The 137121-nt window shown below is 46.9% G+C and overlaps 15 protein-coding genes and 1 non-coding gene across 27 annotated transcripts; 8 read left to right on the top strand and 8 right to left on the bottom strand.

Annotated features, from left to right (window-relative positions):
• Positions 1-17840: 17840 nt before the first annotated feature.
• On the top strand, positions 17841-25190 carry LOC120647607 (homeobox-leucine zipper protein HOX10-like). The gene is made up of 19 exons (XM_039924461.1): positions 17841-18122; positions 18482-18824; positions 18943-19102; positions 19396-19478; positions 19574-19664; positions 19769-19864; positions 20345-20458; positions 20559-20642; positions 20736-20891; positions 20985-21059; positions 21313-21419; positions 21506-21689; positions 22246-22434; positions 22654-22734; positions 23217-23351; positions 23821-24146; positions 24253-24358; positions 24591-24740; positions 24879-25190. Exons 2-19 carry the CDS (start codon positions 18583-18585, stop codon positions 25023-25025), a joined length of 2526 nt encoding a protein of 841 aa, XP_039780395.1. The 5' UTR covers positions 17841-18122; positions 18482-18582; the 3' UTR covers positions 25026-25190.
• A 422-nt stretch (positions 25191-25612) lies between these two features.
• On the bottom strand, positions 25613-27844 carry LOC120647608 (basic transcription factor 3-like). Its single transcript, XM_039924462.1, has 6 exons — positions 27688-27844; positions 27297-27364; positions 26876-27024; positions 26737-26793; positions 26271-26309; positions 25613-26160 (listed from the first exon to the last, which is right to left on the bottom strand). Exons 2-6 carry the CDS (start codon positions 27362-27364, stop codon positions 25970-25972), a joined length of 504 nt encoding a protein of 167 aa, XP_039780396.1. The 5' UTR covers positions 27688-27844; the 3' UTR covers positions 25613-25969.
• Positions 27845-28285: 441 nt separating this feature from the next.
• On the bottom strand, positions 28286-31609 carry LOC120648919. Its single transcript, XM_039925546.1, has 9 exons — positions 31374-31609; positions 30493-30629; positions 30317-30416; positions 30142-30210; positions 29673-29724; positions 29264-29352; positions 28967-29031; positions 28760-28847; positions 28286-28646 (listed from the first exon to the last, which is right to left on the bottom strand). The coding sequence occupies exons 2-9, from the start codon at positions 30612-30614 to the stop codon at positions 28626-28628; spliced, it is 606 nt and encodes a 201-aa protein (XP_039781480.1). The 5' UTR covers positions 30615-30629; positions 31374-31609; the 3' UTR covers positions 28286-28625.
• Positions 31610-35255: 3646 nt separating this feature from the next.
• On the bottom strand, positions 35256-37956 carry LOC120647605 (protein IN CHLOROPLAST ATPASE BIOGENESIS, chloroplastic-like). The gene is made up of 11 exons (XM_039924459.1): positions 37725-37956; positions 37431-37514; positions 37124-37198; positions 36977-37019; positions 36820-36877; positions 36560-36721; positions 36425-36487; positions 36252-36343; positions 35909-35990; positions 35671-35781; positions 35256-35575 (listed from the first exon to the last, which is right to left on the bottom strand). Exons 1-11 carry the CDS (start codon positions 37837-37839, stop codon positions 35435-35437), a joined length of 1026 nt encoding a protein of 341 aa, XP_039780393.1. The 5' UTR covers positions 37840-37956; the 3' UTR covers positions 35256-35434.
• A 633-nt stretch (positions 37957-38589) lies between these two features.
• LOC120647602 (protein WEAK CHLOROPLAST MOVEMENT UNDER BLUE LIGHT 1-like) lies at positions 38590-41330 on the top strand. Its single transcript, XM_039924454.1, has 3 exons — positions 38590-38790; positions 39113-39401; positions 39498-41330. Exons 2-3 carry the CDS (start codon positions 39159-39161, stop codon positions 41271-41273), a joined length of 2019 nt encoding a protein of 672 aa, XP_039780388.1. The 5' UTR covers positions 38590-38790; positions 39113-39158; the 3' UTR covers positions 41274-41330.
• An 11978-nt stretch (positions 41331-53308) lies between these two features.
• Positions 53309-54213, top strand: LOC120647606. The gene has a single exon (XM_039924460.1). It carries the CDS (start codon positions 53423-53425, stop codon positions 53936-53938), a length of 516 nt encoding a protein of 171 aa, XP_039780394.1. The 5' UTR covers positions 53309-53422; the 3' UTR covers positions 53939-54213.
• A 1286-nt stretch (positions 54214-55499) lies between these two features.
• Positions 55500-63458, top strand: LOC120647603 (THO complex subunit 1-like). Its single transcript, XM_039924455.1, has 21 exons — positions 55500-55856; positions 56245-56328; positions 56527-56601; positions 56837-56927; positions 57073-57218; positions 57322-57393; positions 58467-58539; positions 58661-58726; positions 58859-58905; positions 59021-59092; positions 59225-59353; positions 59426-59491; positions 59799-59840; positions 60590-60706; positions 60803-60885; positions 61291-61357; positions 61830-61901; positions 62070-62120; positions 62676-62735; positions 62836-62985; positions 63085-63458. Exons 1-21 carry the CDS (start codon positions 55731-55733, stop codon positions 63304-63306), a joined length of 1911 nt encoding a protein of 636 aa, XP_039780389.1. The 5' UTR covers positions 55500-55730; the 3' UTR covers positions 63307-63458.
• Positions 63459-63807: 349 nt separating this feature from the next.
• On the top strand, positions 63808-68828 carry LOC120647604 (protein NETWORKED 1C-like). 3 transcript variants are annotated; one of them, XM_039924458.1, is made up of 3 exons: positions 63808-64078; positions 65259-65584; positions 67650-68828. In XM_039924458.1, exons 2-3 carry the CDS (start codon positions 65473-65475, stop codon positions 68624-68626), a joined length of 1089 nt encoding a protein of 362 aa, XP_039780392.1. In that variant the 5' UTR covers positions 63808-64078; positions 65259-65472; the 3' UTR covers positions 68627-68828. The 3 variants fall into 3 exon arrangements, with proteins under 3 accessions (XP_039780392.1, XP_039780391.1, XP_039780390.1); XM_039924457.1 differs by having other exon boundaries at positions 65255-65584; XM_039924456.1 differs by having other exon boundaries at positions 65244-65584.
• A 3368-nt stretch (positions 68829-72196) lies between these two features.
• LOC120647601 lies at positions 72197-74833 on the top strand. 2 transcript variants are annotated; one of them, XM_039924453.1, is made up of 4 exons: positions 72197-72578; positions 72672-72820; positions 73689-73837; positions 73953-74833. In XM_039924453.1, the coding sequence occupies exons 1-4, from the start codon at positions 72369-72371 to the stop codon at positions 74432-74434; spliced, it is 990 nt and encodes a 329-aa protein (XP_039780387.1). In that variant the 5' UTR covers positions 72197-72368; the 3' UTR covers positions 74435-74833. The 2 variants fall into 2 exon arrangements, with proteins under 2 accessions (XP_039780387.1, XP_039780386.1); XM_039924452.1 differs by having other exon boundaries at positions 72204-72578; positions 73689-73864.
• A 354-nt stretch (positions 74834-75187) lies between these two features.
• On the bottom strand, positions 75188-82510 carry LOC120647599 (actin-related protein 4-like). Its single transcript, XM_039924451.1, has 20 exons — positions 82342-82510; positions 82162-82253; positions 81144-81317; positions 80988-81061; positions 80589-80669; positions 79954-80014; positions 79833-79882; positions 79155-79209; positions 78810-78887; positions 78683-78736; positions 77874-77927; positions 77729-77789; positions 77473-77524; positions 76871-76937; positions 76556-76615; positions 76401-76463; positions 76223-76285; positions 75844-75908; positions 75644-75712; positions 75188-75557 (listed from the first exon to the last, which is right to left on the bottom strand). The coding sequence occupies exons 1-20, from the start codon at positions 82352-82354 to the stop codon at positions 75512-75514; spliced, it is 1332 nt and encodes a 443-aa protein (XP_039780385.1). The 5' UTR covers positions 82355-82510; the 3' UTR covers positions 75188-75511.
• A 750-nt stretch (positions 82511-83260) lies between these two features.
• Positions 83261-83332, bottom strand: TRNAT-UGU. Its single transcript has one exon. It is a non-coding gene; the product is annotated as a tRNA-Thr (tRNA).
• A 2871-nt stretch (positions 83333-86203) lies between these two features.
• LOC120647595 (DNA (cytosine-5)-methyltransferase DRM2-like) lies at positions 86204-93754 on the top strand. Its single transcript, XM_039924439.1, has 8 exons — positions 86204-86556; positions 86873-87013; positions 87345-87450; positions 87538-87584; positions 87681-87830; positions 92045-92147; positions 92254-92342; positions 92436-93754. Exons 1-8 carry the CDS (start codon positions 86551-86553, stop codon positions 93591-93593), a joined length of 1800 nt encoding a protein of 599 aa, XP_039780373.1. The 5' UTR covers positions 86204-86550; the 3' UTR covers positions 93594-93754.
• A 162-nt stretch (positions 93755-93916) lies between these two features.
• Positions 93917-96440, top strand: LOC120647597. 9 transcript variants are annotated; one of them, XM_039924447.1, is made up of 9 exons: positions 93917-94160; positions 94246-94345; positions 94530-94636; positions 94741-94880; positions 94977-95045; positions 95122-95281; positions 95474-95533; positions 95666-95709; positions 96073-96440. In XM_039924447.1, exons 1-9 carry the CDS (start codon positions 94064-94066, stop codon positions 96157-96159), a joined length of 864 nt encoding a protein of 287 aa, XP_039780381.1. In that variant the 5' UTR covers positions 93917-94063; the 3' UTR covers positions 96160-96440. The 9 variants fall into 9 exon arrangements, 8 of the variants coding, with proteins under 8 accessions (XP_039780381.1, XP_039780378.1, XP_039780382.1 ...); XM_039924444.1 differs by having other exon boundaries at positions 94530-94657; XM_039924448.1 differs by having other exon boundaries at positions 94530-94657; positions 94977-95078; positions 95206-95281.
• A 1311-nt stretch (positions 96441-97751) lies between these two features.
• On the bottom strand, positions 97752-102057 carry LOC120647596 (folylpolyglutamate synthase-like). Its single transcript, XM_039924440.1, has 15 exons — positions 101763-102057; positions 101597-101662; positions 101235-101344; positions 100994-101054; positions 100718-100801; positions 100408-100464; positions 100073-100133; positions 99938-99984; positions 99769-99846; positions 99519-99683; positions 99198-99443; positions 99005-99083; positions 98632-98784; positions 98414-98523; positions 97752-98160 (listed from the first exon to the last, which is right to left on the bottom strand). The coding sequence occupies exons 1-15, from the start codon at positions 101919-101921 to the stop codon at positions 98095-98097; spliced, it is 1542 nt and encodes a 513-aa protein (XP_039780374.1). The 5' UTR covers positions 101922-102057; the 3' UTR covers positions 97752-98094.
• A 668-nt stretch (positions 102058-102725) lies between these two features.
• On the bottom strand, positions 102726-104846 carry LOC120647598 (remorin-like). The gene is made up of 5 exons (XM_039924450.1): positions 104466-104846; positions 103857-103901; positions 103658-103745; positions 103232-103313; positions 102726-103137 (listed from the first exon to the last, which is right to left on the bottom strand). Exons 1-5 carry the CDS (start codon positions 104611-104613, stop codon positions 102937-102939), a joined length of 564 nt encoding a protein of 187 aa, XP_039780384.1. The 5' UTR covers positions 104614-104846; the 3' UTR covers positions 102726-102936.
• Positions 104847-132981: 28135 nt separating this feature from the next.
• LOC120647593 (non-specific lipid-transfer protein 2-like) lies at positions 132982-133746 on the bottom strand. Its single transcript, XM_039924438.1, has one exon. The coding sequence runs from the start codon at positions 133633-133635 to the stop codon at positions 133348-133350; it is 288 nt and encodes a 95-aa protein (XP_039780372.1). The 5' UTR covers positions 133636-133746; the 3' UTR covers positions 132982-133347.
• Positions 133747-137121: the final 3375 nt, after the last annotated feature.

Below are 137121 nucleotides of genomic sequence, written 5' to 3'. Positions count from 1 at the left end.
CGAGCTGTTGCGCAGAGCACGAGCTCGAGTCGCCGCCGTTCGTCGCGCCGGCCACGGCTCGCCGCCCCGCCTCGATTCGTCGCACCCCGAGCTGCGCAACCTCGCCCCGACCTCACTCCGTTCCATCCCGTGCCTGCTCGAGTCGTTCCCCGGCCGAAATCGAGCTGCAGAACTTCGTCCGCCATTGCTGTCGCCCCGAACTCCACCCCGCGCCGTCGAGCTCCCTCTCCGAGGTCTTCTCCGCCCAAATCGAGCCCCTGGTGAGCTCCACCGCGATCTCCTCTCCCTTCCTGACCCTTTCCCCGGCCTAATCCGCGGCCGCCGCCGTCGAAGCGCCGCCGCGCCGCCGCGAACGCGCCGCCACCCTCACTGTGCACGCCGCCGGAGCTCTCTGCTCCTCCCTGGGCGCCACCTCCGCGCGCCCTAGGGCCGCTCGGCCTCCCCGTAGCTCGCGCCGCCCCTTGCCGCGGCAGCCTTGCGCCGCCGGAGCCGGAACGGCTCGGCGCCGCCGCTAGCCGCCGCCGCCCCCAGCCTGGGTCGCCGCCGCGCGGTCGCGGGGCCGTCCTGTGCGTGCGCGGGGGCCCCGCCGTGCGCCCCGGGGGCCGCCTGCCCGTCCCGGTCGTAGGGCCCCGCCGCTAGCCGCCGGCCGGCCCCGCCGGAGGGAAGTGCCGCCGCGGCCTTGCCGGCCGCGCCCTATGGCGTGCGGCGCAAAGCAGAGGAGGGGGCGGGCTGGGCTCCCTGGCAAGTGGGGCCCGGCTGTCAGCCCCCCCCCTCTTTTATGTTTTCCAATTTATGTTTTTATTCTAAATTCGGCTGAAAGTTCATAATTGTGTATAAAATCACAGAAAAATGCGAAAAATGCCAAATAAATTTTGTTAGGTTTCTAAAATCACAAGCTTCTGAGGAAAAATACTTGTGCATGTGAAATACCACTTTTGCTCTGCTGAAAAATTCAGTTTGCGTTTAAGGTGGTTTATTTTGTACCACTTTTTCTGTTACTCTAAAAATTATGAAAAATTCGTAGTGGCTTACTCTTTTCATGTGTAATCCACTGTAAAAGTTTCGTGGCCTGTTGCTATGCGCTTTTGGGTAGATTTATTTATACTTCGCTGGCTTGCTAGGGTTAGTTATTTTGTTTCGTGCATGCAAAGCAAACTCCTGTTAATCCATGCTAACTTAGGTCGTTTTAGTAGTTGTTTTCGTTGGAAACACTTCAGGCTAAAACGAATTGATTTTCTGAACCGCTTTGCTTTGTCATTTTTGAATTGCATTCAATCGTAAGCACACATGCGTTGCACCGTATCCTAATTGTTGCATGCCATATTTTATTCGTGTAGACGCCACGAACGAAGCTGTCCACGAGCTGATCGTTGAGCCGGTCCAGGAGCCACGAGCAGAGGAGCAGCAGCAGGTCGCCGTTGAGCACGCTCCAGCAGACCTAGTTAACCCCGCTGACCTGCAAGGCAAGCCCCGGAGCATAACCATAATTTAAAGTATTCATTGTTTATTTAAGTATTGTGCATTTATGTTCTAGGAGTTGAATGGAACCATAGTATGCATGTTTTCCCTAGGTACCGTGGGCCTATACTAGTATGCAGGTGTCGATAGAAATGCTTTGCTAAATAGGATTTCGGTAGAAGTCGAGTGATTGCTGTCACTCGCGAGTTTAGGATCTTGATCCCTTAGCTTTGGCTTGAAATGAATTGTTGAGTAAAGAGAAATGGAGACCGGGCGGAAATGAGTTGGTTTTGGTATGGAATGGATGGAAAGTTAGCTCCGCCTGTGTCGATTGAGGACCGTTCCGTTGTTGGCAGTGCTGATCGAGGATTGAACAGTACTAACCACATACCGGAAGTAGGAGGTAGTCGAAACCGGTAAGCTGTGTACCACCTTACAGCGGTGATTTGAATTCCGCCATGCTACGCTGGGCGTGGGAGTTGGTGGGTGTTGGATAGGATGCCGCCTCCGGGTTCTCCGGGAGTTCACTGCGAGGGGCCCATCACCTGGGTTTTAGCAGGCGTAGTTCAGATGCCGTGGTAATGTGGAAACAGTTGACGCGCGAGGCCCGACGGGGCTTACATGTGTCGTGTGAGTTAGGTCCACCTTGCAAGGTTAAATCGGATCGATTCGCCGTGACTCGCGGTTATGAGAGCCTTGATCTCTTTGTCACATCGTAGTAAGAAGTGAAATAAGTCTTGAAAGGTAGCGATGGAATGTGTATCTGTTGTTCTAAAAGATAATCTGTTCCACCATGTGTGTTTTAGATGAATAGGCGAACTTAGTAATACTTGGTATACTAAACGGAGCTAAAATACTGAAAGTAAGGATTCACTTTTAGCAGCCTTTCAGCAAAAGAACTCCAGAGCCAAAAAGCCTTGCATGTCTAGGTAATGGGCTAAGTATACCCAAGGTCGGGTAAGCCTTGCTGAGTATTAGTATACTCAGGGTTGTTGTTGTACCCTTTTAAGCAGGTTGTGTCCCGGCGGACTTCGAGGAGATCTGTGCGTCCTGGATTGGACAGCCGCTTCCTCCAGGTTGGACCGTCGAGTGGGCCCCGTCTTCCCCGTGAAGATTGGGCAGGTTGGCATCACATCGGTGGGCAGGATGTGGAGCTCACCTTTTATCGTCGTCGTAGCTATCGTATTGTATTTCGAACTCAGTTTTAACCTTCCGCTGTGCGTTTGAACTCTGTTGTTTGTATTTAAACCTTTTATGTAAAACCTGTGTTGTAAATTAATTTGAAGATTTCTGTTGCTGGTAACACCTGTGCTCGTCTTCGTACGGGTCTAAGTGCAATTGTGATCCTGGAGTACAGTAGTTTAATCGGGATTTTACCCGACAGCCTGTCAGGTTACACCGTTTTAAGTGCACAGTAACTTGATTAAGTATTAAGATGATGGTTAGTGCATTTAAGCCGGTTTAATTTGGACGGTGCTGCTACAGCTGGCATCAGAGCTCTAAATTGCACTGGGGTGATTACCTTGCAACGATTTAAGGTTTTCGAAAAGTTGACGCTAGATGCGCTAAGGAATAGAATAGATAGTTCGTATGCCCTAATTATGTTTTATATAAGTTAGGTGGCAACTAAGTATCTATTTTATTCCAGCACTTCCAGCTTTTCCTTTTTGTTAAATCTTATTTCGGTAACGACGCACCTACGCTGAGGTAAGCAAGGTAAGCATTCTGGTAGTCCTTAGAATAGCCCACGTGTTTCATACGTGCGCGGGTCCCGTATGTTGAGCATACGAGGAGGTGATAAGGCTCGATTCAAACGAGCCTGTCGCTATCTGCCGCCTGATATGGAGTGCGGATTTCACGCCGTGTGATTGTGATCACGGCCATTTCGTAAGGCAATGTTACGAGATGTAAACCTGTCATGCGGTTGGCCATGACCGTGACCCTTGGGACACGTCTACCCTTGGATGTCCCGTAAGGCGAGTGTACGGGAAGTGAATACGTTGTTATGACGTATGCAGCGCTGCCCATTCAGCGTCGAACGTCTGGGTGCCATCTCTATAGTGGATGGTAATGTATGTGTGAATATGTGGGAAACTGCATATGCGTTACCCGTGTGGCGTAGGACACATGGGGGCCGTTCGTGTGTGCTGGCACGAAGGGTCCAGAAATGGATATTATATCTGTCTCTGTGTTCTTCTGCAGGAAACTAACTCCGTAAGAGCGTTATAAAATCCTTGATCGTAGAAACGACTAGTCTATATATAGGGAGAGTACGTAAATGTGCCACCGATTGTTCTCGTATACCATATTTTGGTACTTGTTTGGGTGAGAAATGCTAGAACGTGGCATGCATCCTGCATCTTGCATTCCTGAGTTGTTGTTTATTTTTGGTTACCTTCGGTAGCACTTCACAAAAATTTATTTGGATCACCATGTTTTTACTATGTGTTCTTAAAAATTTATTTGTGTTGTGTTGCCAGTTTAAACCTGTTTCTTTTGAAAACTGTCACTTATGTCCGCGCTATGTATTCTTACAGATGGCTAGCTTCACGCACGTGATCGTGGACGCTGAGGGTTGGGCGCACTCCAGTGCCCTCCACACCGGCCACTTTCCTCGTCTGCTGTGGCAGATGCTCAGGGCGTTTGACTACACTGAGCCCCCACAGTACTCCGGACACGAGTCTAGCTTGCTGGGCACCGAGCGCTGTCAGATGATCGTGAAGATCCCTGCGTGCCCCGCTCGCTTGGATTGGGACTCGTGGCAGCTCACTGTCTATGGTAGGAAGCTGGCAGACTCCTGGGAGATTGCAGCTAGGAGGGCTATTGAGGAGTTCTCAGAGAAGCATAATGCAGAGGTGATAGATACTCCTTACAGTGTGTTTCCTCTGAGGGATGAGACCACTCAGGCCTATGCAGATCGGGTTAACCGCAACCTGAACATCATGATGCCCGACTACAGCGTCAGGACAGCACTCTCGTTCAGCTACTCCTCAGCCTTGAGCAACATGTATGAGCAGCTTCGTGAGGAAAATGCGATATGCAGGAGCAAGGCTCGAGAGGCTCACCTCCATGAGCAGCACATGATCGGTACTCAGGATAAGATCAAGACCCTGAAGGCCAAGTCTAGAGCAAGGAAGATCAGGATTCAGGAGTTGCAGGAGGAGTTAGAGAACAGGACTCAGATGGTGCAGCACCTTGAGGGGCAGCTTCAGCAGGCCCAGGAGTGGATTGAGGACGCCCAGGCTCAGGTGCAGGCAGCAGCAGAGATGGAGGCTGATGCAGGAGAACCGAGTGATTGCTTATGCATCTCGATCACTCAAGCGTCATGAAGAAAACTATCCCACTCATGATCTTGAATTAGCAGCTGTGGTCCATTCACTGAAGATCTGGCGACACTATCTTTTAGGTTCATTGTGCAACATCTATACCGATCACAAGAGTCTCAAATATCTGTTCACTCAAGCTGATTTGAACATGCGTCAAAGAAGATGGCTTGAGTTGATTAAAGATTATGAACTCGAAGTGCATTATCATCCTGGCAAGGCGAATGTAGTTGCCGATGCGCTAAGTCGCAAAGCTCACTGTCATTGCATCTCAGCTATACCATTAAACGAATCTCTTTGCTTTGAAATGGAAAAGCTGAATTTAAGTATTGTACCACATGGCACATTGACTCATCTAGAGCTTACTCCTACTCTTCGCGATCTCATCATAGTGGCACAAAAGCAAGATAAGGGGGTTAAGGAAATTCAGAGAAGACTATCAGAAGGAGACCCTAAAGTGAATTGCTTCCACCAGGATAATGAGAATGTGTTATGGTTCAAGCACCGACTAGTAGTGCCTAAGAATTTTGAGCTTAGAAAACAGATCCTTGATGAAGCCATACTTCACGATTATCAATTCACCCGGGTAGCAACAAGATGTACCAAGACCTGAAGCAACGATTTTGGTGGACTCGGATGAAAAGAGAAATAGCCAAGTATGTGTCAGAGTGTGATATCTGTCGAAGGGTTAAAGCCAGTCATCTCAGACCAGCTGGGACTCTTCAGCCCTTGAGTATTCCAGAATGGAAATGGGAAGATATAAGTATGGATTTCATCGTCGGCTTACCTCGAACTCAAAAGGGTTACGACTCTATTTGGGTTATAGTGGATAGATTGACCAAGTCGGCACATTTCCTCCCAGTTAAGACGACGTACTTGACTAAGCAATATGCGGAATTGTACATGGATCGCATACTATGTTTACATGGTGTGCCAAAGACTATCATTTCCGATCGTGGAACTCAGTTCGTTGCTCGTTTTTGGGAGCAATTACATGCTTGCTTGGGAACGCATCTTATTCGCAGCTCTGCATATCACCCTCAAACAGACGGCCAAACCGAGAGGATAAATCAAATTTTGGAAGATATGCTCCGTGCTTGCGTCTTGACCTATCCACAGAAATGGGATCAATGTTTGCCATTAGCTGAATTTTCTTATAACAATAGTTATCAAGAGAGCATCAAAATGGCTCCATTTGAAGCCTTATACGGTCATCGATGCCGTACACCTCTGAATTGGTCTGAAACCGGGGAAAGAACAATCTTTGGGCCCGACATGGTTCAAGAGGCTGAAGAACAAGTTCGCCTTATCCAAGCCAACTTAAAGATTGCGCAATCTCGACAGAAGAGCTATGCAGATAAAAGAAGAGATCCACTCGTCTTTAAGGTCGGTGACCACGTCTATCTCAAAGTATCACCTTGGAAAGGTGTGCAAAGGTTTGGAATAAAAGGAAAGCTAGCTCCCCGCTACATCGGTCCATATCCAATTGTGGAACGATGCGGTCCTGTGGCTTATCGGTTGGATCTTCCAGCAAATCTTTCTGCAGTTCATAATATCTTCCATGTGTCACAACTCAGATTGTGCCTTAGAATTCCGACGGAAGCTGTAGAAAGTGACTCGATTCAATTAGAGTCTGATCTCACCTATTCTGAGCATCCTATCAAGATTATCGATCGCAAGGATCGAGTTACTCGTCGCACAACCAACCGATTCTACAAAGTTCAATGGAGTAATCACTCCGAAGATGAAGCGACTTGGGAAAAGGAGGAATTTCTGAAATCCAAGTATCCGGAATTTTTGAACACTCATCCAGGTACTACAACTTCGAACCCCTTCTGCCTGTCTTTATTCCTTTGTGCCTGAATCTCGGGACGAGATTCCTTTAAGGGGGGAAGGCTGTAACACCCCTGTGTTAATCGTCTCGCTAATCATGAGTTAACTCGCTAATCGTGGACTCAAATTCGTCGTTAACGCTAATCGCGTTCGCGCAGTAAACATCTACTTAGCTGTTTTCGATCTCGTTTTTGTCCTTGATCCGAGCCTCAAATCAACTTTCGCCCGAAATGAAAGTTGTAGATCTTCTTTTTCTCTACAACTTTTATTTTGGCCAAATTTCATGTTCCCATATGAAATTTGGAGTTTCAACTAGTCGAACTCGAGCAAAAATCATTTAACGAAGAAACAGTGCATCTCCTGTGCTCGGCACTGTGCCGCCCCGACGCCATACCGGCGTCTGGTCGCCGGCGAGCGACGCCACGCGTCGGCAATCGCGCCCCGACGCCGCTCTTCACCTAGCACTGGCCTGGAAGCTTCCGTTCAGTCCATCCCTATCCCTTTCCCGAGCTGTTGCGCAGAGCACGAGCTCGAGTCGCCGCCGTTCGTCGCGCCGGCCACGGCTCGCCGCCCCGCCTCGATTCGTCGCACCCCGAGCTGCGCAACCTCGCCCCGACCTCACTCCGTTCCATCCCGTGCCTGCTCGAGTCGTTCCCCGGCCGAAATCGAGCTGCAGAACTTCGTCCGCCATTGCTGTCGCCCCGAACTCCACCCCGCGCCGTCGAGCTCCCTCTCCGAGGTCTTCTCCGCCCAAATCGAGCCCCTGGTGAGCTCCACCGCGATCTCCTCTCCCTTCCTGACCCTTTCCCCGGCCTAATCCGCGGCCGCCGCCGTCGAAGCGCCGCCGCGCCGCCGCGAACGCGCCGCCACCCTCACTGTGCACGCCGCCGGAGCTCTCTGCTCCTCCCTGGGCGCCACCTCCGCGCGCCCTAGGGCCGCTCGGCCTCCCCGTAGCTCGCGCCGCCCCTTGCCGCGGCAGCCTTGCGCCGCCGGAGCCGGAACGGCTCGGCGCCGCCGCTAGCCGCCGCCGCCCCCAGCCTGGGTCGCCGCCGCGCGGTCGCGGGGCCGTCCTGTGCGTGCGCGGGGGCCCCGCCGTGCGCCCCGGGGGCCGCCTGCCCGTCCCGGTCGTAGGGCCCCGCCGCTAGCCGCCGGCCGGCCCCGCCGGAGGGAAGTGCCGCCGCGGCCTGCCGGCCGCGCCCTATGGCGTGCGGCGCAAAGCAGAGGAGGGGGCGGGCTGGGCTCCCTGGCAAGTGGGGCCCGGCTGTCAGCCCCCCCCCTCTTTTATGTTTTCCAATTTATGTTTTTATTCTAAATTCGGCTGAAAGTTCATAATTGTGTATAAAATCACAGAAAAATGCGAAAAATGCCAAATAAATTTTGTTAGGTTTCTAAAATCACAAGCTTCTGAGGAAAAATACTTGTGCATGTGAAATACCACTTTTGCTCTGCTGAAAAATTCAGTTTGCGTTTAAGGTGGTTTATTTTGTACCACTTTTTCTGTTACTCTAAAAATTATGAAAAATTCGTAGTGGCTTACTCTTTTCATGTGTAATCCACTGTAAAAGTTTCGTGGCCTGTTGCTATGCGCTTTTGGGTAGATTTATTTATACTTCGCTGGCTTGCTAGGGTTAGTTATTTTGTTTCGTGCATGCAAAGCAAACTCCTGTTAATCCATGCTAACTTAGGTCGTTTTAGTAGTTGTTTTCGTTGGAAACACTTCAGGCTAAAACGAATTGATTTTCTGAACCGCTTTGCTTTGTCATTTTTGAATTGCATTCAATCGTAAGCACACATGCGTTGCACCGTATCCTAATTGTTGCATGCCATATTTTATTCGTGTAGACGCCACGAACGAAGCTGTCCACGAGCTGATCGTTGAGCCGGTCCAGGAGCCACGAGCAGAGGAGCAGCAGCAGGTCGCCGTTGAGCACGCTCCAGCAGACCTAGTTAACCCCGCTGACCTGCAAGGCAAGCCCCGGAGCATAACCATAATTTAAAGTATTCATTGTTTATTTAAGTATTGTGCATTTATGTTCTAGGAGTTGAATGGAACCATATTATGCATGTTTTCCCTAGGTACCGTGGGCCTATACTAGTATGCAGGTGTCGATAGAAATGCTTTGCTAAATAGGATTTCGGTAGAAGTCGAGTGATTGCTGTCACTCGCGAGTTTAGGATCTTGATCCCTTAGCTTTGGCTTGAAATGAATTGTTGAGTAAAGAGAAATGGAGACCGGGCGGAAATGAGTTGGTTTTGGTATGGAATGGATGGAAAGTTAGCTCCGCCTGTGTCGATTGAGGACCGTTCCGTTGTTGGCAGTGCTGATCGAGGATTGAACAGTACTAACCACATACCGGAAGTAGGAGGTAGTCGAAACCGGTAAGCTGTGTACCACCTTACAGCGGTGATTTGAATTCCGCCATGCTACGCTGGGCGTGGGAGTTGGTGGGTGTTGGATAGGATGCCGCCTCCGGGTTCTCCGGGAGTTCACTGCGAGGGGCCCATCACCTGGGTTTTAGCAGGCGTAGTTCAGATGCCGTGGTAATGTGGAAACAGTTGACGCGCGAGGCCCGACGGGGCTTACATGTGTCGTGTGAGTTAGGTCCACCTTGCAAGGTTAAATCGGATCGATTCGCCGTGACTCGCGGTTATGAGAGCCTTGATCTCTTTGTCACATCGTAGTAAGAAGTGAAATAAGTCTTGAAAGGTAGCGATGGAATGTGTATCTGTTGTTCTAAAAGATAATCTGTTCCACCATGTGTGTTTTAGATGAATAGGCGAACTTAGTAATACTTGGTATACTAAACGGAGCTAAAATACTGAAAGTAAGGATTCACTTTTAGCAGCCTTTCAGCAAAAGAACTCCAGAGCCAAAAAGCCTTGCATGTCTAGGTAATGGGCTAAGTATACCCAAGGTCGGGTAAGCCTTGCTGAGTATTAGTATACTCAGGGTTGTTGTTGTACCCTTTTAAGCAGGTTGTGTCCCGGCGGACTTCGAGGAGATCTGTGCGTCCTGGATTGGACAGCCGCTTCCTCCAGGTTGGACCGTCGAGTGGGCCCCGTCTTCCCCGTGAAGATTGGGCAGGTTGGCATCACATCGGTGGGCAGGATGTGGAGCTCACCTTTTATCGTCGTCGTAGCTATCGTATTGTATTTCGAACTCAGTTTTAACCTTCCGCTGTGCGTTTGAACTCTGTTGTTTGTATTTAAACCTTTTATGTAAAACCTGTGTTGTAAATTAATTTGAAGATTTCTGTTGCTGGTAACACCTGTGCTCGTCTTCGTACGGGTCTAAGTGCAATTGTGATCCTGGAGTACAGTAGTTTAATCGGGATTTTACCCGACAGCCTGTCAGGTTACACCGTTTTAAGTGCACAGTAACTTGATTAAGTATTAAGATGATGGTTAGTGCATTTAAGCCAGTTTAATTTGGACGGTGCTGCTACAACAAGGCAAGATGAGAATCGCCTAGGACTGATACGCTTTCGTGTTTAAAGATTAGAGATTAGAGAAGAGGTGGTGGAAATTAAAGCAGGACAAGGCAGTCCTGGCTCCTCCGCCATGCATGCTTGCTGCTGCTGCTGCTTGGTGATGGGGCCACAGCATGTTTATTTGGTGATGGGGCCATGCATTGGGATATTTTTTAAAAAATAAACATATATTATTGGGATCAAACAGCGAGCATGCATGTGCTTTGAGGTGGCAGGCAGGGGAATGCCTGTTCCAAAGCCCCCGGCTGCTAATAGTTTGCTACTGCAAATCTGCAATGGAGTACTCCCTTCGTCCCAAAAAATAAGTCATCTTAGAAATTCTAAGATAAATTAATAATAAGGTAAAATAACTATATTTGTCCCTATTTATTATCTATATTTAACATTAATTGATTCTTGCATGCACATGTATTTTCTAGATAGAGTAGAATAATTTATTTTTTGGACAAAAGTTGAATCTCAGAGTGACTTGTTTTTTTGGAACGACGGGAGTACTTTACAGTATTATTTATTTACAACATCGTATCCATCCTATGCATGCCATACTACCCTTCCAAAGTACTCCTCTTCTCTTTTTTTCGTTGGAGGAGTATATAATAAGGTTTAGTTATTCTTGGGGCTGCCAACCCGACCGAGGTATGGGATGGAACGACGAAGAAGAAGCTTCGCTACAGGCGCCAACGGCGGTTTCCCCTTTGTGCATGCCCCGGCAGTCTCTAGGGGAGATGGGAGCCGGCCTCGTTCTTTTCTCGCGTGCTTGCGTGCGGCATAAGATACTAGTATGTATTTCGCGCATCCCGCCCCCCCCCCCCCCCCCCCTATTAATTAAGACTAGCTGTTATTTATGTTATTTAGTTAGCCGTCAAAAATTTTACACATCAATCACATTAATATTTGAACATATACATGACGTATTAAATATAGACAAAAAAATCAATTTTCATAGATTGTCTGTAAATTGCGAGTTAAATCTTTTGAGCCTAATTAGTCTGTGATTAGACAATAAATTGCTACAATAAATATGTGCTGATGATAGATTAATTAGTTTTAGTCTCATAGTTTACAGACGAGTTATGTAATTAGTTTTGTCATTAGTCTATATCTAGTATTTTAAATGTGAAAAGATTCTATTTTAAAAAATTTACAAAGAGAAACTAAATGTAACACCCTAATTTAAATTCCAGCATTTAATAATAAATTTAATTGGCTTTATTTAATTTTCTAAGGTTTATTGTGTTAGACTTGCATTTAATCTAAAATTTTGTTCTTTAAGTAATTAAAATTTTATCATAAGTTCAATTTTGGTTGTGCATTCATGCTGGAGCATCTCTTTCTTCTGTTTGGTTAGGGTTGAATTCAAATTTATTTGAACTCATTAGACTTGAGTTTGAGTTAGAATGGAAAAAGAAAAATGAGAAGAAATAGAAATAGGAAAGAAGGAACCCAAACCCAACCCAAAGCCCGTTGGCCGGCCCACCCTCTCCCTTCCTGGCCCAGCTCCTTTCCCTCCCCGAGCCCACTCGCGAGCGGCCCGACTCTCCTCCCCCGCACGCGGCCCAGCCGGGCCTGCTCCCGAGCTCCCTCTCTCCTGGGCCCGTTCCTCCCTCACCCCGCGCTCGCCCCGCACGACCCAGCGACCAGCGCCCAGGCCCGCTTCTCCCCTCCTCCGCACGACCCGTCCGCAGAGTCGCTGCCATGCCGACCCCACCTGGCGGCGCAAGCCAGCCCGCAGCACGCTTGCTTGTCCGCGGCCCGGTGCCACTGACCGCCAAGGCCCACCTGCCAGCGCCCAGCACGCTCGCGCTCAACCGCGTCGCCCTTCCCTCCCCGTGAACCGCTCCCTGCGCCGCTGACCAGCGGGGCCCGCTTGTCGGCCCCGTCTTCTCCACCACAACCGCGCCGTTGCCACTGCCATCGCCAATTCCCCGTGATCCCCGCGCGCGACCTTCCTTGGGCACGCCTGCCTAGGATCACCGCCCGTCCTTAAATGCCCCCCCCCCCCCCGCGGACCCCTGCTCCTCCTCCTATCCCGCTAGCGCCGCCACCCCAAAATCCTAGCCGCGCCGCCCTCCAAGCTCAGTGCGGAGCAGAGTCCTACGCCGCCACGACCCGTCTGCTCCACCGCACTTCCATCGCCGCAAGTCGCCGAGGTTGATCGTCTCGGGTTCAGGTTTCACGCCGGCCACTTCTTCGGCCCCTGCACCGCGCCTTCTTCCCGAATTCCGCCAAAGACCCGTCGCCGGTGAGTAAATTTCTCACCGCAATTCCGCACTGTTGTGGGTTCCTTGGCCTCCCTGTCCGCCTCTCCGGGACCACAGCAGACCCGCGCACCCGCTCGAGGGAGTTGGAAGCCGGAGCACCCCTGCAACGACTCTTCCACGACCACTGTGCCGGACTCCGCCGCCGGACATCGCCGTCGACCCCCTGCGCCGGACTCGTTCTTCGATCCAACCCCTTGGTGAGCCTCTGCCCGACTTCTTGTTTCATTTGCGTTAGATCTCTTAGCCCGTAGCCCTTGGCATCGCCCAGAACACTCGCTCCGGCGAGCACCTTCGCTGCAGCGCCGCCCCTCGCCGTGGCGAGCCACGCCCAGCCCCTAATCGGCCGTTCTGAGTGCCTAGGTGGTTTAGCCGCGCCGCGCACAAGCTCCACGGCCAAACCGCAGCCCAAAATACCGCCTGTAGCGCCCAGGCCGCCCTCTCCGACGAGCTCCCGGCGAAGCGCCACCGCGGGGACTCAAGTCCGGCGAGTCCCGCCGCCGCCCGCGCTCCCCTTTGCCCTGGACCGCCAGATCTGTAAACAACGGCCTAGATTAGATCTAAGATCAAGCCGCCTTGAACCGTTAGATCCAGATCCAAGCGTCCTGAATCAAACATAACGGTTCGCCCTGGCACTTTTGTTAAAGAGACCCTGAGGTTTTCTTTTATCAACCCGCGGTCCACAGCCATTCAAAAATAATTACAGTTAGGCCCCGGTTGTTACCAAAACCCCCCTGACCTTCCTGGTTTTAGCGCCCGCAGTCCAGAGACTTCGGTTTTGCTTGTTAGCCCTTAGATTTAACGGTTAATTATGTTTTAGTCCTCAGTTTTGCCCAGAAACCACCTGGAACTTCAGTTTTCTTACAAATAGGTCCCTGGAACTTGTTTTAGCTCTAGTTTTTGCGTTTTAGCTCCGTTTTAGGCGTTCTTTATGTCCACGCGATCGTTGTAACGCGTAGAATAGGTTTAGACTAGTTTAGTGTGCTGTTTTAATGTATTGATGTACTGTTTCTTAGCTTTTGTTAGTGTTTGCTTGTATGCTTATTGTGTGCCTTGTTTTGGCCATGTGTTCGTGAGTAGACGTTGAGCTACCGGAGAAGCATCAGTACCAGTGCCAAGAGCCATCTTCAGAGCAGTTTGAGCAGCAGGAGCAGTACGAGGAAGGCAAGTATAACATGAACAACACCTATCACCTTTAATTACAATTTCATACTGCATTTTAATACTGTATGCATATAAGGACTTTTCTAGCCACTTTATATCCTTTATATATCCTTTGGGTTGTATTTTGGTTAGTTGTGCTAGGTGCCGCGCTATAACACACTTGGTCCTTTTAAATTAATTTGATTAATCATATATGCAACTTAATTCTGAGAGTGGCCCTCTGTGTGGCTTGAGTGGCTCCCGTCTCGTTAAAATTGGTTTTTGTTAGAAACATGGTTTAGGGGGCCAGCACGGTGCTTACTACTGGGTTAGCCACTCTCCATAAGGACCGGTTTATAGAGCGACAACTTGGGACAACAGCGCTACCACAAGACTGGAATGTGACGGTCTTGGCTTACTAATTAGGTCATTTTGGTTCGGGAGTAACTTACCGACGGGGCATAGGGGGTGGTGAGCTTCAATGGTGGCCAGGCTACGAGGCTTGGTGTGCGTACCCCACGAGGTGGTTACCATCGTTGCGGAGCCTGTTTCCTTAGCGGTTACACCTTACCAACGTGTCCTTTGTAACGGCCTCGTAATGAGTCGCTAGTCATCTCACCTAAGGAAGTGTGATGAACAACTAGCGTAGCTCACGACTTATGGGTAAAGATGTGCAACCTCTGCAGAGTGTAAAACTGGTATACTAGCCGTGCTCACGGTCATGAGCGGCCCAGATCCTCCTTTTGATTAGTGGGGTTAGCTCCTTCCGACGAGGCGGTGCCTCTCGGGGTTTTGGTATGGTTGTGGTTTGGTTCTCAGTAGCAACATGATTAATTTTGATTAATTACTATGTAACTGGGTTAATGGTAATTCATCAACTCGTAGTAAATAGCTGTAATAAAATTCTGCCAAGACTTAAAAGCTAATGCAGTTGAGTCAGCCAACCTTAGAGCCTCATAGTTTGTGTTATACTTGTTGAGTACAAGTTGTGTACTCACCCTTGCCTCTTCTCTACTTTTTTCTCTTGGATACGCTACTGCTGCTCAGTTCCTGCCGACGCGAGGGAGTTCGCTCAACGCTACCAGGACTACGAGGACTTCTAGGCGTTCGTCTCCCAGTCGACGTCCCTGTGGCGCCCTGCTTCCGAGAGTTCTTCGTATATGTATTCTACGCTTACGCTGTATCAGATATTTTGTCATTAATATAATAAATAACATTCGTATTCGCTTTATTATATCTTTTTACGTGATATGTGCTATGATATACTGTTCATTCTGTTGTATATACGTGTGACTTGATCCTGGCACGTATATAATTGCTCGGTTTATGTCCTTTTATAAACCGGGTATTACACTAAACAAGGCCCTAATAGTTATATGTAGGGTACCCTCCTTGCTTTGTAGCTGCAAATTAGTACTATTTAAATAATGACAGGCATGGTGCATGTTGTTCTGTGCCCCATAACGGACCCCTCCATGCGTGCGCCATCATCTTTGCTAGCTTCTCGATTAAGGCCCTCTTTAGAGAAGGGGATTAATCCCCCTCTTTTGGTCCATAGCAAGCTAAACATAAGGATCAAAGGTGGGACCAACAAAATGTTTAGATCATTACTTACTTCCCAAAGCAAGTCGTGGCTAAATGGGACAAAAGCTCCAAATTTCCACCCTGTTCCTCCCCAACCCTATCCGACAGCCTCGGTACCCTCTCCCCCTCGCTCCTCACTCTCCCAGCCCCACCTCCCGACCCGCCGCCGCTCCGCTCCAGCCCTCTCCACCATGGATCGGGCCTCGCCTCCACCCGCTCCTCGCCTACGCAGCCACAGGGCTCCTCCCACTCCTTGCCTGCGGTGCCACGAGGCTCTGGCTCCCGACTCGCCCATGCACTAACGATCCCGTCTCTGCGGTCTTCTTCCTCCGGGAAGCACGGGGTACTTGGTGGCCGCGGTCTTGCACCACCGACGGCTGGTTGTTGGGGTCGCTGGCCCTCGGAGTGGTGCGGGTGTCTCCCTTCTCGCCGCGTCTTAGACTTGACGAGCGAGCCGGTGCCCATACACTCCACTCGACCCAAACCTGCCCCATTGCCATCCCATGGAGCACGACGCGATTGGCGAGCCAGTGCCGCATCGCGGCAGCAACGGCGTGACACATTCCTAGCTTGTGGGGCGACGATGAGTGGAGCGAGCCAGGGGAGCCGAGCTGTCCTCCACCGCGGACCCGCCTAGACTAGCAGCCACCGATAAGTGGAGGGAAGGAGCCCACGACGGCGGCAAACATGAAGGAGGAGGTAGATGAGCAGGCGGAGAGGAGGTAGGCGAGCTGGCGGGAGAGAAAGTGTAATGCGAAGGGTAGGGAGTAGGGATAACATAGTCATTGTGTAGCTGCTTTAGCCCTTCCACCCAAATAAGGTAGGACTAAAGTTCAGTCCAGGGACTATAGGGATCCAAACAGGGCCTAAGATCAATAGTTCTTCGTTTGCGTTGCGTTGGCTCTCGATCAGGTGTCATTCATCTGCTAACCCACCTCACAGTCCTCCCATCAATGATGACTACTAATATTATGGTGTGCGGCGTAGATTTGCATTGCACTTTTTATTACACAGTTGTCGATTCCGAAAAGATAAATCTAATCGTAGTGTATGACGTGTGTTATGATCGAAGGTGGCCTAGCATATAAGGATTCAAGATCTATATTGGATTGGACGTGAATGCCCTATGTCCGAGTCTGTCGGCTGTATTGCTTGAGCCAAGGTGCTCGAGAAAATTAGGGAGTTCAAGCTCATGAGTGAGGGTGGATGTGATGCTACCGGGTTCTACTTTTTTGCGTTCTATGTGGAGGTCCTTCCTTTTTATAGACAGGAGAGACCTCTTAAGGGGAAACTAATAACAGGTTGATCAGGGGAAAAGAGTTCCGTGCTCCGTCGGACGGGGCTTCCTACTCCGCCAGTCGAAGCGGTCAATCCTTCGATAAGTACGACATGGCGGACATGCAGGTTGTGTCCTGTCATTTTAACGGATAGTGTGTCCGCGGTATTGAGATGATGATGTTGTGATGGTGGCATTGAGATGATGACTCCCTACCCCGAGAAGGTAGAATAGTGATCCTTTGCTACGGTGACGAGGAGCACCGTTGCACTCGTGGGGGAGTGGTTGGCCCTTACGGTAATTTTACCGGGGCGTCCGCCTCTATTCGTCGTGCCTATTTGCAGAGCTCGCCGGTAGGCTTTGCTTTTGTTTAGGGTGTGTTAAGTTGGTGAAAAAGTTTAGATTTTGGTATTGAAGTACATTTTATTGTTGCTTGACAAATAATGTTCAATCATGAACTAATTAGACTTAAAAGATTCATCTTGTGGTAATCAGCTGGATTGTGTAATTGGTTATTTTTTATTCAACTGCATTTAATGTTCAATACGTTCGTTTGAATATTCGATATATGACAGATACTGTGCAAATTTTTGCAAAAATCAAAATTACTGCAGCGGTAGTAAAAAGAAACTTTGTGCGACAGTGTGCTCTTGCTCCAGTTGGAACCGTAGCAGCGCTTTCACCGTGAACGGGAAAAGAAAGCAGCGGCGTAAAAGGCGCCGTTTGGGAGCAAGCGCAACAGCCCTATAGACCGGAGGAGAGGCAGAGAGGGGTAAAACTGTAAAAAGAGAAAAGGTGGCTTTCGTTACACTGCTGGCAGCTGCCACAGGGACAGCACACTAGCACAAGCACAGCACGCGTGCCGTCCCGGTCCCCCCACCACTAGCACTACCACTACTCCACTCCAGTGTAGAAGAAACGGAACGGGGGGCAGCGGCCCCCACCCGCGCGCCGCTCCTCGATGCCCGCGTCCGGTTCCCGGCCGAGCGGGACCCGTGGGCCCCGCCCGATTCAATCAGCGCAACTCCTCTCTCTTCCTCCTCCGGTATATACTACTACTCCAGTCTACAGTAGGGAGGAGAGGCAGAGATCGAGGCCGTGTTTGGTTGCAGGCTGTAAAATTTTTGAAAAGACATCTTTTTATATTTGAAGTACTAAATATATATTAATCACAAAAATAATTACAGTACTCGTCTGTAAATCGCGAGACGAATCTAATGAGCCTAATTAATTCATCATTAGAGGTTATTTACTGTAGCATTACTGTAGCAATTTAGCATCTAATTACAGGCTAATTAGGTTCATTAGATTCGTCTCGCCATTTACAGACAGCAGTCGCAATGCGTTTTTTATTTCGTCTAGATTTAAGTCTCCATGCAAGTGCCGGAAAAAAAATTTGGAATTTGGAACTTTGGAACTGAACACGGCCCGAGTGGCGAGGAGAGGACTGGAGGGCGTGCAGGTGGTGTACAGTGCAGCAGGCCCAGGCCGCTGCTCTCTTTCTTCTTGCTTGCGACTGCACGCCGCTGCTGCTGCTGCTGCTGCTCCACGTCTCTGTCTCCGCTTTAAGGCTGTCACCTTTCCCCATCCCCCCGAGCCCTCCTCCCCTCCTTCCTCAATTCCACGGAGAGCCACACCCAAACCCTAGTGCTTGCTGCGCTCGCGTCCTCCCTTCCCCCATCCGTCCGATCGATGGGAGGCGGCTCAGCAGCGGGGAGGCCGTGACCTTCTTCTGGACGTCGCGCGTCCTGTGCAGGTCAGAGCTCCGCCACCAAGGATCTACGACTACTAGCTAGGGTTCCACTTTGGTTTCTGCTCTCCTCTCGCCATGCCCAAGCCTAGATCTCTCTCGCTTTTTATTTGCTGTCTTCGTCCTCCGGATTCAGCACTTTCTCTCTCCATGTGCATATACGTATGGCATTTCATTTCCGGCTGGGTCTGCAATTTCTATTTTATTTTTGGTTCCCTAACATTTACATTTCCCCTTCCCTCTATCCTGGCTGCCAAATCATCTCCCCAGTTTTAGACCATTTTTTATTTTGTGGTGTGCATTTCCAATTTTCAGGCAGCACGCAAAATTCAGCTCACAATTCTCCACTTGCTTTTCCTACCCAGGGGCAGGGCACGGATCGCCAACTGCAACCTCCTCAAACCAGTGTTGTTGTCAAGGGCGGCAGGACACACCATCTAAGAAAGAGTGCCAAGGGAAGGCAACAATGGCTGCGGCCGTGGTGGCGATGCCAGGGGGAAGCAGCGACAGCGGTGGATTTGATAAAGTCCCCGGGATCGACTCGGGGAAATACGTGCGTTACACCCCGGAGCAAGTCGAGGTACTCGAGCGCCTCTACATCGATTGCCCCAAGCCAAGCTCCTCACGCCGCCAGCAGTTGCTGCGGGAGTGTCCCATACTTGCCAACATTGAGCCAAAGCAGATCAAGGTTTGGTTTCAGAACCGAAGGTCAGCCACCCATAACTTACTGCTTCCACTCACTACACTACAATTATGGGGTTGGCCTTCCCCTTGTTTTTTTTTTTTTGCTTTTCTCAACTCTGCCTGCCTGTCTCCTTATATATAGATGCCGTGATAAGCAGCGCAAGGAATCCTCTCGGCTTCAGGCTGTCAACAGAAAGTTGACGGCCATGAACAAGCTCCTTATGGAAGAGAATGAGCGTCTTCAGAAGCAGGTCTCTCAGTTGGTTCATGAAAATGCGCACATGCGGCAGCAGCTGCAGAATGTAAGTTTTCAAGTACAGTGCTGGCCTTGTTACTTACACAATCATGTTATGTTAGTGCTCAAAGTCCTTTCTTCATACCGTATTATTTAGTACCACACATGTTGAGTCGGCGAGTTATGTCAAGTACAGTGCCGGCCATTATTTTGTACCTTGAGTGAGTGCTATACTGTACCAGTAACGGATGACTTTCAGATAACGCATCCAACAGGATCATGCCAGTGACATGTTAATTCCACCTTAAGCTGTATTTTTACCATTATAATTTCCTGATACCATCCATTGATTGGGTACAGACATCATTGGCCAATGATACAAGCTGCGAATCTAATGTGACTACCCCTCCAAACCCTACAAGGGATGCAAGTAACCCTTCTGGGTAAGTAAATCATTCTGGGAGTCACGAGAAGGATCCTTGTTGCATAACCTTGCCTCTCTTTTTTTTTAATAATGCAATTTTTGTTCTTGATTCAGACTCCTTTCGATTGCTGAGGAGACCTTCACAGAGTTCCTCTCAAAGGCTACTGGGACAGCTATTGATTGGGTCCAGATGCCTGGGATGAAGGTTATATGGCAACTCTAGTTTCGTGTTCTTTAGTTTGCATACCCATGTTTTTTTTTCCTCAGATAGGTGCCAGGTGCTAACTACATTCTGTTTTGTGATATTAGCCTGGTCCGGATTCGGTTGGTATTGTGGCCATTTCGCATGGTTGCCGTGGTGTTGCTGCCCGCGCCTGTGGTTTGGTGAATCTAGAACCAACAAAAGTAAGTATTTCAATTGTTTGGCACATCATGCTACCTTTATGAACATTCCTTGTTTTTTTCTTTATTCTAGTGTGCTCATCTGCAAGTGTTTTGTGTCATCTGGGTATGATTAGGCACTTATATATTAACTAGGTAATTATGCCCGTGCGTTGCTACAGACAAAGTTGGTATAAGTATCGGATACGTATTGGTGCCCGTGTGCTAATCTGTAGGGATCTACATGATCGAGTCGGGGGGGGTTGGTCCGACTCGCATACGTGATGGACTAAGGCCCACCTGTCAATAACACAGGCGAACCAAACCAACGTACCAAACCAAAACCCTGAGCAGCCTAATAGAACTCCTAAATCTTTATTTGACTGTACAGATGCCCTTGAATATTTTCATACTTAACCTACCAACCAATGCCAAAACTTTAACTGTTAAGTGTGGTATTTGCTTTCTAGAAATTCTGTTTTATGACATGACTGTGTTCTGAAGGTCATAGAGATCTTGAAAGATCGTCCATCTTGGTTCCGTGATTGTCGAAGCCTTGAAGTGTTTACAATGTTTCCAGCCGGAAATGGGGGGACAATTGAACTTGTGTATATGCAGGTGGGCAATTTTATTTTGCTCCATTCATGATGTTTATTCAGCCTTTCTACCGAACTGCATGACTCATTTTGTGGATGCTATCATTGTTATATTCCTACAGATGTATGCCCCGACAACTTTAGTCCCTGCACGTGATTTTTGGACGTTACGATACACAACAACAACGGAAGATGGCAGCCTTGTGGTATGTGTGAATCTGAACTGCACTTCTATTTTTCTTTCCATTGATAATGAATGAGCCAGAACACATATTTGCTAATTTTCCTCCATCTCTAAGGTCTGTGAGAGATCCTTAAGTGGTTCCGGGGGTGGTCCAAATGCAGCCTCTACACATCAATTGGTAAGAGCCGAGATGCTTCCAAGTGGGTATTTAGTTCGCCCATGTGAAGGTGGGGGTTCGATCGTGCATATAGTGGACCATCTAGATCTCGAGGTCTGGTTCCCGCTTTTTATTTGTATTTTAATCCTTAGATGCACTCAGTCTATACGTTGTCCATTTATGATTGTATCTGGTTTTTTCTTTCAGGCTCGGAGTGTTCCTGAAGTGCTTCGACCACTTTATGAGTCTTCTAGAGTAGTTGCTCAGAAAATGACTACTGTGGTACATGCTTGCAATTTTTTTGTTCCAATGTTCTCAGTTTAAATTTGTTAATTTCGTCAATAGGATTGCCAATCATCAGTTTGTGGGAAGCTATTTATTCGTGATTGAAAAAGTCTCTTGTATATGTACTAAAATGAGTAACGATGTGTACACTTGATTGAAGTTAGTTCTGCGGATGTGTTCGAAACTTCAAATAGCTCGTTGTTGTCACTATACTTGATGCTAAAATTTACAAGCTGCTATATGTATCCAGGCACTGCGGCACCTTAGACAAATTGCTCAAGAAACAAGTGGGGAAGTAGTTTACGCCTTGGGCAGGCAACCTGCAGTCCTGAGGACCTTTAGTCAAAGGCTGAGCAGGTAAATCTTTATCGAACTTTCATCCCAACTCTCATGTAGAACTTGTTGCCCAGTTAAAAACATTGAATTTCATATGCTTCTGTTAGAGGCTTTAATGATGCCATTAGCGGTTTCAACGATGATGGCTGGTCTATAATGGGTGGAGATGGAATTGAAGACGTTATAGTTGCTTGCAACTCAACTAAGAAAATTAGGAATAGCAGCAGCGTGGGGATTGCATTTGGAAACCCTGGAGGCATTATTTGTGCGAAGGCGTCCATGCTACTGCAGGTAAGGGTGATCACTATGTTGTGACTTACCGTCGATATGTGTACAGATTTCATTTTTAGAAACAAAGGGGGAAATTGCAAATGAATTGCTGAGGTCTGACTCTGCTAAATGTTAAATTTAAGATCTTGCTACTTGATTTGGACTTTAATGAATAGATTCCTGGCTGTGCGCCTCATAACTGCTAATCTATGTATATGAGATGCTATAATTGTTTCTATCTTTTGGATTTTGACTTAATTATTGTACCACAATTAGTTCTAAGCGACAAGTGGCAAAATAGATGAATTTTTGGTCGTACAAGAGTATTGTACACAAGAGATTTACAGATTATGCTGAAATGCAGTGGTGGAGGTGGGTGCTGCACCCTTCTGTTTGGTGATTGGAAGAGGTCGTACCCAATTTGAAATAGAAAATATGATATTGAATTATTGATTTGAGTGTTTTTAACTTAATAATTCTCAACATATCTTTCTCCTATGCAAAATCTTCATTTTCTTTTGAAAAAAGAAGAATGAGCCATGCTAAATCCTTACATGTTTCTTTATTGATATTCTAGAGTGTCCCACCGGCAGTACTGGTTCGATTTTTGAGGGAGCATAGATCTGAATGGGCCGATTACAACATTGATGCCTATTTGGCTTCATCACTGAAGGCTAGTGCGTGCTCACTTCCCGGGTTGCGACCCATGAGATTTTCTGGGGGCCAGATGATCATGCCGCTAGCTCACACTGTGGAGAATGAGGAGGTATGTTTGCAGTGATTTCTATGGAAAAACATGTGTTTTTGTGAGACCTTTAGTGTTATGATTAAATTGAAATGATATAAATTACTAAAACTGAATTATTTGGTTTCCTTCACACTGAATTTGTTATTCCCACAGTTAGTGTCATTCTCATTGTTGGCTACAAATGCTAGATGTACCGTGTGACTTAATTACTGTCAATGACTACTGAATAATTCACAGATTCTTGAAGTTGTCCGCCTTGAAGGACAATCCCTTACTCATGATGAAGCTCTTCTTTCAAGGGACATCCACATTCTCCAGGTAACATTGAAGTCCTATCGCTGAACAAAAAATGTCTAGTAGCACAATATCAATGTTAATTGGTAGCTTCTCAATATTATGTTCATAGGATCTTTGACTTATTGCTATGCTGTTAGGATATGGTGGTTTATATTTGGTTAATCTCTTGTACAGTACATCAAATGATCTAATCTGACAGCCGATTGAGTAAGAACTCGTCCATGTCTGTTTAGTAATAGTAATTGGAGTCTTGAACAAAGAAATAGGTTCAGCATCCATGGTATAGGGAGAAAGTTTTTAGACTATGTATTGTTAATTTGTTACTCCCATTTTTAAATATATGATGTGTATGAAAGAGTTGACTTTCCTACAGAACTATTTAGTTTATATCATTTATGAATTGCTAGCCTCTCCTTTGTATTTTTTTATGAAACTCCTTTGTATTTAGTTTATATCATTTATTTATGAATTGCTAATCTCCCCTTTGTTCATTTAATTTTCAGCTTTGCACTGGAATAGATGAGAAATCTGTGGGTTCCTCCTTCCAGCTTGTGTTTGCACCAATTGATGATCATTTTCCAGACGACACGCCATTGATTTCTTCTGGCTTTCGTGTCATACCCCTTGATATGAAAACAGTTAAGCATTGCCAACGACCGTACTTTTTCTATCTATTTTCCCCCTTATTTAGGCAACTGCTTGGTTTCCTTGTTGCAATAATTCTTAGTAGGTTAAGCTTTGCAATTATCCAAAATGGGTCACTAATATGCTATAATTTAATTCGGATCAAGTGTAAAATTGTTCATCTGCCACTTCACATTCTTTTTTGAATGATAGTGTATTCAGCACAAATCATTATATGTTTAGACTTTTGTTTGTTTTTGTTTTCAGCATGGCATATTTTCCCCATTTTGCTATTCAAAGACTCACATTTCTGTCATTGAGCATGAAGGGATTCTAATATTTTTTTCAAAAAAAAAGAAAAGAAATTCCCTCTGTTCTAGCTAACTGTAATTTGTAACCTAGTTTAGTTTTAAAATATATGAAAGTTTTTGTCCGCTGAAATTGTCTATCCACTGCAGTTCTTGACCATTGTATCTCATGCAGGATGGTGTATCCTCTAGTAGGACACTAGATTTGGCATCTAGTCTTGATGTGGGTTCTGCTGCATCCCAAGCCTCAGGGGATGCATCTCCGGATGACTGCAATTTGAGATCTGTGCTGACAATTGCCTTTCAATTCCCTTACGAGATGCACCTTCAAGAAAGCGTTGCAACTATGGCCCGTCAATATGTCCGTAGTGTTGTTTCTGCAGTGCAAAGAGTTTCCATGGCTATATCTCCCTCCCAGTCTGGTCTTAATGCTGGGCAGAGGATGCTTTCTGGCTTCCCTGAAGCAGGCACATTGGCTAGATGGGTTTGCCAGAGCTATCAGTAAGTGAAGTTATAGTTCCCTTTCTACGCCGTTTCTGATATGCCAAATGTTTTGATTCTTTTCAACTATATAAGCTCATGGTTGTTTTCTGGGGCTCCAATTCAGTTACCATCTTGGCGCGGAATTACTTAATCAATCAGATGAAGCTGGTGAGGCATTGTTGAAAATGCTCTGGCATCATCCAGATGCTATTCTGTGCTGCTCATTTAAGGTACCATAAAAGTCTGACTCAAATCTAAAGTTTTCGTGATATATTCAACATACTTCAAAATCAGATCCTTCAGCCCATGTTGTTTATGCTTTTGAACAAAAACGTCCATGCTGCCTTTTGAAACTAAAAAACTCTGACCCAAGGGGAGAGACATCCGGAAGGCATCTGCGCATTTGCTCGGAAAGTCGAGAAGAGGCACCCTTCAAACCTAATAACAAACTTACTGTTTCAGGAGAAACCTATGTTTACGTTTGCCAACAAGGCAGGGCTGGACATGTTAGAGACATCCCTTGTTGCTCTACAAGATCTGACTCTAGACAAAATCTTCGACGAGTCTGGAAGAAAAGCATTGTTCTCAGATATCTCAAAATTGATGGAACAGGTTAGAACTGCTTCGATGCACCCCTGACAATAATACATCCTTCAGTTTGGAATGTCCATATATGACGCATAGTTATCATGCTCTTCAGTTTGGAATGCCCATATATATGATGAATAACTTTCTTATTCCTTGTCTTAGGGCTACGTGTACTTGCCGTCGGGCGTGTGCATGTCAGGAATGGGTCGCCATGTTTCATTCGATCAAGCTGTAGCATGGAAGGTGCTAGGTGAGGACAGCAACGTCCACTGCCTGGCTCTCTGCTTTGTGAACTGGTCCTTTGTGTGATGTTGAGCTGGTCTCTGTGATTAGCATATCCATTTTTGTATGATCTCGACAAGGGAAATCGTCAGCCATGATAAGGCTTATGTCGCACTAGTTGTAGGTCTGGAATCCAGTGTATTTTATGACGAAACTGAGGTTATGCAAAGTCTGATCTCACTTTCATTTGTCTCCCGAGTCCCGACCATAAGCTGGCAGTTTATCTTGTTTTGTTTCGGATGTTGCTAGCATCTGGTTGATTTATGCATCGAACCTGACGCATCAGACCAATCTTTGAACCTTTGTTCTCTCAGCTTTGACTGCTCCATTCAGATGGAGCTTGTCCAGATTCTGCAAGGCTAGAGCGCTAGGCGCAGATTTCTGGAATACTTCGATCAGCACCTGAGACTGGAGCAGTGATTGGGAGAAAGGATATGGTTGGCAATTAGCAACGTGGCAGGACAAGACGGGAATATGTTTTAGTAGTACATTCGATCGCATTATTATCCTTAGCATCACATCGTAACAATTCACTAATCACTAAACCCCCAAACCTAACTTTTCAGAGTGACAGCTGAAGACCGCTCGCATTGAACCGTCGAAGAACCACCACATTGCTTACAACAGGCACCATTGAGAACCTTGAAAAACTCAGTGCTTAAGAGCTCTGTTTACAACAGGCAGCCATTGAGAACTTTGAAAAACTCAAGTGCTTAAGAGCTCCCATCCATAATCGCCACCCACCATTAGAAGCTTAAGCCTCCACTAGATTACAGCTCTACACATTTCTCGTAAACAAAAAATCAATTGAAAACGTGAAACACACACTTGTTGCAACTCTCAATTTGACTGGGATTCCACCAAATCCTTGTAAAACTGAAAACTGGAGCACATGGAGACGAATGATAGATGGTAGATGGCAACACTGGACCAACTACCCTTCACAACAATGGATGAGATGTGTAACAAAATTATGATTCTTTCTTCTCTTCAGGCTCCGGTTCCTTCTTCTCCTCAGCCGCCTCTTCAAATGTCTCTCCTGGGACAAGCTCAGGGACATCATCATCATCCTGTGCAGCTGCACCGGCACCAGTCTCAGCACCAGGTACCTGCTTTTGGAACTGCTCAGCAAGCCTCCGAAGGTTGTCCAGGTTATCAGGGCCTGAAGAGGAGTAAGCCAAGATTAGGCAAGCAATAACAAGAGCTGTTTCACAACAAGCAGACACAATTAATCGAAGTGCATTCAACAAAACAATGTAAAAAGATTCATACCCAATTGGTTGATAATAGTTGGCAGCAGGTCCTGCAGACCTGTTCAAACAAGAAAGCCAATGATTAGGGGCACAGAACCTCCAATATAACAGAAATGAAAACCTTCCAGATACACCACGTTCAAGAATTGTATTGGAATGACAAAGATCATGTATGGCTGAGTTTGCATTAAACATTAAGAAAGATGCTTTACAGCAGGTTTTTATATAATTCAATGATGCAAGGATCATGGAACATAAAAGGAATTAAAGGCGTTACATATTTAGAAAACATGGCTATTCAAATTCACATCATTAGCAGTTAGTTGCAATCCTTGCTCTTACAGCACGTCTAGCGTAATTCTAAGTTAAGAAGGTAGGCAAGACCAACCATTAAGACATTGGAATTTTGTGCAGACTGTACAAATAGAAGGGTACTCAAACTACGATCAAGCATGCATAGATTCTAAAGAAAACTATCCACTCACTTTTCGTCTGTGGTACTCCACTGACCACCCATGTATTTGCAGGAATGGATGCTTGCACTACAGCAAACAAAAAGATTGACAATGTTAGACAAAGTCAAGGACCAGCAGAAGTTAACGCATCAGCATGGCAAGATTTCACCTTTAGGGTTCTGAAATTGGATCACAACATCATCCTTGAAAATGTTGACCTCCTCAATACCAGGAATAGTGTTCACTCCAATTCTTTTTAAAGTACTTTGAAGCCTCTTGTCATCGGTGGTTGTGGTCTTGTGAACTGCCTTCTTCTTCCTGCCAACAAAAATTCCTCATACAGCCATCAGTATGGAACTAAGGGTCCAGAATAAACTCCATGACAACACATTATTGTTAGTAGGGGAGGGGAGGGGCAACTATATTTGCCTCTTGTAATTATATGGTACCAAATACTATGTGAATTGTAATAATGGCATGAAGATACTTGCAATGCTAAATAGTTTGGATGTCCATGGGACAAATGTAAACGCTTTCATAGTAATCACCAGCACTGTAGCACATGTGAAGAGCAAGAGGAGAACAAGCACCTGCGCATGCTGCCCTTTCCTCCGGTGCGCACAGCGCCCGCCATCTTCTTGAGCTTATCCACATTCATCTGCAAGACAAAGGTCACATGAGGCACAGAGGCAGGAGATGGAGACAGCACGGACCAGCAAATATGCAACAACAAGTGATCGATGATACATGGTGAGAGAGCACGAGGCAAATCCAGCGGGGGCTTCTCCCAACAGTACACTGGAATCCGCCAAAACGGCAGATAGGCAAATCATGCTGCTAAATCCAATCTCGCAAGCCCCTTGCTGCTAGCTGGAGGGCCAAAACTAGGACACAGACGGAATAGATTGCGGTCCAACCCTAGTAAAGCAAAACGCGGCAAGAGTACGGGAAGAGGAGAGGGGCATCGGCGGTCCCGCTCACCTTGGCTAGGCGGTGGCTGCGGCGGCGGCGGCGACGGAGAGGACGGCGTGGAGGAGGAGGAATAGCAGATGCAGATAGGACTCAGTCGGGAGGCCAACCACTACTTGGCTTCGCTTCGCGTTAGGGCTTTAATTAACAACCGGCGGCCAATCCTGGCCGTCCGTCCGAAGGGAGGGGAGGGGAGGCGTTTTTTAAATATAAAAAACACTAATCACAAAATTAAAAATACAAAAAATTTAGAATGACAAAGTTGAGAAATATTGTTTACCTGCGGTTCGGATCTAAAATCCGGCAGAGCTTCGCTGTTGCAACTCCCTCCCTCACCCCACGTCTCTTTTTTTTCCTCTATGGATGTTGTTTGCTGCAAATGCAGGTGGGGACCTCAGCTTTTATATTAGGGGAGCCTGCCGCCCCTCCACCGGGCGGTAGGAGCCTCTATGCGATAGAACTCAAATTTTAATTACATATAGATCCCTACCGCCCGGCCGCCGCCCCCTTGCCGGACGATAGGAGTATAAAACTGTAAATTGTGAAACCAAAAATATATTTCTGTAAAAAACATTTTTAAAAAATAGAAAAATAGAAAAAAGGCGGAGGGGAGGGGAGGTTGGGCTCGGGTTTTCTTGGCATGGGGCCCGTTTTTGTGTTCTAAAAAAACTTACATCCTACATGGAGTATTCGTACAATCATGATACATTTATACGCTCATAGTACAAATGAGTGACACCAGAAATTCAACAGAGAACAGCTCGAATCACATCGTCTAGCACCAATCAAACCAAAGAAACTTTCAGGCATGCTAAACCTTACACTGTTGCGATAGAGTGCAAAAGGAGGCAAGAGAACATATCATTGCAATGCTAACGTTTTCATCTTTCAGAATTCCAACGCTGGCCTGCTTCTTCTTCTCTCCACCTTTGTGCGGTGCCTTCCAGCCATCATGCACCATTTTTGCCGGCCTGATTTTTCCCCCCCATGGACAGTAATAAGATAGCATTTAGTGCGAAAAAAAAGGCACGGCATAAAACCAGAAACAGACGCAGCAAATTAATCACAAAGTGTCTCGAGGTACCCTGTGACCAGACTGCCGTAGGATTTCCTCTAGGCCTTGCTCATCTATCGGAGGCATAGGGATGCTGATTCTACAAAATTCGTTCTCTCTGCACAAGCAAACCGTAGCACTTGTTTTCAGAGAATGGCTATCTCAAATCAGTATATTTTATTTGCTTCAAAAAAATCAGTATATTTCATCACTCGGCAGTATGTGTCTTTGATTTACCTCGTTACTATAGCATCCATGTTAGTTTTCACGTAGTAAAAGTAGTCTGCACTATTGTTGCCCGACTGCCCAAAAAACAAAACCAATGCAGTTCACTGCCTTGAGAAAAAAAAAAAAAAACTACAGGGAGGTTACTCCCATGATGAAACTGAAAAGCATTTGAAAACACAATAGACAAAACAAGTCTGGTAGCACACCAAACTGTATAGAGACTAAAGAACCTTGTGATATGATGCACATCAAGTGTCCGACAAAGGCTTAAACATATAAGTCAATGTACGGCATGACAAAGCATACCTCTCCTGTTTTTATGTTCTCTTCTATTTGTTGCATAAAAATATAACTATCCTGGAGAAGCTCTCTAGTACTCTTGGAATCTAGAGCATCTGTAACATAATGGAAAAAGGTAGATTAGCCATTCAAAGTTGGTTGGGGGATAGCATTTACAAAGTCGGAGGTAACTAAATTTTATTGAATCTTATCTGTCCAGGCTAAAAAAAATTCAAAGTTGGGGCTAACCAATATGTTATGAGCAATACTTGAATTCTTGGCAAATTGAAAAGCATTATAATTCAGGGGAAAAGGGCAAATATTACTGACTAGATGACCAACCTTAATCAGCAAGCCATTAATCTAAAAGATAAAGAATGAGATTACGGGAGGAAGAATCCTTCGATATTGAATAGGCACACTTTATCAACAGTACCTTTGGAAAGGGGATACATGTTATTTTTCTTAGCGCCCTTAGTTCCTTGCCCCTGTCCAGTGAGATAGTTATTAGGTCAAAAGGAAGAAGTACAACACGTTACAGATTACAAGTTAGTAATGAAGGTTATGAAAAACACGCCTGTATTGAGAAAGGCCCAAAATTCACAGGATGGTGTTTCCATGCCAATTGGATAGATAAATGCAGCTATTACTGTGATGGCGTCACAAGATCCAATTAATCAAGCCGGGCAAGTTCAATTATATTCCCTCTTTTCTTCCTAGATGATGTCATCTCTAAACATTAGATTAGCAAAAAGAATAAGTTGTGCAAGTATTTATCTATGACATGCGCTTTTACAGTAAGATATGATAGTCCTTATTTAAGCTGTTATGTCATGCTGGTATAAATTGTACCAAGCTGAGTTTCGTTGTAACTGTTGAATTTAGAATCACATATCCATGCTTACCTTCTTAACCTTTACCCCAGAAGAATCTTTCGGTACCAACTCTGCTTTCTTGGCAATTTTTTCCTTGTCCTAGAACACAAAAGAGAATTGACAGGTGATCTTTTATTTATTTATTGTAAGCACAAGAAACGGTGCTGCGCACACATGCCCCCAATTCAAGTAGGAAATCAGTCACCTGCGACCACCGCCATCGCAGGGCGACATCCTTTGCAGTCTTGTTGGGCAGATGGAATGCGATGTGGATACACATGCTGGCACTGTCATGCTTGGCATACCTTGCGAAGAACAAATTCAGATAGAGGAACGGTATGGGAAAAAAAAACAGAAGACGGATTTGATCACAAGTAGTACCATTGAAGGCGGTAGAGCAGCTCTCTGTGCTCCTCCTCGGACCACACTCTGCTCGCGGCTTCGTCCTTGCCGCACTCTTCCGCGGTACGGACCATGTCGGCCACCGTTTTCATCATGTCCATTCCCCAGGGTGGCAGCTGTTGCAAAAAGATGGAATTTACTAGTAGGTAAAATCATGGTCAGATGAGATCCGAATACAAATACCATATGTTAGGGGTTTGGGTGTTTGATTTCGCGCAGCAGGATGGGAATTGGCAGGCATACCTGTAACAGAACGGGCCAAATGCCAGTTGGGCCGGGTTACTGTAGCGACATGCTACTGTAGCACGGCGGCAGTTTAGTCCATACTGAGAATAGAAATGAATCCAGACCAGCTTAAATACCAGGCCCCGGGAAGCTAAATAACATGAGCACGGGCGCGTGGTCGCAGATGCCAAGGCATGTGGACGGGCGCGTGCGAGGCACGGACGTTGCACAGGGACCGTTGGCACTGGACGCACGGACGTGGCACATGGGACACGTATGGGACGTGGCCAAGAGAGGAGATCCTGGTGGTATTTAGGTTGGTCTGGTACTCGACGGGGACGTCGAGTCCTAAGGGGGGATGATTGTAACAGAACGGGCCAAATGTCAGTTGGGCCGGGTTACTGTAGCGACATGCTACTGTAGCACGGCGGCAGTTTAGTCCCATACTGAGAATAGAAATGAATCCAGACCAGCTTAAATACCAGGCCCCGGGAAGCTAAATAACTCCGGTTGCAACCTTTTGTGCGAAGCGAGGACGAAAGCGCAAGAGAGTTATTTAGCAGGTGTGATTTACTCAACGTGCAGAGTAGATCTTAGCCGTTATCCCAGGGTAGGTCGTTAGGTCGTTACAATACCCCTGTCGGATGTTCGTCGCCGGCGAAGCGCCCGTCAACTCGCCCTGTCGTCGCCGCTAGGGAAGGAAGACCGAGGCCGAGAGAAAGAACAGACAAGTCGTGGGAAGAGGGTGCTGCCGCCGGACTCCAACCCGACAAATAATGGCTTATTTTGATTCATACCATTGCAAACTTTGAAGAAATACCATTATAATTCGCGTATTTTGAAGTGTGCCATTACGATTCTTCGCTTCCCACAAAAATACCACTTAATATGTATGGAGATGATTTGAGCCCAACTGCAGACGTATATAAATACGTATACTTCATTGCAGCCCCCTTCCTCTATTACTGACGTGCGGGCCCCACTTGCCATCTTCTTCAACCTCTTCTCATTTTCCATTTGCTGAGTCACGTTCACGACCGACCGCCATCCACGAGCAGCAGCAGCACGTGGCCCGAGCAGCAGCAGCAGCAACATGCCGGTTGAGAGCTCCATGCCGGCCGGGAATCTCGAGCTCACCAACGACGTGGCCAAGGGCAACAGCAGCACGCCGAAGTACTCGCCATTGACGATGCCACGAGCTCCACGCTGGCTGAGAGCTCCACGCGCTACCAAGGTCACAAGTTCCGCATAGACCGCGTGCCCATGTGTTCCGAGCGCCGCCCAAGCCGCGAGCTCCGTGCGTCAGTCGCCTGCTCCGCTGACCACGTGCTGCACGTCGGTCGTGCTTCTCCTCAGCGAGTTCCTCGGCCATGTGTTGCTGCTATTGCTCGCCACCGCCCATGCCGCGCGCTGCAGCTGCAGCTCGCCATCGCCCAGGCCACGAGCTCCCCGGCCACATACGTGCTGCTGCTGCTCACCATCGACGACAACGGATGTTGTTGAGTTCAACAATGGAAGATGGCAAGAGGAGGAAGAAGAATATAACAAGTGGGGCCGCACATCACGATAGAGGAGAGATACGTATTTATATATGTCTGCAGCTAGGCTCAAGTCATCTTCATACGTATTAAGTAGTATTTTTGTGGGAAGCCAAGAATTGTAATAGCACGCTTCAAAATATGCTAATTGTAATGACGTTTGTCCAAAGTTCAAAAATTGTAATGGTACGAATTAAAATAACCCATAAATAAATGCATGGGCTGGGATCAGATCAAAATTTTTAATCCAAAACTCGAAAAAAATCCAACCTAAATCTACCAAACTAGAAAATTATACATGAAAAATCGAGCCCACACGTTGGGCTGGACTCGGGCCAAAAAAAAAATCGATCCGGTAATTTCTTTTGACCCGACGCGACGAATGGTCAAATCTAGTTGCCCGTCAAAGGAGAAGGCACTGCTGCTCTGTCGCCAGCTACTTGCCAGATTGTTGCCGTGCTCTGGCTGTACATCGCCCGCGCTGCAAATCATTGATTCATCGCCTGAAGAAGTTCCGATGTGGGTCGTAGTGTGAATTCAGTCCATTAACAAATTCTCTATTGGTCTATTGGCGGGCGGTGCAAATTTTTTTTTATTTCGGCTCGAAACTCCTATCCGCGAGATACGTGCCACAGAAAACCTTTTCACCTCGTGTTGTACATTCCACCCCAACCTGATCTCCCGTGTGAGCTAAAGGATCAAAGTGATGTGCTCATTCGTACTATTTTTCTATCCTTTTCGTATAACCGTATGTTTTCTTTCTTTCATTTTTTTCTTCCGTGTTGTTTTCTCTCTTTTAACATATTTTTTCTTCGGTTTGCTTTTTTCTTTTTATTTTCAGTTTTCTTCCTTATATTTTAAGTTGAATTTTCTAGATCATATTTTATCTTTTTTAAGTTACTTTATATCCTAACTTGTCCCGTGAGTACTAACTTTTATATTTATATTATTTTTAATAGAAAAGTTAGTATATTTTTCATTACTTAGTATATTTCTTTTCACATGCAGATTTAGCATATTGATCCGTTCCAAAATGCTATTACTAAATATATTTCTTTTCACATGAAGATTTATTTCTTTGTATGATTCATAAAATGGTGTGTGAAATGATTTATTTCGTTTATATGCTCACTTTTTGAGCACACGTATATATGCTTATAAAAATAATTGCTTACATGTGAAATTTTCCTATGTTATTATATATATATTTGATTATATTGTAGATGTACTTATCTTCATGTAAAATTATTTATCTACAAGTAATTAATTTGTTCGCAACACCAAATTATTTGTTCGCCTTGTAGATTAAATTGTTTCGTGACGTTGACACATTTGTTCGCGATATTTATTTTTCATTATTTATCCTAGACAAGTAAATGTTCATGATGTGTAATATTTTGTTCGTTGTACATTATTATTTGTTTGTTATGTTTAACTGTTTGTTCGTAGAAAATAAAATTTGTTCGTTTTCTTAAAATATTTGTTCTCAATTTCCAAAATTAAGTATTTAGTATTTTAAATATATATTTTTTAAAAATTCGTGCAAACATATGCAAATGTGGTCTTGTTTTGAAGATCTTGTCATAAGAAAGAAAATGGTGAAATTCAAATTTAATCTGGATACTTGGTTTAATGGTTATAGTTTTTTTTTTAGTTTTTGATTTGCATGCATGTAGGTGATGTCAGCACTTTTGTCTAGTTGTGCATGCATGCACAGATTCCCATCTATTTTAACAGGCAACATGGGCAAGAGTCCAGCCTAATGAGCCAGCCCAAAATAATATTTTTATAAAACTGTACGCTTCGAGTGATGTTTTGCCAGTTAATACGGTGCGTTGGTGGATTAATCATGAGTACCTTCAGGTGATGGATGCGGAAACCATCGCCTGAAGCGTTAAATAATCGCGCCCTTGTTGCCGCGTGTTACCCCGTAGATGGTCACCCGGCCCGATCCGTCTGGAAAAGAAAAAAAACTGATATAGATATAGATTTGGGAACCAAATGTAGGATCGAAAATACCGATTTCAGTCTCAGTTATTTCGGATCTTTTTTTGCCATCTACTAATTATGCCCACCCATAGTTGCGAGGAGGAAGAAAACTACAGCAGGCGGCATCGCGGCGGTTTTGTGGGAGGGAGTGGGGGAAGACTCCATAATCTAAAATAAATTAATATTTTAACATAACAGATTTAACAACTTTAAAAATTAGACTAATATTAAAAAATAACATAATCAATATTCGGCTCGAATGAGATGCTAGGGTTTAGGGAGAATTGCTAAGGCGGGAGAGGTGGACAGGGCCGCCATGACGGTGAGCGAGCTTGTCTTACCTCTCTCTCGTGTCAAAGGAGCATATGCCTTGCCCCCCCGTGTTGACTGTTGCCTGTTGGGCTGCCTGGGAGTCTCCGTAGTAATTGAATCCTGCTTGGGAGGTTGGTTGGTTGAATCATTTCCTCCAAGAGAAAAAGTTGTTCTAAATTTATGAATTCTTCTAGAATCTTTTTTTGAATATCAGTTAAGAAAGTTTCAGATTGGATGGTATTCCACCGATTCTCAATCTTAAGTTTCCGACATTTGTCAAAAGAGAAAGAGACTTCCCAGATAAAAGTACCATAAATAATAAGATATAAAAAAGAAGGCAATGCTTTCTCTTTTTTTTCCTTCATTTTTGATCTGTAAATTGAGCTGCCTCCTCCTAGAGTGTCCGATGTCCGTACTCCGTTAACTCCTAAGTCCTAACATACTGTATTCTATCTTTGGCTGCTCGTAATAACTGCTTCTAAAAAATACTACTACTCTTTAGTTATTAGCCCCGAAACGATATTCTTTAGTGATTATATTAAACCTAGCACTCCGGCAAATTGGAGCCTTATAAATGATGCATACTTCTAGCAAAATTGCAACATGATACATGGTAATCCTGAATAACTAAACAATGCCAAAAACAAAACTATGATGGAAGCTAGACAAAACAGGGACATGTGAAAACATGTCTATTATGGTGCCAATCATTAAATGACGACACAGGCATTCTCATGGATGAGTATTACTTGTAAATTCAACAGGTTGGAACATTTTCTCTTATGAATAAGGAGTAAGAGTACGAAAACGACCCAAAATTTCTTCAATAAAATTGCAAAGCATAGGGAATCTAACATCTATTCCCTGTAGGCAATGAATTTTGCAATGTCACCAAGCCCAGCTTCTCTGTAACACTCAGCAATCCGGTCCACCACATCATCCCAGTTACCATCCACATATGCTAAGTCCATTAGAAATGCTGCCTCGTCAAGAACCACCTGGGTGCAGGAAAGCAGCAAAGGTGATGGCGTCAGCCAAGAAAATATTGGCCATTATAACCAGAAGAAGTTAAGAAGAGTCTGTCACTAGGGACCTGTTCTGGAGCTTTCCCTTTCTTCAGATCCTCACGCTTTCCCTCCTCGGTTATCTTCTCTCTTATAAACTCGATCTGCTCATCCTCCCACCCAGCTAATTCAGCAGCCTCCTGTTTCATGAAAACGTTATATCTGTTAGTCTTTAGTTTCACTAAGAGTGACCTTAAGACGATAGGGAAATATTTGATGGGTGATAGCCATATAGGCAAAAACATGAAGAGGCCAGAGAAATCATACTTCGTAACTGCAGCCTAGTGTCCACCATGGTGACTTCAAAGCTGAACGAGCTGAATCTTTGGCTTCAGATGTCCGCCCGACTCTTAACAACAACAACAAAAAAACAACTAGATAAAGTAGGAATAGAGGATAACATTAAATTCCTCTCAGGCCTTTGTGCATGGGAAATTTATCACAATTACAATATATGGCACTGCAGTGGCCACAGTCAGCAATGCATAACTGACTTTTTCAGGTCAGAGAGTTCAGACTTGTTTGAGAGCAAATTCTACATGTGTCCAATATTTTTTTCTTGCATTTTGTAATTAAATCAGGAAATTAAACTGCTCATGTTATGTAATACCTCTTTAAAATCTCTGCATTGAACACAAAGGGTCTTCCAAATCCAGGAAATTGATCTCTACTGTAGAATTCTCCAGTGATAAGAGCTGAGACCTGAAGGGAAAAACTGAAGCATATTAAAAATTAGTATCCAAAGAAGACTGATGCATCTCTTAGAAGATCTAGGAGTTTTACATTATCTCCTTTCTCTAGATGGCGTAATGTTTTCCTCTCTATAACATCGGGGAAAAGTCCAACCTACAAAAAAAGCATCAGTACAAAAAGCTGCCTTGAAACTCAGTAATTTGGAATTAATGTGTATCTTTCAACCTTCTTCAACAAATAGACATCAAGATCCGCCAGTTGTGACCCTTTGAAGTCACCTTTAGTGTAAAGGTTTTCACCAGCTTCGCCCACAGCAGCCCATACATCGTCACCAGCATTACCATTGATGTCAGCCTCAACAAGTATTCTGTGAATATATTGTTTCACCTGATAAATATTGAGTAAAACTGTGAACAGATAGTTATCGCATACTTTTCATTTACAATAAGGCGAGACACTAGTAACAAGAAACAATATAAACTTACATTCTTAGCCAAAAGCCACAATCCATGCTTACGAACTTCCACTACAGGCATCTCCATCCTGAAGGGCAAGTGGATGCATACGCATTTGATTAGATTGCCATTGTCAAAGATGTATAGAATGGATGTAAAATTCGCAGCGCATGGAGTGGCAATGTACCCAGTTGGAGCAGTTGGCCATCTAAGCAGGGATGTTAAATTACCTATATTTTTGACAGATGATGTCAGGTAAAGCCAGAGACTTGTCAAACCTAGATCACAAATGTTTGCGATCAAGTAATTCGCTCAAACCATAAGGCATCCGAACCTGCTGGACTTTCTGATAAAGGAACAACCACCGGAATCAAGCCTGTTTTTGCTCCAGGAGAAACAATCTTTTCACCTGTCAAATATATTTGTGTGGTCAAGATCGAGAGGGTCCTAGGTAAGTCCCAACAGCTAGATTTGAACAGTGCGATTGCTGCAGCCAAAAATCAACCAGGAACTCGAATTCTAGCAAATTTGCCCTATGTCAGAAAAACGAACACGGACCAGTAAATAGGGCTCCCATTCAGCAGATATGCACAAGAGAGAAGCAACGAAAAAAGCAAGAAAATGCCAATTTTGCGTCGTACCTCGTGCCTGAAGCACGTTCAAGAGAGAGTCGAGATGCTCCGGTGGATCGGTTGCGGCAATTTCCTTAACAAAGGATGCATGGTCTGGATTTGAGCAGGAAAATTGTTAGAAACCCAAATGGCATTAAGGGAAGAAATGGATTTGTTGGCTGGCCGTTGATTGTAGTTAACGGAGTAGATGGGTACAATCCAAACAGAGGGCATCACAAGGCACACAGCTCATTTGGTAATGAATTGGATTGATTGATTCGTACCGAATACTAAACCGAAGATTGTCCTGGGTTTTGGCCTCACCGTAGGCAGCAGTAACGGCGGCGACCGAGGAGGAGGCGCAGCGGGCGGCGACCGGAGAAGCGCGGCGGCCCAAGAGGACGGACGCGAAGGCCGCCCTGCTCACCGGTGGCCTCATCCTACCTATCGGAGCGGTGGTGGTGGCGGGCGAGCGGCGGCTGAGCCGCGGCCAGGACAGTGTGTGGTGTGGACTCCGCTCCGCCCGTCGGCGTCCGCAGCAACAGTGGCCTTCTGGGCCTCCAGTGGGCTATGGATGAGGCCCAGGTAAGCCATGGAGGATGGACCCGTCTCATCCACGAGCCGCAACTGTTGAGCCGATTGCGCTTTAGTCCTTCCATTCTTTTCCTCAGCTACGGTTGTAGGGGGAAAAAAAGAGGCGGAGAGCTCTCCCTGCGGTGATTCCGCCAGACCCCTCCTTCTTCGGCGGCCGGAGTAGCGTCACAGATGGAGCTAGGTCGAGGAATCCACGTGCGGGTGTATATAGGATAGGTAGCTACTTCTCTAGTTCTAGATTGTGCTCGCTGTCAGTTGCAGTCCGCGGAGCTAAATCTTGCTGGGAGGGTGGTCCTCTGCAGCTTGTGCTTCCTGTTGGCGTCGACCTTGTCGTGCATCTTCTCCTACCTCTAGTTCGGTGGCTGCTCATTGAGGGACTCCTCAATTCGCCGGCGACAGTTAGACAACTGGGAGACCATTGTATGGACCAAAATGTAGTTTTCTTTTTGTTCAAGGGTGCTTGTGTAAGAGTTGCCATGTAAACTTTTACCCCCTTATTATATGTGAAATACAGCCTCGGTTTTCTAAAATAAAGGTAAGGTTTCAAATCTTCCAAAAAACAAAGAGTAAGATTTCAAAAAAAAAAAGGTAAGGTAAGGCAAGCTCCCTCCCCGAGCTTCTCTCCCCACCACATTTCCCCCTCCCTCCCTCCCTGGAGAGTCAGTCCTCTCTTCTCAACGGCCGGCCAACCAAAGCAGAAAGGATTGGTTGTGCCCAGCCAGCCCAATATCTCATCGACGGACTTCCAGCGAGAAACCGAGCAAGGAGACGAGGACGAATCCAAGGGACCATCCAGGTACCTACCTTTCGCTGCCTGCCTCCACGTCCCCTATTTTTTCTGCCGCTGCATTCGCCTTGTTGAATTTGGAAGCAAGAACGAGCCTGAATCATTTTCGATCTGAAGAAAGACAACAAGGGCCATGCCTGGGGGGAGGTACCGTACCGTAGCAATTGTGAGAGCAAGGACCAATCGCGTTTGCATTTGTGGTGGTGATTGCTGATTTTCATACCTTTAATTTTTTGGCGAGTCAATCAATCAAGTAATGCAAGGCGGCTGATCATTTGATGATTCTTCTCCTCTCCTCTCCTCTCCTCCTGGTACGATGCTCCATCGTCAGACATTTCTTGTACATCATACACCTATGCTGTGGCTGCGGCTGCTGGATGGAGGAAGCTAACCTTCAAGGGACCTCCATCGCTCCCGCATCGCCTCCATCCACCTCTCACCAACATTCTCAACAAGACGGCCAGGAGCACCAACAGCAAGATGAAACGACGCAAGAATCAGAGATCGCCAGTGGCTCCATCGAGGTTATCCATCCCAAGTCGCACGTCGACACCGCCGCGCCCATCGATTCCGTAAAAGGCGCCGTCACCAAATTCGGGGGCATCCTTGATTGGAGAGAGGTACCTATGCTATGCATTGTGCAATTCCAATCTTCTCTCTTACTACTTAGTTTCAGATGATGATGATAATGATGACGATCATATTTCATGACACAGAAACGCAAGCAAGCCCATGATGACTGCTCCGACAAGGTGCAGGAAGAGACGGCCACGGAGCACCACATGAGAGAGAGGTCAATGGAGGCAGAGGCACAAGCTCTGCTGCAGGAGCTCAACACCACCACCAGCGCGGCCGATAAGCTGAGGCTCAACCTCAAGAAGGCGCAGATCGAGGAGGCCCAAGCGCGGCACGAAGCCGACCTGGCCGACCGCCGCCTCGGGGAGGCGCAGCGCGCCGCCAGCGAGAGAGCCGCCGCCAAGGCGGACCTGCGGGCGGCGCGAGCGGAGCTCCAGTCGCGGGAGAAGGTGTGCGCGGCCGCCGCTGCCGAGGCGGGCGCGGTGGTGGCGCGAGCGCGGGAGGCCTCCGCGGAGTCGCGGGAGACTGCCAAGGCCGTCGAGCACCTCGCCGCGGAGCTCATCGCGCTGAAAGCGGAGCTCGAGTCTTCGCGCGCCGCTCTCGTGGAGGCGGAGGAGAAGAGGCTGAGCCTCGCGCTGGCGTTGGAGCAGGACAAGTCGCAGTGGCAGATGGAGCTGGAGGATGCCCAGCAGGAGGCCAAGAGGCTACGAGCTCAGCTGATGGCGGCCTGCGATGTCGAGATGAAGGCGGAGGCGGCTTCAGAACTGCTGGCGAGCCTAAAAGCCGAGCTCGAGCTGCTCGCTTGCCACGGCGGCGATGATGATAAACCCACCCTGCCGGCGCTGGAGAAGATGAGCAAGGAGCTTCAGGACGTGAAGGCGAGCGTGGAGAGAGCCAAGGACGAGGCCAAGTGCCTGCGCGCCGCCGCCGCCGCGATGGGAGATGAACTGGCCAAGGAGAAGGCGGAGCTCGCCGCGCTGCGGCGGAGGGAAGGGCTCTCGTCAGCGTCCATCCTATCTCTCAACGACGAGCTGAGCCGGGTGACCTCCGAGCTCGCCGCGGCGGAGGCAGCAGCAAAGGCAGCGGACAAGGACGCCGCCCAACAGATAGAGATAGGCGAGGCGCGGCGAGAAGCGGAGGAGGCCGAGGCCAAGGCCCGGTCCGCTTGCGAGGAGGTTGCAAAGGCCAGGGAAGAGGCCGACTTGGCCAAGGCCTCCGTCGCCTCCATGGAGGCGCGGCTGGAGGCGGTGAAGCGGGAGATACTCGCGGCCACCACGTCGGAGGAGGTGGCCACGGCAACGGCGGCCGCGCTAGTGCAGCCATCGAACAAGTCACAACAGATGCAGAGCAAGGCCGTCGAAGAAGCAGGGGGCGTGACGCTGGCGGTGGAGGAGTACGAGGAGCTGAGCCGGCGAGCGCGGGAGACGGAGGAGAAGGCCGGGAAGCGGGTGATGGAGGCGGTGAAGCTGATCAAGGAAGCCAAGGACGCGGAGGTGCGCAGCCTGGAGAAGCTGGCGAAGCAGGAGAGGCAGACGGAGCAGAGGCGGCAAGCGCTGGAGGCGGCGACGCTGGAGGCCGAGGAGGCGGAGTTCGACAAGCTTTCGGCGGAGCGGGAGCTGAGGCAGTGGCATGCCGAGCACGATCCGCAGCGGCGCGGCGATGGCGAGAGCTCGTCGTCGCCCCGCACGGGGAAGGGGCTCGCGGAGATCTCCGTGCTCGACGACGGGCGCGGGAATCCTCACATACTGAGCCCGAGAGGAGGGTACATGCCGAGGACCGAGTTGATGGGGTCGACGGCGGAGGCGGAGGCGGATGCGGATGCGGATGCGGATGCGAGGCAGAGGAAGACGACCTTCTTCCCGCGACTCGTCATGTTCTTGGCGCGAAAAAGAGCTGCTGCTCAGTCTTGGAAGTGATCCATCGCATGCATGCATCTTCTTTAAATAAATACTCTATAAATGTGGTTATTATTATGCATGCATGTGTATGTACATATTAGAAGAAGAAGAACCGGGGTCGTGGGGAGCCGCATTCTGGCGGACCAGTCGTTGCAGCAGCAGCGCCACCAGCGGCGCCGGCTGCGGCGGCAGCGGCTGGGGGCCAGAATACACACGGCAAACGCCCTCGCCCGCAAGGTGGGAGCGGAGGTTCATGCCCAGTGCATCCCACCGCTCGCCACAGCGCTGCTGACTGCCGCGAGATCCAAAAGCTCGCGAAACGGGTCAGTGGGCGGCGGGAGCAGTCCTCTAAGGATGACTCACCCCCTCCTCGCCAGCGGGCCGGCAAGGAGAAGGCCTCTGACAGCAGGGCCGCAGCCGGGGAGAAGGAGCTGGGGTATCAATCCCCCGCTCGAGAGCTGAAGGGCGTCTATCACAACGACGACTCCGATTCCGACAACGGCGACCGCCGCAAGAAGCTGTACGTGATGTATGGCGGGAGCTGGGAGCTTGTCTCCCGGCGGGACGTGAAGACCCTTCGCCGGGAGGTCCTTTCGGTGAAGCCGGGGGTCCCCAGGGCGGCGCCGCACCAGAGGTGGATGAACACCACCATCTCTTTCGGGCCGTCTGACTGCCCGGAGAATATGGCTGGAGCTGGTGTCCTACCTTTAGTCACTGCTCCTGTCATATCCAACGTGAGGCTCTACCACGTGCTGATTGACGGTGGGGCTGGCCTCAACGTCATCAGTTATGCAGCATTTAAGCAGCTGCAGATCCCAGAGTCCAAGCTGACTCCCTCTCGCCCATTCTCCGGAGTGGGCCCACATCCGGTGTTCCCCCTGGGGAGCATCACATTGCCGGTCACGTTCGGGACCGAGGAGAACTTCCGCACAGAAAGCGTCATGTTTGATGTTGCGGAGGTGAACCTCCCGTTCAACGCTATCATTGGCCGACCGGCACTCTACCGCTTCATGGCCATTGCCCACTATGGGTATTTGGTCTTGAAGATGCCTTCCCCTGCCGGAGTCCTCACCGTGCAGGGCGACCGCACCGCTGCCGTTGCTGCAGTTGAGAGACTGCACACTCTGGCGGCAGAGGCTGCACGCTCCGAGGAGGATCCGTCCGCCTCGCAACCCAGGGCGCCTGCAAAGGCTCCCAAGGTCCAACCATCTGATCCGGACCAAGTTCCCGTGAAGTCGGTACAGATTGGGGCAGACGCCACCAGGACCACCCGCATCGCGGGGAACCTGGAGGAGAAATAGGAAGACGCGCTCATCGCTTTCCTCCGGGCAAATGTCGACGTGTTCGCCTGGGAACCGTCACAGATGCCCGGGATCCCCAGGGAAGTGATCGAGCACAATCTGAGGATCTACCCCGACGCCACGCCGGTGCGCCAAAAACCTCGGAAGCAGTCTGTGGAGCGGCAGAACTTCATCCGCGAAGAAGTCCACAAGCTCCTACACGCTGGCTTCATCGAGGAGGTCCACCATCCCGAGTGGTTGGCCAATCCGGTCGTCGTCCCAAAAGCCAACGGGAAGCTCCGAATGTGCATCGACTACACCAGCCTCAACAAGGCATGTCCAAGAGACCCCTACCCTCTTCCGCGTATCGATCAGATCGTGGACTCCACCTCCGGGTGTGATCTTTTGTCTTTCCTAGATGCATACTCTGGTTTCCACCAGATTCAGATGTCTAGAGAGGATAGGAAGCATACTGCCTTTGTAACAGTAGATGGGCTTTATTGCTACATTGTCATGCCGTATGGTCTAAGGAATGCCTTACCCACGTTTGTGCGAGCCATGAACAAAACCTTCTGTAATCTAATTAGAGATATTGTTGAGGTTTATGTCGATGACATTGTGGTCAAGACTAGGGTAGGATCAACACTAGTGGAGGACCTGTCCCTCGTCTTCGACCGTCTTCGCGCCACCCGCACGAAGCTGAACCCAGAGAAGTGCATCTTCGGCGTCTCAGCAGGGAAGCTGCTGGGTTTCCTGGTCTCGCATCGAGGCATCGAGGCAAACCCAGCCAAGATCAAGGCGATCGAAGCAATGAGGCCTCCTGGCCGCATCAAGGACGTCCAGAAGCTTACTGGATCTCTCGCTGCTCTTAGCCGCTTCATATCGAGGCTGGCTGAGAGGGCCCTTCCCTTCTTCAAGCTGTTGAGGAGGTCCGGTCCATTTTCATGGACCGAAGAGGCTGAACAGGCCTTCCAGGAGCTGAAGCAGCACCTCACCTCGCTGCCAGTATTGGTGGCACCAGAACCCGGTGAGCCGTTGTTTCTGTATCTTGCTGCATCTGCGGAGGCGGTCAGCATGGTCCTGGTCGCCGAAAGGATGGAGCAAACCCGCCAGGGGAGCACTAAGGTCCTCTTGGCCAAGGATGGTGAGCCGGACCCCGGACACGGGGGCCCGTCAGCCTCACCCCAGCTTGAAGGTCCGGGCCCCGCACAGGCAGGTCCGGAGGAGCCTCATCCCATTGGGAGCCCAGAACCACTGGGGGCCCAAGGGACAGATGCGGTGGACAAGGGCGAACCGGACCCAGGAACTAGGGTCCGGACCGTCCAAAAGCCAGTCTACTACGTCAGTGAAGTCCTCCACGAGGCAAAGGCCAGGTATCTTGAGACGCATAAGCTTATCTATGCAATACTTATTGCGTCCAGGAAACTGCGCCACTACTTTCAAGCACACCGAGTTGTTGTAGTGACCTCTTACCCATTAAGAGCGATTCTACACAATTCCAACGCCACAGGCAATATCGCCAAGTGGGCAGCAGAGCTGGCGGAGTTCCAACTGGAATTCCAGCCACGCCATGCGGTCAAAAGCCAGATCCTGGCTGATTTCATAGCGGAGTGGACTCCTTCCCCAAGCAACCCTGGAGGTCCGGCCATAAATGTTGGACCCCCGGAGCCGGAAATCAGGACACCAGTCTTCACCGAGCCTCACTGGACACTCTTCTTTGATGGGTCCGCCCGCGAGAAGTGGGCCGGAGCTGGTGTGGTCCTCATCGACCCAAACGAAGATCAGCTGAAGTACATGGTGCACCTTGAGTTCAAGGCCACCAACAACATGGCGGAATACGAGGCTCTGATCTTCGGCCTGACCCAAGCCCTCTCATTGGGGGTTCGGCAGCTTCTGGTGAAGGGGGACTCCCAGCTAATCATTAAGCAGGTCCGAGGGGATTGCAACTGCAATAATCCCCAGCTCGCGGCATACCTCATACACGTGAGGAAGCTCGAGAAGGATTTCGACGCCTTGGAACTACAACACGTTCCCCGCGAGCACAACTCAGCAGCAGATGATCTCTCTGCGAGAGCATCTACCTGGGCTTCTGTGCCTGAGGGTGTCTTTGAAAGACGGCTGCTGAAACCTACCGCCCAGCCTGCCGAGCCGGGTGACGGGGATCAAGCTGGCACCTCGAAGCTAGCGGTCCCGGCAGTATTCCACCTATGGTGCCCAACTAGGGCTGTGTGTTCTGTTGAGGAGCCTGTTGTCCTCACAGAACCACCCCTATCTGCTTTGGGAGCTCCCGATGCATGGATCTCCGAGATCCGGGACTACCTGAAAGATAACATCCTCCCTGATGACGATGTGTCCGCTGAGCGCATAGTCCGATTGGCTAAACGCTACGCGGTGGTAGAAGGGGATCTCTACCGCCGTGGCGCCAACGGAGTCCTCATGCGATGCATTTCCCAGGGAGAGGGCCGCGAACTGCTTGCGGAGATCCATGGAGGCGAGTGCGGAAGTCATTCCTCCTCTCGCACGCTTGTTGGCAAGGCCTTTCGGCACGGCTTCTACTGGCCAACAGCACTCCAGGATGCGGCTGAGCTGGTAAGGTCCTGCAAAGCATGCCAGTTCCATGCAAAGCAAATACACACCCCAGCTCAAGCTCTACAGATGATTCCGCCCTCATGGCCATTTGCTGTGTGGGGTGTGGATATCCTGGGGCCTTTCCCCCGGGCTGTCGGCGGGTACCGGTTCCTCTATGTTGCCATCGACAAGTTCACTAAGTGGCCGGAGGTTACTCCTGTGGTGAATATTACTAAGAAATCAGCAGTCGCATTCCTCAGGTCCATTGTGTGCAGATTTGGCGTCCCAAACCGCATCATCGCGGACAACGGGACCCAATTCAAAAGCAGACTTTTCCAAGAGTACTGTGAGGACATTGGCATCCAGCTATGCTTTGCGTCCGTGGCACATCCCCGCAGCAATGGACAGGTTGAGAGAGCGAATGCAGAGATCCTCAGGGGACTCAAGACCCGCACCTACAACTGCTTGAAAAAGCATGGTGCCAAATGGGTTGACGAGCTTCCATGTGTACTATGGGGCAACCGGACCACACCCAGCCGAGCCACCGGGGAGACTCCGTTCTTCCTGGTCTACGGGGCTGAAGCATGCCTTCCCCCAGAAATTCACCTGGGCTCACCACGGGTCCAGGCCTTTGACGAATCCATGCAGGAGCAGCTGCGGTGCGACGACGTGGACTTCGTTGACGAGCGAAGGTGGCGAGCAGCGATCCGAAATGCACGCTACAACCAGGCGCTCCGGCGCTACCGTCAACGGTTCGTGCACAGTAGGGAGCTCCGGGCTGGCGACCTCGTCCTCAGACGGATCCTGAACCGAGCGGGGCTCCACAAACTCTCCCCCAGCTGGGAGGGGCCTTTCAAGGTTACAGAGGTATGCCGGCCCGGATGCGTTCGCCTCGCCACAGAAGACGGAGTACCGCTGCCCAACCCGTGGAACATAGAGCATCTGCGTAAGTTTTACACCTAGGCAGAGCAGGGAGATAACCTTTCCTTTGTAATAAGATAGAGTTAGCGTGCGGCCCGGAGCGGTTGAGGGCCACCCTCGTAAACCCGACCTCTGGCATCCATCGCACTAGCGGCTAACGCGCGGCTCAGAGCGGTAGAGGTCCGACCTCATAAACCCGGCCTCTGACATCCATCGCGCAAGCCATGTACATCGAGATTGCAAAGGAAAGATTTTTTCCTAATTCTGTCTTTGTGTCAAAGTTAAATTACGCATTTCGATTCTCGTAATTTTCGCTTTTTTCTAACCCCCGCGGGACCTCTACTCTTGTTGCTGCAACTAAGATCTGCATTGAGCTGCTGGACTACCGTACAGGTCCGGACCCTCTTGCTGCAGGAGCGGGGTCCGGACCCCTAAGGACCTACTCTGGGGAGCGGGTACTTGTTTCCTGGGGTGGTTCGGAGCCCAGTGTAGCCGCTTAGCTGGTTCCGTACCCAAAAGCCTGCACTCTCCACCACCCTGTAACGAGTACTCTAGTACCTGGAGCCGGGTAATTGGGGGCCCGGACCTCGTCCCAGATCAAGAGCTGGCTTCCTAAGTCCAACACGGCGTGTCCAGCACCATATCTCAAAGGATCGAGCACAGCAAAGTGACCTCACCCACTGCTGCGAAGGGTCTAGGACGATGAAGCCAGGTCCGGAAAGATCGTGCTGTTTCCTGGAGTGGTCCGGAGCCCTGCGTAGCGCCTTAGCCTGGTTCCGACCCTAAGCCTACGCACTCCCCCACTCTGTAACAAGCACAGAGCTACCTGGGCCTGCGCATCTAGAGTCCTAGACCTGGTACCAGGCCTGGGATTGGTCAGGAATGAGCCCCGCGGGTCTGCTCTAAGCTATAACTTTGAAGTGGTACACAGGTTCAAACCTGGCCAGTGGTAGACAGTCTCAAACCATTGAGCCTATCTACCAGGGGGGCCGAGTATCTGCTTCAAAGCTTTCATGCAGGATAAGAGCCAATCTCGGTGGTAGACAGACTCACAGCAGCTGAGTCTCTCTCCCAGGGGGCCCAGGCATCCGCTTTGTCCCACACATCATGGATGGATTCTGCATGCGTCAAATAGCTAAGTTGCAGTATCATTGCTACCATATAAGCAAATTTGATTCTTCTCTCTGTACTCCTGTATACCACGCAGGGAACAAGGCGCTTGCTCGCCTTGCAGGCTATGTGACACCTATGCCCAAGATGGCAGACAGGTCCAGACAACTGAACCTATCCGCCAGGGGGCCAGGGCGCCGGGGTGCCGCATACCGCAAATCAACAACCGCCAAACAGCTAAGTTGAAGTTTCTTCTATTTCAAAAACTTTCAACTAATACAATGTTTGTTACATAATGCAAAAGAAAAAAGATACAATCCCCAGCCTAAGGGTCCGCAGGCTCTCGCTTGAAGTAGGCGGCGACGAAGTCAACGACCTCCCGCACGCTGTCCCGAGCGGCGGCCTCCGTCTCTGCTACAGGGCCATCGACCACGGGCGCCAGCGAGATGGCCGGGTCGTGGCTCCGGAGGCAGGTCAGGATGTGCTCCGCCACCATCCGGATCAGCTCGCGGCCCTCGGTTTCAAGCTGTCCAGTAAGGACCGGCCCCAAGCGCTGGAGCCTATCCGAAGCGGAGCTCAACACTGGGAGGGCGTCAGCTATCGAAGCTGGCGGCTCCCCCACCTGGATCGGGCTCATTCCAAATGGCACCAGTGCGAGGCTCGCTTCGGCCGCCCAGTCAGCGATCCGCTGAGCTCCAGCGCGCTGGTCTTCCTGGTGCTTCTGGACCGCCTCCCGGACAGCCTCCTGCACCCGGGTGTCCAAGGCCGCCTTGGCCACCTCCAGCTCGCGGGATCTCTCCTCGAGTTCGCGGGACCGCTCCTCCAGCTTGGTCTCCTTCTGCTCCGCGTATACCTTCCGCTTCTTGAGCGACTCTCGCTGGCGCCCAAGCTCCTTCTCTATGGCGGTGGCGTGAGTTTCCCGCTTGGCAAGAGACTTCCGGTCCTCTTCCAAGTCCGCCTCGTCGGCAGTCAGCTGGCGGGCCCTCTCCTGCAGTTGTTCATGCCATCCCTGCAGAGTCGCAGAGAAGACGTCGAGCTCCTGCCTCCGGACCTCGAGGTCCTCGCTGCGAGTCTCCAGTTCTGACTGCTGGGCTGCGAGGTGAGCCTCGAGGCCGGACCGCTGAGCAGCAAACCCAACAACCTCCAGGGTGAAGTCCTGCTCCCGCTGTGCCAAGGATTTCTCCCGATTCGACACTGCGAGCTCTCGGTCAAACACCTTCTTAAGGCTGGCTCGGTAGGCCTCTTGGTCCGACTTGAGCTTCGACCGAGCTTCCGCAGCGCGGGAGGCTTCCGCCTTCGTGTGCGCCTCCAGGCGGGTGTGCCAGTCGGAGAGGCGCTGACGCTCGCTCTCCAGCGCAGACCACTCCCGCCGGAAGGCCACCTCGGCGGAGGAGGTTGCCTCTTCAATTGAACGCCGAACTCGCAACAGCACCTGAGGAAGCGGAGTCGCATCCTCCTCCGGGGATTGGAGCTGCAGGAGCCGCCTGCCAAACACCACCTCCAACTCTTCCTCCGCAGCAGGACCGGAGCTGGAGGTAGGGGCTTCCGCTGCAGCACTTGTCTCCGGCGCCTCCGCTGCCGCCGAGTCGGGCGCGTCCGGGCCCAGCTCCGGCGCTTCCGCTGCCGCCGAGTCGGGCGCGACCGGGCCCAGCTCCGGCGCCTCCGCTGCCGCCGAGTCGGGCGCGTCCGGGCCCAGCTCCGGCGCCGCCGCTGCCCCCGAGTCGGGCGCGGCCGGGCCCAGCTCCGGCGCCTCCGCTGCCGCCGAGTCGGGCGCGGCCAGGCCCAGCTCCGGCGCCTCCGCTGCCGCCGAGTCGGGCGCCATCGGACCCAGCTCCGGCGCCTCCGCTGCCGCCGAGTCGGGCGCCGTCGGGCCCAGCTCCGGCACCTCCGCTGCCGCCGAGTCGGGCGCGGCCGGACCCAGCTCTGGTGCCCCCGCTGCCGACAAGTCGGCCGCGGCCGGGCCTAACTTCGGTGCTCCCGCTGCTGCCGTGGCAGACGCGGCCGCATCGAGTGCCCCCGCCACCAATACGTCAGGGGCGGCTGCACCCAGCACCGGCGCCACCGCCGCTGCCGCTGCTGCTCTGAGCCCTGCAGAGTCTGGAAATGGCATGACAGTCAGCATCGCATCATGTGTCACGGAGTTAGCAACAGGACGCCGTACCTGAGGGTCCCGCACCTACTGCCACCGTCGCTGTCGATGCCGAGGTCGCTGCCGCCCGGGCACCTGCTGATGTGCCAACGGTGGTAGAAGAACCGCTGGGGCGGGAAGCCCTGGTAGCAAAGCAGAAAAGCCGTCAACACAAAAAAAAAAAAACAGAACACCGGCGCAAGGGAGGAGAGCAAGATGACACTAACCCAGCAGAACCGGGGACCCAGCGTCCCCGGAGCCCGGGCCTCTTCTCTTGCGGCTGCTGCTGTTGCTGTTGCTGTTGTTGCCCCTGCAGCTGCGATACAGGCGTAACCCGGGCCTGCGCCCGTTGCTGCTGTACCTGCGACTGCGGCATGGGTGCAGCCCGGGGTCGCTCCTGTTGCTGCTGCTCCCGTCCGCGTGCCTGCTGCCGCTGCTCCTGCAGCTGCTCCTGCTGCGGCCGCTCTTGCTGCCGGCGCGATGAATTCCTCGGCGGCGATGGTGGTGGTCCAGTTACGCCAGAGGACCCGTGGGGGCCAGCAGCCCGGGAGCTACCCTGGCCTGCGCCCTCGGAAGACCTCTGGCGCTTCGCGGCGGGCTCCGACACCAGGGTCCCGTCGCCCCGGAGTAGCCTCCGCCGGCCTACGTCCCCTGACGACGCACCGGAGCTGCTCTGGGCCCGGCTGGAGCCGGCCGCAGCCGCGCTGCTAGCCGCGGCCTGTTTCCCCTTCGTAGTGGCACCGGACCCCGCAGCGCTTAGCGTAGCCTGATCCCCGGACGAGCCAGGGATCCGGAGCCCACGGTTCGGGTCACCCCCGGTCTGCCGCGGGGCCAGTCCCCCGTCGTCCAGGGTTGGCAGGGTGGCCAGCACCGCCACCCTCGCTGGGTCCTCGCAGAGGGGGACTATGCTCTGCGGGAGGATCAGATTCTCTGCGATGAAGGTGTCTCCCGTCACGTTCCGCACCAGGACCTCCAAGGCCTCCTGGGTCAGGTCGCTTCCCTCCCCGCGGTGGGTCCTGCTGCAATCGTTGAGGCCGGTGAAGCTCCACGCCGGTCGCGGCCGCTGCTTCAGGGGGGCGATCCGGCGCTTCACGAAGTCGCCGAGCACGTGCCACGAGGTGAGGCCGCTCCCTGCCAGTGACCTGATCTTATCCAGCACGGAGTCGAACTCCGGCTGCAGCGATGGCTTGGCCCTCCAGGACGCTTTGTCGGAGGCGGGCCCCGCGGTCGGCAGGACAAGGCGCTCGTTGGCTTCGGTGGTGGCAACCACCCAATCCCTGCGCCACTCCTCCCACCTTCCGCCAGCAAGGCCCGGAATGTAAGGAGTCGGCAGGTCGCTCCTTATCTGGAAGTAGTACCCTCCCACTTCGTCCTTGCTCCTTCCGGACTTCACCAGGATGAAGAAGTAGCGGAAGAGGATGACGCAGGGACGCACTCCTACGAACATCTCGCATAAATGCACAAAGATGGACGCCAGGAGGAGGGAGTGGGGCGTCAGATGCTGAAGCTGGAGGCCGAAGTCTTCCAGCAGCAGCAGCAAGAATGAAGAAATCGGCAGCCCCACGCCGGCGGAGACGTGCGAGGTAAATAGCACGAACTCCCCGGCGCGGAGGTTGCCAAGGGGAACCGAGCCTGCTCGCACCCCCCAGCCGGTCTCCTGAGCGCTCCACCCGAGCAGGCGGCGCACTGTGTTCAGCTCTCCCTCGGTCTGGAAGCGACGGGGATGAACAAGGGATGCCATCTCCTGACGGGCGAGGAAGGAGCCTGTGTAGGGGGGAGAGAAGGTCAAGGAAGGCTCGGAGGCAAAGGGGCGCAAAGGCTGGAGGAAGAAGACGAATGCGGGAAAGCAACCATAGGATACGGTATGCCCCGTTATAAAGCCTGTCTCAACCAGCGCGCCCCGGAACCGTCGCCGGAACTCAAGCGACGCTCGCACCAGGAGTTAGCCGCCCAGTCCATGACGTGAGGGGCCCAGGCCCACCTGTCAGGGAGGGTGGGTAATCAACGGGGGTGCGAAAAGGCGGGATCCGAACCGTCGCCCGCGCGCGTGAAGCAAGGCGGAAGCCGAGCTGACGTGCGCGCATTAATCATAGGCGTGGCCGAGCTTTTCGGGAGCTGCGCCGGTGGTAAATGATCCGTTTACTCCGGCCGCAACAATGCCAAACGTCGCGCGTGTGACTAAGTGAACCGCTTATCGTGGGGCCCTTAGTCAGTAATCCGTTGCGACGTGATGAGGCAGCAACCAACCCAATGGGTAGTCAAAGCCGGTCAAGACCTGCAGAAAGGAGCTTCAAGCTATATAGTACCAAATCGCAGAAGTGGCCCCACCTGTGGGCTCGTACCTCCCCCAAGGTGGGCCCGGGGGCCACTGTCGGTACCCTGCAACAGGGATACCCACTCTTACTGCAGCAAAGCAGGACCCGCGTAGTTATCCGTAGCTGCGCGGGAGAGACGGAGTAGCCAGGCCCCACAGGCCAGGCTTTTCCCTCACCAGGCCAACGGCCCCGGACCGTTCCCCGCCTGAGGATGGGTCCGGTGGCGCCACGTGTCTCCATGGAAGGGAAGCTCCAAGCTGACCGCCGAAGCCTCGGACCCCCAGAGGGGTCCGGGACCTCCTACGCCCGTCCGGACTCCCCTCACCGTGTAGGGGTCCGAAGCCGCCACGTGTCCCGGAGGCGTGGGATCGTGCGCGAGCCTTCCGGAGGAAGACTCGCCCACCTACCGCATTTAATGCGATAGACAAGGCGTGCTCTGCCGCCGTGGTACACAAGACAGCCTTTTGTCAGGCCCCGCTGCGCGCCGCGTATTACCAAGGAGCACAGTGCAGCCGCCTGAGCCGCGCCCGCGCAGAGCCCGCCTGTAGCATTAAACGGATACGACAGCACGGCACTTTTCCATCATGCCGCCTACGCCGCAAGCTACACCGCCCGCTTAAGCAATGTGACGGGCGGTGTCACTAGCTGCGACGGGCCTGACCTGACAAGACGACGCTAGGACATGATGGACGAAGGGCTCCGGGAGCAGGCGAGGGAATCCAAGAGAAAGATCTCCTTTGCCTGCGACGCCATAATGCATGAACAGTGCGTTAGGTTATACTACATCGTTGGACCCACCTGTCGGGGATCCAACGACTGTGTACGCGCCCCCTTGAGATATAAAAGGGAGGCGCTCGCTGTGCACAGGAGGATCCATACAGACTCAAGCTCTCGCACCTCCTCACGCTTGTGGGAAGGCAATACAGCACACAGTGGATGTAGGGTATTACGCTCCGGCGGCCCGAACCACTCTAAATCCTGCTGTGTTTCTTGTGTTCTGGAGGGAGATCGATCTAAGACTAGCTACCCCCTGAGTACACACCCTCTGGGCTAGGGCGGGTGCCTTCCGCCACCCGGCCGTGGTTTGCAGCACCACGACAATATATATATATATATGGTCAGTTTGGAAACACCCACCCTGTGTTTTTGACGACCACCTGTACAAATGTTCTTGTCTCGTTGATTTTATCTCTACCACAACTTATTCATTACAACAATCGCCGCCGTCTTACCGGATACCACGATAACAACTTTGTCGCAGGCGTAGCGTACCGAGTGAATGCTCTACTCTCTCTCTACACACACACACACTCTAAAAGAAGGCTATGTTTGCAGATTTTTCTTAAGAAAATAGCATTCATTCTCTCACGCAGTTCCATTGCTCGCATTCATTCTACTCTTTACTTTATTTTTGCGTGGACATATATAGCTTCACTATCTTAGTTTAACTGCTTATTTCTAACGAACAGCAAATGTCATTCTCTATTTTGTTTACTTTGTGCAGAGAAAATTGCAGAATTAAGACTCAAACATCGCACTTTGCATATCTGCAGTTCTAAACATCAACTTTGCAAATTGGGGATCCCAGACATCACCAAGTCCGAAAAATACTTGTGTGAAAACAAAACAAGAATTGAAAAAACGTGATTTTTGACTTTTGACCAAATCAGCAGTTCAACCCTCTGGCACACGTTATGCAATAACCTAATACTGCAAGGGCCAAACCATAAAAGCACCGTCCGCGAAGACCAAGACAATACCATGTCAAACCCAAGGAAGGGAAGGCCTTAATTTTCCCTTTCCCCAACTAACACGACACCCTCTGATTCCCCCAAATCCGCCGCCATGGCCGCCGCCGCCGCCGGCAAGCTTCTCCTCCTCGCCGCCGTCGCCGCGGTCTCCTTCATCGCCGCCGACGCGCGCCCGTGCGGCCACGCGCAGACGCTCCTCATCTCCTTCTCCTCCGTCTCCAGGCCCAATCCGGACCCCACCAACCCCGCGCCCCTCACCACCACCGTCGTCACCGTCCTCCGCGTCCGCCGCCTCGGCCCGCACCAGATCCGCCGCACCGAGGCCCTCCCCGCCGCCGCGGCCTCCCAGTCGGAGGTCGCCTCCTCCATGCAGGACCGCGCCAAGGACATCCTCGTCGTCGTCTCCGGCCTCCTCTTCGGATTCGGCTGCGGCGCCCTCACCGCCGCCACCATGTACCTCGTCTGGTCGCTCATCGCCTCCACCTGCGCCTCCGGCTACGACGACGTCTACAGCGACGACGAGGACCAACTCTGCGACTCGGAGAGCCCCAAGAAGGCCGGCTACGTCATCATCCACGACGCCGAGGAGTACGGCGCCGGTAAGAACTAGGAATTGGGGATCCGTCCCGTCCCGTCCCGTCCGAGGGCGCTTCACAATAATATTGCATGATTTACTCGGAATTAAATTATGCAGTATAAGCTGTACTATGCACCTATATATATATATGTTGCGTCTGTCTGATTCTGTCTATGTATGTCGTTTGGGGAAAGGAAATTGAAATTATGAATGAATACGCTCTTGATGTGTGTCGTGTTCCTACCTAGTCAAACTGAAACAATTCCTACCTTGTTATTGCAAAACATGCATTACCCTGTTGACTGCCACCGCTAAGCAAAATCTGGTGTTCTTTCTACAAGTCATGGTGCAATGTCTGGTTGCCTGTGCAATCGTAGATTAGAAATGTGTACAGCTTCCTCCTGCCCTGATGGACTTATTTTCATTTGATAGTCTTTATATTTGTTTGATTGTCTCGTACAGAGTACATTGCTCCAAAGCAATCTGATTTCTCCTCCACACAGTAATCATATTTGAATGGCAGGATCATTTGATATTGGAACTTGTCTATGAATATGACCATGCATCCTCGGCAGTTTTCCAGATTTCTGAGAGCATTCTACTTTGGATGTCAACTATATACTATATAAGAACCTCTTTACTCTTCTTTATTTAGGGCTGATCTGTACTGGCAATCTGGTTTGTTGGAGTGGCTAGCTTATCTGGTCTAAATCTAGTTTTCTATTTTCTGCTTGGTGGTTTTCCCTACGATGAGCTTATCCTTTTGCAGTGATGGTTGCTGTAGCATTGTCTCCTGCTTGTATTAGCTGTATGTTTGGATCAAGTTTTGGTTATTGGTGCTAAGATTGTACAGGGCAATCGTGTAAGAATTATGCCCTTGGCCTACAAAATCTTCTAAGGTTGCACGTGCTGCACGGTGTGATGCAGACTTTGACAGTGGTATCGGGGCAAATGCCTGCCTACTGAAACATTTGATTTCTGAACATTTGCGTGATTCTGTTGTGTACGCTTTCTTCTCAAACTAGACTAGAGAAAATTGCAGCACATTTGTTGGCGTCCTGAACACATTAGATCCTTTCTTGATGGGTCCCGTCCCACAACCCTTCAACTAAACGCATTCGATCCTTCCACCGCCACAACTCCATCCACAAGAACGGAAAGCCAAGCAAGAAAGTTGGCCCGTGGACCGCTAGAGTTATTCTAGTTTTTTATACTTTGTTCTGCTGGCTTCCAGCATCAGTCATATTTTTCTCTCACACTAAACCAGCCACCAGCAGTAATTTTCTCTCACAATCCAACACCAGCCGCAGCCAGCAGAACATAGTGTATGTTATGTTTCTCCTTCGCTTTGTTAGTTGCAGAGTTTGAGTGCCTCCCTTTTATGTAATATCGAACTTGTAGAACTCTATTTCTGCTTCACCTCCCTTAAATGACAATGCGGTGCTCCTGCAAGTTTTTCAAAAAAAAAAAAGAACGGAATGAAGAGTTTCACTTTCATCGTGATGTTATATCTTAAAAAAAATCACGCGAACTTAAATGCAAACTGGGCCAACGGTAAGAGATTTCTTGAACTGGACTGGACTTGGCGCATTTATGGGCCGCAGTCCATGCAGAATGCCTCAGCCTTCCTTCTCCTCCTCTGCCGTTTTCTGTTGGAATCGCCGCCGCCGCCGCCGCCGCCCGCCGGCCTGCACCCGGTGCTCGCCGCCACTTTGCCTAGCTAAAGACACAGCGGCAAAGGCAGGTCCCGTTGCTTTCCTGGCCCGAACTGGTGCTTTAGGCTCCACCCCCAGGAAGATCTCCCCCAAGCCAGGAAGCCCTCACCATGGCGGAGCCCTCGCCGCCGCCGCCGTCGAACGCTGGCCTCCGAATCCTCCTGTCCAAGGACCGGCCTCCTTCATCCACCGCAGTATCCACCGTATCCAGTCACGCCGACCGCGACCGCATCATCGTGAGCTCACAGTCCCTCCCGCGGTCCCGCATCGTTCCTCAACCCTAGCTGCCCTCATGCTTGGGGTTTTCGGCCGTTATTATCTTGGTAGGATAGGACCAAGGCTTCTGGCTTCTGTGATTGCTAGTGCTATCGAGATGCAGCGCCCTTGATGCATCGTCATTTTTCCACCCCTGTTTCGACTTGCTTCGAAATATCGGTTGCAGATCAGCATGAAACTTCAGGCTGCACACACCCATTAATGCGGTATATCAGCAGTTAGGAATGGGCATAGTTAGAATAATGAGGGAACTTTTACAAGTATAATTATGTTATGGCTCAAAAGTTTAATGAAAATGCTCTACAACTAGTATATTCTTGGCCAGATGTGATTTCATGCTTTCTGCAGGGAGTTTTCCGGAGTGCGCTCTCTAGGACTGAACCCCCAGAAACATTTGCCCTTCAGACAGTTCAGGAAGCAATTAAACCTCAGGTATATAGTATTCATCAGTCATCTTGATTGATGATGATGTGCCGTTTCTGTTTGTGATGCATGTTATCATTGTACTCTATTTTACCTGGCTTTACTGAATGCCTGTATCTTAGATAAGTTACGTGTCTGATTTGCATGCAGTTTGGGGGTCAGTTACTCATCCGATTTGACATACGTATTTCATTTCTCATTTCGCAGAAGGAAACAGTGCTGGTCCTAGAGGAGAACCAATCCTTGGAAAATGCTCTTCGAACGTTGCTGCAGGAACTTGTGGTAAGGTTTCTTATGTGGCTACACGAATCTTTGTTCTCACCTAATGATAAAATTGTTAGGGATTGTTATAGGCACCTGCATTTTTCGGGACCACTGCATCATTAGGAATACCGTGTTTCTGGGTAGCAGGGTTTTCCTACAGATTTCTAGTAGAAAATGGAAGGTTAGGTGCATTTTTTACTTGCAATACTAGAAACTACTGATTACTGATTCTGTTTTATACTTGTATTCTTAGTCATCTGCAGTCCAATCAGGTAAAAAGATTATGCAATACGGAAACTCCTTGGATAGCGGAGAAAGCAATTGCCTTATAACTCGCCTTCTTGGTCAGTTGCAGTTCTTGCACTATTCTTTGTTCAAAACCGTATCTATTTGAGGACCTCTAGGCATCAACTTCAGAATTCTGATCGCTATGTGGTGCTTATGTAGCATTAATTTCTGTTCTGAGAAATCAAATTTCTGTCCTGTTAGATATTGTTCTTTACCTTTGCGAAAGAGGTCATGTCGAGGGTGGTATGGTCTTCCAGCTGTTAGAAGATCTAACTGAAATGTCAACAATCAAAGACTGCAAAGATATCTTTGGTTATATTGAGAGCCAGCAAGATGTACTGGGGAAGGTAACTGTGATCCTTATTTTATTCTGTTTGGTTAGTTCTGTTAGGTATAGAAGACGCATGTTTCTGTATTTGCTGATGGACTCTCTTGTTTGGTTGTTTATAGCAAGAACTTTTTGGACGTGGAAAACTAGTTATGCTAAGGACTTGTAACCAACTTCTTCGAAGATTATCAAAGGTTAGATTCATTTGTTCTATTATTTCTTATTACTCTTTGAAGTTTATTTGCTGTTGCTTTCAAATTTCAGTTTGACATTAAGTGGACCTGTTCTTTTAGCCAGCTGACTTGCTAGATGACTTGTAAAGAAGTACAAAAAAAATCAACAGACCTAGGAGGAACTTGGTGGGACTGTATAAATAATAAATAGGCACCCAAATTTGAGTCTAAGAGCCCCCACCAACTGAGCTAGGCGCATTTCCTTGTTATCTTGTCTATTATACTGATTATTCTAAAGTGAACTGCAAAGTGTGTTCAGTAAGAGCTTTGCTAATCAACTTTTCTCTAAGCCAAATGATCTAGTGTAGTATTGTACCTGTTAGCAAGGTGATTAGTGGGCTGGCCTTTGGGCCATGGCGCCCAGCCCATGCGGCTAGGGCTGCCTTAGGGTTTTCTTGTGATTGATTTAGAATAGGCAAGGATCTCCGTTGATTAGGGTGCCTTCTATAAACCCTAGACGCTCCTTGCCTATATATTGTACACCTCTGTACCCCTGTTTAATCAATCCACTAATTTCCCGTGCCATATTCGCTTTCATGGTATCAAGAGTCCTGGGTTCCCCTTGGATTCCTCTTCTGCTGCCCTAGCGCGCCGGCCCCTCGCCGTGCCACGCCTAATCAATCCACTAATTTCCCGTGCCATATTCGCTTTCAGTACCATAACACAAAAATCTTGTACCTTGTGAAGAGATGGCCCTTTTAACCTCATGAATGCCTTCATCTATTACTCTTTCTATCTACTAGAGTTTCCTCAGCACTTTTTTTTATTTTTCTTTTTTCTGAAGAGTAGAATGCTCCACTGATCCTTAAACTTGCCCTGCCGCTCCCCTAAACTTTAAATTGAAGACTCAGATCCCTAAACTTGTAAATGTGCTATTTGTGCTAGCATGAGTACACAACAACTGACATTGAGGGGGCTTGACAGCAATGCCATTTCCTTCATTGTAATAATTTATGGACCTAAATGGCATCTTGGTGCATTTTACTCTTCTGTTGAGCCAGCATTGATATTTCCTTCATCCTTAAATATCTCAGGCAAATGATGTGGTGTTCTGTGGGCGCATTATCATGTTTCTAGCGCATTTTTTCCCACTATCGGAGCGTTCAGGTTTGCATGTTAAAATATCCCTTTTCCCAACCTTGCGTTATTCACTTATTTGCCTCTTATTGGTTAACTGTGTATAACTGACTTTGAAACACCATTCACTTTATTTGTCTATTTTTATCAGCTCTCAACATTAAGGGAGTTTTCAACACATCAAACGTAACAAAGTATGAAAAAGATGCTATGGATGGTGAGTTTGACTCATTTATGTTCTGTAATGTTTTATTTTGGACCTCTGCAAGCTTTTTTTGTCCTACCTTCACTTATTTTAGTATGTGTCAGTCCTAAATGCTACATCCTGATCTATACTTCTATTTATCAGGAATCTCTGTTGATTTCAACTTCTACAAGACCCTCTGGAGTCTACAGGTTGATATTTGGCGCATCCTGTCATTCTATTTAATTGGAAATTATCACTCAATGTCCTACATTCTACATCAGTATTTTTTGTTTAATAGTCATTTTTCAAATATTTATGTTTTAGGAGCATTTCAGTAACCCAGCTTTGACTTCTACAAACCCAGCAAAATGGCTAAAGTTCTCGTCTAATTTGGCGGTACGAATTGTAGTTTATACAGTTAACTTCCAATGACATGCTTCCTTCTCGTTTTTCTCAGTGTCCTGTGTGCTCATTCTGAAACATCTGAATATCTGATTCATACTAGGATAATCACTAACTTCATTCCAGGTTGTGTTGAGTACATTTGAAGCTCAGCCTCTTAGTGATGATGATGGAAAACTTAACAATCTTGACCAGGAGGAAGATGCCGCTTTCAATATTAAGTACCTGACTAGCAGTAAATTGATGGGTTTGGAGGTAAAAACTTATGATCAGGTGGCTCTGCTTTACTTTTAGTGTCCACTGTTCTGATACATTCCATCTTTTCAGTTGAAGGACCCAAGTTTTCGACGCCACATCCTTGTACAGTGTCTTATATTTTTTGACTACCTCAAGGTACATTAGTTTGGAATGATGAAATAGTGGCATTTAGTTGGCAGTCCACCACAGTACAGTGCAAAATCATAAACAAATAAAAATATGTGTGTCAGTGTTCAATACATGCTTGTGTTATCATATTCACTATAATATTCCCAAATAGAAATAATTATTTCTTCCATACACGCTTGTATCATTTATTATATTCACTATAATATTCCCTGTTTTTGTGTATCCGTACTATTTTGCTTTTGACCATTTCATTTGACTAGCCTGTTACAATCAATGAAGTGCAGACTGCTGATGAAGTTATTTTGTTGCTTAGGCACCTGGAAAAAATGACAAAGAAGGTCCTACAGGGGGCATGGTCAGCACTGAGACTTGACATCTCGTTTCATAACTGTGCTTCGTCATTGTGATTTTGGCAAGAGCTAATTTGCCATTGTATCAGTTCTCATGAAATCCCTTGTTCATTTTACGCATGTTGTGCCTGCATCTACTAGACTGCAGATAAGACTTTTGTAAATATGTCCATAGAAACTGGATACTCTTCCTCCAATCTTTATCTGAGCCCTGAACAATAAATAATTGAATGCCGTGTCAAGCGTTGGCGGTCTGATCGTTAGGTTCTCCAATTTAGAAATATCAAGTTGCATCCAGAATAATCCAGAATATTTTTATCCCAATGTTCCACATCATCTCACTTCTCCCCTGCCCCAGTTGAACACAATGAGGGCAATTTTACTCCCATCTCATCTGCATGCATGGATAAATCCATACCAAGTTCAAATTATTCATACATTACAGTTCATAGATATTTCTCGAACCTTTGGGTGTGGATAAAACTAATTGTTTGTAATGAGCTGAAGATTGCTCCCCAAAAAAAATATATGGATAAGTTGGCTGTTGCATAGAGTAAATTGGTGGTACTACCTGTTTTAACAGTGTCAACCAACACTAACTGATCCTCACCCAATAAAGAAAACTTAGCCATATTGACTGAATCAGTGTATAGAGGAAGATAATCTTGGAATAGTTTCCAGCTGGCTAAGTTTTTTCTTTTTGACTCACCATGGTTCAACTATGAATGGTCTTGTATATTTTCCATTCAACTAGAAAGAGGAAATCAAATCCTGTGAAGAGCGTGTTAAGAAGCTTCTGGAGGTTATTCCACCGAAAGGGAAAGAATTTCTGAAAAGCGTTGAACATATTCTTGAGCGGGAGAAAAATTGGGTATGCTTTTAACTGCACATGGTACAAATTTTTTACCACTATTATAGGAACTCACACAAACAATGATTCTCATCCCTCTGGATACATCTTAAAAAGGTTTGGTGGAAGCGCGATGGGTGTCCCGCATTTGAAAAACCACCCTTTGAAAAGAAGTCAGGTCAGGGTGGAGGCAGAAAACGGTATGCTACTTGCTTAAGGCACTCACTGTCAGTCAATGGTATCTTTTTTACTTGAACAGGATCTGTTCTATAGGATCGTACCGCTGCATCCTTGACTGTCAGTCAATGGTATCACATCAAAATTTATTGCTCTAGATTTGTTTTGGAAAAAGAAGAGAGAAATTGCAATAACAGAAGTTTTTAAGTTTTCAATGTGAAACATACTTATTTCTCAGAAAGCAATCATATTGTTCAAATTTAGGATTCTGCTAAGTAAAAGAAATCATGGGATATTTTGCACAAAACTTAAGTATTTGGTTACTGTTGCAATCTGAAAGCTCGTTGGTGTTTTTCTTTTTCCCCCTAATCCCTTTTTATACTATCAGCAGTAAGGTGATAATGCGTGCTTTCTTTCATTCATTTTAGGAAGCCAAGATGGAGACTGGGAAACAAAGAGCTTAGCCAACTTTGGAAATGGGCAGAACAAAACCCTGTATGTACATCTTCCCCACTATAGTGCTTATTTAGTACTGAAATCGCATAAATTTATCAGTGTGGGGCCGTCGATATCAGTTTGAGGCCGTTCATACTGAAAGATAGGTGCTTGCCGCTTGCACTCCATTTCTGCTTGTATATAGTGTAGCAAGTTTTGGTGCCAGTGCCTTAGTAGGACAGTGGGGTAGTACTTGTGTTATAAGTTCTCAATGTCAATGAATTGCAACTTCTTAACTAGTCTAAAAACATCTATTTTAGTCAGGTATTTCCCAACTTGTTAAAGAGATTAAAGCTAACACTTCATTTGTGTTATTTGAAAAATGTCAGGCTATATAGGGCACTGCTCGCTTGCTATACTTCTTTCACATAAATTTCTTCTGTACTCGTGTACTTGTACCACTTATTTTTCACTGTGCAACTTTGACATTTAATTTAACCACTCACGTTTATTTTTTTTATTGGAACTGTAGAATGTTTTGACTGATCCTGACCGAGTCCGCATGCCATCAATTACAGAATATTGGAAACCACTTGCTGAAGATGTAAGTGCTTTGGCTTTTTTTCTGCCCTTTTTCTGTTAAGAAAGTGGAAAGTTCCATGGGATTATAGTTGATGTTTATTTTTCACTTTGTTCATTTGTTCTTTTGCTGCAAATGAAGTTGTAAACAGTGCTGTAATGACAGTTTAGAGTTTACCTATCAAACATGCAGATGGATCCATCCGCTGGAATTGAAGAGGAGTATCACCACAAAAGCAATCGGGTAAGTTTGTATCCCAGGCTCCCAACTATACTAATTGCTGGTCATTCTAAAATCTGACTTGATGGGAGGGGTTTCACAACCTTTCTGTTGAATTGATCAAAGTGAACCCTGCATTAAGCCCTTCCTTATAAAAGCAACTTGGAACTTACAGTCCTTTTGTTGAGTAAACTTCCATAATATCAGTATGGTTCTCAAATGTTTCGAGAAATGTTGAAGGAGGAATCTGTGCCTTTAACTAATATATATAGTGTAGGAGACTTCTTGTTATGTCAGAGCTCACCCTGTGGCCCTGCCTGATGTCTTGATCTACCGGCGTAATGCTGACATGGTTTGTTACCTATATTAACCCCATTCACACTCAAAAGAAAAATGATAAAGCTTGCCGGATGCCAGTATTCATGCAAACAAGCCGTCATTTGTTCCATGGGCACTGATTTCATAAATGCCATTTTCTTTTGGTGTTCCATATTTATATCTTGATGTGGGAAATATCATGTCATGTTTAACTTCCATGTAGATAGTAGATTGGTCTCAAGAGCAGATTTTGTGTGACAGGTGTATTGCTGGAAAGGGTTACGCTTTTCGGCCAGGCAGGACTTGGATGGATTTGCCCGGGTATGTAATATGCTGTGGATCATTACAACATGATTATTTCATGTGTGCAATAGTGTAAGATTGAATGAGTTATAGGTAAGAATCACCATGTCCAATTCAGTTTTCAGACTACGGGATTGAAGGAGTTGTACCTTCAGAACTCCTGCCACCTGAAGTAAATGCCAAGTTTTCTTCAAAGCCTGCTGAAAAGGTCAAACGACTGAAAAGGGAAGATTCAAAAGGTGCTTCAGCCCAACCCAAAGAGCCACAGGTACATGTGTGTTCTGCAGCATACGTGACACATTTTCTTTTCAGTGTTCATAGATACTAACAGTAGCATGTTTAGATTATTGTTGTGGATTCTGTGCAGGTTGCCGCCACGCCTGAAACTGATGGTGGTGGCAGCGGGGGTGACCCAGAGGAAGGGGCGGTACCTATGGATTCTGATAATGGCGCCGCGGAGGATGGGCAGAAGCGGAGCCCTGAGGAAGTCTCTGGGCCTGAAAGCGGACAGTGCGAGCCTGAAACTGATGCTGATGATATCATGAAAACTGAAACCACTAGTAGGGATGCTCGTGCCGGGGAGAAATAGAAGCTGAAATAGTATTTCATCAGGACAATGTTGTACCATTCTGACAATATTTTCGACTAAATTGTTTCGGATCCGTATGCCCCTGTTGGGTGTGCAACCATGAGCGTACATATATATAAGCATATTATTATTTGCTATTTATTTTGACTGCACGGCCCTCTCGTCTGATCATTGATATGGATTTCGAGTTTTGAAATTCGAAACCTCAACTACTTCCATAAATTTCAGATCCCGGCAACCTTCTTCAAATTCACAGGTACAGCTTGTTTTGAGTTGATCTCCTTGCATGCAATAAACAATTCGAACAAACAGCTCGATCAGCAATTTTGGTTGGTTGGTTTGTGGGATTCCTCCAAGCAACCTCCGGTGAACCACTCAATACCGTCCGTTTTCTCCGGCGCAGTGCACCCGGACGGTTCTGATCAACGGTCGGTGCAGGGTCACGAGCGCAGCAGTGGGCGGAGTGCCGCTGTGACTGGTCCTATATATGCAGTGGCCGGCCTCATCAGCTGAGGCTGGGCTCCCTTTTCACGCACTTCCAGCACAGGCAAAAACTTGTCTTCCAGTACAGGCAGAGAGGAGAGAGGGCTTGTCACCCTGTTCACACTCCACAGTCTCCACAGAGATCAAAAGGAGAGAGCTTCATCAGGAAGGGCCACCCTTGCCCTGCAACTGCAAGAAGAAGATAGTAGAGAGGAAGAATGGCGGTCTCTCCTCCCCCTCCGTAGCTGCCCTCTTCATTCTACTACAATCTAAGCTGCTGCAGTAACCTGTAAGTCCACCCTTTTGCTGTCTTGCAGACTAACTAATGATCCTTCCCTCCCTCCGTCTTTCTCTCTCTGGGCCGCGCCCCTTTGTTCTTGGTGTCCGCCAATCCTTCCCTTTCCGGAAGAGAAACGCGTCGCAAACCTGCGGATTTTGAGATGTTGTTGGCTGGTACTCCTATTTGTCAAGCACGCTGAATCTTGTATCGTAGCCTCGGGTCGTCGCTCCTCCCTCTCTTCTTGCATTGGGTCCTACAGTAGATGGTAGTAGCAGATTATTAGACCTTTGAATTGTCTCGCAAGCCATCTCTCTAGTCATAGAATGGTGGTAGTAACGCATTTTACCCCGTACTAGTAATTTTTATTTTGGTGGGAGAAAAAAAGGGAGCAAAGAAGCACTCCTACTAGAAGCGCTAGTAGTTACTCCTATTTTGTGCAGTTAAAACTCGTGGGAAGGACTAGACTAGATAGAGGACAATAAATAATTCCACTGCGCGGCACTGCTACTAGTACATGCTACTCCCTTTTGCGTGCAAAGCAAAGGCCAATGGGGAGTTTTTTTTTTGGTTTGTTTCTCAGAGCCAGCAGAGCCGTTACATCCTGATCAACTCAACTGTGCCTATTTGAGTATAAAAAAAGCTGTGCTTATCATTTTTATCCTGGCCGCCCACGAAATTACCTTGAGTACTCAATTACCTTCCTCAACTGCAACGCAATAAAAAGAAAGTAGTAGTACTAGGAGCATATTTTTTGTTTGGAACACCATTTGAACTGAGACTGCTCCCAGCCGAGCCGCGCTGAAAACACACACACACACACTCTACTGACTCCAACACGGCACGCGCATGTAGGGGCCAAGGTCAAGGGCATCGATAGCCGCGCCATGTCGCAGACGCCACGCAAAGGCCTGGACCGACCGGACCGGGCTCCGGCAGCACGGCCACGACGTTACAGCGACAACACCTCGCCTCGCGTGTCGTGTTGCTACTATTCCTTCCTACCCAGGCGAGGCCACAGTCTACTGTGGAATTGTGTGTTGAGCCGTATATTACCAGCACTGTTGAATTCTTTTCTTCTCGGTGTCCCTGCAAACAGTTGGACATATATACACACTACTACTACCGTAAAGTGTATCTTGTGCTTGTGCTACATACTTGATTCATATATATACAGCTTGCATGCAGGAAGGCTGGCAGTGTTGCTAGGGCGTTCATACCTCTGGAGCTGCTCGTGACAGACAGACAGACAGACAGGTGCCATCGCCGCCCATCGGACACCCACCACCTGGGGACAGGGGTGGAAGGGAAGCGAAGCGAGGCAGCGAGCTGCTGGCTCCTGCTGCAGACTGCGCAGCTCCAGGATCGAAGAAAAACAAGGCGAATCCCGTGAGGAGGTAGGCCTGATGGCTATGCTGCGGGAGTCGGCGGAGGAGCAGCAGACGCCGCCTGTGAGTGCGACTAGTGTGAGCTGCCGCCTGCCCACGTGCCCGCCTTGGCTGCAAGCGGCCATCGCAGGTCAGCATCTCCGTCTCTCGTCGTGCCACCTAACTAACTAGAGTAGTAGATTAGACTGTGCTTTTGGCTGTTACTAGTACCTGTGTAGTATGTACTTGTTCTGTACCTCATCAGTCATCACCATGAAATTTGGAGGAACGTTGGTAGCCAAGGGACTAGACTAGTTTTTACAACATCGAAAACCTCCTGCTTTTATCTTATCTTCCCCCTGTGATGCGCGCGCTCTCTCTCTCTCTCTCTGCTTGGGGTCGAGGTGGGGCGCAGTAATGAAAATGAAAGCCACAGCCCACAGCCACTGAAGATCCGAGCCTGCACGGCACTGCATTATAGGAGTAGTAATTAGTATAATAAATGTGCTGCAGCCTGCATCAGTACGTGACGTACTCCTTCCTTCCTTTTTGTGTGAGTGAGGCGGCTGGATGATCATGCAGCATCACCTAGGAGTATTATTCACCTGTGAGGACTCAGGAGGTCAGTCACGGGTGTCCTTTGATACGCTACGCAGTGGATTGATGACGCACAGCGGCACAGGTAGAGGTAGGACTCATTCTAGTTCTGCCTGGGGGGGGGGGGTGTTTCCATGATCCGTCCCTGGCCATGGTGTCCTCATGCCTCGTCTTGGCCATGCCGATGGTGATGGTAGCCACTGCTGCTGCTGGAATCCGGTGAGGAGGAGGTGACCTCACCTGACGGTGCACGCATAGCGTCATAGGAGGCAAAGGGCCAAATCCTTAGACGACGTGCGCCCTTGCCTTTGTTCCCTAGCTTCCTCTTGGAATCTCTCTCTCTCTCTATCATTTGGGTTTTCTCCATTCTTTTCACCTGTAGTAGGTTGCCGCGCTTTCAAATTTGAAATTTGAAACCCAACTCCCTCTCTCTGTCATCTACTCATAGGACAAGGCCGTGTTTGGTTACCACTAAAATTTTTCGCGCACGTTTTTCGATAAGAGACTCTCGCATGCATGAAGTACTAAACGAAGTCTATTTGTAAAACCTTTTCAGGGATGGGTGTAACTTTTCGAGACGAATCTAGTGACGGTAATTAGGTGATGATTTGTTACAGTGATGCTACAGTACCCATCATCTAATCGCGCGGTCAAATGCCTCATTAGATTCGTTTCGCGATTTACAGGGGGTTGTGGAGGTGGTTTTGTAACTAGACTTCATTTAATACTCTAAATTAGTGGTCAAAATTGCTACAGTATTTACATGTATTTCAACCAAACACGGCCCAAAGTATGTATAATTCCAAGTCAACGCATCATCCATCCGCCCTGGGCGCGGAAAACTACTTGTACTACTGCTACCTCGTCATGTCATGTCAATGCCGCCGGGCCAAAAGTAGGCCTGGCCGGCCCCCATCTCACGCACATGCATGCTTACCGTGAGTCAAGTCAGGTCACTCGTAACACTCCGCAGAGTGCTCGTTGAATTCAGCCATCATTATTTTTTTTTCACACCAAACTAGCCCCAGCTACGAACCACTAGTCAGTAAGCAGTATTTTTCTCTAATAATAAATTAGCACTAGACATCAGCCAGACCAAACTAGCCCCAGCTAGCAACTACTAGTCAGTCAGCAGTATTTTTCTCTAATAATAAATCAGCACTAGACATCAGCCAGTAGTATTTTTCTTTTATAATAAATCAGCACCAGTCATCAACCACAGCAAAACGAATAGAGTGATTGCAATCATCGCTTTAATCTATTACAACTAGGGTCTTATTTAGTTCCCTTCAAAATTCCAAAATTTTACAAAATTCTCTATTACATTAAATCTTTTAATGCATGCATGGAGTATTAAATGTAGCTAAATAAAATAACTAATTACACAGTTTGTCTATAATTTGCGAGACGAATCTTTTGAGTCTAGTTAACTCATGACACGGGACAATAATTAATAAATATAAACAAAAAATATTATAATATTTTACCTCTAAAATTTTATGCATGTAAACAAGGCTAGTTTGTGTATAGTAATTATTTCTGTACTACTGCATTGTTCATCGTGCTGCTGACAATGACATCCGGGCCATTCGTCTGAAATGCTTTCGATTTGCGTGCAGACATCGAGCAGCGGGTGCGCGCGCTGGCCGTGGACGTGGACGACGCCGCCCCCGACCATTCCTTCGCTGACCGCGCCGACCACTACTATCAGAAGCGGCCGCAGCTGCTGGCGCTCCTCACCGACCTCCACCACCGCTACCTCTGCCTCGCCGACCGCTACGCCCAGTCCGTCGCCAAGCACAAGCAGCGGCTTCAGCCTCACCCTCACCACGCCGCCGCCGTCTCCGACTGCAGCAGCTGCTCCTCCGACGTCGACTCATCCTCCGACGCCGACAGCTCGCTCTCCTTCCAGTTCCAGCACCCGCCGCCGGCGGCTCTCACCGATGGAGATGGCGATGTTAACGCCGAGGCCGAGTTGATCGTGGCGGAGCTGGTGCTGGCGTGGGTGGAACGGGGCATCCTGGCGGACGAGGCCGAGCGCCGGCGCGCGGAGGCGGCGCGCAAGATCGAGCTGCAGGGGAGCCTTGTGGAGGTGCTGGAGTCGGAGCGCCTGGTGCTTCTGGGCGAGAATGCGCGCCTGGGGTTCCGCGCGTCGGCGGCCGAGGAGGAGGCCGCGGCGGCGGCGGCGGAGCTGGGGTACACGCGGCGGCGGGCCGCGGAGATGGCGCGGCTGGTGGGGAAGCTGCGGGAGGACCACCGCGTCTGCATGCTGGGCCGCAAGATCGAGGCGCTGCAGGCGCAGATGTACGGCCTCGAGGTCCGCAACCGGGAGTGCCACGTGGCCATGGCCAAGTGGGACGCCGACCGCAAGGCGGCCGCCGCCGAGATCCAGAGGCTGCGCGCCGAGAACCGGCGCCTGGCCGAGGAGGCCGCGGCGGCAGCGGCGCGGCGGAAGGGGTCGTGGTGGTCGAGGGTGCGGATGGCGTCGGAGCGGACGCCGTGCGCCCCGGCGGCGGCGGTGAGGAAGGTCGGGCAGCAGATGAAGGGGAAGGACGGCAAGTACTACGGCGGCGGCGGGTGCTTCTTCGGCATCTAGAAGTAGACAAGGGCGGAAGGGTTCCAGTTCGGGTTCCGGTGATATCATCGTGGTAGGAGTATTAATTAATTAATTAATTACAGTGATGCTAGCGGGTAACGGGGTAAAGTATATACTATAATGACGTACGTGTTTGTCGGTGTGCTGACCCGGAGGTCCGAACCTGACTATATTGATGATACTGCGTGTTCCTCGTCTCAAATGGTTGATGCAAGAGGTAACACAGTAACGCACGGGTTTATCCTGATTCCGGTCGTGGGGCTGTTCGTCCAGCAAAGGGATGTGCGGGAGCACTGTACTGTCTTGCACCGGAGGTGCCTGTAGTAGGAGGTACAAGCGAGACGAGAGAGGAAGAGAAGCTCCTAGGTCTTTGCTAGAGGAGGAGTTGAATGAGGCGAGTGCAAATATCGGGGCTCAGAAGAGCGTATGTGCTCTGTGAGCGGTGTTGAGTGTTGTGTTTTGCCAGATCAACTTGTTGAGTGTTGTGTTTTGCCAGATCAACTTGTTAAGATAGAGTCCGCCTCCCCCTTTTATAGGCACAAGGGAAGGGCGGTGTACATGCACAGGAGATCGCGAAAGTCGTCGTTCTCTCTGAATCGTGGGGGTGTAGTGGTCGAGTACTGTAGAAAATATACTGCGGAGTATGGCGCCTAGCGTGGCAGTTGTCTTGGGCGTCGTCATTGGTCTTGCGGAGATCGCGCCGACGTCCTTGTAGCTCCAGCGGGCGGCGTGGTGGTCGCTGTAGGGGGTACCGTCCTATGGGCGTGGCGTGGCGATGTTTCGAGGGTCCTGCAGGCCAGGGTCTCGTCCTGATCAAGGTCGGAACCGCTTCCGGGGGTTGTGCCCATGCCGTTCGAGTGTTCCGCTGAGGGGAAAGTATGAAGGAGGTATGGGGTGTTGGCGGCACAGTGGTCGTAGCAGTGGTAAGCACGTTTCGCACAGCATCGCAGGTTCCCACAGTGGCGCCGCAGCGTCCGGAATGGCGGAGCAGTGACCGGATTTGGCGGACGGGACTCCGGTCACAGCCACTGTGGGGAATGGCGGCTTGACGCCGTCTGACCCGAGCGCTGTGGAGGAGGGGTTGGCATTTAATGCCTCCGTACGGCGGGCGAGCGGAAGGGCCGTTTGTCCTTTTCCGTCGAAGGGTGGCCTCGAGCGAGGCGGAGGCAGTCTGCTCTCTCGAGGGTAGGCTCGCTACCCTCGAACGAAACGGAGATGCGGGGCATCCTGGAGGGTCTCGACGGGGAGCCCTCGAGCGAGGCGGAGATCGCCCTGTGGGTTCGAGGGGGCTTAGATTGGCCGCACTGTGTACGTGGGCCGCGTATACGTATTGGGTTTCTTTGAGTCCTTTCATTTCTTCTAGATTGGAGGGAGGCTGTAGGCCTTCGAGGACCCGGTTGACTAATATGTGTTTTGCGTTTTAATGATGATTTAGTCCCTTGATTAAGGTGCTCCTAATCATGATACACGACAGTGTTAGTAGTAGTAGTAAACTGGAGTACTAGTATCTCTATCCATCCTTGATCTCTCTCTGGTGTACGCATCGCATGCATTCGTACTAAGAATCTAAGATGAGATGATTTTGCATTGCATGATGGGCACATCAGTTGCTGGGCCTGATCTGGTGGATGCCGGGCTGCCTCGCTGTTTTTGCTTGTTGTGCCTATGAGTATTTCAATCAGAGTTTGACAGTAGTAGCTGTAATAGCAAGGAAAAAGAAAAGATAAAAATGGTTTCGCTGGTGGATAGATGCAACATCCAACCAATGTGTGGTGTGGATTTCATCAGTTGGTTTGCATTGCATCAGGATGAGCTGAGCACGCCGACACTTTCCAAAGCCTAGAGCCCAAAGCCGTCCTATTAATATCCGTGGTTAACGGAGCAAAACCTGGCGGCTGCCCTGCCCATTCCTTGTCTGGGTCCGCTGCTGCCATCAAGGCAGCAAGGCACCTTGTTTGTTGATTCGATTCCATTTACAATAGAAAAATAAAAGGAGTGACTGTTAGATGAAGCAGCGGTAGAAAGACCACCAGCGCTCTGTTCATCAGCTCCGATCCTCCACCGACGCAAGGCTAGGCGGGTCATCTCTTCAACATCGCAGGTCACACTTGTCTTTTTCATGGACACGGACATCAGCCTTTCAGGTCAGGTCCCCAGATTTGATGAAGCCGACTGCTGCTGCTGCTGCTGTTCCATGAAACAGTATCAGCTTCCGCGGACCAGGGCAAGGAGAAAGAGACGCCTACCAACTTGTATTGTATCATCTCACTCCATCATCCTCTTCTTCTTGTGTTCACCAGAAAGCTAACCACGTTCAAGTTCCACGGGGTCCGGCTCTTGCTGCATGTGCCCACGACCACCCATCATTCATTGGAGACGCTACGCTACTGACTGGATTCGACTTTTTCCATGTACTTCGAATCTAGTTCAGCATAAAACAACCCACTTGTTGCTAGTTTCCCGGGGTTTTAATTCGCTGACAATATTATGGAGTACCTGCATGAGCTGCTGGACAGCTTTATTTGTTGATACTAGCAAGTTAAAAGGGGTCTCAAAGTAGTGTAGTAACTCAGAGTTCGTACAGGATCAATTTCTTTTTGTTTTCTAGATTGTACTACATGGCATAACCTTTTAGGTAGGAGTATCTATCTGCTGTGAAAAAAATATTTATTTTTTTGCTTATAGTGCCGAAGGACACTTTGGGATCGATAAACACCGGTTTCTGACTGTCCGTGAGTTAGTCCGGGGTGTATTGTATTGTACGGCTACTGATCGGGAAAAAAAAAGTCAGAAGTGTATGCAGCTCGCGATTGTACTAACACCAATACTGCTGATGAGTTGAACTGTTGAAGTCGTCGGGCGATTCTCTTGCTTGTGCATGCATACCAAGCAAAATTATATATATATATATATATATAAAGGGTACAAGAGTTGACATTATCGTGTTGCTTCTCGTTTGCGAATCGTTAATAAAATTACTCCGTACTAGCTACGACTAATAAGTTGGTTTCCTTGCGTTTGTACTCATACAAGAAGCAGAATGTTAGGTACGAATCAACAAGGGAAGACAATGTTGGTGTGAACTTGGATACTGCCGATGACAAGCAAGACCCGTTCATCAAGTTTGGCCATCATTCTTGACACACACACATGGAGATGGATGGTGATGGTGCCATTGCCTTCCATCTGGTCTGGAGCATGCGATCGAATAAGCGGCCATGTTCCCTGTCTGTCCTCCATGGCTATCACACCGCCCATATCTAGATAAAAGAATCTCAAATTTTAGTTTAGATAATTAATAGGCTGAGTTTTAGAAAGATCGGACTATTATCTATACAATTTTTTAGAGCTAAGTTAAATTATGAAGAAAGCACTAAAGCTGCTATGACAAGATCTCACAAGTCAAGTGCATCCCGCTCTAATTTGCTCTGGCTTCGCCACTGACGATGACGAGCGATATTCCTAGCCGTACCATTCCAACACCGTTGCTAACACTCCATCCACACAAATTGCGACTCTGTCTCGGTGCGACCCGACCCGGTAACAAAGCAGGGAGATGAGATCTAGGGAGGGAAGAAAAGGAAGACGAGGTCGGCAGGGTCGCACCGCTCCTCCTCTCCTCTCGCTGTTGTTTATTGGCCCGCCACGGGCGCGGGCGGGCACCGACGCAGCGCCAACGCCGGGAGGAGAGGACAAAAATAGCAGGAGGCAGAGGGCCAGGGCCAGGCGCGCCACCCCACCCATGGGCATGGGCGTCAAGCAGGTCCTCGTCCGCCGCCGCCTGCTCGACGAAGACGAGGACGGCGGCAGCAGCACCGGCAGCGCCCGCGAGGAGGTCCTGCTCGACCACTCGCCCTCGCCGCCACCAATGTCGTCCTGCGGCCGTTACCTCCTGCACCGCGTCTGCAGGTTCGACACCCTCGCCGGCGTCGCCATCAAGTACGGCGTCGAGGTACTTGCCCTCGCCGATCCTTTTTTATTCGATTGGATGGATGCATGCCATGGATGGCCAACAGAACAGCCCAACAACACTAGTGCTCTGCAGGTGACCGATGTCAAGCGCGCCAACGGCCTCACCACCGACCTGCAGATGTTCGCGCACAAGACGCTCCGGGTTCCGCTCCACGGCAGGCACCCGCCCGCCGCCGCTGCCACTTCTCCTCCCTCCTCTTCCCCCGATCGATATCGCGCCAGGTATCCATTTCCGAACGCCCATCACAGCAAATACGCCATTTTTATTAAAAAACCTCCGATAATGTGATTGCATTCAAAGCATGCCGATGCCGAGGTTGGCAGCCGTCAACTATTCTGCACGAATTCGGGCTTGATTTTGACTTTGATTTGTGCTCACCGCTCCTGCTCCTGCATGCGTACACCACCAGACTAGCACAAGTCAAAGCATGGCAAGGTTGGCAGGTTTGGCCCGGACGCCGTTCAGAACCGGTGTGGTAGGCAGGCCGGTGACCGAGACAAACAAAACCCACTGCCCCTTTCACGATTCACACTCGCACCCACACTGTTGAGTTTGAGTGTGTTGAGCACTAACCTGGCTCCTAGTGGCTGGCAACTAGGCTCTGCTTTTGAGCTTCCAAAGCGATCTGCCACCTGTTCTGCTAATGATGCAACACCCAAAGAGAAACAGCGAGGAGGAAAGATCATGCATTCCTGCCTGGCAAACAGATGTGCAGCCAGCCTCCACATGCTTCCACTCTCTATATCACTGCGCACACTTTATTCTTGACAGATACATCCACACAACCTTTGGATAGTTACAAAAACATTAGACAACAATCCATTGACAAAATACAGAAACTTTTGTTTTATTCTGGATGAATTTTGATGTGGAATGACATCATATTTATTTAGTTGATGCTTAGATTGTTAGTACTTCTTCCCCCTAGTTGTGATTGCACATGGTGTGCTGCCTTTTGTAGTCTAGAATATAATGATGCTACCGTGTGACGCCTGTTCACAACGCTGACCAATAGTCTTGATTTCGGTGGACCTTTTTGGCTAGGTATACTCCATGCTTTATCTGCAGTAACAGTATGATTTGTTTCAGAGAATGGACTATGCGTCGCCCACCCAAAAATGCTGCTTCTTTGGATCCATTTCTTAAACCACCGCGGAGCACAGTTTCGCCGTCCATGAGCCTCTTGCAGGGATACTATGGCCTCACACCAACTCCAAAGGAGAACCCTACCAATGAAGGTACTGAAATGACGACGTACATTAGAGGTATTCCTTTACCGTTGCTTTGATTATGATTCCTGATCCAGTGATGCACTGAATTTCTCAACTTAAACTCTGAACCGCCTGGCTCCAGGTCATCATAGGAAAGCTAGAAGCTTATTTAGCAGCTTCGCTCTTGAGAATGGAGATGCAAATAGGGAGACTGATGATGCTGAAAAGCCCATAAGGCGGCGCCAGAAAGCCGATGTTGAGCTGACAGCAAGGGAGGACAATGGCGGTAGCCTGTTGGCGAGGACCGGGCAGGGTTTGGCCATGAGGCCAAAGTCTGGCAGTCGGGCAGATATGAACAGTAGCCAGCAAGATCTCTTGGTGACGTGGATGCCTTCGTATGGGGACGGATTGCACGCTGTGAAGAAATCATCGAGCACTCCGGAGTTCCAAGATTCAGATAGCATCAGCATTGCGTCGGTATGGTTGAAGAGCAAGTGGAACCTGAAACCAGATGCGTTCACCCTCACACTTCCTCTCCCGCTGTTCGACGGCATCCCGAAGCCTCTCTTCGACAGCATTCCGAATTCGATTGCTGCTTGGAGAAACAAGGCTGCCAAAGATTAGTGAGGTTCATAGCTTTGTTACTACATGCCTTAAACTTATTGGTTGTTTTTTTGGTATCTTAGTGGAGGTGCAGGAAGGGCCTGGAAGAGTTGGTTCATACTGTACCTCCTGAGTCCCCGGCCACACAAGGGACGATGGATGCTGCTGCAATGGCATGATGGATACAGTGACACATAGCTCCCACATACATACTGTACTGAATCTGCTGTGCCAAGCCGGCGGCGGCAGCAGATGTTTCGTCGTTATAAGTTAAAGTTGAGAGTTGAGCCTTGTGGGGTATTCTTTTGTATACATATAGGAAAGAAGGTAAACGCCAAGCAGCATGTGTATTGGCCCTATGCACAAATAAAAAAATGGCTTTATCTCAAAAAAAATAAAGAAATGGCTTTGTTCATTCCATTGTGGTGGATTGGTGGGCGTTGCGGTTTCGACCTTATCATTCTTCATATGGGTTGCCATGACAGGCCAATGGGTCCTCTATAAACTTTTTTTTATTGTTGTGAATAATATATACCAGTATGAACAATTGGGAGATGAGCAATGCGAGAACGAAAGCCTGCAACACCTGTAAACCTGTGCGATCTAGAGACAATTGCCAAGTGGGAACATAGCTAACTCGGATGTAGCCGTTCAGTTAACAACGGTATGGTACCTATCGTTATTTTTTACCTGCTTGCTTAATATACGTTGTGTTGTCAGGAGTCGAGAATTGCAGCTATTTTGAAAGAAAAACAAGGTGAATTGCTGCAGGGATTGAAGCAACCAGTCCAAAGACCAAGGCCATCTTGAGTCTAAATTGCCGGCAAAAAGTTAGCTCCGGTACAAAGATAAAGTACCCCATCTCATTCTACAGCAGGGAGGAATGTATCTAACATCAATGAAAAGTATTAGCTGATCCTGTTCTAACACCCTTGCGGCCCCTTGCATAACCTAAAACTAACTAGCCATGACATTGATAAATATAAGCTTGACAAGAGTCTTCACAAGCCAACATGGCAAGGCATCTAGCTGTTGTACACACGCACCCTTTGGACATACAACCCTTGCGAAGCATATTATTGCGGTACATGTTCTGCTTCACGGGCACTTCCTTTGAATATAGGAAACTCCATGCTCTTCATACCTGGTGAGAGCGATATATAGTGCGGATTATCAGCTGTCCAGGACAAAGAATGAGAAACTGTAGACAACCTAAAAGATCAAGCTTACTCTGCTTTGGAGAACCACATTTGCTGGAACGACCCAAGTGATGCAAGAATACTCCCTCCAATCCAAACGCTGCATTTGAGGTCCGACAAATCAGCCATGCGTTGCACACAGCAGTTGCGAAAGAAGCAATAGTTGAATCTTATCTACAATCATCAGAGAAGGGTAAATGCTACTAGGACAAGCAAATATAGTAGTCTAACCTGAATCGCCTCTCTACTGAATTTCCGCTTGCCATAACCTTAACACGAGCAGCTTGAGGAGACTCCTGCAATAATTCAATGTGAAAATAAGAACCAAGAACATACAAAACAGTCAGGGATTCAGGAACCATTTCGACAGTATGAACCACAGAAGCTTGATTCTATGAAGTACGCTGTACTCATTTATACCAACCAACAAGAACAGAGAGGTAGACGTCAATAAATCCAAATATACTCTATTGACCACTTCAATAGTTATGTAGAAGGAAATTATTTAAATACTACAGTACCATGAAAACTACTGTATGAAAAATCCACTAATAGTGTCCATCTTACAAACCTAAATACTAGTGTATATATGAACAAAAAAAAGTCGTACCTCTAGTACTTCTTTCTCTAGGCGCTCCTTTAACTGCAGAATTGATGATGAGCCACCAGAAAGCTATCCAGGAAACAAGTTTGCAGATGTTAGGATAGTGTTGCAAAAGAATAATGCTGAAGGAGCACGTGCCACCATGCATGAGACATATAAAGTAGCAAACTGCAGCTGTCTTTACCAGGATGTTGCTAAATAACTCTTTGCGTATGTCAACATCACACCTATTTACACTATCAATGACCTGGGTACAAACGAAGTATCAGCAATTTTAGCTATACAAAGAATTGACATGCTTCCAGACACACAAAACAGAAGGGAACTCTGAAAACTCACCATTCGTGGAAGGCCACGGACTGACATTGAATCTGCAAATCCATCAACCTCAGGAATAGTCTGCCGATCATAAAATTTGTGTGCATGAGAATGAGATGTAAGGAGAGAGAAAGCAAGTCCACTGACTTCAAAATAATGTTCTAGACCACTCAAATATCTGCTAAAGAAGAAAGCAATGAACTAGTTTTCTGCTCTGCAATAACACAATCTAGTACCAAAACCAGCAAGTCAATACAATATTGCCAAAACAAGTTAGCAGCTACAACTCGCAAATCATTCCAACCAGCAAGTACTACCCCTTTCCACACTACTCACCTGGGATAGAGATGGATTAAATAGAATATCAGGAATCTTGAATCTATCAGCACCAACTTCAATAGTCCTGCTCAAATATCAGATAAATAAGTTAAATCCCATAAACAGAACATGCCAAAGAAAAAAAACATAAGACTAAAGACACGAGCAGTGGAAAAGGTGGGATATACACTGCATCCACCCTCTCATGCAAATGGTCATAAAATTTCAAATGATTTGGATGACTAGCCAGGCAAGGTTATTAGATGATCCACCAAGTTGCAAATGTTCCATGAATATTGTGAGATAAAGTTAAAAAAAATCAGTAAACAATAGCTTGTCCTTATCCCCTACATTCTTGAACCCTAATTCATCAGATCCCTCATGATCCATTTTGTGGCATGGCAGAATTGGTTTTATCAAAATTATGAAGTCAGATTCCCTCGAGATCCATTTTTATGCCATTTAAATATGGGATGCCCAGGCCCCAGATGCACTGAGAGTTGAGGTGCGCCAAATAAGCCCCCAAGGTAAAGACCAACCTTGACAAGGATGGACTAAGCTAACGAGACAATATAAATACTCATTTAACTGGAAATAAATGTGGCTGAAATATAACTTACTGTCCATCAGGAAGCTCATATGAAGTTGTAGGAACATTTGCATATGCCACTTCTGCAAGGAAAATAAAGCTGGAAAGTAAGTATTCAACATAGAAATGCAAGGAAATTTTTTTAACATAGATCGATGAAACAAAAAATATTTATGTTTATGCCACTCAAGGTACACATAAAAGTCAAAGGAATATTGAATTCACAACAGAAACGGCACTAAAGATAACAACTGACACAAAAATATTGTAATTATATAATGGTATACCATCAAAAGCGGTATCTGGAACCCTGCAAACAGACTCCTTGATGTCACTAGCAATAGCCCTCTGCAATCCAACGTATCATCATTGAAACCATAGGGAGAAAAAATAACATAACAAAAAAAAACTAAGGTTTCAAAATGAACATACCATGCGGTACAACCTGTAACTCTCTGTTGTGTTTGGAAGATCAAGATCTACAATCTGAAACGACAAGGACAGACAATCAAGTTACAGAAAAAAAATACTGAATGTTTGCCTTTCATTCATCTAAAATGCAGTTTTAGCTGCAAAAGTGTGTCAGAGCTCGGTATTGCATACTGATCACTATTTTGTAGTAGTGGCAAATAGTAGTACTTCCTCTGTTCCAAAATGTAAGACACTTAGTTTCCTCCGAAGTCAAACTTTTCTAACATTGACTAAGTTAACAAAAAATGCAACAACATCTACGACATCAAATTAGTCATTAAATCCACTATGAAATATGTCGTAGGTGCTAATATATTTTTCTTTTAGACTTCACCAAAGTTAGAGAATTGACTTAGGAGAAACTAAAACGTCTTACATTTTGGAACATAGGAGTAGCAAGAAATACTGCGGTAAAATGAATGAGATAACATGTACGAAACAAGTCCATCATATGAATGAATATGAGGCTGCTATTTCAGAACCATATACATCGAAGATGCTAGTGATGGCAGCCAACTCTGGCTAATGATGACAGCCAACTAAAGAACCTGGGTTCGTTTCCAGCTATCTTATTTTTGTGTTGGTTGCATTCCTAACTATCAAAACAAGCCTATAAAGTCTTTCTAAAGTATTTCAAGACCAATGGCAAATCAACTTACATGCTAGTAGTACTATTATTTCAATGGTATGGCGAGTTTTCCCTTGGCTTGAAAGAATCACAAGCACACAGAAATGATTTAAATATCAAAATAATTTGAAGGAAACAGCACCTTATATTCTCCAGGACTGATTTCCTTCTTCTTAAATGAATATCTGGGTCTAATCTGGAAAGGGAAGAAACAGGAGTGAACAAGGAGGGCAAATTAGTATGCTATGTGAAGCCAGAGAGAAGCTTACAACGACGCCCTTGCTCTCCAAGCTTTTCATCATGCAGTCAGTTAAAAATTCACCGCCAACTGGAGAAGTTGCCACAGACTGCAATCACAAAATATGTCATCAAATAAATAAGTTATAGCTATCAGATAAGATTGAGAGGATGTTGTGTAACATTTGTAAATGTAATACAGCTTAACTAACTAATTTATTAAATAATAAATAAGTATTGGTTGCTCATGTTTTCAAATGGAAATACTGAACAAAAAGCAGAACGCTAATTAGACACATGCAAGTATGCCATCGTACACTTTCCCCTTACAGACAGCTATAACTCGCGAGCTTGTCACATATGAAAATATATCATACCTTTTGCAAAACAAAACCGTCGTGCACGGCTGAAACCACAGTAGACCCACCACCACTGCACCAAAAATGGCCAAATTGTCATATCCAGCCATGTTTATCATGATGAAGCTCCAAAAGCCATGGAAATTAAGATGAATTGAATCCAATGTGTAATTGTAATGCGAGCAGTGTCCCAACACACACAGCAGACTTCAAAATGGAGATAATTCAAAACCATAGTTTGTAAAATTATAAAATAACAAAGATAGCTATACCTAAAAGCTCAAAAGCATTGTTCCACACAACTAACTGATACAGAAGAACCAATGTGAAAATCATGACGAGGGGATTATCATTGTGTATGCTAGTTAATAGTAAGAATGGTGTAGAATCTGCACTTGCAATTTTGTAAAACAATAAAAGTATCAACTTTGAGCTTCTCAATGTCATTTTATTTCCATGGTATAGATGGATGGACTAATCAGCAATCATACCTGTGCAATTGTGCCCGACTTAATTAAGTACAGTTCGTATGTTGTATTAGATAACAAGGATGAGGAAGAACTAATCAAGCAGTCAGCAAATGGAGATGCATTCATTCATGAATTGACCAGTCTAACATGATGAAATGGAGCTATGTTTCATCTGAGAAACAATATCCTCTTCAGCTGAGAGAAATGGAATCATTAAAATGCTCACCTGTCAACCACCAAAGATGTAGCTCGCCCAGATGCAAAAGATGTGAGCACCTGATAGTGAAATCAACAATCAAAAAATAACAAACTACTTGCAACAGGAATTGATCATGACAGAGACATACTGCATTTTTGGCTAGGAATAGTGCTGGCACTTTGTAGTTCTCGAACATAAGTTCCGCTGCTCTATGAAAACATGTAAAACAACAGTCAGCCATGAAGGTATTAAGTATTTCTAGAGTCATAAGGAAAAAGGAGTATGTAATTAATTACATACATAAGATTAGATCTACTAGGAGAAATTCCACATTCCGGGAATTCATATGCAAACCATATTCAGAAGACAGTTTGGTTGGAAAAATCCTTCTACCTTGAATTAACTTGACATTTCCAACTAGTAGAGTTAAGTTAGCAAAGACAGAGGGACCAACAAGTTTATACCAAAAAAAAAACAATAACAGCAAAGCCTTTGGGTCCCAAGCAAGTTGGGATACATATGAAACCCAAACATGAACCATGACCAGAAAGAAACAACCCGAACCAAATACAACATATAAAATATAAAAAGGCATAATGACATTATTATTTGCAAAAAAAGTTCTTACTAACAAATAAGAAAAGGAGTTTCAGGTCCTTGTAATAGAACTGGTATGTATGAAAGAGTCATGACCACAAAAGTAGCTAGGAAACCACTTGTGTTGTTCTATGTCTCATAAGTATTGTAATACTAACAAAGCAAACAGAAAGCATAAGCGCGTACTTCTCTCTTTGCTGTGCAGTGTTTGTAGATGGTTCGGCTATGAGCATGGGATGCTCCTCAGGATTAATCAACAACCTCCGTCTGAAATGTGGAATAAGTCAGAGTGACACTAAAAGGGGCAAAGGGAAGTGCAGAGCCACATCAGAAATAGAAAATTCTAATTTCATTAATGTTGGCTTATAGAGAAATAATACCATCTCATCAAGTAAATCAAGGTAAAATAACAAGTTGTATTTTATTAGCAGATATAGCAGGGGCTTTCACGAACAACACACTGCACGAGGTTATCAGAAAATTATAAGGGTAAAGCAGTAACAATGTTCAGATCAAAATAAAACCCTACAAAAGGTAGCGAGCAGAATTTTTTTGGAAACGAGACAAAAAGGTAACAAAATTCACCTGAAGGCGTGATTCCATATATTATCAACAATATCCCAATCAGTTACTGTTCCATCTTTCATAGGTGAAATCACCTGTATGGGGGAGTGAGGGGAAGACAGAAGACCATCAATAAATAATAACCGAACTTAATCCTCAGCATGCACAGACACTAACCTCCATATTATCCCTCCTGAACTCCAACTCCTGACCAACATAAAGCTTGCGTTTTGTCTTGGCTTTGTCCACATCCATAGGCTTGGCTCCATTCTTAGAATCTGATGCAGAGTCAGCTTCTTTGTCTGGCTTGGAGTCATCAGTGTCTCCCGTTTGTTCAATTGAGCCAACAACCTCGACATGTCAAAAGGCATGGTAAGAATTTGTTGTAGGTAGCTCACCGAGCATGAGTCCATGGAGTAAAAACAAAATCATTTCTAAGCTGCAGTAATTTTGCTAGAAAAGATGACAAGAAGTTGCTAAACACTTAACAGTTGAATTAGTCATTGAACATAGTAAATCCTTAAAGTTTGTGAGTTTGTCATATATATGATGTCTTAGCATTTTCTCAACAAAACAGTGAAGCTAGCAAGGTAAGAGGAAAATAATTCCTATTTAAGAACTGGTACAGAAGATGTGGTTTAGATTATCACTTCCATGGGATCTGAAGTTAGCCTCTAGAATCAACAGGTAGCACGACCAACTAGGATGAAACCGTGTTCACTATACCAAGAGAGAGCAATTATCCACACACTAGGCTACACAACAGGGCTTGCTGCAAACACAAAACTGAAGCACTAATTAACCTTGCAATCAGCTAAAGAATCCATATACGAAGCCAGAATCTATGTGCAAGTTAATGTCTGTTGCGAAATTCACAAATTGAGCCGGACAGCCGGACCTATCCAAAATTGTAAGAGAACACAGCATACATGTTCACAGAACGAAGTGAAGCAGCAGCGTGTCATGTTTGAAGTTCGAACCCAGCATTTGAAGTCAACAGCCAAAATTACCTCACGAACTTTCAGACTAGATGCTAATTCGCCAGCCCAAAACAAACTATCCGGAACTGCATTTCGCGGCTAACGGTTTACAGATACCGCGGAAGTGGGCAGACTGTGAGCCCAAAGCGAAACTGCGAGACGACAGCGGAACATGAGGTGTTTGGAAGCAGCAGGAGGGGGGGCATTTCTCTCACCGACGGGAAGACGGCCTTGGGGGTGTCGTCGCCGGCGTAGCCCGCCTTGCAGCTGTAGGAGCCCACGTCTATGACGATTGCCGAGACCTCGTCTGGCAAGGCAAAACGGAGCGGCGGGCGCGTGAGATCTCCAGGGGTTTAGGGTTTAGCGGGAGCGGAGGGGAGGGCGAGAGAGCTTACCTCCGCCGTACATGGCTGGAGATCAGGGGAGGGCGGGATTGCCGAGCGGGAGCGGCGGGGAGGCGAGGAGGGGGGCGGAAACCCTAGCTCGCCGGAGATGGGGCGTGGAGGGGAGGGGAGCTTTGCCTGTTTGGGCTCGACTTGCGAATTGGCGCGGCGGCACCTCACCTCACCTCACCGGATTGAGATCCGCTGCAGTTGGGTGGCTGACATTGAGCCACTGCATGTGGGGCCCACTAGCGTTGGGGCCTGTTGGCAGTGATCCAATGTCAGCAGGTCCAACGTCAGCTGATCCGGTTCCCACCGGACCTCACCTCACCCTCGATGGTGTGGCCCGCTTGTCAGCGGGAGATTAGCTGGAGCTCTTCTTGGCCGTTCCTCGGCTTGGAAATTGTACATCTACAACTGTAGTATGTAGTATGAATGTATGATTACTACTAGTAGTAGTAGTAATTAGGATACCTAAACCTAACACAGTGACAGTTCTCCCTTTGCATGAATGAATGGCCAAAAAGAACCGATTAGGATAGATATGGTAGATTAAGGGGATATTTACTGTGAGAAATGAAAGCAGCATCCTTCCTTTGCATCTATATAGTGCTAGTGCAAGATTATTACACCAAAATTGCCGACAAATCTGTACAATGGTAACCTTTTTCTTTTTGTGTGTAAATGGAAGAATAGCCGAGCTTCTGAACAAACCAGTTCCGGATTATTTATTATGTACAAAAAAGAAGTAGCTGTATGTGTGGAGTACACAAAAAGAAGTGTATGTAGTGGAAAACAGATGCAAACTGCAGTGTGCAGGCCAAGGAAAAAAACAAAAATGCCTCGTAAGAAGAAAGTATATGAGAAAAATAACTTATGCAGAGAAGAGAAATAGGCAAAAACAACAAAACTCCAGCTAGCTCTTAAAAAGTGCCCCCACGCAGGATCGAACTACGGACCTTCAGTTTACAAGACTGACGCTCTACCACTGAGCTATAGGGGCTGTTGTGTGCGGTAACATTCTATCGTTATATTTAATATGCAACTGATTGACCGCAAGCAAGTACTAGCAACCGCTCGGATCAAAAACTCGAAAACCACAGATGAGACGAGCGAGATCAAATCAAATATAACGAATTAAGCCACTCCGATCCGCCAACTGATCGATCATATCTCCAGGCCAGGTGCTGGAGGCGGCCATGTACGCCTAGCTAGTGCGTGGGGCTCCTCCAGTCCTCCTGGCCGGCGATCGTGGTGGGCTCGCGCCGCTGGGGCAACAACTGGGCGGGGCGGGGCGGGGCCCATGGTCGGCGCCGGCCTCTCCGCCTTGGTCTGCGTTGATGCAGTGCTGCGTGCGTGCGTTGCTCAGTTGTGTTGTGTGCGCACTGTCTTGCTTGCGGTGCCTTGGAGGACTTATATGTTGCGTGGTTTCAATAATATAAATTCGACCTTCTTGTTCAGTTCGTCAAGAAATACAAAATAGCGTTTCAAATTCATCGGTGATCCGGGGTTCAGTATTCAATTTGCATTGAAGGCGTGTACAGTGTACACTCCAAAATATTTTATGAACAATAATTATCAATGTATAAGGACTGGCCCTGGGCGAATACCGCAAACAGCGATTAGTAGAACTCCGTTTAGAGATTCGGCTAGAGGCTCAACAACACGAGTGGTGAGCACGCACAGATTTTACCCAGGTTCAAACCTTCCTAAAAGATAACAACCTTATGTCCTGCTTCTCTGTATATTTTGTGATTTGTGTATAAATCTGAGAATACATGAGAGAGCTCGTGCTTGAGCTCTTAAATCAGGATGGAAGGAAGATACCCCCCACTTCTTGCCCCGTGTCTCCTCTTTTATCATCCAAAGGGATCCCCACATCGGTTGTTGAAGTGGCGTACTCTTCATGTATGTGTTTCTTTTATTATAATGTATGCAGGTGCATGGGTCACTCTTCACATACACTTGAGTGTGGCAGGAACCTCCTCATCTTGGACCTCGTGCAACAAGTGGGTAAGAGAGATAGCTTTAAATGTGCATACTCATTAATATTGGTGTATGCACTGGACATCCAGAGATGCATGCATCATGCACCTTGGGATGCATGCTCATTAACGGGGGCGCATTTGACATGCGCCCCGGGATGCATTAGCTACACCTTTTTATTGTGTGCATGCACCTCCTTCCCTTAATAACTTCACGGAGGACCCATATTTCTCCAATGGGTAAAAATGTAGTGAGTGGATAGAGAAAGAAAGAAGAGAGAGCGAGGTGGGTCTACTTGGTGACCCAGCCCTTGTGTGACATGGCGGACGAGCGCCTCCGCTGATCTCTTGAGCTAGAGACCCGTTCTCTTGACACCGATAGCAACCACGTGTTTACAATATTCCAGAAATTAGAAAGCGCATGTCGTTACACCATTTCAAAATTCAAATCATAAGGCAACATGGAAAAACTTTCATGGTTGCTACGTGTCACCTATGGCGTTTTATGAACATGACATGTAGATAGAACTGGGTATAGAAAGCAATTTTAATTTTGTAAACAACATACATGCATGCTCTGGATTTGTTGTCGATCGTCGCAAGTCATACACCAACTAAATGTCTCATTATGCTTGGTTTCTAAATGTTTCTCTCTTCATGTGATGGAAGACAATGAATTATTTTTTTTAGACTAAGGATAGACAATGAATTGTGTCGAGTTATTATTTTGCTATTACATCTCAACAATCACTTTATTATTCAATCTTGGAGTCTTAAAATCCCACTTATTAGATCTCGATCAAAGCTCCACTGGACAAATCTAAAGGAAGAAAACAATATTTGAGATGAAATATATAGAAACCCAATGGTTGGTGACCCAAGATCTAATCATTTAATCTTTGGATTTTTTTTACGGTAATTAGGATCCCACCTTTAACTCACACGTGACACAAAAAGGTGAACATGAAAACCCATAATATTTGTCATCACATTGATGCCAGATTTCTTTCTCACATATAACAGTCACCACCTTATTACATATAATCAATACAATAAGTTAAATATCGATCAACTCTTTCTCCTCCCTGCATCTTCCTCTCTCTCCATCATCCTCTCTTCAACCGTAAAAGCTATCAAAAATAAATAGAGAGAGAACATACTATTTTAGAATATTTCAAATTTTAAAAGAGATTAGCATCCAAAGTTAATGTGGGCGTACAACATTGGACGAAATACAATAATTTTTTTTATTAAAAGGAGAGACTCTTTCTATGCAGCATCTAGACAACTAATTGTCTAGATACATAGTAAAAATATTTGTACTAAAAGTAATGTTAAGAAAGATGAATAAGTCTAATATTGAATCCACACATCTCAAAAATATATTTTTTAATTATTATAAATAATAAAAATGATTAATTTCTTATAAATATAAGCCGGTAGAATGGTAAAATCTGACACGCGGTATTATAATAATAATGCTCATTCTATAATGCGGTAGAATGATCAAAAGCTGGCTGGCACGCGGTACCATAATGTATGGTAGTGTGTGACAGCCATATTTGATTTGGCTTTATGCTTGGATAGCTTTTCTTTTTCCTCCCACTTGCATTTGCATTGAGACGCGAGCGGAACTCTGCGTCCACCTGTGTGCTCTAAAATTCGAACGGGGAGCGGGTCTCTTAACTCTGCGGAAGCGGAACACTCCCCACACAATTGACCACATATCAGTGGCCACACTGGATCCTTACTCCTTGTGCGTACCAAGAACGGTGCCGCTTTCCTTCACTGACAATACTGGGTCACAGTAAATGGGACCCACAGGTCAGTGGTGTATCATCAGCGACGTGCCCACAGCTCGCGCTACTTGGCGGGCGGGGGAGCTCGTTGAGATACGCAGTCTCCCCCCTTTTCTCCCCTCTCCTCGTCGTGTTCGTGTAAAGGAAAGGAAGGAAAGGGGGCAGAGGAGGGAGGGCGGGCGGGCGGGCCGGAGCCAGGCAGCGCCGCCGTCCGGTACCGTCGCGGCCTCCTGCTCCTCCTCTGCCGCCGCCTCCCAACGCGCAGAGAAGGAGGCGGGAGGTCGTCCGTGGGGAGATTCTGGAGTGCGGGTGGAGAGAGGCGGAGCCGGCGTGGTCTCGACTCCGTCGCCGCAGCTTCTCACGAGGAGGAACACAGGGATCGAGGGAGAGTTAGCCCGAGACGCTTCGCCATCCAGTTCTGTCGCCATCGTTCCAGGATGGTGGTGAGAGCCCTCTCTCTCTCTCTTGTTTCCTCATCTGCTCTGCTCTCTTTCCTTCCGTGTGTATTGTGAGGAGATGTATGTTTTTTCTGTTTGCTGGGATTCCGCGCGTTAGATTTGGTTTTCTCATGTTTTGAGGTCATTACGGTGCCCTACTCCCAATATTTGTTTTCTTCCTTATAGCGCTCCAACTTGGGGTTTTTGCGCTGGAATTGAGTCAGAACTTGCATTCTGGATGGATGCCATTTTGGGATCACCAGTGGATTTATTCAATTGTTGATTCAGGTTCCTGACGTGTGCTGTTTAATTCGTGTTACAGCACTGGGTTAGCGACAGCGAGGATAGCGATAAATTCGAGTGGGACACTGATGGGGAGGATGCGGGGAGCTTCAACGCTGCCGCTTCTGGTTCTTCAGCTCTCGCGTCAAGGAACTTTGATGCTCCTGGCCCCTCAACAAAGGTAAGGCAGTCAGCCGATCCATCATCTCACCACCTAGTTGTTCTTCAGTTGATCTTACTCAACAGTTGTGAAACCGGCTTGCCAATTGGCCCAAGCTGGCTTCGGGTGGGGTGGGGGGGGGGGCGGTGTACACTAATCATGAACAGAATCAGGATCATGGTTAGTCTGTTTCAAAAAAAAAAAGACAAAAAAACATCATGGTTAGTTTACCCCCCACTCCCCCACAACTGGTTTGTTCCAAACCGGTTTGAACAGCCCCAATGTTACTCTTACCTCGTTTGTCGGGGCTCTGATCATAATGTGCTGTTTGTTTATTGGTCTGCTTTTAAAGGTTGCTAATGCTAATGGGACGGCCTGGCCATCTGCCTCTTCAGTTCAGAAGTATGTGGATATGGGTTTTCCAGAGGAGATGGTTCTCAAGGCCATGAAGGATAATGGTAGTTTTAATAACCATTTCTTCTCTTTTGTTTACGTTATTGGTGATTTACATACTCTACCTATTCGACTGTTGCTTTTGCTTTCAGGGGATAACAGTGCAGATTCATTAATTGAACTTCTTCTTACCTACCAGGTATTCATCTACACAGCTGCTTTTATTCGTAATTCTTTGATGACCTTATTGCATGCATGAAAGAGTATTTGTATTTACAAGTGATGTGAAATGCAGGCCATAGGCAATGATCCCTCTGTGGACATGGGCTCTGCTTCTCGCTGTGTCCCCCAAGCTGCAAAGGATAGTGACGATGATGACGATCTAGAAAACTGGGACGATAATGACGATCTAGAAGGTCCTACCTTCGATGAATCCAGTGATGAGGTATTTTCATGCTCCCCTTTGGTGACTGTATGCATTTACTTTTCCTTTTGAGAAACATGCTATGCATCTAGTACTGCTACTAACTTAATCATAAATACTTCTGCATTAAACTTGTTTCAAGTTATAATGCAGTAAATACTAAATAGACTACTCACCGCGAAAACCATAGACTATTTCTGCATTAAACTTTTACCTGCTCCTGTTCCTGTTGTTTCCAAACAGGTGTTAGCTACATAGGTACATAGCTGTATTAGAAATCTAATAATTTTCTTTATTTTTTCCTTATACTTGGGTGGGTTGTGTTCTTTCAGGCAAAACGGCATGTTCTTAGGAAACTAGAAACCTGGATTTTGTATGAGAATCGTATTGGTAGTCAAGATAGTTGTGTCAATTATAAACTTCGAACTGCTGCATTTATTCTACAACTCTTTGTGATAGTGACATTCCTGAACAACACACCACTATGGAATATCAAATCTCACTTTCCATCCTATCATTTGTAGCATTCACAAAAGGTTCTTGAGTTTGGTGGAATCTATGTCATCTTAATTGCGCGCTTCCTTTTTGATACTTATGCAAATTGATCCCTGGTCCTGAGAATTGGAGGTTATGTTCAAAAGCATTTGTATTTCACTGTAATATTGAACTTGTCTTGTACTTTGCAGTCTTGGGCATGTAATTGCCTGTATCTAAAAGTTGGTTGAATTATGCTGCAGCTGGGGTTCTCATTTTTTTATCCCTTGCAAACATTTTCTCAATCAAACAGCTATTTGTTTCCTGACTTGTCCATAGTTATGATACAACAACAACAACAACATAACATTTTTTCCCAAGCAAGTTGGGGTAGGCTAGAGATGAAACCCGAAAGAAATAAGTTCAAGGTTCAGGCACATTGATAGCTAGTCTCCAAGCGCTCCTATCCAAAACTATCTCTTTAGAAATATTCCAATCCTTAAGGTCTCTCTTAACCGACTCATCCCACGTCAGTTTAGGTCTACCTCTACCCCTCTTTACATTATCGACCCGCTCAAGAACCCCATCACGCACCGGTGCCTCAGGAGGCCTTCGTTGGACATGTCCAAACCATCTCAGCCGATGCTGGGTAAGTTTCTCCTCAATTGGTGCCACCCCGACCTTATCCCGAATAACTTCGTTCCGGACTCTATCCCTCCTTGTGTGCCCGCAAAACCACCGCAACATCCGCATCTCTGCTACACTCAGTTGCTGGACATGTCGCCTTTTTGTAGGCCAACATTCAGCACCGTATAACATCGCTGGACGAATTGCTGTCCTATAGAATTTGCCTTTTAGCTTTTGTGGCACCCTCTTATCACAAAGGATGCCAGAAGCTTGCCGCCATTTCAACCAGCCAGCTGAAATTCTATGCCTAACATCTTCATCAATGTCGCCATCCTTTTGTAGCACCGATCCTAAATACCGAAAAGTATTCTTCTGGACCACCACTTACCCATCTAGACTAACGTCTCCCCCCTCATGCCTAGTCGCGCTGAAATCGCACATCATGTACTCGGTCTTGGTCCTACTGAGTCTGAACCCTTTCGACTCTAACGTGCGTCTCCACAGCTCTAACTTCCTATTAACCCCTGCCCTACTCTCGTCAACTAGCACCACATCATCAGTAAAGAGCATACACCAAGGGATCTCACATTGTATATCCCTTGTGACCTCATCCATCACTAAAGCAAATAAATAAGGGCTCAATGCTGACCCCTGGTGTAGGCCTATGTTAATAGGAAAGTCAGTGGTGTTGCCATCACATGTCCGAACAAACGTCGTCGCATCCTTGTACATATCCTTAATGAGAGTAATGTACTTAGTTGGGACTTTGTGCTTCTCCAAGGCCCACCACATGATATTTCTCGGTACTTTGTCATATGCCTTCTCAAGGTCAATGAAGACCATGTGCAAATCCTTCTTCTGCTCCCTGTATCTCTCCATCAATTGTCGTATTAAGAAAATCGCCTCCATGGTTGACCTTCCAGGCATGAACCCAAATTGGTTTTGGGTCACACTTGTCACTCTTCTTAGGCGATGCTCGATAACTCTCTCCTAAAGCTTCATCGTATGGCTCATCAGCTTAATCCCACGGTAGTTAGTACAATTTTGAACATCGCCCTTGTTTTTGAAGATAGGTACTAATATACTTCTCCTCCATTCTTCCGACATTTTGTTTGACCGAAAAATGAGATTAAAAAGCTTAGTTAACCATACTATTGCTATATCTCCTAGGCATCTCCACACCTCAATGGGGATACCATCAGGGCACATCGCTTTACCTCCCTTCATCCTCTTCAAAGCCTCCCCGATCTCTGCCCCCTGAATTCTCCTCACAAAACGTCTGTTGGTGTCGTCAAAAGAGTCATCTAACTCAAGGGTAGGGCCCTCACTCTCCCCATTAAACAACTTGTCGAAGTACTCTCTCCATCTATCCATGATCTCCTCATCCTTCACTAACAGTCGATCTGTCCCATCCTTAATGCATTTGATTTGGTTGATGTCCCTTGTCTTCCGCTCGCGGATCCTAGCCATCCTATAAATGTCATTTTCCCCTTCTTTCGTGCCTAGCCGCTGATACAGGTCATCATACGCCTTACCCTTTGCTACACTCACAGCTCGCTTTGCAACCCTCTTCGCTAATTTATAGCCCTCGATGTTGGCTGCACTCTTGTCAAGGTGGAGGCGCTTGAAACACTCCTTCTCCTTAATAGCCCTTTGCACCTCGTCGTTCCACCACCAGGTGTCTTTCCCCTCCTGTTTGCCTCCCCTACTCACGCCAAACACCTCTGAGGCCACCTTCCGAACACATGTTGCCATCTTTAGCCACATGTCATCTGCGTCTTCTCCTTCTTCCCAAGGCCCCTCACCTAGCATCCTTTCCTTAAACGCTTGTGCCGCTTCCCCTCTAAACTTCCACCACTTTGTTCTCGCAATCTTGGCACGTTTATCCCGGTGGACACGTACCCGAAGACGAAAGTCCGCCACCACAAGCTTGTGTTGAGAGACAACACACTCCCCAGGTATCACCTTACAATCTAAGCAATCACGTCTATCCTCCCTCCTAGTAAGGATAAAGTCGATCTGGCTCGAGTGTTGTCCACTACGAAACGTCACAAGATGGGATTCTCTCTTCTTAAACACGGTATTCGCTATCAACAAGTCGTAGGCTAACGCGAAGTTCAACACATCCTCCCCCTCTTGACTCATGCTACCATACCCAAAACCCCCGTGCACTCGCTCGAACCCTACATTAGTCGCACCCACATGGCCGTTGAGATCTCCTCCTATGAAGAGTTTCTCGCTGGTAAGTACGGTACTAACCATGCTATCTAGATCTTCCCAGAACTGCATCTTGGTGCTCTCACTAAGGCCTACCTGAGGGGCATAGGCACTGATCACATTCAAAACCGAATCTCCAACTACCAACTGGATTAGGATAATCCGGTCGCCTTGCCTTCTAACCTCTACGACTCCATCCTTAAGGCTCCTATCAATCAAGATGCCTACACCATTCCTACCCGGAGTTGCTCCCGTGTACCAAAGCTTGAAGCCAGTATCCTCAACCTCCTTCGCCTTCTGGCCCTTCCATTTAGTCTCCTGAACGCATAGAATATTTACACGCCTCTTAATTGCTGCATCAACTAGCTCTCGCAACTTACCCGTTAGGGACTCTACGTTCCAGCTACCTATACGAATCCTAGTTGGCTCGGCTAGCTTCCTTACCCTTCGCACCCGTCGAGGGAAGTGCGAAGACCCTTTCTCATTTTTCACTACACCCGGGCGTAGATGTAGCGCGCCATTCAGGTGACGACCCGACCCTTGCTCACTTATCATCGTACCCAGGTCACGATACGACGCGCCCTTGGGGGGATGGCGACCCGGCCCTTACTCATTTATCACCACACCCGGGTTCCGATGTAGCGCGTCGCTAAGAGGGTTACGCCCCAACGAGTTTCTTGTGGGTTTCAAATCCATTAGAGTGGCTATTTTTATGCTGGTTTGCCAAAACCTAACGCAACCCTCCTCCTTTACCCGGGCTTGAGACAACGATGTTTCATTTTGGGCCGCTAGTTGGCAATCTAGTTGAAACGGCCCATGTAATTTTTTGGCCCAGCGTGGATCCGCAGAACTGAAAGTGCTAGTTTATGCAGCTGCATCAATTGTATTCTCAGAGCTTTCTTGTGCTTTTTGTACAGGATTTCTTGCATGAGATGTCACAGGTCGATGAGAAAGTTGATTATTTGGTGAAAGTTTTGGGATTTCCAGAAGGTGAGGTCACCATGGCTGTTACTAGATGCGGTATGCTCTCTCTAACCTCTGTATCCCTTAGATTCTTCAGCAAAACAAGCATTTTTTTTCAGAAACCACATTTCTAAGGTTAATATCCAATCTTGAAACTACTCAGGGCAGGATGCATCTATTTCTGTTTTGGCTGATTCGGTCTATGCCTCACAAACAGCAGGTGGTTGCTGTGGCAATTCTTCTGACCACGAGGTGCCTTTTGGTTTAACTGTCAATTTAATTCTGATAAAATGTCCGGTTCTAATGTAATAGGCTGACAATGGAACTGTTTATGTAATTCTGTAGGATAATTCCTATGGAGGGAGAAAGAAAGGAAGGCCCATGGAAGGGAACAACAGAAAGAGAAAGAGGTTTGGAGGTCAAGCACAAGGAAGTAGAGGGGCCCTAGATGGTAATGATGAGTCAATGAATCTCCCAAATCCAATGGTTGGTTTTAACTTGCCAAATGGGTTAAGGTCAGTGAACAGATCGCTACCTGCACAAGCTATTGGGCCACCATACTTCTATTATGAGAACGTGGCACTTGCCCCAAAAGGTGTTTGGGCTACAATATCAAGATTCCTATTTGATATTCAGCCAGAATTTGTAGACTCAAAGTTCTTCTGTGCCGCCGCCAGAAAGAGAGGTTACATACATAACCTGCCTCTCGTGAACAGGTCACCTCTACTTCCCTTACCCCCAAAGACAATATTTGAGGCCTTCCCTCGTACCAAGAAGTGGTGGCCCTCATGGGATCCAAGACGGCAATTTAACTGTCTTCAGACTTGTGTGGCTAGTGCTAAGAATTTAGAGAGAATTCGCCTAGCCCTAACAAATAGTGAAGATCCGCCACCTCTAGGAGTTCAAAAGTATGTGCTTGAACAATGCAGAAAATGGAATTTGGCATGGGTTGGTCTCAACAAGGTTGCTCCTCTAGAGCCGGATGAGATGGAGTTCCTACTCGGCTTCCCAAAGGATCATACCAGAGGAATCAGCAGGACAGAGAGGTACCGGTCCTTGGGCAACTCGTTCCAAGTGGACACTGTTGCGTACCACCTCTCGGTACTCAAGGATATGTTTCCACACGGCCTGAATGTGCTGTCGTTGTTCTCTGGTATTGGAGGTGGGGAGGTGGCTCTCCACAGACTTGGCATTCGAATGAACTATGTAATTTCTGTAGAGAAATCTGAAGTGAACAGGACAATTCTAAAGAGTTGGTGGGATCAGACGCAAACAGGCACGCTGATTGAGATTAGCGATGTGCAAACACTGACTTCGGAGAAGCTTGAGGCATTTATTAGAAGAATTGGTGGTTTTGATCTGGTTATTGGAGGCAGTCCGTGCAACAACCTGGCTGGGAGCAACCGTCACCACAGAGATGGCTTGGAGGGCGAACATTCTTCACTGTTCTTCCATTATTTTAGAATTTTGGACTCTGTGAAGGCCATCATGGCCCAACTGTAGTTTCTGTGTACCTTTGTTGTCTTGTTCCAGAATTTTAGAATTTTCTTTTCGTCGAACTAGTGAATTATTTGAAGGTTGGCTGGTGTAATTCGGTTGTTACTCTAATTTAGGCTTCTTTATTTGCCTTTGGTGATCAATGAAAAATTGTCATATTGGCACCAGTTCTGTGGCACTGACGCTTTCCTTTTTCAAATTAGTATTTTTCAATGAGTTCTAGTAGCTTTGGGAACAAATACTTGCTCGGAGCAACAGTACTCCTGGACGCAACAAATATCTGAAATTGTGATGCTGTGAAAGGGACAGTGCTATAAGTTCCAACCACCCACTGAGGGTGAGGAGCTTGTGTGCACCCGAACCAAAAAGATCCTGCTTCTCCTCACGGTTACCACTATACCGCAACTCCACCCAAAACCATAAAAACCAGTGCAGCAACAATGAGAGATAAACCTTCCAGACTCTGAATTTTCAGCATGTTGGCGCCAGCATCAGCCCAGGTGCCTCACACCATACGACCAATTGCAAACTGCTTTGGGCTTCATCGACGATCTGTGCTGAATTTGGACCGATGTGAGTTCTCAGTCTTAGCTTTGGGCTTCTTTGCAAAGTCTATTGATGTTAAATGTAGAGTTAAAACTCCCCTGCGTTTGTGTAGATCACAGATGGCGGGGGACTGGAAAGAAGATGATCCTTTCCACTCGTGGTGTGCTCGAATCCAGCAATGGTGCACCGTCTGGTGGCCTTGTGAAGAAAAGGTGGTGGTGTTCCGAGTGTTGCATTACTAAACTGCCTCAAAATGGAAAAATGTTGCCATGTGAAAGTATAATTTTTACCTTTGTTGTTCTGAATTCTGCATACTGTCATCTCATGTTTCAGAAGAGCATAGATGCTAATCTGGACTATGCAGAGCTGTAGACAGCTGATTCAGTAACTTTGCAGAAAGATTGTGGAGCACATTATTCTGCTTCGAGCCAAGCCAAACATCTCAGACGCTGAAGAGAAAGATATGCTGGATTATCTATATACATCACAATACCAGATGAGAGGGATACTCACAATCTCGTTGGGTGAGAGGCTTATACCCACCTCAACCGCAGAATCAATTAAAATTATGAACTTCAGTTTGGTATTGGTGATATATTGTATGCAGGCCGCATAGAGGAGCCAAATAGCGAGAACTTTACGCATGCTGTCTTCATGCGTTTTCAGCAGAAAGAAGACATTGCGAAGTTCCAGAGTAGTGCCTACTATTCCAAAATTCTTGATGACCACGTAAAACCTGTTTCCTATGTACGCCTCAGCATGTAATCTTCTTTCCAGTTCCTACACCGTCCTGATTCTTTATGCTCATAGCACCATGATAGTCACATTTTGGATAACTTACAGGGCTCAGTTTCTGTAGATTTCGAGTCTGAGGTGGAAGATGACATTATTCCCCTCTTTCGTAGGGGAGAGGTATCTCAAGCTGCCTTATTCTGGCGCAAATTGGTACCATTCTTTACTATGTAAAATACCCATTGCATTTCAACAGAAAAGCTGGTCCTTGTGTCAGGATTTTAACTACGGTGTTGAGTTTATGTTGCTGATATCTTTCTTGGAAACTGCATCTCGAGAGGCAATGGAGGATGCATCATCTTCTCTGCAGAGGCTGATCAGCCAATGCAGTTCATTTATTGTGCAGGCAACCTGTGGTAAGACTACATGGATTTATCCTTATGAATCCTCTGTTGAATTCCCACTGCAATCTTGGATCACCTGTACAACCTATTTATCTTGTTTCACATAGATTGTTATTAATATGTGTAGTTTTCTCCTTACTGAAATGCCCCCCCCCCCCAATCTCAGGTAACTGCTTCTGATGTCATACTTCTATTTTGTATCAGGCCACTGTTTGAATCCGGAAAACGGATATAATCACGCTGCACTGATCCGCTTTCCATCATGTTAGTGGGCTATAAGTTTCCTGGCCTCTTATGCTTAAGTAGTAATCTCTACAGAATTCCTGGGTTACTTGATCAAAAGCTTGACTATCACTTGGACCTATGGTTGCTTACTTAATATATCGTTTCATGCAGCTGATGACTTTAAGTTGTTCAGGGAGAGCATGGAGTACAAGGATGTAAGGATTCTCTACTTGCATCTGTTCATATTTGAGTTTCCTGTCTGGATTCGCATACCTTAAACAAACTGTAATACATGTAAGGTTCCTTTTGGATCCTAGTGCTAATAGGTGAAAGTGATGCTAAGCACTAGCTCATCCAAATGGGACTGCTAATGGGGTGAGCTAAACTTTAGCCAAGACTCAAAAACTTTAGCGTATATACGAGTGATATGTGCTAAAGTTTAGCACTCAACTTTAGATCATCCAAATAGATCCTAAGATAGATGTTTACCTACCAAATTACATGAGCTACTGTTTCAGTTTTACTCTTTGTTTTTGCCATCTCCATAGCTGCTTGATTGTTTGCCTTGTGAGTTGCAGATGTGGGCATCAAAGTTCCATCCGATTGTGGAGAAATCCCTCCAGATACATTTCACCGTCGACCCCGTGGGGAACCAGCTGATGTAGACCAGTCATGCCTCAGCACTCTTCACCGATCTTGCTGGGAGTTGAACTCCATCTCTGCTCATTCTGGTTGAAAAGGATGGAAATGTTTTACTGTAGTTTGCGCAGTCCGTCCCAAAGTGTCACTGCAAATTGTGCTCCAGCTCCACAACTTGTTCAATATATATAAATAGGAGAAGCGTGCTTCTTAACAGAGAATGAACACTGTTTTTATGAATGGACCTCGACAGTCAACTGATAACTTGATCGAAGTTATCGGTATCAAGAGATCTCGTATTTTGTCAGTCACAGCAGATATCATCATCAGGCTGACAGATGCCAACGTTTGACGTCGTGTGGGGGTTGTGCTTGCAGTTGCAGAGCAGAGGAAGGACCAGAAGCAGCAACCATGCATGTTGCGAATTGAATTCCCAGCTAACAACACATCTCTCATCAAATCAGTTTGCCATTCCACACACACACACACACACACACACACACACACACACACACACACACACACACACACACACACACGTAAACCACGATCTCAATGCAAGTCTACTTAATTCGACCACTACTGCTCCTACTTACATGTATACGTATATACCACCAATAGATCCTGCTGCTCTGCTTGCTTCCTCAGACTGTTGATCCGGCCGGCGGAGCAGCACTTTCAGTTGTGCAGCGGGTTCGGCCCCTGCGGCACCTTTCTCTTGGATTCGGACAAGTCTTGCACGCGCCTCCAACGAGAACCCTGCTGCTGCTGCTGCTTGTTGGAGAAGCCTTGGCCCGGCGGCGACTCGACGTCGTGCGCCAGGACCGCCTCCGCGCTTGGGATTCGCCGGCCATGGCAGAGGCCTGTCAGCTCTAGCTCTGCTCCCAGGAGTAACAGAGTGAATACTACTAGCATGAACCTGAAGCTGCTATCTGATGATAATCTCATGGTGGTTACCACAAGTCAAAGGAGAGGGAAACCAAGCAAGGAGTACTTTTTTTTCTTCTTCTTTTGAGCTACCAAGTGTCTGATGTTCTGAACAGAGATGCATTGGCTTGGTTTGTCAGTCGCTATATATATAGCTCTTGCATCAACACGCTAGAGAGAGAGCCTAGCCGAAAGTCAAAGACGTCTGTTTCTTGACGGTGTGGTACTAGTTTATTGCATTGGATGATGTCGTCCTGATCATAGCCAAGTAACGACTTGCAAATGTTTTGTTTTCTACTCCTATATGCGGATCAAGTAACCCATCCAGTTTGGCCATCTGGACTGGACCCATGAGCGAGGCAGCTGCTGCAGTTGAATTGGAATTGCTGATGCGACCAGGCAACGACGCACGACCTGTCACTTGTGTGAGGCGAAACGAGACACGGGGGGCAGGCGCGCGATTGCCTCACCATTTTGCCCTTCAAATAAAACACAATCGTGGCCCGGGCATGGAACGAAGGTTTCTCACGGCACGGGTGAAGCCCTATCATTGGGATATAATATATATATGGTCAGCCCTTAACGGGGCTAGCTACAATCAGCACAAGCTTAGGAAAAGTACAGCTATCTTTCCGATGAATGAATTCTGCAACGATCACAGATCTGATGGTAATAATTGGACTGGTTTAGCTGCAAGCGCAAATACTGAGAAAGACCAAAGCTCAATTATTGCTAGACCGAGTTCCATTCCAAGTTTTCTGATTTTCTCAAACTAGTTCAATGATGGCCTGATCAAAATCACCTTATTCCTGAGTTTACATTCTGAACTACAACAGTGGGCACACAAATTCCCTGACTGTAGGTTGCGAACCGTAGCCAGAAAACACAGAATGTACAAGTCAAGAACCTCGCAGCTTGGTTAGCATCATAATCAAGCCGTTGAGATTTCTGCCCTTGCTAATCATGTTAGCCCCGGGACACATCAAATATTGCTTCCACTATGAACTTCAAACTGTATATCACTTCCAAATAGATCACTTCTTAATAAGCCTCAAGACATCACCAACAAGATGCAGGGAGCCAGTAACCAAGACCTGGTTCTGTGCCATGAGACACACATATATCAGCATCGAGTGTGAAGGCAGCTAGATAAATAAGACAAAACGATAAGATAACAGTTCTGCAATCATGTAAAAATGAAATTAGCAAATAAACAAGATCCCATGTTAGCATGGATAGAAGGACGGACAGAAATTACACAGAAAAGAATGCATGGACAAACCAAGCTGACAAACATTATGATAAATATACATATTTCTATAGGGGGAAGGTTATCTTCCCATGAGCTTTTACCTGAAAAGAAGTAGATCCGTTTTCTTGGGCATTCTTCCTTAGCCACTCGATCGCAAGTGGAAGAGATGCAAAAACTTTACTATTGTCACTGGAATTTGCACTATCTATTCCTGCATCGATTACTTGCAAGTTATTAAAATATTATCTTCAGACCAGAAAATGCACTAAGAAATGCAGCAAAAGTGGCTAAAGCGACCAAGTCCGGATTTCGGAAGAACCTTTATCCTGAAGTAACTTCTCCCACACTGTTTGGAGTGACAACTGCCATGACAAATCGATTTGTTCAGGCTCAGCAGGTGCTGATGTACTAGAACCAAGCTTGTTGTATTGCGATTGATTTGGTACAAATAGGGCCAGATCAAAGTGGACTCCTGACAAAATTAGATAACAATGAATGCATCCATTCAACCTAGAAGGCCAGAACCAGCAAAGGTCAAACTTGAAAGTGAACTCTTAACTTCACGCAGAACTCAAGGAAGTAAATTCAATTGACACCAGTTAAACAAATTCAGATGATAAATTAAACAATATATGAATTACATGGTAAATGATAGCAATGGATGTTTTCAGCGTTGAAAATTTTTTAGGTACCATTTTGAGTTGAGGCATCCAGGAGATGCGGAAGCAGTCTCATAGGATCTCTCACGGACATGCAATTGAACAGAAGGATCTGCAATTGGTCTCAAAAGAAAATTTCCATATAAGGGAAGAATCTAAGATGTAAGATATGCAAAAGTGGGTCAATACAAGCATGGCAGAAGTAGAGATGTGCTATGAGTCATACCTTTAGAGACTTCGAACTCTGAGACTGCTCTGTGGAAGATGGTATTCTTTTATCATCATTAGTGACATGGGAAAACCACTTGGCACATATTTCCATACTTTCAGGACTGTGAGCCCCATCCAAATAGAAAACCAAAGAAGAATTTCTGGCCGCTCCTGAATTCACTTGTGAATCTGGAACAATCTGTGCTCGCCCTTGCAAACAAGCATTTGATAGACCTCTAATAAAATGATCTGGTAGGGGGTCCTGAATTCCATCATAGCAGAAGAAATTGTTATGCCATTTTTCTTTTGGAAATGCAACATGATTGAGAAGACTTACAGTACGATTGAGTGGTATCCTGTCCTTATGCCCCTGCTTCTCAAGCCATGTACTAGCCAAAGCAACAGCAAGGCCAGCATTTATGTATTGGTGTTCACCATTCAGTCCAAGATGTTGACCTTTTAAGTGATACGGCACCAGAGGATCAGCAACTTGGAGAGGTATCTTCAGAAACCAATGTTGCAGTAAGTATCACGGCTAGAATAGGAGCAACAAAAAAAAAACAGAAAGAGTTGATAATAGAACATACACACAACTCCGAAGCTCTTTGTTTGAGAGCAACCATTGCCTCTTCTTGTTGTGGAGCAGTATAGGCTGGAACTCCTTTCTGTTAATAGCAGACACAAGGGAACCAAAAGAATTAAAGAAAATTAACTATGGAATTGAGGTGTAGTTTTCTAGGAAACAATTAGGAAAACCTTGAAGATCCCAGCCTTCTCCCCTGCGATTTCTCCAAGCGTATGCCCTGCTCACAGGACACCGGCAAACATGAGAGCATGAAGCTCGTTTTTCCTAATAGTAGAGTACTTCAATTGTCAGGTTACACGACTAACCAAGAATTTCCATATGATCATATCCAAGCGAAGATACCCCACAAACTACAGGTGCTTCAACCTGCAGACACCCAGATTTACAGACCTGTCAAGCTCTTTGTTTTTGGATAGTTCAAGATCACAGTGGACAATATAAATGATGTCGCTCAGAAGAAATACAAGGTACAGTTAAACGGAGTAACTCTGAAAGTCAAGATAGCAGTAGCACAGCATTTTAATTTTAAACAAGGAACAACCCTATAAATTGACCTAATCCATCCTTTTGCACATGATGCAAGGATGCTCATAAAAACAATCTCTTTAGGTACACATTACTGGAACAGAACATCACATACCACATTAGTTGCATCAAACTTCCCTCCAAGGCCAACCTCGAGAACAGCAACATCTACCTATTAGAGCCATAAAAAGACACGGGAAATGATTTAGCAGATGCTAGGAAACTCAAGATTTATAACCAGTCAGTAAAATCTTAGTCTCAGAAGAACCCATATCATATGTGATAGACGTGTCTACCTCAAAATCATAGATTTGTCCACTGCTATGTAAGAAAAATGACTTGGCCATCTTTATGGCTAGACAGATGTAACGACTGAAAATAGCAAAGCAGGCAGAAAGGACAGGGAATGTTTGTGTTTATTTCACCTGCTCAGCAGAAAATATCTTGAATGCGAGCAACGCCAGGAACCTGAAATAGGCTGGCATGGGAATATCATCGTCAGTCTTCTCCTGGAAGTAAGCCCATTTACCTCATCATCCACCAGTTTATATAAAATAAAAGGAATATGATGAGATCAGATAGCTTATATAACAAAAGTAGAAAAAAGTCCTGATGAAATTAATTCTTTTGTTTGCGCTTTGTAGGTGGTAGGCATCCAGCACGGAGTGACTTTGTAGAAAACAACAAATGAAGACATTTACCTTCAACTTATTCCAGCACCACCAAAAGTAGTTCAAAAATTTCTCTTCAGAAATATCAACTCTGGTTCCCTCGGAAAGGAGGAGCTAGGTCAGTGCAATCACCAATTACAGGAACAACATAAAGAAGATGGCCCAGCACATGAGCATACAGAAAATTATTCAGAAGCATAAAGGATCTACTGTAATCATCACCGGAACTTGCTGCGGACATAAGATAAAAGAACAATAGGCAAAGAATTACCCATCTAGCCGGAATCGCTCCCTGACATCCATCAAATGTGGTGAGGTGAAGAGCCCAGTGTGGAAGCCACACGATCGCAGGATTGACTCAGTAAATGTGCATGTCGAACCCTGTAGATAAAATCAATGCATTTGTATTTTCAAATGATACATCGTGAATAAGTCGGGAACTTGACAATATTCAGCACTATACATTTTGGGTATCCAATACAGACATAGAATTGGTTGCAGTGCATCCTAGTACGAGATAACTAGCAGTACATTTTTTTTTAAAAAAAAAGCTCAATGAATGCTTGCTGGACATTGAAGAAACTTAAAGGGAATCTGAAATTTGTGATGAAACTAGATTTGCAGTTAGTTTACCTTGCCCTTGGTCCCTGCGACGTGGGTGACCTTCATCCGCGCGATCGGCTCCTCCAGCTCCAGAATCTACGGAGCGTAGCAGCCAGATCGAAGCGAATCAAACGAAACGATCGTGCACTCTAATTATTACGATTCACACCTGGAGCATTTAGATTAGGACTTGGACCTTGACGTAGTGTGCCATGAGGTCCCACTGGTTGCCTCGGTTACCGCTGTGCGCGCGCACCTTCTGCGTGATGAGCGAGGAGAGGCGCCCCAGCGCCTCCTCGTACTCCGCCGCCGGCACAGCACCTGCCCGCGCGACGGCGGCGGTGGAGGAGGCCATGGCGGCGCGATGGGTTAGTTGGGTGGAGGAGGAAGAGGCGGCGGAGGTGGGCGGCGAGAGGGGGACGCGAGCGCATAAGCGTGGAGCGGGTGCGGGCTGCAGCGGCGGCGGGGGGATGGCGCTGTTGGTGGTCGTGCCGGCGGCGCCGCGGTGGGCCCCACGGGCGCGGCATAGGGCGGCTCGCTGACTGGTGGGCCTATTTCTTTTCTTACCCAGCTCATCGCCGGCGGGACCACACGTCAGTGACCATGAAATACTGCAGAGGAATCACTTCCGCTCATCGGGGGTGGCTGTGGCGGGGCGGCAGTTTTGTTTCTTTTCTTACCCAATCGTGACAATGGAAAAATACGTTTTCCCTACTATCCAAAAAACAAAATACGCTTTTCCGGAGCAGAAGCGTAATCTTTCCCACTTGTTGGGTTGCGTGTTTTTTGGCAGGTTCAGATTGGAGCTGGACTGGACGGAGATCAGAATCGGACTCGGAATCGGAATCTTGTGGTTACTCTACTGATGACGGAATGCGACAAATGTGATACTATATAGCAGAATCAATTCAATCAATGCTAATTTTTCTTCTTCTTCCACCTATCATCAAGCCACTGGAGATCCCGGGTTTCTCTCAAGACTGGCAGTGCTGGCTTTCTGTGATTGTTTCAGTCACCCAGTTCAAGATCAAGACCGTGTAGGATTGGTACTTCGATCTCCCTTGTACTACTAGTATGTAGGATTGGTTTTGTAAATTTCTTGTTCCGTTGTATCTACTGATAATGTCTTAACTAAGCTCCAATTTTTGCTTGCAACAAAGAAAATGGACGAGTATAACTGTCCATTTAAAATGCACTCCTATATGCATATAATAAAGAATTCCTTTTTACAAACTGCACCAGATACCAAACCTTCCAACAACAAAATTAATACACATTCACAAAGCACAAACATGCCACGCACCAAGTCTACTACAGGTAACAATTCCAACGTATGCATATTCTTCGGCAGAGATCGTGGGCGCTTCATCTTATGCTTTCAAGAGGCCGAAGAGCTTGGTGGGAGCCTCACCCTTGGCGCGGTACTTGGCGGCCAGCTCCTCCGCCATGATCATCTCCTCCCCGCGCTTCGCCTCCGTCAGCGCCCTCTTCTCCTCCGCCGTCTTGTGGAGCATCGCCAGCTTGTTCTTCAGCTTCTCTTCGTTCGCCGCCTTCTTCTTCTCCAGTTGCTCCTGCAGGCCAATCAGCGCACCGATCAACTGCTAAATCAAGTTACCATACAGTGATGGTGACCTGTCATCAACTTATTACTGATCGCCTGCCTACCTCGATCTTTTTAAGCTCGGCCTCCATCTCTGCTTTCTTCGCGTTCTCCCAGGATGTGATGTAGGCAAGCTTCTTGGCAGCCCTGTCATCGATCATTGCAGAGACATACAAACGCAGAAATGAGTTATACTAATTAGTCGGAGACCGTACAATCTGTTGTTGGTGTGGTTAATTGAGAGGTCAGTTGCATCTTCCATGCAAATATAATAATGGAGATGAAAGGTGCGCTTTCGTCTCTCATGCTTTGAGTGCATCCTAAGGTATCTATCGCTCCCGTCAAATCGAGCCAGAGTGACGTGCCATTTGAGTAGAACACACAATGGTAAATTTAATCCGTTTTACTTCTAAGCGACTACGAATTTAATGCCCCACAATTTCACCTTCAAGCAACTCCAAATTAAGTACAGCCGAGTATTATTACCGTACCTGTTCTCAGCTCTCGCCTTCTCACTCTCCTCCCATGCAGTGATCAGAGTCAATCTCTTCTCGGATACAATTTTCGCGAGATAAGCATCTGAAGAAAAAGGGATGGAATAAGATGGGTGTAATGAGCCTGCGGGACGATGTGTTTTTTTTTTCGTTGTCTAAATTGGGAGTTTTGATGAACATGTTTCTTTTGTTTTACCTCTTTCAGTTGAACCTCCTGTAGCTGCAGGTTTCTCAGCAGCGTCTGCACAAAAGAGGAGGTGAGATATCAGCAGAATTTTCAGTTTTTTTTCTTTTTGTTTTCTCGGAGAGTATGAAAATGTTGAGCCGGTTCTGCAGTGCTTCTTCTAGTGCTATAGAGTAACTGCTGATAAATATATACTTCAGAGTGCCTGATTGTTGTTGTTTCCTTTTTTTCATTTTGGCATCACAATAATTTGCTGAAAAAAGGCCACACATTTGAATATATAATCTATTCACGAAAAATGACCTTAAGTGTTTTTTTTTGTCTGTCCAAAAAACTAGTGTACTCCAAAAGGAGATGAAAGGGAACTTGTTTCCCCTCTATAGCTAGAGAAATGTTCAGGTGAAAAATTGCTCGATCCCTGCAGGATCTTGTAAACTTTGGTTTGTGGAGATCAAACTAATAAACTAGTATAAAGTAAATAGAAGCATCTCAAGCTAGTGTATCATATTGTTAAGTTGGTACTCCTATGTTTTTTAAGAAAGAAATATACTATAAAGGCACCGTACATAACAGCAAGTGTGTGATGTTAGGGATGAAATAACAAGGATGCTAGTTACGTACCCTTGACAGCAACGATAGCCTTGGAGTCGTCGGCCGGCTTGTCGATCTTGGCTGCAGCCGGCGGAGTCGGCAGCGGCACAATCGCCTTCTCCTCGGCGATGTCCTTGGTCGCCTCCACCTCCACCTTCTTCGCCTCCTCCGCCGCCATATATCGATGCTGAATTCAACCAGATGGGGACCTTCTCACAAGCAGAAGCAGCAGCTGAGCTTGCAAGACGCTTAGAGCTACAGAAGAAGAATGAAGAATGGTCGCACAGGGGCTGAAACAGTTAGCTGCTGGGAGGATATATAGAAGTAGGCAGAGCAAGCTCCGGGTAGATAATATATACAGAGAGAGAGAAACAAAAGTGTGCTAGTGTTTTTTCTAAGCAAGAGCGCACAAAGCATATAACGACTGCTAAGGTGGCTTAACTAACAAGAGAAAATGAGACGATTGATGGGCTGTTCCAGGCAGGCGGTGAGCTGTTAGAGGCAATTGCATAATCAAGATGCGCATATGATTCGATCAATTCAAGGTGCATGCATACGTGACCCTTTTTAAATAAAAAAACAAACAGAGAGCTAGGGTACTTGCAGGTAGACCTCCACGACATGTTCAGTCCGAGTCCTTTTCGACCCGAATTTAGATTGTTAAATGTCTTGGACTCTTGGTAATAACGCAAAATAAAAAAAAACCTAGCTAGCTCATCATAGTCAGCCTCTCTTTTTTCTTTGTTTGGTTGCGCTAGCTCCTCCGTATGGTCTCTTGTGACCAAATTGGTGTTGGATGCACGTCATGGCAACTCAACCGCTGCCAACCTTACATGGGGCCAAGGACAGCCGCCGCCTCCGCATTCCAGGTTGCTGCGCCGGCCACAACAGCTGAACAGCTCACAGCTACACCCATCGAGCTGGTCCTGCTCCTGCTCCTGCTGCAGCCTTCAACCGCCTGCAGGGAGAAGAAGAGAAACTCTTGTTTGATGAGTGATGCTGGACTGCAGTACCAAATCGCACGCGGGAATGAGATAATCATCAGATGATATATAGCTGACAGATTGATTCCAAGCATAAATGGGATGGGATTCCCCTTTTTTATATGTAGCTGCCACTGCCAGAGAATGAGAATCTATGGGGTACTCTGGCATGGATTCTGAAGAGATCCGTGGGGCATTAAGCTGGTGAGAGCGAGAATCACCAATCATTAAGTTAAGATAAACCACCACAACTTGTGCTGTGACAATCATTGCCGCCTTTTCCCACCACAGTAGTACTGCACTGCTGCTTTTTCTGCTGTACCTTACCTGAAATAAAAAGGAAAAGAGGCTCATTCAGTAAAGGCTAGCCTCCCTCATTAGCTGTCTGTTTTTTTTTCTTTTAATAATAAGTAAATTAGCTGTCAGTTGTTAGATTCTCCCTTTTGCCAAAAGGAAAGCAAGGATGAGTTGCAGCCGAGCTCAGCTCAACTTGCATTGTGTGGATGGATAACCAAGCTGATATATATTCCACCAGCTGGATTACATTACATCAACAGCTCGACTTAACACACACACACACACACACACACACACACACACACACACACACACACACACACACACACACTAGACCTGATCAAACAAGCTGTGTGGCTGAAAAGGAATTAAGAGAGGTCATTTGAATGAACTCGATGGATGCCTGGAATGCTTACTATATAATCTAAAGGTCCTTGTAAAGCCTTTAGATGCTGGTGCGTGACAGCGTGATCGAGCAACCTGATTTTAAAAAAATGTTACGGCCAGGCCGAATCCTACCTAATAAGCCGGCCATCGTGGATCGTTTGTGTGTTGTGTCTTTCCAATCCAATCTGAATTAGAAACGAAGCAATGATCCATCAGCCATCAGGTGATGGTGGCTATAGGCAGCTAGCTGAGCGGAGTTGTGCGCGCATGGCCGACGACAGGGACACTCGGCCCGGCCGACCATCGACGACAGCGAATCGGAGGAGCTGTATTATTATGCTGATTACATGGTGTCTGGCTGCCGGTTCTTTGTTCCTCCCTCGCATCTACAGCCTCCTGGAATGGGTTGGGTTGCGTGCACGGAGCACAAGCAAAAGCCCAGCAGTGTGGGTCGGTGACCATCCACAGTACAGTTCGCAGCAGCACGTACCATTACCCGCCTTGCTCTCCTATTAGAGAAGAAAATTATTTCGTGCGCTACCAGAATTAATTTCGCCTAACATCTTGTGAATTGAAGAAAATTAGAGAAGATTGGAAGGGATTAAATCGCCAACAAGTTAAAATTCCTACAATCCTCTCATGGAGAGGATTAACTGAACAAGACCTAATTTGACAGCATACCTGTCACAGCCCTGGAAAAAAAAAGGAAAGAAAAAAAATCGCGCCCGGGCCCACCTGTCAGCCTCTCCCTTCCTTTCCTCTGTTTTGCTCGCGCCGCGCGGCACGCGTCGCCACGCCGCCGGCGTCGATCCTCGTTCCACGCGTCGACGATCCTCGATCCGCGCGTGTTCTTATCCGTGCTGAGCCGCCCCTCCCCTTATCCGCGCTCGCCCGGCTCCCGTTCCCCGCCTCAAACCCTAACCCTAGCCGCCATTGCCGCCGCTGCAAGCTCCGAGCTCCGCCGGCCGCCGCGATTCGCTGCCGCCGGTGAAGCCCTCCACGATTTAGCTCGCGCGTCACCTAGACCTCCCCATCCTCGATCGATTTGAGCCTTGACCCGGCCTCTTTCCCCTCCCTACAGGGCCGGCGACGAGCACCTCGGTCCGCCGCCGCCTCTGTCCGTCGCGCCGCCCCTCCGCCGCCGCTTCTCGCCCGCATCACCGCCGGTGAGGCTCGCCTACTCCTCCTCTTCCCCATGCGCGCCGCCCCTGGTCTGCTCCGCCCTGCCTCGCCGCACCGGCTTGCGCCGCCGCCGCCATCACCGCGCGCGTGCGCGCGCACGCCGCGCCGCGCGACGTCGTGGCCGCGCCCACGCCGCGGTCAAGGCCGCAGCCTACCTTGACCCGGCCTGGGGTGGGTCGCTGGCCCGTGGGACCCACCTGTCGGCCTCTGGCTGACGGGTGTGGCCTGATCCGGGTGTACCTAGCGAATTAGCTAGGGTTCCTTTAGGTTTTATTTTCCTGCAAGCTTGCAAAATCCATAGAAAATCATGTATAGCTCCAAAAATTATGAAACTTATTTTGTTGGATTCCTCTAGCTGAGATCTACTTAGGAAAAATATTGTTTTGCATGTTACTTTGCTGTATATTGATCTATAGTTTTATCTTGCAAAAGTGAGTTTATTGCTTAGTTATTTGTATACTGCTTGAAAAATGTCAAACCAAATTTTGTTAGACTCCTTGTGAGGTGTAGTTTTCAGTGGTGCATCTTACTCTTGTGTTTCCTTGCTGTTGGTTAGGGTTTCATTTCGATTTCGTGCTTGCTGTCCAAAAGGTGGTTTAGTATAGAACTTTTTGCTGGAAAGTGATAAAATAGCAAAACCTGTTTTGTTAGCTTTGTGTTGCTGCCTAGTTTCCAAGATAATTTTCTTGGATTTGTTTAGTTTAGTTTGCATTCCTTTTCTGTTTTATTTTGCTTAGAGTAGCTGGAAACGGTTTTATTTATGGTTAATTCAAGGAAAATGCTTTTGCTGCAAAACCAATTTTCTTGAGTTCTTTGCTTTGTTCTCTACATGCTCAAATTGTTTCATGATTTATGCATGTTGTTAAGATCATTTCTTAATTCTTGCATCGCATTCATGCATTTTAGTGACCGGATCGTCGGAGAACGAACCCGTGGAACCCGCCGAGTCCGTGGAGCCCGAACCCGGAGTCCCGTTCGTGGTCGAGTCTGAAGTTAACCCAGGCAAGCAGCTAAGCATGATTCCTTGCTCCTACTTAAGCTGAGTTAGTTATATCACCGGGTAATGTTGGGTTATTTATAGTATGTATGTATTGCATTCTTATACCTAATTTCCTGCATTATCTTCCTTGAATTGTTAACCATGTCCTTGTCACTAGTTAGTCAGTAATAACATAATCTGACTAGATGCTTAGCCCGGCTTAGAGTACTTCTTTTGCTCACTAGACAGAAATAGTCTGGAAGATCACACTTACTGGTTACCCTTGATCGCACTGGTTTGGTTTAGTGGTATGAGTTTGGTAGTATCGAGATTCGAGCGGAATAGTAGGGCCTCGAGAATGAAGTCACATGGGCATAGTCCGCTTGGATCGATTAAGGACCGAGTTGATGCCATCGGCCTTGAGCACCTTTCCGTGCTACCACATATCCAATATAATGGAACGGATGAGCCAATTACCTTCTTTGACTTGATCATTGATGTGCAGTCCTAGCTACGTGGCTACAGGCTATGCAGAGAGGCTTAGTGTGTCCCCAGGTGGACTTATGTGTAGGAAAGTTTAGAGATGTCCCTGGTGGAACTAAGTCTCTACTCGTAAGCTAGGTGTGAGGTTCAATGATCGAGCCTTGTTGGGAACGGTTGACGTGAGTACCCCCTTGCCCGGCGTGATCGGTTGGGTGAGTCGCATGGTCCTCGTGTCGTGTGGGTAAAGTAGTACACCCTTGCAAGGATTTAATCAATTCGAATTGCCGCGCTCTCGGATATGAGCAAGCTCTTGGTTCGTCGAATTCTTCATAGAGAGTTTCGGTTTTGTTGGCTTTGGTTTCATGTCATGTTGAGGATCTGTTATGTATATTGTGTTACTCTCTTAATCAACTAAAATTCTGGGGGTTGGGCAAGATTAATTAAGTTTGCTAGGTGATAGTCTAGGCAGCTTATGCTTATGCAATAAGTACTTAAACTTAAAGCTTTTCCTTGAGCCTTTGCATGATCCTTGTTTATTTAATCGCGTAAGTCTTGCGGAGTACCTTTTGTACTCAGGGTGCTTTCTAAACCTAGTTGCAGGTGAGCCAGAAGTGGTGTTCGGCCATTTCTACCCCGCTGATCCTAATGCGGGGGAAGAGTAGGCTGTTGCTGCTGTGGTGATGTCCTTGAGCAAGGCATCATCATCTTAAGTAAGTTTTATCGTAGCTGAGCTTCGGGAGAGCATGTACTTTCAATAAGCTCTAAATCTCTGTTTAATATGACTCGTGTGAGCCCAAGGCTTGTAAAGTGAAGCTTGAAACCCACCTATATTGAACTTGTAATATTAAGTCTCGAACTCTGGTTTTATATAACTGCTCTTTGTGGATTGTTGGCTATGTATTCGATTGTATACGGTATGTGCATATGCTGATTCTGGGCGTATGTTGGAGCACATACCGGGACTACCGGATTTGGTATTATTTTGAATGAATGACGTGTCGGTTATTCGTGTCTCTAGATGTGGGATAACACGTGGCACGCTCTACGGCAAGCACGTGTTAACTCTCATCTGGGTGCTAATGACCGGCGGTTCGTTTAAAATAGTATCAAATTGGGCGGTTCTCACAATACCAGCTTTGAATTTGATTGGGTCGCCATCGTGTAATTAGTTACTCGTGGGCCGGGGCAAATTAAGGATGAACGCAAGCCTGGCATCTTTCCCAAAGATGAAGGAACGCATCTTTAGAAGAAAAGAAAAAAAAAAGGTGAAGGAGCGGCTTCTTTCTACTATTTTATTTGTGCCAGTAAAAATTTTGAGTAGGAGGACTAAGACAACTAAGACTTCTTTTTGGCAGGGCTCCAAAACGGGCTCTAGCTCCGGCTCCACGTGAAGCTAAATGGGGTGCTCCAACGCGGCGAGGAGGTGCGGACGGAGGCAGGCAAGAGACCGCGGATGCAGGGGCCGGAGGCGGCGCGAGTGGAGGCAGACAAGAGGGGAGTAGGGCGGTAGAGGTGGAAGGAGATCGGGACGACGAGACAAGTGGATGATAGGGAGGAGAGAAGGGCAAAAGTGATAGAGGAAGAAAAAAGTTGTCAATCCTACTCTATGAGCAGAGCCATCAAATTCTTAAAATTAACGAAGTCGCCATAAACACTTCATTATCAATGGAAACACCACTTATCACTCAAAGCACAACCCTGCTAAAATTTAGAATATGGGAGTTGAACAAAAAAAAAACTAAGACCCTACCGAGACTCGTAACCACTTGGCAAGCATCGGCAAGGACTGGACTTAGAGATGCAACAGCGCAAGGGTCAATTACGTCTTTTGACCGCCTGAGCATGGAAAAGCCCACCCAGCAGATCCATTTAGGGGCAGCGACTATGAGGCCCACGAAGCCCACTCAAGTCTGAAAGGCCGGCCATACTCGGCACGAGGAGGGATTGGGCTGTGGTAGATGTAGCCATTGTTGATGTCTTTTCTGGTCAACACACGAACGCACTAGATAGGGCGGTGCGAAGAGGGGCTCCTTGCAGCACCTCCTGCGTGGAGCGGTCAGACCGGTCAGAGGGACCGGTCAGACCGGTCGCCGTGCAGAACGGCGACGATCCTACGAACGCTCGCCCGGGAGGGACCCTGTCGGGGCAAGCGCGTGTAGGGTTGCCCTAGGCTCGGCAGGCCAGCTAGGGCGTCCTCAAACGCCATGGAGACGAGAGAAGAATAGCATGTCGAGGTTGAAAAAGTAGGGTAAATGTAAAGAGATAAAAGATGTGTTTTTGATAGATTCAATTGGGTTCCCTAATCGGCCGTGACCCTTTATATTTATAGGGTGGGGTGGACTTATCCCGCAAGAAATTCTATTACAAGATCTAAATCTATTAAAATCCCTAGTTGTACTCGGATTCCACTTGGACCGGTCAGATCGGTCGGCTGCTGCCGGACCGACTACAACGTCTGACCGGTCAGACCGCTAGGGCGTACCGGTCAGACCGGTCTGTATTGTCTAATGCCAATTTTGGCCGTCAACATATGCCACCCCGTTCTTTAGCAAAGCGCGTGCCAAAGAACACTATTTTGGACCAAAATTGTCTAAGGGTGATGTGTAACACCCTAGGTGTCTACACAGTAATTAAAAAGGTGTCTGTACAGTAATTAAAAAGGTGTCTGCACAGTAATTGGGTATATTTTATATGCATCATGTGTTGAATTGCTTGAAAAGGATCTTTTTGTAAATATAAAGGTTATATGTGTAATTATAATTTTATGCAAGGTCCTTTCTATAGTTATGTTGAATAGGTTGTGTAATTATAACTTTTGTGGAGGGTGTTTTTGCAAAAGTTAGTGCATTTAATGCATGGCAGCAAAATTTGCTTTTAAGTGTAAGTTTAAAGTGAATTTGCTTTGAAAAAGACAAAATTCCTTGAAATTCAAAATCCCTTCAATGTTTTTAATTTTAGCTCATGAATCTTTGGTCAAATAAAATTTTGCACAACATCAAAGTTGTAGATCTTGAAAAGTTGAACAACTTTCATGTTGGGCACTTTTCCATTTGAGCTTTAGTTTAAAAGTTATTGCTTGTTTACAGAGTGGTCCCTGGAATTTTCAGAAATTCCAAAACGACCCTTATTTCCCTTCTCCCACCTCCCTGCTTTGTTCTCACCGCCGCCCACCGACAGCGCCGCCCGCCGTCGCCGTGGAGAGCCTTCCCGGCCACCTCTTCCGTCGCGCTGGCGCCCACGCGTTGCTCCGGAGCTCCTCCCCCTCCTGTTGCCTCGCGCTGGAGCCCCCCCGGCCGTGCCACGCGCGCCGCCGAGTCCAGAAGCACCCGCGCCGCCACCACCTCGCCGTCGCGGTGGAGAGCCCGCTGCAATGGCCGCCGCCCTCTTCTAGCGAGCGCCCGAGCACTACACATACCCCAGACATCAATTCCGTTCGCTATTTTGCTCTCTCCTCGCTCCCACACCGCAGAACACCGCCGCCGCCCCGCTTGAACGCCGGCGAACTCACCCCGCCGCGGAGCCACCACCACAGACCCGCTCCACCCCAATAGCCCCCACCATTAGCTGCGCCTCGTCCTAGCGCAGATCGCAGACCGCTTCCCCTCGCCCAACCCTCACCGGAGCACCCTCGCCGTCGGTTGCCTCCGCCGCCGAGCCGCCCTGTGTGGCAGAACCGCCTAAATTATCCCGGCTCAAGTGCGTAAACCATCACCATAAAGGCAACATTAGCTTAAACGCACTTCAAACGGAACAATTTTTGGTCTGTCGGGTAACGTCCCGATACAACCACCGATTCTCGGATCGAACAAGCATACCTCGCACGAAGGCGAGTCCAGAGATATTACAACCACAAATTTTACAACACAGGCAAGTTCAGTAGTGATTACAAAATAGTTCAAACCATTATTACAAAACCAACTTAAGTAAAACAGTTCTACAAAACATAATTATAAGTTCAGAGTCTAAACAGCGGAAGATGAAACACGATTTCTACAACACGTCGCCAAAAGTATACCAAGCTAGCCCAAGCCGGGTATCACTCGTCATAGTCATTGCCGGCCGAAGACGTATCCCATTCTACGGACCAGCCAGGAGGCAAAGCGCAAGGATAGGTCAAGCTAGCGATCTGATCCTCAAAACTCATACCTGAAAAAGGATTTCAACAGCAAGGCTGAGTATTCTAATACTCAGCAAGACTTAACCGACAACGGGTATAAGTAGCCCACCTTAGCTAGACTATGCAAGGCATTTGTAAGGCTCTGGTTTTCCTTTGCTGAAAAGCAATAAAGAGTAGGTCCTTACTTTCAAGTTTTAGCTTCAAGATTCTAGTTGATTAACCATTCTATGTAAGCATCTACTAACCAAACATGGTGGAACTTCTAAGCAAGCATCAAGATTAATAAGAATATTGTTGCTCTTATTACTCTGTGTGGCAAAGAGATCAAGCAGTCTCATTTCATCGTGAGAGGCGGACGATTCTGAATCGAAATTCAACCTTGCAAGGGTAACCTAGCACACACGTCTGGAATACCGTCGGGTCATTCCCAAACAACCGTTAACCTTTCTTTCCGGCTTGTGGATAGTGCCACTCTCCCCGACTACAGGGCTCCAAGGCCGAACCTTGTCCCTAGAAGTCGTAGTGTTGCGCAACATATAATAAAACCTATCCCTACTGAGAGAGTGGGAGGTATATCCACTCCCCGGTCCAATCGGCTACTAGGCTTGCCGCGTACCATATTTACGGCATGTGACTAGTACTTTCAAAAACTTAACCAGCACTACCACACACCGCGACCTTAGCAAGTTCATCAACACAGACGGGGTCTCACATAGGACATAATATCGAACACAACCCCGTCCGTCGTCCTTATATTGATAACAGAAAGTAAACAAGCAATTCCTATAAAGCTCGCGAGTGACAGGCAATCACTCGACTTTTACCGTTCCTATAAGCTTAGCAGATAGTCGAACTCAGGTCTAGTGTTCAGTACATAGGTTCCTAGGATCATGCATCTAGGGTTTTCAATTCAAATCCTAAGAACTGTAAATGCACAAGTAAGTAACAACAGTAAATGATAATAATTTGAAATATAGGTTATGTCCGGGGCTTGCCTTCTCGGTAATTGCTAACTATTTCAGCGCTAGGCTCTTCCGAACTTTGGTTCGGGGCTTCAGTTAGTTCCGCAGTGTTCACTTGAGTTTCGAGATCACCTCCGTCAGATTCCGGGATCAGCTCGTACGTCCCGTCCGATAAGGCAGTCGTGTCTATATGCAATGCAAGAACAACATTAAAAACAAACATGGGTAATCGTTTATAGAGTAGTTAAATAACAAATTTAACTACACAAGGCATTATGATCAACAGCACAAAAGAAGTTAACTAACTTCACAAAATGAGTGGTGGTGATTTTCCTATACAAGTAAGTCATGGTTTGTAAATAAATTAACAAATCAGAGTACAAATAGTACTAAAATCTACCAAAATTACCCTAAACAGAACGTGAACAAAGTAATCTACCCTGTAAAAATCATGCCAAGACATTTAACCATTTAAACACAAAAAAATCATTTACTACGATAACATCTAGAACAAGCAAGAATTACACAGGTCAAACTAAAGAAGATCAGAAGCTCAAAATTTAACATGAGATCTACACAGGTATGATCTAGCTACTGTGAATTTTTCATGATTTTATCTACATAGAATTTATTCTGAGAAAATAAACAAAACAGACATCAGTTTAACAAAAATCAATTTTAACTACTGATCTAGCCATGAACTGAAGCTTAAACTTCCTGGACAAACTAAACTACTCAAAAAGAACATGTCAAAATAAAATCATGATTTATTACAAACAGAAACTATTTACCATAAATAAAGTGTACTAAACAAATATTAAAACAAATAAATAGCTACACAAGAGAACTGACCATGAAATTTTTATAGAAAAGCTAGTGTTACATAAGTAAACTACCACCAAAATTTCATAGCAATATCAGCTTTCAAGCACCAGATAAGAAAAAGATTAAACATCTAGTATTTCTTTATCTAGTGACACAAAACCATTTATACAGCAAAAACTTGCAACTAAAGCCTAACATATTATGGTTCTACTGCATAGAGCTCTTCAAAAGGATTCCAAAACATCAAGATTTGCTATTTTACGAATTTTCTATGAATTGATCTAGAATTTCAAAGTTCACTGAAAATATTACAAAGCAGCCCCTACTGGCACTATTCATCTGAGTCTAGGCCTATGCAAATAACCCCCTGGGTTTTCTTTCCTTTCAACCCGAGGTCCCTGGGCCGGGTCAGAGAGGGGAGGCGGCGGTTGACCGGCCGTTTCCCGGCGAGGGGCTCACCGGCGGCGAGAGGGGAGGGGTGCGTGAGCTTCACGGGTGCAAGGCGCACCTCTGGGTGGCCTAGGGTTGCGCGGAGGGGCTCGGAAGCGGCGGCTCGGCGGAGCAGGGCGGGTCGGCGGCGGAGGCAAGCGACGGCGAGGGTGCTCCGGTGAGGTTCAGGCGAGGGGAAGTGGCCTGGGAGCTGCGCGAGGTCGAGGCGGTGCTAAAGGTGGGGGCTGTAGGGGTAGAGCGGGTCTGGGGTGGCGGCTCCGCGGCGGGGTGAAGCTCGCCGGCGTTCGGGGTGAGCGGCGGCGGCGTTCTGGGGCGTGGGGTTAGGGAACTGGCTAAAAGAGGAGGGGAATAGAGCGCGGGGCTTCTTGTAGTGCTCAGGCGCGCGAAAGATCGAGAGCTGGGCCTCGGGTTTGGGCTCTCCACGGCGGCGTCGCGGTGGCGGCCGCCGGGGAGGTTCTGGGCTCGGCGGGGGCGCGTGGCGAGGGGTGGGGGCTCCAGCGCGAGGCAACAGGAGGGGGAGGAGCTCGCCGGCGACGCGTGGGAGCCAGCGCACGGCGAATTGATGGCCGGGAAAGCCGGGAAGGCGTCGGCGGGCGGCGCTGTCGGTGGCCGGCGGCGAGAAGCAGAGCAGAGAGGGGGAGATGGTCATAAGGGCGATTTTGCAATTTCCAAAAGTTCCAGGGACCTTTCTGTAAACAAGCAATAACTTTTAAACCAAAGCTCAAATGGAAAAGTGCCCAACATGAAAGTTGTTCAACTTTTCAAGATCTACAACTTTTATGTTGTGCAAAAATTTATTTGACCAAAGATTCAAGAGTTAAAATTAAAAATCGTTGAAGGATTTTTGAATTCCAGGAATTTTGTCTTTTTCAAAGCAATTTCACTTCAAATGTAGACCTTTAAGCAAAATTGACTACCATGCATTAAATGCACTGAAATTTTGCACAAACACCCTCCACTAAAACTATAATTACACAACCTATTCAACACAACTGCAGAAAGGACCTTGCATAAAATCATAATTACACATATACCCTTTCATAATTACAAAAAGATCCTTTTTAAGCATTTCAAGCACATGATGCAAAGCAAACCTACACCATTACTGTGCGGACACTTATTTAATTACTGTGCAAACACCCGGGGTGTTACAGCCTTCCCCCCTAAAAAGGAATCTCGTCCCGAGATTACAGGAAGAAAAGGGTGCAAAGAATTGGTACCTGGATTGGTTCTAAGAAAGTCGGGAAAGTTTCTTTGAAGAAAATTTTCAGTTTCCCAAGTAGCTTCTTCTACCGTATGCTGATTCCACTGGATTTTGTACATTTTAACTTTCTCCCTTCTAGTACTTCTTTCTTTTGTGTCAAGAATCTTGATTGGATACTCCGTATAAGATAGATCGGATTCAATTTCGATATCTTGTGGTTCAAGGATTTCAGTAGGTACCCTGGTGCACTTCCGAAGTTGTGAGACATGGAAGACATCATGAACGGCGGCCAACTGAGATGAAAGACGAAGTCGGTAGGCAACGGGTCCACAAGTTTCGATAATTTCAAATGGTCCAATGTATCGGGGTGCTAATTTTCCTTTTAAGCCAAAGCGTTGAACACCTTTAGTAGGAGATACTCGCAAATATACAAAGTCTCCTACCTCGAATTGTAAAGGATCTCTCCTTTTGTCTGCATAACTTTTCTGTCTTGATTGAGCTGCTTTAAGATTAACCTGGATAATTCTGACTTGCTCCTCTGCCTCCGAAACTAAATCTGGCCCAAAAATTTTGCGTTCTCCAGCTTGTGACCAATTCAAAGGAGTTCGACACCTTCGACCGTATAATGCTTCAAATGGTGCCATTTGCAAGCTGGATTGATAGCTGTTATTGTATGAAAACTCTGCCAGTGCTAGGCACTTAACCCAATTCTTGCCGTATTGAATAACACATGCTCTCAACATGTCTTCAAGGATTTGATTGATTCGTTCAGTTTGCCCATCTGTTTGTGGATGATAAGCCGAACTACGAATCAATTTTGTTCCAAGGGATTCCTGCATTTGCTCCCAGAAACGTGCTATAAACTGAGGCCCACGATCAGAAATAATCGTCTTTGGAATGCCATGTAAACGAACAATCTGATCGAGATAAATCTCTGCGTACTTCTTGGCAGAATAAGTGGTGTGTACTGGAATAAAATGAGCGGTCTTGGTGAGTCTATCAACGATTACCCAAACAGAATCATGCCTATGAGGAGTAATGGGTAAACCAACGATAAAATCCATACTGATGTCCTCCCATTTCCAGGATGGAATATATAAAGGTTGGAGAGTACCAGCTATTTTCAAGTGACTAGCTTTAACTCTTTGACAGACATCACACTCAGAAACATATTTAGCGATCTCTCTTTTCATTCGAGTCCACCAGAAATTTTGTTTGAGATCATGGTACATCTTGGTACCACCGGGATGAATCGAGAATTTCGAAAGATGTGCTTCATCAAGGATTTGCTTTCTAAGCTGATGATCCTTAGGTACCACCAGTCGGGATTCAAACCATAGAACTCCCCTATGATCTACTCTGAAACATTTATACTTTGCTTCTCCTTGTGATAACTTTTCCTTGATGACCTTGATACCCTCATCATGTAATTGCCCCATGATGATGCTATCATGAAGTGTAGGCTCAAGGGATATATGGTTCAAACTTCCTTGAGATACCATTTCTAGGTTTAACTTCATCATTTCCTGGCATAGAGTTTCATTGAATGGTTCTACAGATAGACAGTGGCATTGTGACTTGCGGCTGAGTGCATCCGCAACCACATTAGCCTTTCCTGGATGATAGTGCACTTCTAGATCATAATCCTTTATCAACTCTAGCCAGCGTCTCTGCCTCATGTTGAGATCAGCTTGAGTAAAGATATATTTGAGGCTCTTATGGTCAGTGTAAATATTACAGTGAGTTCCCATAAGATGATGTCTCCACATCTTAAGAGCGTGAATAACAGCTGCTAATTCCAGATCATGGGTCGGATAATTCTTCTCATGATCCCGGAGAGCTCTTGATGCATAAGAAATAACCCGGTTGTCCTGCATAAGCACACAACCAAGTCCCGTACCCGACGCATCACAATAGACATCAAAAGGTTTAGTACTGTCCGGTGTAGACAATACTGGAGCGGTAGTTAATCTTGCTTTAAGAGTTTGGAAAGCTTCTTCACACTTATCATTCCAAACGAACTTCACTCCCTTCTTTAATAACTCCGTCATAGGCTTGGCTATTCTGGAGAAATCAGTAATAAACCGATGATAATATCCAGCTAAACCAAGAAAACTGCGAATTTGATGAACTGAAATAGGAGATTCCCAATCCATCACTTCTTGTACTTTAGTTGGATCAACAGATATACCATCACTGGAGATAGTGTGACCTAAGAATTTCACACTGTCCAACCAAAATTCACACTTGGAGAATTTGGCATAAAGATGATGATCTCGTAATCGTTGGAGAACGATACGCAAATGTTCAGCATGATCTTCTTCATTCTTGGAGTAGATCAAGATATCGTCAATGAAAACCACGACGAATTTATCCAACTCCGGCATGAAGACTGAATTCATCAAGTACATAAAATATGCTGGGGCGTTGGTAAGACCAAAAGACATAACCAAATATTCATATAGTCCATATCTGGTAGAGAAAGCAGTCTTTGGAATATCACAAGGCTTGATCTTTATTTGATGGTAGCCAGAACGAAGATCAATCTTAGAGAAAACCTTAGCTCCAGCTAACTGATCAAACATAATATCAATGCGGGGAAGAGGATACTTGTTTTTAATAGTGACCGCATTGAGTGGTCGATAATCAACACATAGCCTCAAACTATTGTCTTTCTTCTTCACAAACAGGGCTGGACATCCCCAGGGTGAAGAACTGGGACGTATAAAACCTTTGTCAAGAAGGTCTTGGAGTTGGACTTTCAATTCTGCTAATTCATTTGGAGGCATTCGGTACGACCTCTTAGAAATAGGGGCGGTACCGGGTTGAAGTTTGATAACAAACTCGATGTCTCTATCAGGAGGCATTCCAGGTAAATCATCTGGAAATACATCCGCATACTCCCACACAATAGGGATATCTTCAAGTTTAATTCCTTTTGCGGCATAAGCACAAGAGTTAATATACTCTCGTTGGGGTAGATAGAGTATGGTGGCTCCTTGATGTGGTGAATCTATCTCGACAGCCCGGGAAGAGATATCTAATAGCACTTTATGTGTAGTCATCCAATTCACGCCTAGAATAACATCCATGCCTTCTAAATTTAGCAAGATCAAGTCTGTCTTTATCAATTTGCTACCCAGCTTAATTGGCACACATCTAGTGATTTGATTGGAAGCTATCTTCCCACCAGGGGTTGTTATCATAAAAGATCCCTTAGTATGACAAAAATCCAATCCTAATCTTGCTCCAAATTTGGCACTTATAAAACTATGCGTTGCACCAGAATCAAATAATATGACTGCGGGTTTATTGTGGATAGAGAAAGTACCCGTCATTACTGGTGCTCCTGCTGGAAGGTCTGCAAGAGTAGTGAAATTAACTCGCCCTTGCCGGACTTGCACCATTTGCCTCTTGCCCTTGCCCTTGTTGTTGTTGTTGTTGTTGTTCTGATTAGGGTTTTGCCCTGGATTATTCCTTCTGGGTTGTGGACAATTCTTGGCAAAATGAGAAGCACTGCCGCAGTTGAAACATCGATTATTACTATTCCCACTATTGAACTGTGGGGCATTCGGCCTTGGGCTAAACTGCTGCTGTTGCTGTTGCTGAGGCACTGGAGGTCTGAATCCTCCTTGTTGCTGAGGCGGCCTAAAGACAAACCTACCCACTGGGGCATTTCTTTGTGGAGGCCTAGGTGGAGTATTTTGCACCAGGCGATACCTCGGTGGCTGGGCACTCGAGGGTCCCGTTGGTGCCTTCCGCTTTTTCTCAGCACGATGTGCAGCCATACAATCTTCCTGTGTAATGGCCATATTAACCAGCTCATTATAGGTATTGGGCTGAACCAAGTTTAAACGTTCTTTGAGCTTAGTATTGAGGCCACGACGGAAACGATCACGTTTCTTGGCATCAGTATCAGCATGATGACCCGCATATTGGCACAGATGATTGAAGGTCTGTGCATATTGAAGAACAGTGCGGGTTCCCTGATCTAGAGCCAAGAATTCATTCAACTTTCTTTCCATTAGTCCATCCGGAATATGATGTGATCTGAATGCAGTTCTGAATTCCTCCCAAGATATGATATGTTCAGCAGGCTGCATTTCACAATAATTATCCCACCATATACGTGCAGGACCGCGAAGCTGTTGGGCGGCAAAGGGGGCCTTGTTCGCATCAATACATGGTACCGCTAACAAAGCAAACTTGGAATTGATTGTACGAAGCCATGCATCGGCATCCAATGGGTCATCAGCTTTGCTGAAAAGTGGAGGTTGGGTACCAAAGAATTCCTGGTAACCCGCTGGTTGTGCCTCCCTTCCTCCATACTGTTGGCGTGGCTGATTTTGTTGCCCTTGGACTAGCTGGCGAAGCAGCTCTGTTTGCATGGCCATTAACTCGGCCAGATTCGACGGGGGTGGCGGTGGTTGTTGAGATCCACTGCCAGTTTCACAACCAAAGCCATCAGGCGTTCCGCGTGTATGACCAACCATCTGTAATCATGGAAGACATCCATTAGATACATATTTCTCGCTTCCAAAATCAATGGTACATGCAATGATCATACATTTGGATAAAACAACATCAGCAAAAATGTAACTAGATGCGGTGTAGCACAATGTGCACAACACATAAATGTGCAACCCACAAAAATTAAAACTGATCAGCTGCTAGATAGCTTCATGCTCCATCGTATAAAGACTCAATGCTGAGAGCAAAGGGTAAAGGAAATAATCTATCAATTCGCTCTTCCTTGCTATGTGCTATGTTGCTAAACAACAGAGATCATAGAAGGGGTTGGACTAAAATTTAGTCTCACAGATTCAACATGCTAACATTTGATGAACACATATGCCACAAAAATTTGCAACCTCTTGTATTCATCAAAGGGCGTGAAAAATGCACAAATAAAGAGATTTGCTAAGTAGAAGATTATTATTTCCAAACTGGTAGTCGCTACTTATATTACATCCAAAGCAGCCTTGTTCTTACAACCTAACATCGCTTAACCTTACCACATATAATACAACAAGTGGTACTCCTCCCTAAGGCTATTTTACAATAACATCTTTCCTATATACATATGCTACAACAAGAGAACACAACTATCTAGGACAAGTCTAAGACGCCTAGAAGTCGTCGAGGTTGCCCACAGAAGAGGCACTGCCGGAAGAAGAGTCGTCCGGCTGAGGGTTAGGCTCAGCAAGTGCGTGCTCTGAATCTAAGTCAGATACTCCCTCAATCTCCTCTGGGTCCTCCTCTGCTGCTGCAGGCTCAGCTGGGGCATCTAGTTGCTCCTGGAGCATACCAACATGTGCTAAAGCATCAGCCCAATCTGCTTGCAGCTCATTCACCTGTGCCTGAAGAAATCCGATAACTGTGTTGCGCTGCTCTATCTCAGCACCATACTCCATAGCCTGATGCTCAAACTGTGCAATAGCAGTGTCCCTCCCAGCAACGGCATCCTGAAGTCCCCCAATCTGAATATCCTTCAGACGAAGACCTCGCTGAAAACTCTGGGCCAAGTCTATCACCTGGTCCATGTGTCGCTGCTGAAGTATCTGGTAGTGAGACTGGGCATTCATATATCTGACTACTGCCTCGATAGTCTCATCCGCTACATCTCCAATCAAGTGCCCAAAGTGTGTGACCCTGAACAGCCACTCTGCATCGCCAGTACGGACTGCTGGAAACAAACCAATAGGATATGCTGCTACCCTCCTCGGGGTGGTGCTCACAAAAAGTGGTGATAGCGTTGAGAGCTGCTTTCTCAAACGCATCCACAAGACGATACCCAATCACCTCAATCTCAATCGGTGGCCACTCCAAGGTGGGGTGCTGAGGAATGGTCATCTTAACTCTGTTCTTCTTAATTCCATCCTCCGAAAACTGGCGTCCCGTGTACTGGGGTGGATCTGGGTAGTGGAAGATACGAAGTGAATCCCAAAGAATCCTCGGAAAACCCTCCCAGTACAGACAATCGGTATGAGCATTTCCCTTCTCATCCCAAAAGATCTGGGAACAAGTCGCCATCTGAATAAAAAAGGATTCAAATGTGAGTAATGCAATTATCTCAAGACTTCTCAAATAAAGCTTTAAGAAGACTGCAGTAAAACAAATGTGATTCTAATTCACAAGATGATATGATTCCAACTCAAAGAATAATAAACCACAATTGGTACTGGTTCATCATTTGAGATTCTAAGGAATGAAAAGATCCTTATAACAACAAGATGGGGCTTAGGAGGAAGGCATGACTCGAAACCATATTTTTCATCCAAGGAAACCTATGCATTTTACAAGTATGCTTCTAAAATCAGAGTTTCACTCACTCATGGTTTAAGCACACTAACACTTATCTTATAAGGATTCATACTAGAAATTCCTTAACAAGCTCATGTAGCAACTGCAAATATTATGAACCAATTAAACATCAACCAAATATGTATGCACTTCCTAACCGTCCTCACAAGATAGACAATTGCCCACTATGGTTGGGCTTACGGGGTTAGCACGGTGGTATACATAAATACGGCTCTCCCTATATAGCTAGTCGATACATTCTAACCGTTCTTATCTTAACAAATCGCGGTTAGTGTTCCTGCAGAAGATTGACAGAACATAAATATATATCCCCAATGAACCTTTCATGCCAGCACTCATGAAAGCGTTCCCAGACATTACCGCTCACTATAGAAGCGGCAGCCATACAATTTCCGCCGTATGGCCAACGTTAACATACGCTACTTAGTGGCGTATTCACTTGTTCCTTTACTCCCAATATAGTCGACCGAGATCGGTATATTGGCAGCAGCTCAAGTAAGTCACTGCTTGAGCGCAGCGTTCGGTTCGCATCACCGACGGGAAGGTCAGACTCCCTCAGCTGACTGAGTACACTTTACTCCCAATATAGTCAACTAATAGTCGGTATATTGGAAGCACCTCAAGTAAGCCACTGCTTGAGGGCAGCGTTCGGCTCGCATCACCGACGGGAAGGTCAGACTCCCTCAGCTGACTGAGGATCCTTACCATCTTACCTCACGTAGGTGCGTCGTTACAAGAATTAAGAGTTGCTTGTGAGTATGGTTTGACAAAATGTAAAGTGCTGGAAGTCAGATAACATAAACCATACAAAAAAATAACCACCTAGTAATTCCCATAAATTCCCTAGGACTTTACGTTCTAAACACAACTCTTAACGAATCCAACGTAGTTTTCCGAAATTCTTTATGGTTCCAATTTTATATGGAAAACGATTTTTAAGGTTCCAACACCTCTGGTATATGCTTGTAGCTCTGATGCCAGCTGTGGCAGAACCGCCTAAATTATCCCGGCTCAAGTGCGTAAACCATCACCATAAAGGCAACATTAGCTTAAACGCACTTCAAACGGAACAATTTTTGGTCTGTCGGGTAACGTCCCGATACAACCACCGATTCTCGGATCGAACAAGCATACCTCGCACGAAGGCGAGTCCAGAGATATTACAACCACAAATTTTACAACACAGACAAGTTCAGTAGTGATTACAAAATAGTTCAAACCATTATTACAAAACCAACTTAAGTAAAACAGTTCTACAAAACATAATTATAAGTTCAGAGTCTAAACAGCGGAAGATGAAACACGATTTCTACAACACGTCGCCAAAAGTATACCAAGCTAGCCCAAGCCGGGTATCACTCGTCATAGTCATTGCCGGCCGAAGACGTATCCCATTCTACGGACCAGCCAGGAGGCAAAGCGCAAGGATAGGTCAAGCTAGCGATCTGATCCTCAAAACTCATACCTGAAAAAGGATTTCAACAGCAAGGCTGAGTATTCTAATACTCAGCAAGACTTAACCGACAACGGGTATAAGTAGCCCACCTTAGCTAGACTATGCAAGGCATTTGTAAGGCTCTGGTTTTCCTTTGCTGAAAAGCAATAAAGAGTAGGTCCTTACTTTCAAGTTTTAGCTTCAAGATTCTAGTTGATTAACCATTCTATGTAAGCATCTACTAACCAAACATGGTGGAACTTCTAAGCAAGCATCAAGATTAATAAGAATATTGTTGCTCTTATTACTCTGTGTGGCAAAGAGATCAAGCAGTCTCATTTCATCGTGAGAGGCGGACGATTCTGAATCGAAATTCAACCTTGCAAGGGTAACCTAGCACACACGTCTGGAATACCGTCGGGTCATTCCCAAACAACCGTTAACCTTTCTTTCCGGCTTGTGGATAGTGCCACTCTCCCCGACTACAGGGCTCCAAGGCCGAACCTTGTCCCTAGAAGTCGTAGTGTTGCGCAACATATAATAAAACATATCCCTACTGAGAGAGTGGGAGGTATATCCACTCCCCGGTCCAATCGGCTACTAGGCTTGCCGCGTACCATATTTACGGCATGTGACTAGTACTTTCAAAAACTTAACCAGCACTACCACACACCGCGACCTTAGCAAGTTCATCAACACAGACGGGGTCTCACATAGGACATAATATCGAACACAACCCCGTCCGTCGTCCTTATATTGATAACAGAAAGTAAACAAGCAATTCCTATAAAGCTCGCGAGTGACAGGCAATCACTCGACTTTTACCGTTCCTATAAGCTTAGCAGATAGTCGAACTCAGGTCTAGTGTTCAGTACATAGGTTCCTAGGATCATGCATCTAGGGTTTTCAATTCAAATCCTAAGAACTGTAAATGCACAAGTAAGTAACAACAGTAAATGATAATAATTGAAATATAGGTTATGTCCGGGGCTTGCCTTCTCGGTAATTGCTAACTATTTCAGCGCTAGGCTCTTCCGAACTTTGGTTCGGGGCTTCAGTTAGTTCCGCAGTGTTCACTTGAGTTTCGAGATCACCTCCGTCAGATTCCGGGATCAGCTCGTACGTCCCGTCCGATAAGGCAGTCGTGTCTATATGCAATGCAAGAACAACATTAAAAACAAACATGGGTAATCGTTTATAGAGTAGTTAAATAACAAATTTAACTACACAAGGCATTATGATCAACAGCACAAAAGAAGTTAACTAACTTCACAAAATGAGTGGTGGTGATTTTCCTATACAAGTAAGTCATGGTTTGTAAATAAATTAACAAATCAGAGTACAAATAGTACTAAAATCTACCAAAATTACCCTAAACAGAACGTGAACAAAGTAATCTACCCTGTAAAAATCATGCCAAGACATTTAACCATTTAAACACAAAAAAATCATTTACTACGATAACATCTAGAACAAGCAAGAATTACACAGGTCAAACTAAAGAAGATCAGAAGCTCAAAATTTAACATGAGATCTACACAGGTATGATCTAGCTACTGTGAATTTTTCATGATTTTATCTACATAGAATTTATTCTGAGAAAATAAACAAAACAGACATCAGTTTAACAAAAATCAATTTTAACTACTGATCTAGCCATGAACTGAAGCTTAAACTTCCTGGACAAACTAAACTACTCAAAAAGAACATGTCAAAATAAAATCATGATTTATTACAAACAGAAACTATTTACCATAAATAAAGTGTACTAAACAAATATTAAAACAAATAAATAGCTACACAAGAGAACTGACCATGAAATTTTTATAGAAAAGCTAGTGTTACATAAGTAAACTACCACCAAAATTTCATAGCAATATCAGCTTTCAAGCACCAGATAAGAAAAAGATTAAACATCTAGTATTTCTTTATCTAGTGACACAAAACCATTTATACAGCAAAAACTTGCAACTAAAGCCTAACATATTATGGTTCTACTGCATAGAGCTCTTCAAAAGGATTCCAAAACATCAAGATTTGCTATTTTACGAATTTTCTATGAATTGATCTAGAATTTCAAAGTTCACTGAAAATATTACAAAGCAGCCCCTACTGGCACTATTCATCTGAGTCTAGGCCTATGCAAATAACCCCCTGGGTTTTCTTTCCTTTCAACCCGAGGTCCCTGGGCCGGGTCAGAGAGGGGAGGCGGCGGTTGACCGGCCGTTTCCCGGCGAGGGGCTCACCGGCGGCGAGAGGGGAGGGGTGCGTGAGCTTCACGGGTGCAAGGCGCACCTCTGGGTGGCCTAGGGTTGCGCGGAGGGGCTCGGAAGCGGCGGCTCGGCGGAGCAGGGCGGGTCGGCGGCGGAGGCAAGCGACGGCGAGGGTGCTCCGGTGAGGTTCAGGCGAGGGGAAGTGGCCTGGGAGCTGCGCGAGGTCGAGGCGGTGCTAAAGGTGGGGGCTGTAGGGGTAGAGCGGGTCTGGGGTGGCGGCTCCGCGGCGGGGTGAAGCTCGCCGGCGTTCGGGGTGAGCGGCGGCGGCGTTCTGGGGCGTGGGGTTAGGGAACTGGCTAAAAGAGGAGGGGAATAGAGCGCGGGGCTTCTTGTAGTGCTCAGGCGCGCGAAAGATCGAGAGCTGGGCCTCGGGTTTGGGATCTCCACGGCGGCGTCGCGGTGGCGGCCGCCGGGGAGGTTCTGGGCTCGGCGGGGGCGCGTGGCGAGGGGTGGGGGCTCCAGCGCGAGGCAACAGGAGGGGGAGGAGCTCGCCGGCGACGCGTGGGAGCCAGCGCACGGCGAATTGATGGCCGGGAAAGCCGGGAAGGCGTCGGCGGGCGGCGCTGTCGGTGGCCGGCGGCGAGAAGCAGAGCAGAGAGGGGGAGATGGTCATAAGGGCGATTTTGCAATTTCCAAAAGTTCCAGGGACCTTTCTGTAAACAAGCAATAACTTTTAAACCAAAGCTCAAATGGAAAAGTGCCCAACATGAAAGTTGTTCAACTTTTCAAGATCTACAACTTTTATGTTGTGCAAAAATTTATTTGACCAAAGATTCAAGAGTTAAAATTAAAAATCGTTGAAGGATTTTTGAATTCCAGGAATTTTGTCTTTTTCAAAGCAATTTCACTTCAAATGTAGACCTTTAAGCAAAATTGACTACCATGCATTAAATGCACTGAAATTTTGCACAAACACCCTCCACTAAAACTATAATTACACAACCTATTCAACACAACTGCAGAAAGGACCTTGCATAAAATCATAATTACACATATACCCTTTCATAATTACAAAAAGATCCTTTTTAAGCATTTCAAGCACATGATGCAAAGCAAACCTACACCATTACTGTGCGGACACTTATTTAATTACTGTGCAAACACCCGGGGTGTTACACCCTGCTCCGTCGAGCCGCCGCCTCCGAGCCCCTCCCCGCACCCCAAGACCACCCTGTGGTGCGCCTTGAACCCGTGAAGCTCCCACACCCCTCCACCCTCGCCGCCGGTGAGCCCCTCACCGGGAAACGGCCGGTCAACCGCCGCCTCCCCTCTCTGACCCGGCCCAGGGACCTCGGGTTGAAAGAAAGAAAACCCCAGGGGGTTATTTGAATAGGCCTAGACTCAGATGAATAGTGCTATAGGGGCTTCTTTGCTATGATTTTCAGTGAAGTTTGAAATTCAATATCAATTCGTAGAAAATTCGTAAAATAGCAAACCTTGATGTTTTGGAATCCTCTTGAAGAGCTCTATGCAGTAGAACCATAATATGTTAGGCTTTAGTTGCAAGTTTTTGCTATAGATTTTGATTTGTGTTTCTAGTGCATAAATATTAGTTGATTTCATCTTTTTCTTAACTACTGTATAAAGTCATGTCTTGCAGTGAAACGTTTATGGTAGTTTACTCATGTAACACTTGTTTTGCTATAAAAATTTCATGATCAGTTCTCTGGTGTAGCTATTTATTTGATTTAATCCTTGTTTAATAGACTTTATTTATGGTAAATAGTTTCTTTTCGTAATAAATCATGAAAATATTTGTGGCTGTTCTTTTTAAGTAGCTTAGCTTGTCCAAGAAGTTTGAGCCTCAGTTCATGACTAGAACAGGAGCTAAAATTTTAATCTTGCTAAACTGATGTCTGTTTTGTTTATTTTCTAAGAATTAATTTTTTGTAGATAAAATCATGAAAAATTCACAGTAGCTAGTTATTTTCTGTGTCAACCTCCTTTTAAATTTTGAGCTTCTACTTTACTCTATTTTGACCTGTATAATTCAAGCTTGATCTAGGTGTTGTCTGAATGAATGAATTGTTGTGATTAAATGGCTGCATGTCTTGGCATGATTTTTGCAGAGTAGCTGAATCTGTTCATGTTATGTTTAGGGTAATTTTTTTTAAATTTATTACTGTCTGTGCTTTGAGTTATTTGTTTATTAGAAAACATGGAATTAATTGCTATAGGAATCAACCACCACTCATTTTATGAAGTTAGTATAGGTTGCTTGTGCTGTTGATCATGATGCCTTGTGTAGTTAAATTTGTTATTTAACTACTCTATAAACGATTGCCCATGTTTGTTTATAATGTTGTTCTTGCATTACATATAGACACGACTGCCTTATCGGACGGGACGTACGAGCTGATCCCGGAATCTGACGGAGGTGATCTCGAAGCTCAAGTAAACACTGCTGAACTAACTGAAGCCCCGGACCAAAGTTTGGAAGAGCCTAGAGCTGAAATAGTTAGCAACTACCGAGAAGGCAAGCCCCGGACATAACCTATATTTCAAATTATTATCATTTACTGTTGTTATTTGCTTATGCATTTACAGTTCTTAGGAGTTGAATTGAAAACCCTAGATGCATGATCCTAGGAACCCATGTACTGAATACTAGACTTGAGTTCGACTACTTGCTAAGCTTATTGGACCGGTAAAGTCGAGTGATTGCCTGTCACTCGCGAGCTTTATAGGAATTGTTTGTTTACTTTCTGTTATCAATATAAGGACGACGGACGGGGTTGTGATCGATATCATGACTTTATGTGAGACCCCATCTGTGTTGATGAACTTGCTAAGGTCGCGGTGTGTGGTAGTGCTGGTTAAGTTTTTGAAAGTACTAGCCACATGCCGTAAATATGGTACGCGACAAGCCTAGTAGCCGATTGGACCGGGGAGTGGATATACCTTTCACTCTCTCTTAGGGATAGGTTTTATTTTTATGTTGCGCAACACTACGACTTCAAGGGACAAGGTTCGGCCTTGGAGCCCTGTAGTCGGGGAGAGTGACCCTATCCACAAGCCGGAAAGAAAGGTCAACGGTTGTTTGGGAATGACCCGATGATATTCCAGACGTGTGTGCTAGGTTTGTCCTTGCAAGGTTGAATTTCGATTCAGAATCGTCCGCCTCTCACGATAAAATGAGACTGCTTGATCTCTTTGCCACACAGAGTAAGAAGAGCAACAATATTATGATCAATCTTGATGTTTGCTTAAAGTTCTACCATGATTGAATAGTAGTTGCTTACATAGAATGGTTAATCAACTAGAATCTTGATAGCTAAAACTTGAAAGTAAGGACATACTCTTTATTGCTTTTCAGCAAAAGGAAAACCAGAGCCTCACAAAACCTTGCATAGTCTAGCTAAGGTGGGCTACTTATACCCGTTGACGGTTAAGTCTTACTGAGTATTAGAATACTCAGCCTTGCTGTTGAAACTCTTTTTCAGGTATGAGTTTTGAGGATCAGATCGCTAGCTTGACCTATCCTTGCTCGTTGCCTCCTGGCTGGTCCGTAGAGTGGGATACGTCTCGACCGGCAATGACTATGACGAGTGATACCATGCTTGGGCTAGCCTGGTATCCTTTTTGCGACGTGTTGTAGCCGTCGTGTTTTATCTTCCGCTGTTTAAAACCCTGAAGCTTTACACTTTGGCTTGTATAACTGTTTTACTTAAGTTGGCTTTGTAATAATGGTTTGAACTGGTTTGTAATCATTACTATGCCTGTGTTGTAAAATTGTGGTTGTAATATCTCTGGACTCGCCTTCGTGCGGGGTATGCTTGTTCGGTCCGAGAACCGGTGGTTGTATCGGGACGTTACCCGACAGACCAAGAATTGTTTCCGTTTGAAGTGCGTTTGAGCTAATGTTGCCTTTATGGTGATGGCCTGCGCACTTGAGCCGGGATAATTTAGGCGGTTCTGCCACATGATGAATACATCGGCCATTTTTTGTGCTAAGGGCGATAATAATTTATCGGCCATATCTTGCTTCTTCTTCAAGATGACGACGAAACAACTTGTTTGGGCCTCCATACCGGCTTCATGGTCGCCGACTTTGCTGGTACAACCTCCGCTTGCTGTTCCATGGACTCTTTCTTGCGCATCCTTTGCAACCTCCTCTTTCGGGTGTGAGACAAGCCTGAGGGACACCACCTCGGCTATAAGTATCTTGAATCTTGCTTCATGCTCTTCTCACCCTCTTTACTGCAGTATAAATCCTTTCTGACCAGATTATTGCTAGCAACAATCGGTCTTTGTGATGTACCACAATTTGGATATATAGGAGGATATTGAATAAAACAAGACTGCATATGTATCCCACTATAATCCATAGGCGTATAGGAACAAGGATTCGGCCAAAACCATGGAGCAACCGGTCCTGAATATTGCATAGCAGCACAATTACCTTGACATGGACTATGGTTCGATTGCTCACCAGAAGTTGATGTTGACTTCACATCTTTGACTTTGTTTGACCGTCTCCTTTGCTTTTGGGTAGCTCCTTCCTTCTCATATTTAGTCAAAAGCTCCTTAAAGCTCGGCCTTGCTTTGCTCTTGTTACTGGGAATTTTCAACAACACTCCCAGATGAACCGGTCAGACCTGTTTCTAGACCGGTCAGACCGGTCTCAGCAGACCTGGTGTCCTCTCTTCTACTCTTGCCCCCCAGCCGAACTTAATTGTTGTTCAGCTATATCATTTGAAGCATGTTCAACATCAGAGGCATTTGATCAATAGAACTAGCCGATGTTTCTTCAATAATCGGTTTTTCTTTTTCTAATGTCAAATCTGAATTTTAATTAATCGGCCATCTTTTTTTGACACGATAGACTTGTTTAGTCACCTTATGTTGCTTTTTCCGCACAGACCGATTTTTATGAATAAAACGATCATTGTTGGCAAGTGGTGACTTTTTAATTACCGATTCCTTATATGTAATATAATCTGAACAAAAATATCTAGGGGGAAACAGCATATACGAATTATAAGACCATGGAGTATAAGGATAATGCATATTAAAATAGAACTCCCATGGTACATGTAGAGGTGCTCCATAAGATGAAAACGGCATTGATATGTGAGGATTGCTCCATTGCCGTTTCTGTTTACGGAATTTCTGTTTTGGAGGCAAATTTTGGTTGCTTGAAATTTTTAGACCGACTAGCATCATTGACATTAATTTGCCTTTTGGTTTTAGAGCCGGAAGCTCTCCATGAATAAGCTTCGGCTTTTCCTTTTGATGCCTTTTACGGCCTTTGGCTTCAAACTGTTTTCCAAACACCAATCTCGGTTTTTTTGTTTAAACCATCTTAGGTTTTGAATTATTTGGCGAAACCCTAGAAGAGGCGGTTTGACCGGTTAGAGAACCGGTCAGACCGGTTGTGGTGCAACCGACGCCTTTGCCTTTGTTTTGTTGCCCCCCAGCGTAGAAGTACTAGAATTAATTTCTGTGTACTTGCAAGGGGAATTTGGTTCTATAATTTCGGCTTGAGACGGCCGAACTGTATCTTGACCAACAACATCACAAATAGGCAAATCTTTGCAAGGATTATTAGTCGGCTTTCAATAACCGACTTTTGAACAACAGGAGTTTGAATTGAACTATTTTCTTTATCAATAAAATCTTTAACAATACCAGATACAAAATTAGATAAATTACCTGAAGATTGCATCTTCATCAATATGTCAATGGGGATGGTATTTGCCGCTCCTTTATCACTTTGACTCCTTGTTCACGTGCCGCCATATTGCTAAGGTTTGACAAATCGGCCACGATACTTGATTTTCGTCCCCAGCGGAGTCGCCAATTTGTGTTGATGCCTTTTCTGGTCAACACACGAACGCACTAGATAGCACGGTACGAAGAGGGGCTCCTTGCAGCACCTCATGCGTGGAGCGGTCACACCGGTCAGACCGGTCGCCGTGTAGAACGGCGACGATCCTACGAACGCTCGCCCGGGAGGGATCCCGTCGGGGAAAACGCGTGTAGGGTTGTCCTAGTCTCGGCAGGCCAGCTAGGGCGTCCTCAAACGCCATGGAGACGAGAGAAGAACAGCATGTCGAGGTTGGAAAAGTAGGGTAAAGGTAAAGAGATAAAAAATGTATTTTTGATAGATTCGATCGGGTTTCCTAATCGGCCGTGACCCTTTATATTTATAGGGTGGGGTGGACTTATCCCGCAAGAAATCCTATTACAAGATCTAAATCTATTAAAATCCCTAGTTGTACTCGGATTCCACTTGGACCGGTCAGACCGGTCGACCCTACCAGTCAGACAGGTCGGCTGCTGCCGACCGACTACAGCGTCTGACCGTTCAGACCGCTAGGGCGTACCGGTCAGACCGGTCTGTATTGTCTAATGCCATTTTTAGTCGTCAACAGCCATGTAGAACTTTCCACTAGAAATAGTAGTAGTAACTAAATGTAATTGTTGTTCTGAAAATCTAAATGTAATTGTAAATCCATCCCAGTCTATATGTTCTCTTATAATTTTGACGACACATTCATGGCTTCAGACATACACTTTCGATAATGCAACAAAATTATTACATGGAGTAGGTACAGCTATAAGATTATCAGCTTTTCACATAATGTAATTGTAAATCCATCCCAGTCTATATGTTCTCTTATAATTTTGACGACACATTCATGGCTTCAGACATACACTTTCGATAATGCAACAAAATTATTACATGGAGTAGGTACATCTATAAGATTATCAGCTTTTCACATGTAGTGAAGACATCAGAAAGTAGGATTGATTGATACTAGTAATACACAACAAAGTAGCTATATAGGGAGCGGCCCGGAGGCAACCCATGCATCTTTTATTTATCCGTCGCGTGTGTGTGTGTCTATATACACACACACGTAGCGAGCGGCTGGATGAACAGCAGCAAGCCACACGTAGACGACTAAGATCGAGCGAGCGAGCGAGCGATCATATATATGTATGTATGTATAGATACAGATAAGCTAGCTAGCTAGCTAGCTAACTAATGAGCGAGGTAGCTATCTAGCAGCGTGGGAGTGCGACGCCGCAGGATGCGACGACCTTGCGCGCGGTGGGGCTGTTGATGTAGCGCGCGAATGCGGGGTTCTTGGCGAACTGGCAGAAGCACCCCTGCTGCGCCTTGAGGTTGGAGCAGCACGCCGCCGAGGGCTTGCCGCCCGACGTCAGCGCCGAAGCGCACACCGTCAGCTGCCCGGCGTTGCACGACGCCGCAGACGCGCCGCCGGCGGCCACCACCAGCAGCAGCAGCAGCACCACAGCTTGCTGCTGCTTCTTCATCATCGTCGTCATGTCGATCTCCGGCCGGCGATGCCGATCGATCAGTACTACTAGCTTTAATTTAATTTATATAGCAGCTTAGCTAGCTAGCGAGTGTACTACTGAGAAGATGAGCAGGTCCGGCTCGGCTCCTCGCCCATTTATAGCCGGCCGGCGTTTGGGCGGCCAGGTCAATAGCTAGGTCATGCACCGCCACCCCTTCCGGTTTATTTAGCTCGGTCGCGGCAGCGCGACACGTAATGTGGCTGCTGCCGACACGTACATACTGTACGTATGACCTAGTACTCCGATCGATCCGATCCAGCTGGACGATCGACACCGGCCGGCGGGCAACTTCATTCTCCACCCTACTAAGAGAGAGGCTGTTTTCGATCCATCTGCGTGCCGTGAGCCTGATGAGTCATCTCTAGCTATCCATCAGATCATCAGTAGAGAGAGGCTGCTGATGGCTCTGTGTCAATCAATATAATCACGAATTTGACTGCGTAAATGCGACCAGCCGGGTTAGTATGTAGGTGCGTCCTCTTCTCTCTTGCTTTTCTTTTAGTAATTTGCAGATCCATCGACACCTTCCGTGATCGATCAAGACGCCGATTATTACCTCTGTTCTGTTTGTCTGCTTTCGATTTATTCTAACTTATTTTGCTCTTTTACAGAATATTATTGAATTAGTTAAAATCTGCTTTTCGGTTTATTCTAATTAATTTTGATTTATTCTCTTTTATAGAATATTATTAAATTAGCAAAAATCAGACCAGCCGAGCCGAACCAAGGCGTGATGGCCATGCGTGGACTGCATTTATGTTTAGCCGGTGACAGGTCAATTGAGTCCGATGGTGGTTGCTCGTTGCGGGGAGACGACGCCGACGCCGACGCCATTGCATTAATGCCAGCAGACAGACCATCACCGTCCTTGCCTTGTTTGCTTCGCTCTCCACTCTCCTCAGGGGCGTGGTTGAACCTTGGTGCGACCCGCAATCATCCATCGCTCTCCACCCGCAGTCCACTCTCTTGGCGTGGGCCCTAAACTTGTGTTGGTCCAAAGCTCATTAATAGCCCAGAAATAGAAGAAGAGACATCCAGCCCGAACACGATCGCTTCGGCCTACTGTTTCTGGCTGGATGTCTCGGCAGGACGCCAGGACCGGACGCAGCAGCCCAAGTCACGGGGAGGCCTACTTAACTTGTCCTTAAATGGAACGGAAGAACTCAATGGGCCGGCCTGCGATCGCCAAGCGACGACCGTCGGTGGTCAGTCAAGATGACAATTTTTGCATTATTGCCTCTAGATAGCTCCATTCCACTCTATCGTATGCCTTCATCATATCTAATTTCATAGCACAATAGGCATTACTTTTTGACCTGTTAGTGCGCATGAAGCAGCCGGCTTTGGGTGAGCAAAATTATGAGATGTATAACATCAGTTTCTTTCTCTGTCCTTTTTAATGGACAACGGCTGCAAGAATTCAAACCAACTCGAGGTATCACAAGGTGATCCTATTTCCCCTTACTTATTTTTACTATGTGCTGAAGGTTTATCTTGTGTGCCGAAAGGGGAAGGAGCAAACCAGTATGTTAATGGCATTCAAATATCATGCGCATCTCCGGCGCTCTACTAGTTCCTATGGTTAATTGCTCTCTTCCCATTCTCTTCTGGAAACTCTGATAAATGTTCTGAAGTTAAACGCGCTCTCCTTCTTCACAAACCTTCCGTCGTTTGTCTCCAGGAGTCGAAGCTCGTGGACATCCCACACTTTAAGAAGCTTTCTTTCCTCCCTGATGCCCTTCAATCCATCATCTTTCTTCCCTCTGCGGGTGCTTCTGGGGGTGTGATTACTACCTGGGATCAAGCGTCCTACGAGCTTGCTGGTCACTCCATTGGAACCTACTCTGTCACCACACACTTCCATGCTTTAGCTTCGCACCTCTCCTTCTCTTTAACTTATGTTTACGGTCCCTGCGCTCATGATCTTAAGCCGGACTTTCTCTATCGCCTCGCACATTGCTGGACCTTGGGCTATCGTTGGCGACTTCAACTTGATCCGCTCCCCCGGTGACAAGTACAGTGACAATTTTGATGCTCATGAAGCAGCCTTATTCAATTCTACTATTGACGACCTTTGTCTAGTAGAAACCCCGCTCCTTGATCGCCTCTTCACCTGGACTAACAACCAACCTTCTCCTACTCTTGTGCGTCTTGACCGCTCGCTGGTCAATACAGCCTGGAACACCACGTTCCCGGATACCTCTCTCAAATCCCTTATGAGAACGACCTCTGACCACATTCTCCTACTCCTCTCTGCAGCCACAAACATTCCACGTCCTGCCATTTTCCGCCTGAACAACCACTGGTTGTCCATCCCTTCTTTTTCCTCTCTTGTTCTCTCTAATTGGTCCAGTGTAGATGAGAGTCATCCCCGCGCAACCTCTTCCTCGGCCCTTCTTTGTCTCCGACTCAAGCGTATACGTTGTGTTGTTCGTGCTTGGGGGAAACACCAACGTCCCCTGGAAGTCCTCATCTCAAACTGTGAGCTCATGATCAATCTGCTTGATCTCTTAGAGGAACGTCGCCACCTAAGCAGACCTGAATTCTCCCTACGCTCTCTCATCCGTCTTTCCCTTGGTCGACTCAACGACCAACGCGCCACCTTTTGGCGCCAACGTGGCAAGGTCAAACAATGCATTCTGGGTGACAAAAATACCGCATACCATCACCAATGTGCTACTATCCGCTTCCAGAAAAATAAAATAAAATCTCTCTCTAGCTATGGCCTTACGGCCACTAGCCACTCCGCCAAAGCTCTTATTCTTCATGATTTCTACACGCAATTGCTCGGATCGACGTCCCCTTCTTCCCTCACCTTTGACCTTCGCTCCCTTTTCTCCTCTTCTGCCATTGACTCCTCCCAGGCTGCGTCCTTGATATCCCCTTTCGATGCCTCTGAGGTCCGCCTTGCCCTCCTCGGCATGAACTCCAATGCTAGTCCCGGCCCAGATGGCTTCGGACCGGCTTTCTTCAAAAAATTCTGGGACCTGTCAAAGCAGAATCTTCTTTCCTTCCTCTCTGACTTCCACTCTTGCCATGCTGATCTGGGACGAGTAAACAAGTCCTACATCATCCTAATCCCGAAGAAACCCGGTGCTTCCACTACGAGCGACTTCCGCCCAATCTCGTTGCAAAACATCTCGCCCAAAATCGCCTCCAAAATGCTCACCTCCAGGCTGCAACCTCTTGTCCCTTCTCTCATCCATGATGATCAAACTGGCTTTATTAAAGGAAGGAGCATCTCTGAAAATTTTGTATATGCTGCTGGTATCATTCAATCTTGCCACAAGCGCAAAGCTCCTGCCATTGTTCTAAAGCTCGATTTCCGCAAAGCTTTTGACTCTGTCAGCTGGTCTACCCTCGAACTTGTACTCGATGCTAAGGGCTTTCCTCCCCTCTGGCGACAGTGGATGATTTCTCTCCTCTCTACCAGTCAGTCCGCCGCCCTCCTCA

The sequence above is a fragment of the Panicum virgatum genome, chromosome 9K, assembly GCF_016808335.1.
Source record: "Panicum virgatum strain AP13 chromosome 9K, P.virgatum_v5, whole genome shotgun sequence".
Classification (NCBI taxonomy): domain Eukaryota; kingdom Viridiplantae; phylum Streptophyta; class Magnoliopsida; order Poales; family Poaceae; genus Panicum; species Panicum virgatum.
This window is presented reverse-complemented; position numbering and strand designations above follow the sequence as displayed.

Coding starts and splice junctions, on each gene's coding strand:
- LOC120647607 (XM_039924461.1), top strand. CDS start 18,583: ATGGCTGCGGCCGTGGTGGCGATGCCAGGGGGAAGCAGCGACAGCGGT. Junction 21,690..22,245: donor AGGCGTCCATGCTACTGCAG/GTAAGGGTGATC, acceptor TTGATATTCTAG/AGTGTCCCACCGGCAGTACT. Junction 22,435..22,653: donor ACACTGTGGAGAATGAGGAG/GTATGTTTGCAG, acceptor AATAATTCACAG/ATTCTTGAAGTTGTCCGCCT.
- LOC120647605 (XM_039924459.1), bottom strand. CDS start 37,839: ATGAGGCCACCGGTGAGCAGGGCGGCCTTCGCGTCCGTCCTCTTGGGC. Junction 36,722..36,819: donor TGTGGCTTTTGGCTAAGAAT/GTAAGTTTATAT, acceptor AATATTTATCAG/GTGAAACAATATATTCACAG. Junction 35,576..35,670: donor AAGGGAAAGCTCCAGAACAG/GTCCCTAGTGAC, acceptor TCCTGCACCCAG/GTGGTTCTTGACGAGGCAGC.
- LOC120647601 (XM_039924452.1), top strand. CDS start 72,369: ATGGGCATGGGCGTCAAGCAGGTCCTCGTCCGCCGCCGCCTGCTCGAC. Junction 72,579..72,671: donor CCATCAAGTACGGCGTCGAG/GTACTTGCCCTC, acceptor AGTGCTCTGCAG/GTGACCGATGTCAAGCGCGC. Junction 72,821..73,688: donor CCCGATCGATATCGCGCCAG/GTATCCATTTCC, acceptor GATTTGTTTCAG/AGAATGGACTATGCGTCGCC.
- LOC120647604 (XM_039924458.1), top strand. CDS start 65,473: ATGGCTATGCTGCGGGAGTCGGCGGAGGAGCAGCAGACGCCGCCTGTG. Junction 65,585..67,649: donor GCTGCAAGCGGCCATCGCAG/GTCAGCATCTCC, acceptor ATTTGCGTGCAG/ACATCGAGCAGCGGGTGCGC.
- LOC120647596 (XM_039924440.1), bottom strand. CDS start 101,921: ATGGCCTCCTCCACCGCCGCCGTCGCGCGGGCAGGTGCTGTGCCGGCG. Junction 99,084..99,197: donor AGAGTTCGAAGTCTCTAAAG/GTATGACTCATA, acceptor GACCAATTGCAG/ATCCTTCTGTTCAATTGCAT. Junction 98,161..98,413: donor ACGGATCTACTTCTTTTCAG/GTAAAAGCTCAT, acceptor CTCATGGCACAG/AACCAGGTCTTGGTTACTGG.
- LOC120648919 (XM_039925546.1), bottom strand. CDS start 30,614: ATGGACATGATGAAAACGGTGGCCGACATGGTCCGTACCGCGGAAGAG. Junction 29,725..30,141: donor CTGGGGTAAAGGTTAAGAAG/GTAAGCATGGAT, acceptor CTCACTGGACAG/GGGCAAGGAACTAAGGGCGC. Junction 28,848..28,966: donor ATGGATGCTATAGTAACGAG/GTAAATCAAAGA, acceptor TTGCTTGTGCAG/AGAGAACGAATTTTGTAGAA.
- LOC120647597 (XM_039924441.1), top strand. CDS start 94,064: ATGTTGGCGCCAGCATCAGCCCAGGTGCCTCACACCATACGACCAATT. Junction 95,282..95,473: donor TATTGTGCAGGCAACCTGTG/GTAAGACTACAT, acceptor ATTTTGTATCAG/GCCACTGTTTGAATCCGGAA. Junction 95,710..96,072: donor AGAGCATGGAGTACAAGGAT/GTAAGGATTCTC, acceptor TGTGAGTTGCAG/ATGTGGGCATCAAAGTTCCA.
- LOC120647593 (XM_039924438.1), bottom strand. CDS start 133,635: ATGACGACGATGATGAAGAAGCAGCAGCAAGCTGTGGTGCTGCTGCTG.
- LOC120647599 (XM_039924451.1), bottom strand. Junction 78,888..79,154: donor ACGGTTTTGTTTTGCAAAAG/GTATGATATATT, acceptor TTGTGATTGCAG/TCTGTGGCAACTTCTCCAGT. Junction 76,286..76,400: donor AGTTATTTAGCAACATCCTG/GTAAAGACAGCT, acceptor TTTCCTGGATAG/CTTTCTGGTGGCTCATCATC.
- LOC120647595 (XM_039924439.1), top strand. Junction 87,014..87,344: donor CTCCTGGCCCCTCAACAAAG/GTAAGGCAGTCA, acceptor CTGCTTTTAAAG/GTTGCTAATGCTAATGGGAC. Junction 87,585..87,680: donor AACTTCTTCTTACCTACCAG/GTATTCATCTAC, acceptor TGTGAAATGCAG/GCCATAGGCAATGATCCCTC.
- LOC120647603 (XM_039924455.1), top strand. CDS start 55,731: ATGGCGGAGCCCTCGCCGCCGCCGCCGTCGAACGCTGGCCTCCGAATC. Junction 57,394..58,466: donor TTCTTCGAAGATTATCAAAG/GTTAGATTCATT, acceptor TAAATATCTCAG/GCAAATGATGTGGTGTTCTG. Junction 59,841..60,589: donor AAGGTCCTACAGGGGGCATG/GTCAGCACTGAG, acceptor CCATTCAACTAG/AAAGAGGAAATCAAATCCTG.
- LOC120647608 (XM_039924462.1), bottom strand. CDS start 27,364: ATGAATGTGGATAAGCTCAAGAAGATGGCGGGCGCTGTGCGCACCGGA. Junction 26,794..26,875: donor CCAATTTCAGAACCCTAAAG/GTGAAATCTTGC, acceptor TGTTTGCTGTAG/TGCAAGCATCCATTCCTGCA. Junction 26,310..26,736: donor TGGAGTACCACAGACGAAAA/GTGAGTGGATAG, acceptor TTGTTTGAACAG/GTCTGCAGGACCTGCTGCCA.
- LOC120647598 (XM_039924450.1), bottom strand. CDS start 104,613: ATGGCGGCGGAGGAGGCGAAGAAGGTGGAGGTGGAGGCGACCAAGGAC. Junction 103,902..104,465: donor GGCTATCGTTGCTGTCAAGG/GTACGTAACTAG, acceptor TCTTTTGTGCAG/ACGCTGCTGAGAAACCTGCA. Junction 103,138..103,231: donor CCGAGCTTAAAAAGATCGAG/GTAGGCAGGCGA, acceptor ATTGGCCTGCAG/GAGCAACTGGAGAAGAAGAA.
- LOC120647606 (XM_039924460.1), top strand. CDS start 53,423: ATGGCCGCCGCCGCCGCCGGCAAGCTTCTCCTCCTCGCCGCCGTCGCC.
- LOC120647602 (XM_039924454.1), top strand. CDS start 39,159: ATGGAGGAAGCTAACCTTCAAGGGACCTCCATCGCTCCCGCATCGCCT. Junction 39,402..39,497: donor GCATCCTTGATTGGAGAGAG/GTACCTATGCTA, acceptor TTCATGACACAG/AAACGCAAGCAAGCCCATGA.